At 38.9% G+C, this 144,179-nt stretch overlaps 5 protein-coding genes, 1 non-coding gene and 1 pseudogene across 6 annotated transcripts; 4 read left to right on the top strand and 3 right to left on the bottom strand.

Annotated features, from left to right (window-relative positions):
- Positions 1 to 48,015: 48,015 nt before the first annotated feature.
- LOC107830871 (L-type lectin-domain containing receptor kinase VII.1-like) lies at positions 48,016 to 50,261 on the top strand (annotated as a pseudogene).
- Positions 50,262 to 52,199: 1,938 nt separating this feature from the next.
- LOC107830872 (protein TPX2-like) lies at positions 52,200 to 57,932 on the bottom strand. The gene is made up of 19 exons (XM_016658541.2): positions 57,639 to 57,932; positions 56,068 to 56,158; positions 55,876 to 55,966; positions 55,761 to 55,791; positions 55,486 to 55,648; positions 55,265 to 55,361; positions 55,056 to 55,169; positions 54,673 to 54,966; positions 54,478 to 54,540; positions 54,304 to 54,381; positions 54,063 to 54,218; positions 53,841 to 53,975; positions 53,679 to 53,759; positions 53,473 to 53,592; positions 53,214 to 53,380; positions 53,021 to 53,129; positions 52,883 to 52,942; positions 52,706 to 52,800; positions 52,200 to 52,584 (listed from the first exon to the last, which is right to left on the bottom strand). The coding sequence occupies exons 1-19, from the start codon at positions 57,793 to 57,795 to the stop codon at positions 52,467 to 52,469; spliced, it is 2,220 nt and encodes a 739-aa protein (XP_016514027.1). The 5' UTR covers positions 57,796 to 57,932; the 3' UTR covers positions 52,200 to 52,466.
- A 1,616-nt stretch (positions 57,933 to 59,548) lies between these two features.
- On the top strand, positions 59,549 to 60,266 carry LOC107830868 (uncharacterized). Its single transcript, XM_016658538.1, has 2 exons — positions 59,549 to 59,901; positions 60,257 to 60,266. The coding sequence occupies exons 1-2, from the start codon at positions 59,549 to 59,551 to the stop codon at positions 60,264 to 60,266; spliced, it is 363 nt and encodes a 120-aa protein (XP_016514024.1).
- Positions 60,267 to 75,112: 14,846 nt separating this feature from the next.
- Positions 75,113 to 75,219, bottom strand: LOC142175584 (small nucleolar RNA R71). The gene has a single exon (XR_012704692.1). It is a non-coding gene; the product is annotated as a small nucleolar RNA R71 (small nucleolar RNA).
- Positions 75,220 to 76,515: 1,296 nt separating this feature from the next.
- Positions 76,516 to 77,472, top strand: LOC142175322 (uncharacterized). Its single transcript, XM_075241907.1, has one exon. The coding sequence runs from the start codon at positions 76,516 to 76,518 to the stop codon at positions 77,470 to 77,472; it is 957 nt and encodes a 318-aa protein (XP_075098008.1).
- A 17,479-nt stretch (positions 77,473 to 94,951) lies between these two features.
- LOC142175321 (uncharacterized) lies at positions 94,952 to 98,280 on the top strand. Its single transcript, XM_075241906.1, has 3 exons — positions 94,952 to 95,289; positions 95,389 to 95,568; positions 98,118 to 98,280. Exons 1-3 carry the CDS (start codon positions 94,952 to 94,954, stop codon positions 98,278 to 98,280), a joined length of 681 nt encoding a protein of 226 aa, XP_075098007.1.
- A 19,079-nt stretch (positions 98,281 to 117,359) lies between these two features.
- Positions 117,360 to 118,544, bottom strand: LOC107830873 (ethylene-responsive transcription factor 4-like). Its single transcript, XM_016658542.2, has one exon. The coding sequence runs from the start codon at positions 118,417 to 118,419 to the stop codon at positions 117,553 to 117,555; it is 867 nt and encodes a 288-aa protein (XP_016514028.1). The 5' UTR covers positions 118,420 to 118,544; the 3' UTR covers positions 117,360 to 117,552.
- Positions 118,545 to 144,179: the final 25,635 nt, after the last annotated feature.

Genomic DNA, 144,179 nt, shown 5'->3' with positions numbered 1-144,179 from the left:
CAAAACCGGTCTAAGGAAAAGAGAGTGCAATGCATGCTTTCAGACCTAAGGCTTCATGCTGAATAATCCATCTTTGTTCCTGATCGAATTCATTAACCTTTGTCTTTGGTTGAACACCTGCAAAGGTTAGTTTTGAAATATAATTGAACATGGGGGTCGTACCTTAGCAGTAGTATCGTTTTAGCCGTTTATCACACCGAGCTCGTAGGATTTCCATTATACGATCGATATTGGTCTTTGATCGATCTCTGTTCTCTATCGGCAGTCCTTTTAATAACGGACCTAGAACCCAACTGGTCATCTTCTATTCTTATTTTGGATTGATATCTATTATGCGCATCGGCCCAAGTAATAGCTGGGTACTCGATCAGGTTATGCTTTAGCTGCCATAAAGCCATCGAGCTTCGTTATTTTAGACCTTGAATGAAAGCTTGAACAGCCCAATAGTCCGTGACTGGTGGTAGATCCATTCGTTCCATTTGGAAACGAGATACGAATTCTCTTAACATCTCGTTATCCTTTTAACTTACCTTGAACAGGTCCGACTTCCTGGTCTCGACCTTTATGGCCCCGGCGTGCGCTGTTACGTAGGAATTCGCAAGCATAGCAAAAGAATCGATAGAATTAGATGGCAAATTATGATACCATAACATTGCTCCCTTTGACAGGGTTTCACCAAATTTCTTCAATAATACGGATTCAATTTCATCGTCCTCTAGGTCGTTCCCTTTAATGGCACATGTGTAAGAGGTGACGTATTCGTTGGGGTCGGTAGTTTCATTATATTTAGGAATCTCGGGCATGCAGAATTTCTTTGGAATCGATTTGGGAGCCGCGCTTGGGGGGAAAGGCCTTTGTACGAATTTTTTGGAATCTAAGCTCTTCAATATCGGGGGTGCCCCCGGGATCTGATCAACCCTGGAGTTGTATGTTTCCATCTTTTTGTTGTTTTCTTCGATCATCTTTTCTCCTGATTCTATTCGTTTTGTCAATTCTTCGAACATCTTAAAAATTTCGGGATTAGTCCCTGATTCTTGCTCATTTGACTTTACTACAGCTGGCTCCGTTCTGTGGGTGATTTCTCGGGGTGGAATGGGCTCCAGTCTGCTCGGTACCTATGTCTGACTCTGCAACTGAGCTATCACTACCTGTTGAGCTTGCAACATTTCGAAAGTCATACGCAAGCTGATTCTGTTTTCCTCAACGTTATGGGTGTCTCAAGGTGCAAATCGAGTGCCACCATGAATGCTATTTTCAGGCTCAGAATGTTGGTTTTCCTCAATATCCATATGCAAATTAACGTCTAATGGTACTTCAACTCGGCCCCCAACAGCATCGACAAGCGGCCTTTCGGCCCTGGTTGTCAAGTTGTTGTTTTCTCCTTGAAGGCTAGCTTCGTTGTCGATAGGTAAGGCCATTAATTGAGAGTTCGTTGTTGCTAATTCTAAATCAAAGATACTTTCAACAACATGTGCAAGAGGGTGCGTTTAGCAGATTCGTACCAAATAACCACTGTTATCCTTAACCCCACGGTGGGCGTCAAACTGTTTACCGAAAAAAACGGATAGAGTTCAATTTGTACGTAGTTCTAAGGTTATGTGATATAACTTAACAAAAATCGTAAGGATAAATAGAAATTACCAAATACGGATTGTAAAGAATGAAAAATACACAAGGTTGGAAAGAAGATGATTTAAGGATTAAGCAAGATGAATCAATCTATGAAGCCAAAAAGAATTGTAACGACCCGGCCGGTCGTTTTGAGAATTAGAGCCCTGATCCCCTAATATCTGCTTTCCCCACATTTGTTTCTACTTTTGGGATTTGCCAGAGTGATTGGTTATGGAATTCGGGGAGTTTTGGGACACTTAGTCCCTATTTGTGAGTTTAAGCCTTAGAAATTGGACCGTAATTAGAACTGTATGAAGAAGGATCTGGAATGGAATTCCGTCAACTCCGTTAGCTCCGTTGAGTGATTTTGAGCTTAGGAGCACGTCCGGAATATGTTTTGGAGGTCTGTAGTAGATTTAGGCTTGAATTGGTGAAAATTAGATCTTCTGTGATTTCGGTCGATAGTGAAAATTTTGATGTCAAGCTCGAAATGGATTTACGAAAGTGGTTGTAGGTTCGTAGTGTCATTTGTGACCTGTGTGTAAAATTTGAGGTAATTCGGACTAGATTTGAGGTGGTTCGGCATCGTTTGTAGAATTTGGAAAATTCTAAGTTCTTAGGCTTGAATCCGTGCTTAATTCATGATTTCTGGTGTTATTCGATGTGGTTTGAAGGCTCGACTAAGTTCGTATGGTATTATAGGATTGGTTGGTAGGTTTGGTTGAGGTCCTGGGGGCCTCGGGTGTGTTTCGGATGCTTAACGGAATGAAATTGGACTTAGAAAAATCTGGTGCTTTTGTTGGTTCTGCTGTAATCGCACCTGCGCAAGGCTGCCCGCAGGTGCGAGCAAATTGGCTCAAAAGCGGGAAAATGGAGGAGTGCCAGGGGTCGCAGGTGCGAGGTGATTTCCGCATCTGCGATGCCCGCAGATGCATTAAGGGTCTTCGCAGGTGCGCAAGGTCCACAGAAGCGGAAGGGAATTCCGCAGGCGCGCACGCGTAGATGCGACCCTTTCATCGCAGGTGCGAAGGCAGAGGGAGCAAGTGAATTGCGCAGATGCGCACAATTTCCGCACAAGCGCACCCGCAGGTGCGAGCCCAGGTTCCGCAGGTGCGAAAATACCTGGGCAGTAGTTAAAACCGAAGGGCTTCGTGATATTTGTCATTTTTGACTTTGCAAACTCGGTTTAGGGCGATATTTGAGAGCATTTTCGAGGCATTTCTTGAGGTAAGTCCCTTGTGGTTATTTTTGATCAATAATCTTGCTTTGCCATGTATTTTTTCACTTAGTTAGAGTGTATTTAAGGTGGAAATTGGAAGTTGGAGGCTAGGGATTTGGAAGTTTGATTTGTGGATTTGGAGGACCATTTGGTATCAGAATTTAGTAATTTTGGTATGGTTAGACTCGTGGTGGAATGGGCATTCCTATTTTGTAACTTTTACCCGATTCCAAGACGTGTGCCCCACGGGTAATTTTTGAGTTAATTTCGGGATTTTGTTAAAGTGTTGATTTCATTAATTAGATGAGTCTATTATTGTAGTATTTATGATATGTAATTGCTTTTGGATAGATTTGGGCCATTCAGAGCCGTATATTCGTGGGAAAGGCATTGTGACCGATTGATTGAGCTTGGTTCGAGGTAAGTGGCTTGCCTAACTTTGTGTGGGAGGAAATCCCCTTAAGATTTGGAACTATTGTGATATGTGAGCGCCATGTACGTGAGGTGACGAGTACGTACACGAGCTAGTTGTGGTAAAACCCGATTTTCTTACTGAGCAGCAACATGTTTTCCTGTTATTTTGAGTTATACCATTTTAATGAGTACTAATCTATTTTCATTCTTAATTGAGTTATTCCAATTTGTGTAGCTATCATGTTTAGTCTAATACAACATGTCGACGTGTATTAATTGTTTATATGAATTATGTGCAACATGCTTAGTGAATTTCCTGCTTCTTCCTTGACTGGTACTTAGTCTAAATTGTAAGAATTTCATGATGTAGTTATATTTCTATCATTCGCGCTGCATATTTACTTTGGGACTACGGAACAGTATTCTGGGAGATCCCCTTGTACTACATATTTACTTTGGGACTACAGAACGGTATTTCGGGAGATCCCCTTGTCTTGCATATTTACTTTGTGACTACGGAACGGTATTCCGGGAGATCCCCCTGCACATTTACTTTGGGACTACAGAACGGTATTCCGGGAGATCCCCCTGCACATTTACTTTGGGACTACAGAACGGTATTCCGGGAGATCCCCCTGCACATTTACTTTGGGACTACGGAATGATATTCCAGGAGATCCCCCTCCATATTTACATTTGGGACTACGAGACGGTATCTCGGGAGATCCCCTGTTGTGTTTTCTGTGTACTAAGCTGTTACCTTCTATGATTTCATTGTTGTTAAATTTCAGCCTTTATTTTATTGTGGTATTTCACTCTATATTGTTTTATTACATATTTACCAGTAGGGCCTTGACCTGACATCATCACTACTCGACCGAGGTTAGGCTTGGCACTTACTGGGTACCGATTGTGGTGTACTCATGCTACTCTCTGCATATGTTTTTCGTGTGCAGATCTGGGTGTACCTTATCAGCCACACTATCAGTGAACCGGAACAGCTTTGGAGACTTCAAGGTATATCTGCTGCGTTAGCAGAGCTCGGAGTCCCCTTCTACTCTTTCTCATGTCCATTATCTTCTGTATTTTTCCTTGTTAGACTCTGATGTATAGAGACACTAGATTTTTCTTTCGGTAGTTTGTGATTTACGATGTTCTGGGTTTTAGGATTTGTTGTGTATTTTTGAATAATTGGTTAAATTTATATTTTTATTTCATTATTTCACAAAATGTTAGCCTTACCTAGTTGTAGAGACTAGGTGCCGTCACGATGTCACACGGAGGGGAAATTGGGTCGTGATAAGTTGGTATCAGAGCTCTAGGTTCATCGGTGTCGTAAGTTACATGTTATAGAATTTGGAAATTTTATAAACTCAAAAGTTTGATTCGAGGTGCGATTCGTAGTTTCGATGTTGTTTGATGTGATTTGAGGCCTCGACTAAGTTCGTATCGTGTTTTAGGACTTGTTGGTATATTTGGTTGGGATCCTAGGGCCTCGGGTGTGTTCCAAGTGTGTTTCGGGTGTTATCGGATCATTTTGGGCTACTTTGGATGCTGGTTTTCGGATGTCTGGTGTTGTTCTTCGCGTTCGCGAGGTGCCTCTTGCATTCGCGAAGAAGGATTTGGCTTATGGGATTTTGTTCTTCGCGTTGGCGAAGAGACTCTCGCGTTCGCGAAGAAGGAATTCCTGTTCTCTCTCATCCGACTTCGGAAGCTTATTGCAATCTATAAGGAATTTAGAGATCATCCAAAAATAAAAGCTGTAGCACTTTGTGTCTAGTTTTTATAAAGGTAAACCATTTGGAATTTGGAGTTGTGTACAAAATGTTATGGTAGATACACTACAGGCTATCTGGGAAGAGTTTAGAAATCGTGAAGAAGAAATTTCTGCTGCACAGGGTTGACTTTGGAAGCTTGTATCTCGAAATCTATACGGAATTGGGAGATGAGAAAAACATTAAAGTTGTAGTCCTTCATGTCTAGTTTTCAAAAAGTTACATAATTTGTCATTTGAAGTTTTGTACAAAACGTTATGACTATTATACTAGAGGCTGTCTGAGAAGAGTTTGGAAATGGTTGTGGAAGGATTTGTTCATCGCTAACGTGAGGGGAGGGTCGCGAATGCAAAGAACAAACCCCTGGGCAGTAGAGTAAAGTCCAAAAATGAGATTTCGTCTCATTCTTCCATTTTTGGACGAAGAAAGCTCGGGTGAGGCGATATTTCGAGGGTTTTTCAAAGAAAAAATTGGGGGTAAGAATTCCTAACTCGATTTTGGCTAAATACATGAATCTATTGTTGTTTTTATCATGAAATTAGTGAATTGGGTTGAAAATGGTAGAAATTTTCTATACATTAAATTGAGAATTTGGAGGTCGATTCGTTATCAGAATTTGATAAAATTGATATGGTTGAACTCGTATAGGAATGGATGTTCGGATTTCATGAAAATTTTATCGGGTTCCGAGAGGCGGGCCCGTGTTGAATTTTTAGAATAAAATTTTAAGTTGACATTTTATTATCCGGAATTATTTCCGATGAATTTTAATGAAGTTATACAATCAATTTGGATAGATTTGAGTTGTCCGGAGGTCAATTCAAGCAAGAAGGCTATTTTGGAATATCGGTTTAACTTCAAAAAGGTAAGTATCTTGCCTAACCTTTAGTGGGAGAAATTTCCCATATGCATTGAGTCGTATGTGGAAATTCTGTGATTGAAAATCTTGTACGCGAGGTGACGAGTACGTACTTGGTTTATATGTGCAAATTATATCGGTTTAAATTCATAGACACCCTTATGTATTAAATTGAATTTTTTTTAGAATATAGTAAATCCTTTATTTGTCATGCCTCGTTCCTTGTTTGTCGAGTTTGTATTTTATATGATAATTTGGGGTGATTGGCACTTGGATTTTATGTGAATTCCGTGTGTTTGTGGATTTGGTATTTCTTGGAATTAATTTTATTATGGATTTTTCATATGCAAATAATTAATTAAATAAGTTTAAAAAGAGACGTTAATATATTTATAAAAAATTTGGATTAAAGAAGGTGTTGTCCTATGCTGAGTTACTTTTCCATCTCCGTTGTTGTTTTTGAGGTTTTATATACGTTGTGTGGAGCCTTGGGCTATTTGCTTTAAAATTAATTGATTTTTGTTGTATCTTTGGAGTTGGTTGTGGCAGGTGGGCAAATTGTGATATGAATTGTTGTGTTGTGTTGTCGTTTGAACACTCTCCTTGATGTTATTTATGCTTCCTACCTTGCTTGTTAATGATATACATGTGCTTGGTAAGGAAGAGTTTAAAGCACGAAGGGTGATGTCGTGCCATTTGAGAGTGTAAAGCACGAAGGGTGATGCCATGCCATTTCAGTTATATTATCATGTGAGAAAAAGTGCAAAGCACGGAGGGTGATGTCGTGTCATTCTTAATATGCACGAAGGATAATGTCGTGCCATTTCATTTATATTATCATGTGAGGATGAGAGTAAAAGCACGAAGGGTGATGTTGTGCCATTATTTTTATATTATCATATGTTTATGGCACAAAGGGTGTTTCCGTGCAGGCGAGGACAAGATACATACATTATATTGTGATATCTTTTCGTTGTGTATACATTCATGCCTTTATCTTGAGCTATTATTGTGCGCCTATGTTTTCTATGTGTCTTGTAGTCATTGTTTCTTCCAGTGTGCCTCCCACTTTATTTCTTTTATTGTTATTGGCATTTCTCCCACCTAGTTGGTACTGTTATATATATGCACGGTGAGAAAGACATAAATGCACGAAGGGTGTTGCCGTGCCAATTGATTTGATTTACACACACACACACACACACACACACACACACACACACACACACACATATATATATATATATATATATCGGGTAAGAATGAGACAAGTACACGAAGGTATTACCGTGCCATTCGATGTGATATGTTGAATATATTTCTCACACCAGGAAAGTTAAATCTTGTGTCACATGGTGACCTTTACTTGAAAGAATTATATTCAAAAGGTATTTACTTGAAAGAATTATATTCGAAAGATATTTATTTGAAAGAATTATATTTGTAAGAAATTTATCTGAAGGAAGTATTTGGGATATATTTAATTGTACAGATTACATTCTAACGATTTTTATTTGAAAAACTCATAGATAAAAGATGTATATTTTGAAGGACTTGATTAATTGGTTGTACTTGTGTATATTATTCGTTTGAGCAATATTTATGGTGTTCATGTTGCCTTGCTGTTTATGTCACAAGTTGATTATTGTTGTCATTACTGCTATTTATTTTCTATTATTTTTGTATGCTATATTGCACAGGTTATTTGACTAATGAGTGTCTTGACTGTACCTCGTCACTACTCCACCAAGATTAGTCTTGATACTTATTGGGTACCGACTGTGGTATACTGATACTACACTTCTGCAGATTTTTATGCAGAGCCAGGTATTGGAGATATCGGATTCGGGTAGAGATTAGAGCATGATTGCAAGGATTCAAGGTAGGACTGCTTGGTCGTCGCAGTCCCTTGGAGTCTTTTCATTATATTGTACTATCTACTCTTATTCAAGTAGTATTGTATATTCGATCCTTGAGATCATTGCATGTATTCAGTTAGAGTTCGTGACTCTGTATTACCAGTCTTGGGAGGTTATTATAATTATATGTTTAAAAAAATGGCTTGAAATGAAATTGTAATCGTCTTACCTAGTCTTAGAGACTATGTGCCATTACGATGCCTGTGGTGGGATTTTGGGTCATGACAATGACTTTTCCCAATGTTATTTTCTACCTAAATTTTCTTTTAATTCTTTTTTTTGGGTCAAACATGATACAATATATAAGGTAAACTAATTAGTGTTTGTTACAGTTATATTTTGTGGTGCGTTGTTCGCGTCCACAAATAGAAAGTAGTCTATTGCTACATTAGGAATATTACTAACCATTGTTTTCCTTTCAAAAATAGTTCCTAGGACGTCTGCCTATAGTGTTTCATTCACAAACTCTGGAGGAACTACCAAAACAATGTCTACCCACTTTTGTCCGCTTCCCTGCTTCCTTTGCTAGCTTGTCAGCGACTCTATTTGCTTCTCTATATACATGTCTTACTGGTGGATGACCCAGTGCTACCAGGAGTGAACTGTATTAACATACCATAGCGTCATAAATTAGGTTGCCTTTAATGATATAATTTATTACTTGAGTTGAGTCTAAATTAACCTCCAAGGGAAGGAGGTTATTTGTTATCGCCATCGTAAGCCCCTACATAAAGGTTGTTAGTTCACAGTATAGTGTGTTCGTACATTTTATACTTTCCATGAACCCCATTACCCAATCCCCCATCCTGTTCCTGATTGCCCCTCCCAGGCCTCCCACTAGGCCAATTTGGAGTGTTGTACCATCTATGTTGAGCTTGTAGTAGTCTCTTCTAGGGGGTGTCATTTGATTTGTATGACAATGTCAGGTTTTTCCCTACAGCCCTACCACATGGATGTATTCTATAGCCCTGGCTATTGCATTTCTGCATGAAACTAGCTCCCTTTGTTATTGAAATAATTGTTATTCCTAGTTATCCAAATTTTCCAAAGGCAGAATGGAATCAACTGTCCCCACTTAAGGATATTATTGAAGGCGTGATTATGGAGTCTGTTAATGGTGCATTCCCACTGGGTTTGACCATTTACAATAGAAAGGATACTAATGCTATTTTGGCTCAAATGGGAGAGCTTGTACCAGAATTGCTTAGCATTCTCACAGTTAGTGAGGACATGCTCGATGGTTTTCTCTTCCTTGTTTCAAAAGAAAACCAAATAGCACCCCCTAGAAGAGAATACTACAAGCTCAACATAGATGGTGCTTGCTAGTAGGGAGTCTAAATTAACCTCCAAAGGGAAGAAGGTTATTTGTTATCGCCATCGTAAGCCCCTACATAAAGGGTGTTAGTTCACAGTATAGTGTGTTAGTACATTTTATACTTTCCATGAACCCCATTACCCAATCCCCCATCCTGTTCCTGATTACCCCTCCAGGCCTCCCACTAGGCCCATTTGGAGTGTTGCTGTAACGGCCCGATCGGTCGTTTTGAGTATTTACGCTCCTTTCAACCATTTGAAGTCTTAAATAGCTTCATACAATGTATTATTACTTGTGTGAATTTTCGGTTTTGGTTTTCAGGTGTAAAAGTTGGAAATTGTTAGTTTTCATTAGGCTTGAATTGGAGTGCGATTTGTGTTTTTGATATTGTTTGATGTGATTTGAGGGCCCGACTAAGTTCGTATCGTGTTTTAGGACTTGTTGGTATATTCGGACAGAGTTCCGAGTGGCTCGGGTGTATTTTAGGGTGACATTTGAGCAAGTCCGGCATTTCGGCACTCTGACGATGTTATGGAACAGTTGAAGTGCGGAGGGCTCATTTTAGAGTGCAGAAGTGTGGCCGCAAACTTCCAAAGTGCTGGGGCAGTAGGAATTGTGCGGACCGCACTTGAAGATGTGCGGACCGCAGTTGAAATTATGCAGTCCGCAGAATTCTTCTCACGGCTGCAGAAAGGTGATTTCGCAGGTTCGCTGGTCCGACTTCGGAAGCTTATATCTTTTAATATACAAGGAATTTGGAGATGATTCAAAAACGAAAGTTGTATCCCTTTGAATCTCGTTTCTAGAAAGGTATAGCAATAATCATGTGGATATTTGTAAAGAACGTTATGGGCATTTTACTGAAGCCTGGTAGTTCAATCACTGTGAAGTGCGGCCGCAGAACTTGGAAATGTGCGGACATCACTTAAAAATATGCGAACCGAACATTGGGAGATCAGACATGGTACTATATAACCGAGGGTTAGGGTATTATTTCACATTTGAACGTTGGGAGCTCGGTTTGTGATAATGTTTCATGGGTTTTCCAAGAAATTCATCGGGGTAAGTGATTCTAACTCAGATTTGGTTAATATACTTGAATATATCATTGTTTTTATCGTTCAATTAGTATTTTGAGATGGAAATTTGGGGAAAATTGTAGAAATTTCATAAAATAAATTTTTGGGATTTCAATGCCGATTCGAAGTCGGATTTGAGTGAAACTAGTATGGTTGGACTCGTAATTGAATGGGTTATGAAATTTTGTGAGTTTCGTTAGATTTTGAGATGTGGGGCCCACCGGTAATTTTTGAGTTAAATTTCGGATTTTTGTGGAAACTTTTGTATTTTCATATGGAATTGATTCCTATAATTTGTATTGACCGAAACAAATTAATTGTGGCTAGATACGAGGCTTTGGGAGACCAATTATCGAAGCAAGGGCATAGCAGAGTAAGAAATTACACGGTTTAAGGTAAGTAACACTTCTAAACTTGGTTCTGAGGGTATGAATCCCCGAATTGGTGTTATAGCGTGTGGACGTGCACCATTGAAATTGTGACTTGAATAAATTCTATGAAGTTGTAAAAATTAAAGAATTACATTATTATCTGAACATTTCCCACTTGTTAGAGAAATTGAGCTGCGACTCTTATTAAAGATCATGTATAGGCTACGTGCTGATATTTTAGGACCCATGGGGACGCATTGCTGTTAAATTAATTGTTTTAAAAAAAATATACATTTCACACTCAGTCATATTCATCCATTGTGAGGATAATTATGGGATCGAGCTGCGCGCCGCAGCAAGCCATATTGGCTTTATATATATTATTATTATATGGATCGGGGTTGCCCGCCTGCAGCATGCCTTATAGGCTTTATTACTATTATGGGATCAGACTGCACGCCGCAGTAGGCTATATCGACTTTATATAGCGCTTGGGCTGAAGGAGCCCCTCCGGAGTCTGTACACACCCCTAGTGAGCATAGTTGATATACATATATATAGGATGGATCTTCCCTTGGCATGGATCTTGCCATATATATATATATATATATATATATATATTGAGGGATGGATCTTTCCTGGGCATGGATCTTGCCCGAAGCATTTATATTGAGGGATGAATTTTTCCTGGACATGGATCTTGTCCGTATCATTTACATTTGGGGAATAAATTACCTCAGGGCTGGATTGGCCTTATGCGGTACTGAGTGACTGACTGTCAGTCGATGTGTATATATATGAGATGGAATATCCCTGGGTTGGATTGGCCATAAACAGTACCGAGTGACCGAATGATTTGTGACCAGTATTATATGAGGCTTTTCCACTGAGATGACATATTCCTCATATCATGCAGTATTGATCTATTTCACTTGTACTAAGTTTAACTATTGAACTTGAAAGCATGCCTACATTTTTGTACCATTATTTATATTGGACTGTACCTGTGGAGCTCGTCACTACTTTTAGCCCAGAGGTTATTCTTCTTACTTATTGAGTTGGTTGTACTCATACTATACTCTGCACTTTGTGTGCAGATCCAGGTGCTTACGGACATGGCGACTGCTAGATATCAGAGTGCTATCAGTTGGAGACTATCAAGGTAGTTGCTTGGAGTCCACTGACCTTGACTTTCTTCCTTCAGTTATTGTACTGTTCTATACTTTCAGACAATGTTTTATCAGTCAGACTTTGTATTCATATTAGATGCTCATGTACTCAGTGACACCGGGTTTTGGGAGTGATTATATCTGTATTTGTGAGATTTCTTTCATTAAATTTAAATATTATGTTTTCAAACTTAAAAGGTATGGTGGTTTATTGAGGTTGTCGGCTTGCCTAGTATTGAGATAGGCTCCATCACGACATATGAGATTTTGGGTTGTGACAAGTTTGTATCAAAGCTCTAGGTTACATAGGTCTCACGAGTCCTGAGCAATAGAGTCTTGCGGATCAATACGGAGACGTCTGTACTTATTTTCGAGAGGCTGCCGAACCCTTAGAAAATTTCACTTTCTTGTATTCTATCCCGCGGAATTGATTCAGCTTGAAACATAACTGTTTGAATTCCTTCCACGCATTTGTATGCGCATGTGAGCGTTCGATATCAGTTGTGCATCACCGGCTTGTGATTCCATGAACGAGGTTCGTGATATGTATTCTGTGTTTTGGTAATGAGCCAGTCTGGAGGACTTGAGGCCAGGGTTAGACCGCAGCTTAAGCTCGGTAGCTTCAGTTGTGTGAACTTGTACATTGGACTCATATGTCCGGTAGTGTCCCTATGAGTGGAATTTATGGCTCGATGAGCGATTGAATGGCTATATGATAAGTATGACGTGACTGCGGGATGTGTTCAGATGGGTTAAATGTGATGAATGAAGTTTACTTGTGACTCAAGAGTTTGCTATTGGGTACTTAATTTCTGTCTTAATTTGATGTATAGTCTAGAGTTGTGAGTGTATTGAAGGATTTTTCACGTTGTTAAATTGTGGGACAGATTAAATTTGCATGTCTTGTTAATGAGTTTGTACTCAGAAAGATTAAGTGATTGCGTAGTAATTGTGGCTGCGAAAGGGTATAACAAGATGCCAATTTGAGGCTAAGCAGGTGGGTTATCTCCTATGGAGTAATCTACGTAGGTGTGTTCCTTATAATATTGAGTGGAGGGTTTCTTTTCTCCCAGCGGGGTATATGTGTTGAGATTTGAGTTTGGATTAGTTGAGAAAGTTGACTTGACGGTAGTTCATGTGTTCTATGAATTTGGGGGACTGGAGTTCTCAGAAGCAAATTATTTCAGGGTTGCGACCTGGTTGAGATGAGTATTTTATTTAAACTCAATGGAGTCACTAATTGCATTAATTATTTGTGATAGTTGCACGCCATGAGTGTGTACATATGGGAGGTTTGAGCTATGTGCGGGCATCAGGAAAAGTATTCATACTTGGAAGAATGCTTAGGCAAAGATATGCCTAGAGTTGACTGTTAAGCGTAAAGTTATAGTGTTTCTCGTATTCGTACCTTTGTCGAGAACTATCTGGACAACACTTGAGGTTAAAAATAGGCTAATTCCCTGAATAAATTGGGTAGTTACTATTTCTGTGTCAACTTGTCGATTTGAGTAGTGATAGCACACTTTGCACCTGGCTACTCTATGGTATGTTATTTGTACCAGTCCAGGAGCATGAGAATCATAATTCATTTATCATATACATGTGTACTTATTTGATTGCTCCTGTATGATATACTTGGACTGGAGGCCTGTGACCATGCCAGGCGGATTATATTGTTGGCACGTGAGTTGTCCGTGCGGATCCATATACTGATATTATTGGCACATGAGTTGTCCGTACGGATCCATATACTGATATTATTGGCAAGTGAGTTGTCCGTGCGGGTCCAGATATTGATACTATAGCACGTGAGTTGTCCGTACGAATGATGTTAATGTGAGCCCTAGTTACTCTTATTAAATTCGCATGTCTTGGTTCTACTATATATAATAAGATTATAGCATTGCAGTTGTGGTGGTGCTTGTTGAACTTGCAATACAGTTCTCTACTTTGAGACATCTTCCATTTTGGGTACAAGGTTGCGCAGTTGTAGCTTGAGTTGTATTGGTGTGGCATGTCAGTGGGATAGTTGTGTTTAATAATATATGGTCATTGGACCTAGAATGGGTACTATCAGATTTTATTACGGTATATTGGGAGGATAATATTGAAAGTCGTCTTAGAAGATGATTATGATTTTGGTTGGGTCAAGAAAGCTCCATGACTTGTTGATCTAATAAGGGGTTATGAGATTCCGCATGTTCCTTTCATTATCAGTAATGTACGAAGGTTTAGAGCGAGGTTTTGTTTGATATGGGGTTTAATACCAGTACCGGGTTGGTTTTGAGTAGTTACTGTGATCGAGAATGGTGTTGCGAGTATGCGAGTTGTGTAGTAGGTTATGCGATTATATCTGGAGTTATGGCTATGGCTTGATACAGTTTGTTCATACTTATACAGTGTATAGATGTGAGATTAGGGTCTTGAAAAAGAAATTCTGAATGTTGGAAATTGAATTCCAAGGTTTATGGGCTAAGGTTGAAGTAATGATCTTCAATTACGTGGTATTGTCAGGCCTATATGGAATAAGGTGGCGTGGGATCACCCCCAGGTATGTGCGTGGTAAGATGAAATAGTGAGTTGATGGCTTGGAAACAACTCTTGGCACGTTCGAAGACGAACATATGTTTAAGTAGGGGAGAATGTAACGGCCCGACCGGTCTTTTTAAGTATTTACGCTCCTTTCAACCATTTGAAGTCTTGAATAGCTTCATACGATGTATTATGACTTATGTGAATTGTCGGTTTTGGTTTTCAGGTGTTTCAGAATTAGTTCAGAAGATTGAATTTTCATGTTTGAAGCTTTAAGTTGGAAGAGTTGACTAAGTTTGACTTTTAGTATTCGACCTTGGATTGGACTTTTGATAATTTTAATAGCTCTGTATGGTGATTTTGGACTTAGGAGTGTATCCGGAAAAGTTTTTGGAAGTCCGTAGTAGAATTTGGCTTGAAATGGCGAAAGTTGAATTTTTGGAAAGTTTGACCGGGGAGTTGACTTTTTGATATCAGGGTCGGAATCCAGTTCCGAAAATTTTTATAGCTCTGTTATGTTATTTATGACTTGTGTGCAAAATTTGAGGTCAATCAGAATTGATTTGTTTTGTTTCGGCATCGAATGTAAAAGTTGGAAATTGTTAGTTTTTATTAGGCTTGAATTGGAGTGCGATTTGTGTTTTTGATGTTGTTTGATGTGATTTGAGGGCCCGACTAAGTTCGTATCGTGTTTTAGGACTTGTTGGTATATTCGGACAGAGTTCCGAGTGGCTCGGGTGTGTTTTAGGGTGAGATTTGAGCAAGTCCGACATTTCGGCACTTTGACGATGTTATGGAACAGTTGAAGTGCGGAGGGCTCATTTTAGAGTGCAGAAGTGTGGCCGCAAACTTCCAAAGTGCTGGGGCAGTAGGAATTGTGCGGACCGTACTTGAAGATGTGTGGACCGCAGTTGAAATTGTGCGGTCCACAGAATTCTTCTCGCGGCCGCAGAAAGGTGATTTCGCAGGTTCGCTGGTCCGACTTAGGAAGCTTATATCTTTTAATCTACAAGGAATTTGGAGATAATTCAAAACTGAAAGTTGTAGCCCTTTGAATCTCGTTTCTATAAAGGTATAGCATTAATCATGTGGACATTTGTACAAAAAGTTATGAGTATTATACTGAAGCCTGGTAGTGCATTGACTGTGAAGTGCGACCGCACAATTTGGATTGTGGTCGCAGAACTTGGAAATGTGCGGACAGCACTTGAAAATGTGTAGACCAAATATTGGGAGATCAGACGCGGTACTATATAACCGAGGGTTAGGGTGTTATTTCACATTTGGATGTTAGGAGCTCGGTTTGTGACGATGTTTTGTGGATTTTTTAAGAAATTCATCGGGGTAAGTGATTCTAACTTAGATTTGGTTAATATACATGAATATATCATTGTTTTCATTATTCAATTAGTATTTTGAGATAAAAATTTGGGAAAATTGTAGAAATTTCATAAAATGAATTTTTGGGATTTCAATGCCGATTCGAAGTCGGATTTGAGTGAAACTAGTATGGTTGGACACGTAATTGAATGGGTTGTGAGATTTTGTGAGTTTCATCGGACTCCGAGACGTGGTGCCCGTATGCAATTTTTGAGTTAAATTTCGAAGTTTTGTGGAAAAATTTGTATTTTCATATTGAATTGATTCCTATAATTTGTATTGACTGAAATGAATTAATTGTGGCTAGATATGACGCTTTCGGAGACCAATTCTCGAGGCAAGGGCATAGCAGAGTAAGGAATTACACGGTGTGAGGTAAGTAACACTTCTAAACATGGTTCTGAGGGTATGAATCCCTGAATTGGTGTTATATAAATTGTTTGGAGGTGACACACATGATAATTAACGAGCGTGTGGACGTACACCATTGAAATTGTGACTTGAATAAATTCTGTGAAGTTGTAAAAATTAAAGAATCACGTTATTATCTGAACATTTCCCACACGTTAGAGAAATTGAGCTGAGGCTCTTATTAAATATCATGTTTAGGCTACGTGCCGATATTTTGGGACCCATGGGGTCGTGTTGCTATTAAATTAATTGTTTTAAAAAAATGTACATTTCACTCTCAGTCATATTCATCCATTGTGAGGATAATTATAGGATCGAGTTGCGCGCCGCAGCAAGCCATATTGACTTTATATATATTATTATTATATGGATCGGGACTACCCGCCTGCAGCAGGCCTTATAGGCCTTACTATTATATGGATCGGGGTTGCCCGCCTGCAGCAGGCCTTATAGGCTTTATTATTATTATGGGATCGCACTGCAAGCCGCATTAGGCCATATCGGCTTTATATAGCGCTTGGGCTGAAGGAGCCCCTCCGGAGTCTGTACACACCTCCAGTGAGCGTAGTTGATATACATATATATATATATATATATATATATATATATATATATATATATATATATATATATATATATATATATATATATATGTGTGTGTGTGTGTGTGTGTGTGTGTGTGTGTGTGTGTGTGTGTGTGTGTGTGTGTGTGTGTGATGGATCTTCCCTGGGTTTCCATATCCCATATATATATATATATATATATATATATATATATATATATATATATATATATATATATATATATATATATGTTGAGGGATGGATTTTCCCTGGGCATGGATCTTGCCCGAAGCATTTATATTGAGGGATGGATCTTCCCTGGGCATGGATCTTGCGAGATGGATCTTCCCTGGGCATGAATCTTGCCCGAAGTATTTATATTGAGGGATGGATCTTCCCTAGGTATAGATCTTGCCCGAAGCATTTATATTAAGGGATGGATTTTTCCTGGACATGGATTTTGTCTGTATCATTTATATTTGGGGAATAAATTACCCAGGGCTTGATTGGCCTTATACGGTACTGAGTGACTGACTGTTAGTCGATGTGTATATATATATATATATGGGATGAAATATCCCTGGTCTAGATTGGCCATAAACAATACCGAGTGACAGAACGATTTGCGACCAGTATTACATGAGGTCTTTCCACTGAGATGACATATTCCTCATATCATGCAGTATTGATTTATTTCACTTGTACTGAGTTTAACTGTTGAACTTGAAAGCATGCCTACATTTCTATACCATTATTTATATTGGACTGTACCTACGGAGCGCGTCACTACTTTCAGCCCAAAGGTTAGTCTTGTTAATTATTGAGTTGGTTGTACTCATACTATACTCTGCACCTCGTATGCAGATCCAGGTGCTTCCGGACACGGCGACTGTTAGATCTTAGAGTGTTATCGGTGGAGACTTTCAAGGTAGCTGCCCTGGAGTCTGCTAACCTTGACTTTCTTCCTTCAGTTATTGTACTGTTCTATACTTTCAGACAGTATTTTATCAGTCAGACTTTGTATTCATATTAGATGCTCATGTACTCAATAACACCGAGTTTTGGGAGTGATTATATCTGTATTTGTGAGATTTCTTCCATTAAATTTAAATATTATATTTTTAAACTTAAAAAATATGGTGGTTTATTGAGATTGTCGGCTTGCCTAGTATTGAGATAGGCGCCATCACGACAAATGATGGCCATTTGATTCGAAGGTGGTGCCAAATAAAATCAAATACTTCCTATGGCTAATGACACATGGCAGACTCCCTACTCGTGGCTTTGGAATGAAGGTGCTTGCTAGTAGGGAGTCTGCCATGTGTCATTAGCCATAGAAAGTATTTGATTTTATTTGGGATCTTTTTTGACCATATCCAGCTGAAACACTTTCCATGATCATGTTCCTGTGGGTATCTATCCCCCAAGGTGATGGAATAGGCAGATTTTGTTGTGAGCAACCCATTGTGGGTATGGTTCCATATTATACTATCAATTTTTGCAAGGTTGGCATTTGAGATGGTGGAGTTGATATTGTTGATAACACTGTCAGGGAGGCTGACAGTTAGTTTGGGGTCCAAAGGCCATTTTGGATGCAAGAGAATACTCTCGTGGTCTCTTCCTCCCTGCTGAGGGGTCCATTTACCAAGGTTCTAATTGATTTCATATTTTGGATCTATCTATCATTGTAAAGGTTGACTTTATCCCCTATATGGACTATCCACCTATTGGCCCTACTGCACACCATCCATCAATTTCTAATGCTAAGCCAAGTCCTAGTGTCTAGGTGCCTAGTAGTATGTCTGCTAGTACAATGTTTGTAGAACAAGACTCTAGCCCACATAGTATTGGGTTATTAGTCATTCTCCAAGCAAGGCCTGCATGAGTGGCATTATTTCTTAGGTCAGTTCTATGCACCCCAAGTCCCCCTCCTTCTCTTAGTTTGGTAATGGTACTCCAACCTACTAGGTGCATTTGTTTTAACAGCAATAGTTCCCCAGATGAAGTTCCTTTGGATTCAGTCAATTTGGTTGCTCACCTGGGCAGGTAAATTAATATATTACATAATACGATCGGGGATACATCCTAGTAAAGATTTAAGTAGGGTGGTTCTCCCATCCATATTCATGAAGTGCATTTTCCAACCTATCAGTTTGGTTTGCATGTTGTCTATGATGAACTAGAAGTCTCTATTGGTAGGCCTTTTGTGAAAGATAGGGAAGCCTAGGTATTTGCCAAAGGATTTGCTAGCCTTTATGTCTATTTTCCTGGCCAACCTATCTATAGTACCATGTTGACAGTTTGAAGAAAAGAAAACTTTGGACTTGAGTGTGTTAACTCTTTGACCTAATTTGAAACTGAATTGATGCAGGGTATCCATGATAGTGGCACAATTTTTTGTATTCGCCCTTGCAAACAGAGTAAGGTCATCAGCAAAGAATAGGTGGAAAACCAACTGCCATTACTAACTGGTCCTCAATGCTCCTAGAAAGTCTCTCCATGCACATAATGAAGATGTAGGGAGACACAGGACCTCCATGTCTAAAGCCCCTGCTAGGGTGAAAAAAGTCAGTCCTACCCCTAATAACTAGGAATGAGATAGAGCTATTAGAAATGCATGACATAATCAACTTAGTCATATTATTAGGGAAACCAAATGAAATTAAGGTATCTCTAATAAGAGACCATTCCGACCTGTCAAAAGCTTTTTCTAAATTAATTTTTAGGATCATGCTAGCATTTTTTCTTTTTATTTTACCGAAGCTAATGATGCACTATGATGGCATTGTCACTAGCTCTTCTATTGGACAGGAAACTAGTCTGAGTAGGTCCAATGATAGAGGGGAGGACTGGCTTGATTCCATTGATAATGATTTTAATAATAAGTTTGTACATAGTATTGCACAATCCAATTGGTATGAAATTCTTAAGAATTGTGATATTGGCACACTTAGTGATCAAGCATAGGTAAGTTGTGTTCACTGCAGATTTCATTTCAAAGTTATAGAATGACTGTTTACAAAAGTGTGTGACTTTGTTTTCCAAAATATTCCAGAATCTTTGGTAGAAAAGTGGGTGGAGGCCATCAGGACCAGGTGCCTTTGTTGGTTTGAAGGAGAACATAGCAGTCTTGATCTCACTAATTCGTAATGGGGCATTCAAGTTGGCCAGGTCCCTATTGGAGAGGATGTGAGTATTATATGTTGTGCTCTGCCAGGGTGTGGGTGAGGAGTGACGTTCAATGGTATATAGGGTATTGTAGAACTAGTAGATGGTATCTATTATCTCATGCTGACCTTCTATCCAATTTCCAACCTCATCTTGAAGTGCAAGAATCTTATTTCTTCTTCTCCTATGAAGAGTTGAGGTGTGGAAAAACCTAGTGTTGGTGTCCCCTTCCATAAGCCAGTTGATCCTAGACTTAGTTCTCCAGAAAACATCCTCACTATTCAGAACTGAGGAGTATTCATCCAAGAGTTTACCTTCTAACTTCTGTAGGAAGCTGCTAAAAGGGTAGACTCCGAATTTTTAGATGCCTCCCAGCCTGGCTAGGATGTGCTTCTTCTTATGGAAAATATTACCAAAAGCAGTTTTGTTTCAAGTGGATATTTGGGCTTGGAACTATGTAGTCCCCTTTTTTAGACTACAAACATAAGCCTGTTGAACCACATTGGTAAAGGAGGGGTGGATACACCATATGGGTTCAAACCTAAAGGGTCTAGGAGAATTATTGCAAGAATTAGGCGACAAAGTAACAAATATTGAGCAGTGATTAGAATGATTTCTAGAGAGATGGCTAATTGAACTAGAGGGGTATTCTTGAATTCAAGAGTCATTTGCCAAACACCTATCTAGTATCTCTAGGATTAGTTGGCTTTTATTTCTATACCTCATATTAGTCCAAGTGTATTGGCTCCTTTAAAGCCCAAGTCAATTATTTTACAATAGTTGATATACTGGCAGATTAGGTTAGCTCTTAGGGCAGAGATATAATTTCCCCTGCTTATCTCTAGCCTTGAGGACTTCATTGAAATCTCCTCCCACCAACCAGCTCCCATTATAATTATCAGGAATCGCTCTGAGCTGGTTCCATAGATTTTTTCTGTTAGCATAAATATTGCTAACATAGATAATAGTAAATAACCAAGGGGTGCAAGAGAGACTTACTTTAATCATGGCATTGATTCCATGGGGCTGATAGAGACCTCATCAATCTTCAGGATATTATCATTCCACATGATGACAATGCCTCCTGACAGACCCACAACTGGGGTTTGAATTTGGCCAGAGAAGCCTAACTCCTGCATCAAGTGCTTGTGTTTAGTCATCCTGGTTTTCAGGAGAAGAAGCATAGCCGGTTTGTGCAGATTGACCTTTTTAGCATATTGCCTTCTAAATTCTCCACTGTTTGCCCCCTAGCATTCCATATAATGAAATTCATTAACAACTTGGGGTTGATGGGTGACTTCCCTTTCAAGCATTTGGCTTTCCCTTTCCCTAGTGAGCCCTCCTGATTCTCCTTTCCAAGTGGGTTCTGAGTCTGCGCCAGTATTGGGTTTAGGTTCACAACTGACCTCCTAATTCTTTTCCTAAGACTAGCCTTAGCTTTACTCCGCACCTTATCATTCTCCTTGGGCATAGTACGATAAGCATTCCCCACAGGTCTTCTAAATTCTATTTGTTCCTCATGTTGCAGAAGCATTGCTTTTGTTTTGGGCACTCCCAACCTTGCTATCAGATCCTCCAGCTCTGTGTTGGTTGCATCTAGATGCTCGTACACATTTTTTGATCCTGCCACCTGGGTTGTCTTTGGTGGTGGGGTCACTATCCATGTTGGTTGGAAGGATGGGCTGAGAATCCCCTCCCCTGGGGAGACTAGAGGGAAAAAGGGAAGTGTGTGACTTATCTGCTCCATTAGTGAGCTCAGTTGGTTTGTTAACAAGGTCTGTTGACTCAAGGACACTTGGGCTTGCATCAGTGTGGCCAAGAAGCTGCAGATACCAAGAAAATATTGTATTAAGAGGGGCAAGTAACTGCAGATACCATCGCAGTGCCACCTCTAGCTCCACGGTTTAATCTATATATACTAGCCAGCATTTCTAATTTAGATTACATCTAGAATCACTTAGTAGTAAGCAAAGTAAATGGAAACCAAAAGTTCAATGGAATTGTTTGGTCTTATAGAGGATTCTTGGGAATTTTACAAGTGGGTTATTTCTTGGTCTCGTCCCGTCATTACTGACTTGATCAAGTACAAAAGTGACCATAGTTATCCATCCGGTTTCAATTTCCGTATCACAGCATGCAAGATCAAACTTGACTTAAGACACGTGATATTTTATTGAAACTAGTTTCTGAACATGTGCGTTGTACGTATAACCCTTATCAATCTGTACAAACTTTTAAAATTGAAGATAACCAGAAATATCTAAACGATTTGTTGGAAGTTCTTTAAAATAAACGTAGATCTTGGAAGTCAGATGTATTCAAATACTTAACTTTTTTTTTTTCCTGCGGGAACTAATTAATTTCCATATGTAAGAATTATAGTGCCCTAAATCCTATCGAATAATAGTTTGTTTATGATGATTTGAGTAATTTCTTCTACTTGTCTTATATTCTTATACTTATATATCATTGAAACTTAGATTCAAATGATAACAATTGACGTATGAAACAATTGAACAGTTAATCGTGCATTATAGGCACTATTGTTCACCTTTTTACTTCGATCATTTGTTTCTAATCTAAAACTTCTCTTTATGAAATAAGTCAAATAACAATAGATTTGATTTATGTAGTATACTTCCACATAACCCATGACTTCTTACTGGTAAAAGTCAATAAGAAGAGGAAATAAAGAACTGAAGTCTACTAATGAGCATGGTAATTAGCCTTAACACTTGAATCAAAAATTTCTTAGTTACAACAAAAGGAAAATAACAAAATTAACACTATTTTTCAATGAAAATTATAAGGATTGCATAGCCAAACTTTTCATAACTAATGATATTCAATTTCATGATAAAAACTATGGGAAATATATAAAAAACATGAACAATTGTAAAATTTGCACAAGATTCATAAAATTAACAGAAAAAGAAAAAACTTTACCTCATTAGACACTTATAGATTGGTGTTATGTGTTGTAGACAGTTAGCATATATGCCAAATGAAAAATAACAATTTTTTAATGAGAAAAGATATTTTCCCAATTGACAAATGGTCTGACAGAAAGAAACATTGCTTAATTGATTTTATTATCCAATTTTATAAAGTGAATGAAAGAGAGAAGAAGGCTGAAATACATGAATCTTTAATAATTGTTGGAAGCTCAGAGGAGCAAACATTGAATGGACATTCTAAATGTTGGGAGAGTATGTACATTTGCAATGACGTATCGGAAGATGAAAACAATACTTAGGAGTTGAATAGGCTGCATTAAATAGTACAGATTTATTATTTATTGGAAGCTAAGTGTAACGACTCGAACGGTCATTTTACTTGTTAGAACCCCGTTCTCCTAAATAAGACTTTCCGTACTTGCTATTACTGATTTATGACTTGCGGAGATAGTTGGTTCGGGATTTAGAAGAGTTTGGGTTGAAATCGGAATACTTAGTTCCTTAAGTTTGACTTTGGTCAACATTTTTAGTAAACGACATCGGAATCGGGATTTAATGGTTCCAATAGATTCGTATAATAATTTCGGACTTGGGTGTATGTTTGTATCGGGTTTTGGGTGACCCGAGAGTATTTCGGCGCCTAATAGTAAAAGTTGGTTCTTGAAGGTTTTGAAGTTTTTTAAATCTGGTTTGGAGTAGATTTTGGTGATATCGAGGTCCGAATGGAATTTTGAGACCGAGAATAGTTCCATAATGTCATTTAAGACTTGCACGCAAAATTTGGTGTCAATCCGAGTAGTCTAAGTATGATTCGACGCGTTCGGAGCGATTTAGAAACTTGAAGTTCAAAGTTTGATTCAATTTGGCTTTGGGGTGTGATTCTTGGTTTTGCTGTTGTTTTATGTATTTTGAGAGTTCAAACAAGTCCGTATTATTTTTATAGACTTGTTGGAGTAGTTGGACGGGGTCCCGAGGGGCTCGGGTGCATTTCGGACAGCCCGGAGTTGAGTTGAAACACACCAGATTTTTGCTTCTGGTTTCCTTCTTCGCGAACGCGGTCAGACCCTCGCATTCGCGATGAAGGATTTGGGGTACTGTGGGCTGGGGAGCTTTTTCCCTTCGCGTTCGTGTGCGCAGGACCGCGTTCGCGGAGGTCTGGGCCCTCTAGCCTTCGCGTGACCTCGTCCGCGTTCGCATAGAAGAGGCTGAGCTGGGTGGCCGCTGTTCGTTCTTTGAGTTCGCGAAGAAGCCCTCGCATTCGCGTAGGGTAGGCCAAGTGAGCCTCCGCGTTCATGTTGCTCCTGTCGTGTTCGCAATGGGTAAATATTTTTGGGCCTGGGCCGTTTGCCTTCGCGATCGCGAGGCCTCTTTCGCGATCGCGAAGAAGGCAGACCTGGGCAGAAACTTTTTTAAAACGGGACTTAGGCTATTTTAGCTCATTTCTTCCATTGTTGGGCGATTCTTGGAGCTCTTAGAGAGGGGATTTCACTTAGCACTTTGAGGTAAGTAATTTCTACACAATATGAATTAAATATATAATTTATGGGTAGATTATAACATGTAAATTAGTGAAAATCATGGGTTTAGGTGAAAACCTAGGTTTTTGATAAAAATGAGATTTAACCACGGGATTTGTTATGGAATTTAGTATAAATCATATATTCATGTTACTAAGGTTATGGGAAACAACTTTCTTCGAAAATTTTCGGAATCCCAGCACGTGGGCCCGGGGATGAATTTTAGGAATCTTGCAATTTGGGTTGGGTAATCACCTTAATAGTGGAAATATGAACTTTTGAGCATAGATTGACCAGTTTATGTAATGTTTGACTAGTTTCGAGTCGTTTGGCGTCAAATTTGGAGGTTTGAGCGCGTTCTTGAATTTGAGAAGTAGGCTTCGGGACGAGGTAAGTCTCCTTTCTAACCTTGTAAGAGGGAGTTAAACCCATAGGTGAATTAAATAAATGTTTGTACCTAATTGTGGGGGCTACGTACGTACGAAGTGACGAGAATCCATATGTAGCTACTATTATGCTATTGTCCGGGTAGTTCAGGACCCGTATCATGCTATACTTAGAATGTTTGTGCCCTTACTTGCTAATATAATCACTTAAGTCATGATAAAAATTGATAAAAGAATTGTATAAGGTTAAATTCACTTACTTGCAGGTTTGCATGAGATACTTGACTGTAAATGAGAAACCTGTGTTTTCTTAAAAATAATTGTTATTTGTGGAAGAAGTACTTATCTCTTCCCGTTATTGAACTGTCAGAATTATTCATGATATATGTACTTAGCATAACATTTTAATTGCATTATTATTGGCCCTAGTAAGTGTCAAGTCGACTCCTCATCACTACTTCTTCGAGGTTAGGCGGGATACTTACTGGGTACATATTATTTATGTACTCATACTACACTTCTGTACTTAATTGTACAAGATCTGAGGCTGGTGCATCTAGTTATCCGCCCGGCGCGCATACCTGATCTTGGACCGAGACTTCACGGTGAGTTGCCCCCCCTTCTGAGTAGTACAGCAGCATGCCAGAGTTTTTCTTTTGTTTTTATCTGTCTATTATGTTTCAGACAGTAGGATACTCATCTTTTGTATATTCTACTAGTTGCCCACATACTTGTGACACTAGATCTTGGCATGTATCAATAGACTTTGATTTTCGTGTTGTAATTCAATAGTTATAACTGCTTTTAGATATTTCTGTTTGTTTGCCTTAAAAATCCGTTATTTATCAAATACTTTAAATGTAAGTAAAGCTAAATGTTGGAATTGCTTAATAAACAAAAATGGGAAATCACTAAGTTATTCACTGTTGGCTTGTCCAGCAACGGTGTTGGACACCATCACGGCCTGACATGGAGTTGGGTCGTGACAACATGGTATCAGAGCATTAGGTTCACGTAGGTCTCACAAGTTATGGGCAGGCCTAGTAGAGCCTCGCGGATAAGTGCGGAGACGTCCGTACTTATCTTCGAGAGACTATAGGATGTTAGGAAACTACTCTTTATTCATCTCCTATCGTGCAATTGATGGTACACTAAGTTTCTTTCTTCTATTCTCTCACAGATGGTGAGGACGCGTACGACGGATGTTCCAGACCCAGGAGGAGCTGCTCCCCCCGTTGCTAGAGGCTGAGGCAGAGGCCGGGGGAGGGCACCGGCTCGAGGTAGGGGATGAGGGCGTCCTAGAGCTGCCCAGTAGCACCACCAGTGGATCCAGTGGAGGATCCCATTATTAAGGAGCAGGGAGAGGTGTCTGCCGCAGAGCCATCCACAGTAGATTTCATGACAGCACCGGGCTTTCAGGAGGTCATGGGCCGTATGATGCAGTTCATGGACACCATGACTCAGGCTGGTTTATTTCCAGCGGACCCAGCCATATCCTAGGTAGGAAGGGGAGCCCAGACCCATACTGCTCAGGCTCCCGGGCATGTAGCTGCGGTATATCGGACTCTGGGTGCACTACCCATGGGCGGAGCCCAGCCAGTTGCGGTGGCTGCACCTGAGCCTAGACGGACTGCAGACGGCGATCCGCAAAAGTTATTGGACAGATGGACTAGGTTACACCCCCTGTCTTTGGAGGCGAGCGTCATGAGGATGCCCAGGATTTCATTGGTAGGTGCAGGGACAAACTGCACAACATGAGGATACTGGAGTCTCATGGGGTTGACTTCACTACTTTCCAGCTAGAGTACAGGACCCGTAGATGGTGGCGGTCTTATCTTCTTGGCGGACCAGCGGGTTCTCCTCCCATGATGTAGATCCAGTTCATACAGCTTTTTCCTGGATAGGTATATTCCACCCTTCGAGAGGGAAGAGTTGCGGTATCAGTTTGAGCAGCTTGAGCAGGGTCAGATGTCAGTGACCGACTATGAGGCGAGGTTTTCTGAGTTGTCTCGCCATGCACTTATGATACTTCCTACGGGCGCAGAGAGAGTGCGGAGGTTTGTCGCGGGGATGCACTTCGGTATTAGGGCCAATATGGCCCGAGAGGTTGAGATGGGGACTTCTTATCAGCTGGTAGTGGAGATTGCTCAGAGGATTTAGGGCTACCATCAGAGGGGGAGAGAGCAGACGCAGCAGGACAAGAGGGCCCATTTCTCTGGAGAGTTTAGAGGTGCCCCGGCTAGGGGAAGAGGTCAGTTTGGGAGGGATCAGCCTAGCAGGCCCCCATATTCATCACCACCACCTCTTCGAGGTGATCCAGCATGCCCCTATTTCAGTGCCATGCCAAAGAGTTCTTACCGCCCACCAACCATCCAGGGTTCTTCCAGTGGGTACTCAGTTCACCAAGTTTCATCCAACCCCTATTTTAGTGCCATGCCGGAGAGTTCATACTGCCCACCGGCTATTTTAGGCTTCTTCCAGTGGGTCGACAGGCCATCAAGGTCAGACATCAGGGCAGCAGATTGCCGTACCGAGGGGCTATTTCGAGTGTGGAGATCTCGGTCACATGAGTAGATTCTGCCCCAGGTTTCGGGGCAAGGTAGTGCAGCAGGGCCAGCAACCCATGATTTCAGCACTGGCTGTCCGGCCACCCAGGGGCGAAGGGTGGGCTGGTAGGGGCCGTCCTAGAGGTGGAGGCTAGTTAGCTACTGTTTAGTCAGGCGGGGGCTAGCACGCCGGCGCTCCAGCCAGATTCTATGCTTTTCCGGCCAGACCAGATGCATTGGCCTCAGATGCTGTGATCACAAGTATTATTTCTGTATGCGGTAGGTATTCTTCGGTATTATTTGATCCAGGGTCTACCTATTCATATGTGTCATCTCTGTTTGCTTATTTTCTGGATATTCCTCGTGAGTCCTTGGGTAGTCCTGTTATTGTGTCCACTCCTATAGGCGATTCTGTGGTCGTGGATAGGATCTACCGGTCTTGTGTGGTCATATTCTATGGTTATGAGACTAGGGCGAACCTTCTGCTACTTAATATGATCGACTTTGAGGTCACCCTGGGCATGGACTGGTTACCTCCATATCACGCCATCCTTGATTGTCATGCCAAGACTATTACCTTAGCGATGCCAGAATTACCGAGATTAGAGTGGAAGAGTTCCTCAGTTAGTACACTAGTTGGGTCTTCTCTTTTCTGAAGGGTCGACATATGGTCAAGAAGGGTTGTTTGGCTTATCTAGCTTATGTTCGGGACACCACCGCAGAGTCTCCGATGATTGATTCAGTGCCAGTAGTCCAGGAGTTTGCCGATGTGTTTCCTTTAGACTTTCTAGGCATGCCGCTAGATCGTGATATTGATTTCCATATTGATTTGGCTCTAGGCACCCAGCCTATATCCATCCCACCGTACCGTATGGCTCCGAAAGAATTGAAGAAGTTGAAGGAGCGGCTTGAGGAGTTGTTAGCAAAGGGGTTTGTGAGACCAAGTGTATCACCTTAGGGTACACCAGTGTTATTTGTGAAGAAGAAAGATGGGACTATGCAGATGTGCATTGATTACCGCTAGTTGAACAAGGTTACCATCAAGAACAAGTACCCGTTGCCGCGTATCGATGATTTGTTTGACCAATTGCAGGGTGCTAGGGTATTTTCTAAGATCGACTTGAGATCAGGGTACCATCAGTTGAAGATTCGGGACTCAGATGTTCCGAGGACTATCTTCCGTACCAGATATGGTCATTATGAATTTCTAGTGATGTCCTTCAGCTTGACTAATGCCACAACGGCGTTTATGGATTTGATGAACCGGGTGTTCAGGCCTTATATTGATTCCTTCGTTATTGTCTTCATTGATGACATCTTGATTTACTCACGTAGCCTGGGGGAGCACGAGCAGCATTTGAGAGTGGCACTTCAGACCTTGCGAGAACAGAAGCTATATGCTAAGTTCTCCAAGTGTGAGTTTTGGCTAGAGTCTGTGGCATTCTTGGGGCATGTTGTATCAGGAGAAGGTATTAAGGTGGATCCCAGGAAGATTAAGGCAGTTCAGAGTTAGCCTCGTCCCACTTCGGCGACCGAGATCAGGAGTTTCCTGGGGTTGGCAGGTTATTATCGCCGGTTTGTGCAGGGTTTCTCATCCATTGCAGCACCTCTGACTAGATTGACCCAGAAGGGTGCTCCGTTCCGTTGGTCCAATGATTGTGAGGTGAGCTTCTAGAAGCTGAAGACAGCTTTGACTACAGCACCGGTTCTAGTATTGCCTTCCTGCTCGGGGATGTATACAGTATATTGCGACGCTTTATGCGTTGGCTTGGGTTGTGTATTGATGCAGGAGGGGCGAGTTATTGTATATGCTTCACGTCAGCTGAAGATTCATGAGAAGAATTACAATGTGCACGATCTTGAGTTAGCTGCGATTGTTCATGCTCTTAAGATATGGAGGCATTATCTGTATGGGGTGTCATGTGAGGTTTATACCGATCATCACAGCTTACAGCATTTGTTCAAGCAAAGGGATCTCAATTTGAGGCAGCGTAGATGGCTCGAGTTACTGAACGATTACGACATCACCATTCTTTATCATCCAGGCAAGGCAAATGTGGTCGCGGATGCCTTAAGTAGGAAGGCAGAGAGTATGGGTAGCTTGGCATTTATTTCAGCGGAGGAGAGGTCACTAGCTTTGGACATTCAGTCCTTGGCTAATAGACTTGTGAGGTTGGATATTTCAGAGCCCAGCCGAGTTCTTGCATGTGTTATTGCCCAGTTTTCACTATTGGAGCAGATCAAGGCTCGACAGTTTGTTGATCCGCACTTGGCGGTCCTCAAGGAGATGGTACTACAGGGTGGTGCCAAGGAGGTTTCTATGGGCAAGGATGGTGTTTTGCGACTCCAGGGTCGTCTATGTGTTCCTAATGTCGATGGCTTGAGGGAGAGGATCCTAGAGGAGGCACACAGTTCTCAGTATTCTATTCATCCAGGTGCTACGAGAATGTATCGTGACCTGAGACAGCATTATTGGTGGCGACGGATGAAGAAAGACATAGTTGAGTATGTGGCTAGGTGCCTAAATTGCCAGCAAGTCAAGTATGAGCTCCAGAGGCCAGGTGGCCTACTTCAGCAGATGACTATACCTGAGTAGAAATGGGAGCGCATTACCATGGACTTCGTAGTTTGGTTGCCACGGACCTTGCAGAAGTTTGATGCAGTTTGGGTCATTGTCGACAGGTTGACCAAGTCAGCACACTTCATTCCGGTTGTGACTACATATACTTCAGAGAAGTTAGCCCAGAGTTATATTTGGGAGATAGTTCTGTTACATGGTGTGTCTATTTCCATCATATCAGATAGAGGCCCTTAGTTCACCTCACATTTCTGGAGGGCTGTACAGAGTGAGTTGGGGACCCATGTACAGCTCAGCACAGCATTCCATCCACTGACTGACGGCCAGTCAGAGCGGACAGTTAAGATATTAGAGGATATGATAAGAGCATGTGTGATTGACTTTGGGGGTCAGTGGGATCAGTTCTTGCCTTTGGCCGAGTTTGCTTACAACAACAGTTATCAGTCCAGCATCGAGATGGCTCCATTTGAGGCTTTATATGGTCGGCGATGTCTTTCTCCCATCGGGTGGTTTGAGCTCGGCGAGGCTAGGTTATATGGTATTGATTTGGTAAAGGATGCCTTGGAAAAGGTAAAGTTGATTTAGGAGCGACTTCGCATAGCACAGTCCATACAGAAGAGTTACGCGGATCAGAAGGAGCGCGATGTATCATTTATGGTCGGCGAGAAGGTTTTCTTGAAAGTCTCGCCGATGAAGGGTATTATGAGATTCGAAAAGAAGAGAAAGTTGAGCCCAAGATTTATAGGCACATTTGAGGTGTTGAGGCGAGTTCGGGAGGTTGCTTATGAGCTTGCTTTACCTCCCAGCCTATCATGGGTCCATCCAGTTTTTCACGTGTCTATGCTCCGGAGGTATCACGCCGACTTGTCTCATGTGTTAGACATCAGTACTATTCAGCTAGATAAGAGCTTGGGGTATGAAGAGGAGCCAGTTGCTATTGTTGCTAGACAGGATCGCCAGTTGAGGTCCAAGAGGATTTTCGCGGTAAAGGTTCAGTGGAGGGGCCAACCAGTCGAGGAGGCAACTTGGGAGTCCGAGGAGAACATGCGGAGTAGATATCCACACTTATTCAGCACTTCAGGTATGAATCTAAACCCGTTCAAGGACGAATGTTTGTTTAAGAGGTGGAGAATATAACGACCCGACCGGTCATTTTACTTGCTAGAATCCCGTTCCCCTAAATAAGACTTCCCGTATTTTCTTTTACTGATTTATGACTTGCGGGGATGGTTGGTTCGTTATTTAGAAGAGTTTGGGTTGAAATCAAAACACTTAGTTCCTTAAGGTTGGCTTGAAAGGCCAAGTTTGACTTTTGTCAACATTTTTAGTAAAGGACATCGGAATAGGGATTTGACGGTTCTAATAGGTTCGTATGATAATTTCGGACTTGGGCGTATGTTCGTATCGGTTTTGGGTGACCCGGGAGCATTTCGGCGCTTAATAGTGAAAGTTGGTTCTTGAAGGTTTTTGAAGTTCTTTAAATATGGTTTGGAGCAGTTTTCGGTAATATCGAGGCCCTAATGGAATTCCGAAATCGGGAATAGTTCCGTAATATCATTAAGACTTGCACGTAAAATTTGGTATCAATCTGAGTAGTCTAAGTATGATTTGACGCGTTCGGAGCGATTTAGAAACTTGAAGTTCAAAGTTGATTCAATTTGGTTTTGGGGTGTGATTCTTGGTTTTGTTGTTGTTTTACACGTTTCGAGAGTTCAAGCAAGTCCGTATTATGTTTATAGACTTGTTGGAGTAGTTGGACGGGGTCCCGAGGGGCTCGGGTGCGTTTCAGACCGCCCGGAGTTGAGTTGAAACACACCAGATTTCTGCTTCTGGTTTCCTTCTTCACGAACGCGGTCAGACCCTCGCGTTCGCAATGAAGGATTTGGGGTACTGTGGGCTGGGGAGCTTTTGCCCTTTGCATTCGCATGCGCAGGACCGCGTTCGTGGATGTCTGGGCCCTCTTGCCTTCGCGTTCGCGTGATCTGACCCGCGTTCGTGTAGAAGAGGCTGAGCTGGGTGACCGCTGTTCGTTCTTCGCGTTCGCGAAGAATCCCTCGCATTCGCATAGGGTAGGCCAAGCGAGCCTCTGCGTTCACGTTGCTCCTGTTGCATTTGCGATGGGTAAATTTTCCTGGGCCTGGGCTGTTTGCCTTTGCAATCGCGAGGCCTCTTCCGCGATCACGAAGAAGGTAGACCTGGGCAGAAACTTTTTAAAAATGGGACTTAGGCTATTTTAGCTCATTTCTTCCATTGTTGGGTGATTCTTGGAGCTCTTAGATATTTGAAGCTTCCTACTTTTAGTATAACTAGTTTTTACGTCAATAAATACAAACAATATAAATTGGAAGATTTGTACCAAAAAACAAAGAAAATCAAACCTTCATAAAAGAATATTAAACATCAAAATGTGATATCCACATATATTAAGAACAAAAACAGAACAAATTGTTTATAACTCTTGTTAGGTAAATTAGAGGGATAAATTCAAATTTCATATAATTCTATACTCAATTTGAAATGGGTTATAGCGATTTGTCTTAGTTTAAAAATAAAACAACTGATCTCAAATAAACGTCAATAGAGAAAAATGATATAAACAAACATAATGCTTGGAAAAATAACAACTTGAACATCGGACAAGAAAGAGAAATATGTGTCAGCGTCAACCTAAAATACAATTAACAAACAAAAATGCTAGCTACTGATGGGGAAGAAATAGGACGGAATAAATGTTTTTCCATCCCATGATATTTATATTTTGAAATTAAGAAAATTAAAGAGGAGGAAGAGTGGGAGGCTAATTAAGAGGTAGTTTTAAAGAAGTAACTATTGATATATTAGACAATGGGAAGAAGAAAAATAATGACTATTGAGTTCTTCATAATATTGCATATATAATAATAAAAAATTAAATTAATCAATAAATCATTAAGTAGAGGGTAATTTAGTCATTTAACTTTTGAAGGATATATTAGTAAAATAACTTAACCTAAAAGTTTTCACACTTATAATATAGTATGATATGATATGATGATAGGATTAGCTTTTCAACCACATACAATTGTAACGACCCGGCCGGTCGTTTTGAAAGTAATAGTCCCAATCCCCTATTTACTGCTTCTCCCATATCTATTTCTGCTATTGTGACTTGCCGAGAGGATTCGTTTTAGTTTTTAGAGTGTTTTGGGACACTTAGTCCCTAAAACTGGAGCTTAAGTCTTAGAATTTTAACCATAGTCGGAACTGTGCGAAGACGACTTCGGAATGGAGTTCCGTCAGTTCCATTAGCCCCGTTAGGTAATTTTGGACTTAGGGGCGTGTCCGAATTTTGTTTTGGAGGTCCGTAGCTTATTTAGGCTTGAATTGGCGAAAGTCAAATTTTTGGAGTTTTGGACCGGTAGGGAAAATTTTGATATCGGGATCGGATTCTGATTCCGGAAGTTGGAGTAGGTCCGTAATGTTGAATATACTTGTGTACAAAATTTGGGGTCAATCAGACTTGGTTTGATAGGTTTCGGCATCAGTTGTAGAATTTTGAAGTTTCAAGTTCTTTAAGTTTCAATTGGAGAGTGATTCGTGATTTTAGCATTGTTTGATGTGATTTAAGGACTCGACTAAGTTCGTATGATGTTTTAGGATTGGTCGGTATGTTTTTTTGGGGTCCCGGGGGCCTCGAGCATGTTTTGAAAGCTCAACGGTTCATTTTTGGACTTAAGGAGTTGGCAGTTTTTGCTGGTTTCCTTCATCGCGATCGCGTGAGAAGGCTCGCGATAGCGTAGAGTAATTGGGAGACCAGCTGGGTTATCTCTTCGCGTTCGCCAAGAATAGGACGCGATCGAGTAGGTTCGTCAGTTTATGCATCGCGAATGCGTGGGCTAGGCCGCGTTCGCGAAGAAGAAATAAGGCAGCAGTGAAATTGGGTGTTGTTCTTCGCGATTGCGTGAGGCCAGTCGCGATCGCGTAAGTCTGATGAGCTATTTCATCACGTTCGCGTGGAGTGTTAGGCGTTCGCGTAGAGTAAAATAATGGGACAGCGAAGTTGTTCTTCACGATCGCGAGGGTGTTTCCACGATCGCAATTAAGGAATCACTAGGCAGTGTTAAAGTCTCCAAAAACGGGGTTTTGCCATTTTTATCAAAAATTTGATTGAGAGCTCGGTAGAAGGCGAAATTTGGAGAGATTTTCAAAGGAAGTTTTTGGGTAGTGATTCCTAACTCCTTTATGGTTATATTCCACTAATCTATGGTTGATTTCATCATTTAATTTCGGATTTTGGGGTTGAAATTGGGAAAACTTTGGAAGAACTTCTACAACAAAGATTTCGAGTTTTGAAAGGGGATTTGTGGTCGGATTTGAGTAATTTTTAAATGGTTAGACTCGTGAGTGAACGGGTGTTCGTATTTTGTAACTTTTACCCGATTCCGAGATGTGGGACCCACGGGCAATTTTTGAGTTAATTTCGAAATTTTTGTTAAAGTATTGATTTCATTAATTACATGAGTCTATTATGGTTGTATTTATGATATGTAATTGCTTTTGACTAGATTTGGGCTACTCGGAGCCGTATATTCGTGGGAAAGGCATTGTGACCGATTGATTGAGCTTGGTTCGAGGTAAGTGGCTTGCCTAACTTTGTGTGGGAAAAATCCCCTTAAGATTTGAAACTATTGTGATATGTGAGTGCCGTGTACGTGAGGTGACGAGTACGTACACAGGCTAGTTGTGGTAAAACCCGATTTTCTTACTGAAAAGCAACATGTTTTCCTGTTATTTTGAGTTATACCATTTTAATGAGTACTAATCTATTTTTATTCTTAATTGAATTATTCCAATATGTGTAGCTATCATGTTTAATCTAATAAAATATGTCTACGTGTCTTAATTATTTATGTGAATTCTATGAGACATGCTTAGTGAATTTTCTGCTTCTTCCTGACTGGTACTTATTCTAAATCGTAAGAATTTCGTGATGTAGTTGTATTTCTATCGTTCGCACTGCATATTTATTTTGGGACTACAGAACGGTATTCCGGGAGATCCCCATGTACTGCATATTTACTTTGGGACTACGGAACGATATTCCGGGAGATCCCCATGTACTGCATATTTACTTTGGGACTACGGAACGATATTCCGGGAGATCTCCCTGTACTGCATATTTACTTTGGGACTACGGAACAGTATTCCGGGAGATCCCCCTGTCTTGCATATTTATTTTGGGACTACGAAACGGTATTCCGGGAGATCCTCCTGCACATTTATGTTTGGGACTACGAGACGGTATCTCGGGAGATCCCATGTTGTGTTTCTGTGCACTAAACTGTTACCTTATATGATTTCATTGCTGTTAAATTTCAGCCTTTATTTTATTGTGGTATTACACTCTATATTATTTTTATTATATATTTAGCAGTAGGGCCCTGACCTGACCTCGTGACTACTCGACCGAGATTAGGCTTGGCACTTACTGGGTACCGATTGTGGTGTACGCATGCTACTCTCTGCACATGTTTTTCATGTGCAGATCCAGATGCACCTTATCAACCGCACTATCAGTGAGCCGGGACAGCTTTGGAGACTTTAAGGTATATCTGCCGCGTCCGCAGACCTCGGAGTCCCCTTCTACTCTTTCTCATGTCCATTATCTTCTATATTTTTCCTTGTAACACTCTGATGTATAGAGATTCTAGATTTTTCCTTCTATAGTTTGTTATTCACGATGTTACGGGTTTTCGAATTTGTTGTGTATTTTTGAATAGTTAAATTTACATTTTTATTTCATTATTCCGCAAAATGTTAGGCTTACCTAGTTGTAGAGACTAGGTGCCATCACGACGTCACACGAAGGAGAAATTGGATCGTGACAAGTTGGTATCAGAGCTCTAGGTTCATAGATGTCGTGAGTCACACACCGGTTTAGTAGAGTCTCACGGATCGGTACGGAGACGTCTATACTTATCTTCGGGAGGCTATGCAACAGTTAGGAAAAAATTTCACTACCTTGATTCCTTGTCGTGCGAAAAATTTGTTGACTTCAAAGATTTTAAACGTCTGTATTCTATTCTCTCACAGATGGTGAGGACACGTACAAGCAGATCTGATGACCAGGCACCCGCGCCCCTGCTAGATCCGTGAGAGGCCGGGGTCGGGGTAGAGGCCGAGGACGTCCACGTGGTGCAGCCAGAGCACCCGCACGAGTTGTTACAGAGGATCCCCCAGTAGCTCAAGCTGGAGGACAGACACCTGAGATACCTGTTGCTGCACCAGCCCTCCGAGAGACTCTAGCCCCGTTTTCTGAGCATGTTCAGCACCTTAGCTCAGGCTGGATTGAATCCACTTGCTCCTGCCACATCTCAGGTCGGGGGAGGAGCACAGACTCCCATCGCCGGTACTCCAGAGCAGCAGGTTCAGGTCGACCAGGTTCCAGAGATTGTACTAATGTAGCCGATAGCTCCAGCTCAGCCCGAGGTTAGGGAAGCAGCTTCTGAGGCAGAGCAGCTCAGACTTGAGAGGTACAAGAAGTACCACCCACCTACTTTCAGCGGATTGGCTACAGATGATGCTCAGGGTTTTCTGGAGGAGTGTCATCGTATTCTCCGTACTTTGGTTTAGCGGAGACGAGTGGGGTTTCTTTTACTACATTCCATCTTAGAGGAGCAGCCTATCAGTGGTGGCGTGCTTATGAGTTGAGTAGTCCGGCTGAGGCAGCTTCACTTACATGGACTCAGTTCTCGGACATATTTTTGAGAGAGTATGTCGCTCAGAGCCTCAGGGACTCATGGCGCACGGAGTTTGAGCAGCTGCGCCAAGGTGCTATGACCGTGTCAGAGTATGCAGTCCGCTTCACTGATTTGGCCCGACATGCACCGGCCTCAATTGCCACAGTTCGAGAGAGGGTTCGACGGTTTATTGAGGGACTCCATCCCAGCATCCGGAGTAGTATGGCAGGGAGTTGGAGATGGATATTTCTTATCAGCAGGTTGTGAGTATTGCCAGGAGATTTGAGGGCATGTTTACCTGGGGAAGAGAGGAGGGGGAGGCCAAGAGGTCTCGAGAGACTGGTTATTATTCTAGAGCTCGTGTCCCAGCAGCTCGCCACGGTAGGGGTTATGTGAGTCACCCCGTTCATTCAGCTCTTCCAGCCTCCAGTGGTGTTCCAGCTCCTTCTAGGCCCCAGGAGCCTTATTATGCACTGCCAGTATCTAGTGTGCCTCCTGCACGGGGTGTTCCTAGCGACCAGTCCAGCAGACCTGGCCCGAGCCAGTCACAACAGTCACGCCCTCCCAGAGCTTGTTTTGAGTGTGGTGACACTCGCCATATGGTGAGGGATTTCCCCAGATTTAGGAGGGGTGCACCTCCACAGACTTCTCAGCCACAGCATGCTCCACCGGGTCCTCAGGCTATGATTAAAGCACCAGCTGCAACCACACTTGCTCAGCCAGCCTGAGGTGGAGGTCGGGGAGGTAGAGGTCGCCCTAGAGGGGGAGGCCAGGCCAGATATTATGCCCTTCCTGCTCGTACAGAGGCAGTTACTTCTGATTATGTCATTACAGGTATTGTTCTAGTCTGTCATAGAGATGCGTCGGTATTATTTGACCTAGGCTCTACATATTCCTATGTGTCCTCTTATTTTTCCCCGTATTTGGGCGTATCTCGGGAGTCTTTGAGATCCCCTATTATGTGTCTACTCCTGTGGGAGATTCTCTTGTTGTGGACCGCGTGTATCGGTCGTGTTTGATAGCTCTTAGTGGTATTGAGACCAGAGCCGATTTATTATTGCTCAGCATGGTTGACTTTGATTTGGCATGGACTGGTTGTTGCCCCATTATGCTATTCTTGATTGTCACACTAAGACGGTGACACTGGTTATGCTAGGTTTACCGCGATTAGAGTGGAGAGGTACCTTAGAGTATACTCCCAGTAGAGTTATTTCTTTTCTTAAAGCTCAACGAATGGTTGAGAAGGGGTGTGACGCATATCTAGCTTATGTGAGAGATGTCAGTATTGATACCCTTACAGTTGAGTCAGTTCGAGTAATGAGGGACTTTCCAGATGTGTTCCCAGCTGATCTTCCAGGCATGCCGCCCGACAGAGATATTGATTTTGGCATTGACTTGTTGCCGGGCACTCATCCCATCTCTATTCATCCATATCGTATGGCTCCTCTTGAGTTGAAGAAGTTAAAGGAGCAGTTATAGGAGTTGCTTGATAAGGGTTTTATTTAGCCTAGTGTGTCACCTTGGGGTGCTCATGTCTTATTTGTGAAGAAGAAGGATAGTTGTATGCGGATGTGTATTGATTATCGCCAGTTGAACAAAGTCGTAGTGAAGAACATTTATCCATTGCTCGTATTGATGACTTATTTGATCAGTTACAGGGTGCCAGAGTGTTTTCCAAGATTGACTTACGTTCAGGATATCATCAGTTGAAGATTCGGGAACCAGATATCCCGAAGACTGCTTTTAGGACCAGATATGGTCACTATGAGTTTCTTGTGATATCTTTTGGGCTGACCAATGCCCCAGCAGCTTTTATGCACTTGATGCACAGTGTGTTCCGGCCCTATCTTGACTTATTCATCATTATGTTTATTGACAACATTCTGGTATACTCCCGGAGTCGGGAGGATCATGAGCAGCACCTGAGGACTGCACTTCAGACCTTGAGAGAAAAGAAGTTATATGCACAATTTTCAAAGTGTGAGTTTTGGTTAGACACAGTGGCATTCTTAGATTATATAGTATCGAGTGAGGGGATCCAGGTGGATCTGAAGAAGATTGAAGTAGTGCAGAGTTGGCCCAGGCCGTCCTCAGCTACAGAGATCCGGAGTTTTCTTGGTTTAGCGGGGTATTACTGCCGCTTTGTAGAGGGATTCTCATCTATTGCAGCACCTATGACCAGGCTGACCCAGAAGGGTGCTCCGTTTAGGTGGACAGAGGAATGTGAGGAGAGCTTTCAGAAGCTCAAGACAGCTTTGACTACAGCCCTAGTATTGGTATTACCTATAGGTTCAGGGTCTTATACTGTATATTGTGATGCATCGCGGATTGGTCTTAGCGCGGTGTTGATGCAGGACAGTAGGGTGATTGCCTACGCATCCAGACAGTTGAAGGTGCACGAAAAGAACTATCCTGTCCATGACCTTGAGCTAGTAGCTATTGTTCATGCCTTGAAGATATGGCGGCATTATTTGTACGGTGTTCCTTGTGAGATTTACACCGATCATCGGAGTTTGCAGCATCTGTTTAAGCAGAAAGATTTTAACTTACGTCAGCGGAGGTAGTTGGAGCTACTTAAGGATTATGATATCACTATTTTGTACCACCCTGGGAAGGCCAATGTGGTGGCCGATGCTTTGAGTCGCCGGGCAGAGAGTTTGGGGAGTTTAGCATATCTACTAGCAGCAGAGAGGCCATTGGCGTTGGATGTTCAGGCCTTAGCCAGCCAGTTTGTGAGATTGGATATTTCTGAGCCGAGTCGAGTATTGGCTTGTGTGGTCTCTTAGTCTTCTCTTTATGATCGTATCAGGGAGCGTCAGTATGATGACCCCCATCTGCTTGTCCTTAAGGACACGGTCCAGCACGGTGATGCTAAGGAGGTCACTACTGGAGATAATGGTGCATTGAGGATGCAGAGCAGGCTATGTGTGTCCAATGTAGATGGTTTGCGTGAGTTGATTCTCCAAGAGGCTCACAGTTCGCGGTACTCTATTCATCCGGTTGCCTCAAACATGTATCAGGACTTGAAACAACATTTTTGGTGGAGGAGAATGAAGAAGAACATAGTAGAGTATGTGGCTCGATGTCTGAATTGCCAGTAGGTAAATTATGAGCATCAGTGACCAGGTGGATTGCTTCAAAAGTTAGAGATTCCGGAGTGGAAATGGGAGCGGATCACTATGGATTTCGTTGTTGGACTCCCACGGACTCAGCGGAGGTTTGATACAGTTTGGGTGATTGTGGATAGGCTGACCAAGTCGGCTCATTTCATTCCTGTGATGACTACCTATTCTTCCGAGCAGCTAGCTCGAATCTACATCCGTGAGATCGTCAGGCTTCATGGCGTACCACTATCTATTATCTCTGACCGGGGTATGCAGTTTACATTATGGTTCTGGAGAGTTGTACAGCATGAGTTGAGTACTGGGGTTGAGTTGAGCATAGCATTTCACCCTCAGACAGATAGGCAGTCCGAGCGCACTATTCAGATATTAGAGGATATGCTTTGTGCGTGTGTGATAGATTTTGGGGGTGCTTGGGACCAGTTCTTGCCACTTGCGGAGTTTGCTTACAACAATAATTATTAGTCCAGCATTCAGATGGCACCGTATGAGGCTCTGTATGGTAGGCAGTATCGGTCCCCTGTGGGTTGGTTCGAGCCCGGCGAGGCTAGATTATTGGGTATGGACTTGGTTCAGGATGCCTTGGAAAAGGTGAAGGTGATTCAGGATAGACTTCGCACAGCCCAGTCCAGACAGAAGAGTTATGCGGATCGGAAGGTTCGCGATGTGGCATTCATGGTTGGAGAGCGAGTCTTGCTCCGGGTTTCGCCTATGAAGAGCGTTATGAGGTTTGGAAAGAATGGCAAGTTGAGCCCAAGGTTCATTGGTCCATTTGAGGTGTTGCGTCGAGTTGGGGAAGTTGCTTATGAGCTTGCCTTGCCTTCCAGTCTAGCAGGAGTTCATCCGGTATTCTACGTTTCTATGCTCCTAAAGTATCACGGTGATCCGTCTTATGTGTTGGATTTCAACTCTGTCCAGTTAGACAGGGATCTATCTTATGTTGAGGAGCCAGTGGCTATTTTGGACACGCAGGTCAAAAAGCTAATATCAAAGAACATTGCTTCTGTGAAGGTTCAATGGAGGGAACACCCGGTCGAGGAGGCGACTTGGGAGACCGAGCAGGATATGCGCAGCCGTTATCCTCATTTTTTCACCACTTCAGGTATGTCTCTATGCTCGTTCGAGGACGAATGATTGTTTTAAGAGGGGGAGAATGTAATGACCCGGCTGGTCGTTTTGAAAGTAATAGCCCCGATCCTCTATTTACCGCTTCTCCCACTTCTATTTCTGCTATTGTGACTTGCCGGGAGGGTTCGTTTTAGTTTTTAGAGTGTTTTGGGACACTTAGTCCCTAAAATGGGAGCTTAAGTCTTAGAATTTTGACCATAATCGGAACTGTGCGAAGACGACTCCGGAAGGGAGTTTCGTCGGTTCCGTTAGCCCCGTTAGGTGATTTTAGACTTAGTGGCGTGGCCGAATTATGTTTTGGAGGTCCGTAGCTTATTTAGGCTTGAATTGGCGAAAGTCGAATTTTTGAAGTTTTGGACCGGTAGTGGAAATTTTGATATCGGGGTCGGATTCTGATTTCGGAACTTGGAGTAGGTCCGTAATATTGAATATGACTTGTGTGCAAAAATTTTGGGGTCAATCGGACGTGGTTTGATAGGTTTCGGCATCGATTGTAGAATTTTGAAGTTTCATGTTCTTTAAGTTTGAATTGGAGGGTGATTCGTAATTTTAGAGTTGTTTGATGCAATTTGAGGGCTCGACTTAGTTCGTATGGTGTTTTAGGATTGGTCTGTATGTTTGGTTGGGGTCCTGGGGGTCTCGGGCGTATTTCGGATGCTCAACGGGTCATTTTTGGACTTAAGGAGTTGGAAGTTTTTGCTGGTGTTCTGCAGCTAGTTTCCTTCATCGCGATCGCGTGAGAAGGCTCGCGATCGTGTAGAGTAATTGGGAAACCAGCTGGGTTATCTCTTCGCGTTCGCCAAGAATGGGACGCGATCGTATAGGTTCGTCAGGTTATGCATCGCGAACGCGTGGGCTAGGCCGCGTTCGCGAAGAAGAAATAAGGCAAGAGTGGAATTGGGTGTTGTTCTTCGCGATCGCGTGAGGCCAGTCGCGATCGCGTAAGTATGAGGAGCTATTTCATCGCGTTCGTGTGGAGTGTTATGCGTTCGCGTAGAGTAAAATAATGGGGCAGCGAATTTGTTCTTCGCGATCGCGAGGGTGTTTCCATGATCGCGATTAAGGAATCACTGGGCAGTGTTAAAATCTTCAAAAACGGGGGTTTTGCCATTTTTATCAAAAATTTGATTGAGAGCTCGGTAGAAGGCGAAATTTGGAGAGATTTTCGGAGGAAGTTTTTGGGTAATACTTCCTAACTCCTTTATGGTTATATTCCACTAATCTATGGTTGATTTCATCATTTAATTTCGGATTTTGGGGTTAAAATTGGAAAAAATTTGGAATAACTTCTTCAACAAATATTTTGAGTTTTGAAAGGGGATTTGTGGTCGGATTTGAGTAATTTTTAAATGGTTAGACTCGTGAGTGAATGGATGTTCGTATTTTGTAACTTTTACCCGATTCTGAGATGTGGGACCCACGGGTGATTTTTGAGTTAATTTCGAAATTTTTGTTAAAGTGTTGATTTCATTAATTAGATGAGTCTATTATGGTTGTATTTATGATATGTAATTGCTTTTGTCTAAATTTGGGACATTCGGAGCCGGATATTCGTAGGAAAGGCATTGTAACCGATTGATTGAGCTTGGTTCGAGGTAAGTGGCTTGCCTAACTTTGGGGGGGGGGGGGGAGAGGGAGGGAGGGGAATACCCTTAAGATTTGGAATTATTGTGATATGTGAGCGTCGTGTACGTGAGGTGATGAGTACGTACAACGGCTAGTTGTGGTAAAACCCGATTTTCTTACTGAACAGCAACATGTTTTCCTGTTATTTTGAGTTATACCATTTTAATGAGTACTAATCTATTTTCATTCTTAATTGAATTATTCCAATATGTGTAGCTATCATGTTTAATCTAATAAAACATGTCTACGTGTCTTAATTATTTATGTGAATTTTATGAGACATGCTTAGTGAATTTCCTGCTTCTTCCCTGACTGGTACTTAGTCTAAATCGTAAGAATTTCCTAATGTAGTTGTATTTCTATCGTTCGCGCTGTATATTTACTTTGGGACTACGGAACGGTATTCCAGGAGACCCCCCTATACTGCATATTTACTTTGGGACTACGGAACGGTATTCCGGGAGATTCCCCTATACTGCATATTTACTTTGGGACTACAGAACGGTATTTCGGGAGATCCCCTGTCTTGCATATTTACTTTGGGACTACGGAATGGTATTCCGGGAGATCCCCCTATACATTTACGTTTGGGACTACGAGACGGTATCTCGGGAGATCCCCTGTTGTGTTTCTGTGTAATGAGCTGTTACCCTCTATGATTTCATTGTTGTTAAATTTTAGCCTTTATTTTATTGCGGTATTATACTCTATATTGTTTTTATTATATATTTACCAGTAGGGCCCTGACCTGACCTCGTCACTTCTCGATCGAGGTTAGGTTTGGCACTTATTGGGTACCGATTGTGGTGTACTCATGCTACTTTCTGCATATATTTTTCGTGTGCAGATCCAGGTGCACCTTATCAACCGCACTATCAGTGAGCCGGGACAGCTTTGGAGACTTTAAGGTATATCTGCCGAGTCCGCGGACCTCGGAGTCCCCTTCTACTCTTTCTCATGTCCATTACCTTATGTATTTTTCCTTGTTAGACTCTGATGTATAGAGACACTAGATTTTTCCTTCTATAGTTTGTGATTCACGATATTCCGGGTTTTGGGATTTGTTGTGTATTTTTGAATAGTTGGTTAAATTTATATTTTTATTTCACTATTCATCAAAATGTTAGGCTTACCTAGTTGTAGAGGCTAGGTACCGTCACGACGTCACACGGAGGAGAAATTGGATCGTGACAACAATACTTATAATTAATATCACTTTTAATAGTAAATCTGCAATAGAGAAAGAATATTGGACTTCAAATTTCAAGAATCGTGTGTTTCTTTCACCACGTTCGCACAACTCATCAGAGGATAGTAACACATTACAATTAGGAGTGTACAAAGAAAATTGATAAACTGTACCAAATCGATAATTCGAGACAAATCAAGAAAAAATATCCGACTATGATTTGGTTTGATGTTAGAAATAAAAGCGCGAACATAATTGGTTTGGTTTGGTTTTAACTAAAAAAAAAGTCATATCGAAACCAAACCAACCCGACATTACATATATACACGTTTTAAAAATATTTTATATATAAAAATAATTATTGTAATGTAATTTATAAATATTTTTTAAATTTTTTCATAATTCTCTCTTTTAATGTATTTTTTCAAGTTTGGACTTAGAACTTTTGAATGGTCAAATATGTCTTATAGCCCATAAAAGTTAGTGATTCAAATAAAATCCAAAGCAAAATCAAATCAATGAAAATGCTAACAATTATTTTTTAATTCAACACTAGGAATGACAATAGTATTGAATATTTATTTTCTTAGTTTTTCATTACTTTATATAGTGAAAATGCATAACTTACTTTTAATATTATTTAGTCATGTAATTAACACTTAGTTCTTATTAGTCGTACTTATTTTAATATTATTTACTACTTTTAGATTATGTTTATTTTTATTATGACTTATTAATTAGCAATATTTATTTTATGCGATTTGTTGAGTATTTTAGTATAATCATGACTCATCTCATATTATTTTATATTATTTTATTGGGTAACATCTTTTATAGTTTTATCCTACTAGGACCTAAAAAATATTAGAGCACAAATTGTAAATTTTATGCTATGAAGATTGTTTCGGAAAAAACCCGAGAAAATAAAAAAAACCAAAAAAATCAAGATTGAAAAACACGACTTTTGTTGGTTTGGTTTGGTTTATAGATTTAAAAATTCGAGATAATTGGTAACCAACCCGGCGTATGTACACCCCTAATTACAGTAACGAAGCAAAGCTAGAATCAGTAAGCACATCAGACTATTCCCAGTAAGGTATTTAGCTTAAAGCACTGTAATAATAACAGTGTAATTCTCACTGTCATATTTGGTTGGACAAGTTTATTAAATAGTTAAATATAAAAATCAGATTAGTATGTGGATAAATTTTATTGTATGACAAACATATACGTAAATAATAAGTATCAATAGTTAATTTATTTTGAGGTATTTAAATTACATATTTTTATGTAAAAATGTATTAAATAATTATAAATTGTAGATAACATCATAAAACATAATCGATATCTTATAAATAAATAACTAATAAAAGTATCAAATAATTATATGTTGATAACTGATATCGTAAAGAACAATCAGTATCTTGACTATCTTTTAAATAACTAATATCTTAATTTAAAATAATTAATCAAAATTTTATTATGAATTTAAATTCTTACCAGTTCATATAAACATAATATAAAATTTATGGTTTGTTGCACTTTTTATAGATATGAGTTTAGAGGGCTTTTTAGTAATTATTTATACTAATGAATAGAAATTAAAATTTATAAAATATGAAATTATCTTTAACAACTAAGAAAAAAAAAGGAAGAAAGAAGTAAAATATGATACTTACAAAATTGTATGGAAGCACACCATAAGCAAAGTGTTAGAAGGTTGGAATAGGAGGATAAGAGAAATGAAAGAGAAATAGAGCCCGTTTGGATTAGCTGATTTGAAGTACCAGATAAGCATTAGGTGCTGAAAAGCACTTTTAAGTGCATTTAATAAATAAGCAGTTATGTGTTTGGATACAAGTGCTGAAATTGATAATAAGCTGCTGTAGTATTTGATAAAAAAATGTTGATAAGCTCTTTTTCTGTTAAAATGACTTAAATAACCTTATAATTGTTTACACTTATAAAGGCATAATTTCTTCAAAATTTTAGATTTTAGATTTTAGATAGATTCAAATACAAAATATTCTATTTGTCATTTTATTTTAAATATAACTGTACTTAGATAAGATAATTTTTATGATAAATATAATTTATTTTATGATAAGCATATAATCATAAGTTATAATAATTAATAAATTGACAAAAGTTTCTCAGTAAAAAATAAACCTAAATAGGACAAAATATTTGAAGAGAAACAAACATTGTCTTCATCACCACAACACTTAGAAAACAATACACCAAAAAATTGATATGTCCTCATTTATTACATACAGTTCAAAGATTAATATACAATTATATTGATACAAATATACTAAGGAATAGAGGATTCGCTTATCTTAAATAGTCAATGAGAATTGCAGACTTGAAGAGGGGGAGGGGGGATAGGTTGAAAAAATACTTGAGGCAATGATTATCGATGTAGGAGTTTTGTTCTAAAAAAGAATATTTTAAGGATAAAATAGTAAAAATTTTGGTCAAACTTAAAGTGTTTATAAGCTAAAATTTATAAGCTGGGGTGACCGGCTTATGGCTTAAGCACTTGACTTATAAGCACTTTTAACTTTATCATACGCGTAGATAAGCCGAAAAGCGCTTATAAGCTGGTTTGACCAGCTTATAAGCTTAGCCAAACACCCTCATAGTATAAAAGGAATAGTACTAATAATATATTTGAAAACAATAAAAATAAAAAATAAGAAAATTCCATTAGCTTATAATTACACTTGTGTAATTATTACTAATTTTTACCTCCTCCTGAGAATTAAAGAACATTACTACACTCCTTCAATTATATTCAGTTTCATGCTGACCAAACATGAAATACTTGGTCGGAAAAACATGCCCAACTAAGTAATTACACAAAATTACACATAAATTTAATTTTTCGATGTCTTTCCAAACATGCTCAAGGATTTAAGCTATATAGTTAATAGTGTAAAAGTTCTACCATAAATGTAAACTTGATCTGTCACTATATGTTACTTCTTTTTATTTTAATCTATCCATATTTGTTAAATAAAACTATTAAAATCGTACAAGTATTCTACAATAAATATATAAATATTTTATATTATTAGTGCATATCATTTATAATATGTGACTCTAAGACTTTACCCCTCTTCCCTTGCCCCTCTCTTGCATTATCGAATGTTCAAGAAATTGTGATGAGAGCTATAACTTCTAGAGAACTTCCATATGACAGTTTGGTTCACACTCAATTGTGAAACTAGCAACAGTTTTGATATGAGAATTAACAGGATATTTAAGGAAAATTGTTCTCTCTCTCTCTCTCTCTCTCTCTCTCTCTCTCTCTCTCTCTCTCTCTCTCTCTCTCTCTCTCTCCAGCTTTCTTAAATTTTAACTCCTTCTTTCTGTGATGCAACCCGTCATTCCTTTCTGATTTTGCACTAATTTTGTCTTCAACACTTAAATTCAAGTTTGTGAAAGCTCTGACTACTTTTTGAGAAGAGAAATAAGGATTTCGACTTAGGTTCTTCAACGCTCTAGCTTTGCTCCATCAAGGTATTGGGAAAGTATTTTTAACGGTGCTTGATTTGATATTTAGGCGTTTTTGGAGAATTTTACTGTGAAGACCGGTATATTGAAGTTAGGTCTTTAAATTTTATTGTGCCTCTGCTTGCTTGTTTAAGCTTCTGTGTTATTTTGGTATTTGCATCAGAACACTATGTTAGAATTTCATATTTTTGGCAGAATCTGTTCAATTTTAGTAGTAATACACTGCATGGGGCAAACCTTAAAGATCTAAGCTTTAAACATTAAGCTTTAGCATGCACTTATAGTAATTGCAGGGATAAATGGGATAATTATATTAGTGTAATGACTATGTAGGGATGTTGTTTCGCAATTATTTGGGTTCTTTCTTGCTTTAATTCCATTTCTCTAGCTGTCCTACTTTTTTTGACAATATCTCCAGTTCTCCACTCTATTTTTAGTAGTACAAAACATCAGCAATATGCAGCTTATGCTGGAATATTTGCCAATTCAATTTGTTTTTTCCTTGTATCCAATTGTTTTGCTTTTTGTTTATTTCAATGAATCTACATGACCAAAAAACAGAAAAAAAATACAAGCTTTACTTTTTCACCCAAAAGAGGAGTCAAACTTTCGGTGCGGACTTCCTTTTCTTCAAGCCGGCAGCCGTCAGTTTACTTTCTCCACCTCCTCACTAATTAGTTAAGTAACTTTATCTTCGCAGTTGCGTGTTGCAGCCTTTCTTTGTTGTCGTTTTCTTAGTTCCTCAACTTTAGACACAGATCATTAACCTTTTTTCTTTTTGTTGAAACAGTTACTAAGAGTTGATTATTCTTCTTGTGATATTTCTAGTGTCCTGAAAAATCTTGGGATATTTAAATGCTGGTCAGATTTGTTGTTTATTTTTTCTAATTGATATACATATATTATATAAGGTTATACATGTATTATACATAAATTATATATAAGTTCCTGCTATTTTAAGTTGCGGCTACTTTTTGTCTTTGAATTTTTTGTCAAATCTTTGACCAAGTATCCTTTTAATATTCCCCTTTTCCTATGTAACTACCTGCTTCCCATATTATTTTTTTTACAAGAGTTTTACATGTGCTTCTTTCTCAGAATGAAGCAACACCTAAAAACTCTTCTTCTCTACCTGCTAATAACCGTACTTTCTAGTATTCAATCAGCTTCAGCAACTGATTTTGTCATCAATAGCTTTATATCATCAGATATGTCAAGGTATGGGGATGCAACATTTGAATCCGGAATACTTAGTCTTTCCATTGACACACCTTTCTATTCAGATGGTAGTGCTCTATACCCTTCAAAGATTGTCACAAAAAAAACAAATTCATCTTATGTTCTTCCCTTTTCAACATCTTTCATTTTTTCAATGGCACCTTACAGGGACAGGCTACCAATTACACTTGGCGGTGGCATAGTTTTCTTGTTTATGCCACACACAGGTATTAATGCTGCTATTTATTCAAACTTAGGTTTCATAAATGGAGATATTCCCAATAACCAAGTGTTTTGGGTTGAGTTTGATGTTTTCAAGGATCAAGAATTCAATGACATAAATGATAACCATGTTGGAATTGATGTCAATTCTCTTGAATCAGTGTTTGCTCATGAAGCAGGCTATTGGTCTGATAAGTACAATAAGTATAATGATAATGGTAGCCTAAATGAAAAGTCTTTCGAGACTTTAAAGTTGAATAATGGAAGAAACTACCAAGTTTGGATTGACTATGCAGATTTCCACATTAATGTGACTATGGCACCAGTTGGTATGAAAAGGCCTAAGCAACCTTTGTTGGATTTCCCTCTGAATCTTTCTCAAGTTTTTGAGGACGGAGATGTATGTGGGGTTCGCAGCATCCACTAGAGGTCAAGCTCAAGGTCACAAGATCTTAGGTTGGAGTTTTAGTAACTCGAATTTTTCGATAAGTGATGCTTTGATCACTCATGGGTTGCCTTCATTTGAGCTTTCTAATCCAGTTTATCGATCGAAGGGATTCATTGCAGGTATGACAATGTCACTTTTCTTTCTTGTTGTGGTCACTTCTGTAGCTTCATTATTTCTGATTAAGAGAAATAGGAGAATAAAAAGGGAAAAAGAGGGTATGGAAGATTGGGAATTGGAATATTGGCCACATAGGATTACTTATCAAGAAATTGATGCTGCAACAAAGGGTTTTGCTGATGATACTGTGATTGGAATTGGAGGTAATGGGAAGGTTTATAAAGGGGTTTTGGCTGGGGGTTCAGAGGTTGCAGTAAAGCGCATTTCTCATGAAAACAGTGAAGGGGAAAGGCAATTCTTGGCTGAGATTTCAAGTCTTGGTAGGCTAAAGCACAGAAATTTGGTGGCATTAAGAGGCTGGTGCAAGAAAGGTAGAGGCAGCCTGATTTTGGTTTATGATTATATGGAAAATGGGAGTTTGGATAAAAGGTTGTTTGAATGTGACGAGAGAAACATGTTGAGTTTTGAAGATAGAATTAAGATTTTGAAAGATGTGGCATCAGGGGTTCTATACTTGCATGAAGAGTGGGAGGCAAAAGTGTTGCATAGAGACATTAAGGCTAGCAATGTTTTACTTGACAAGGAAATGCATGCAAGAATTGGTGATTTTGGTCTAGCCAGAATGCATGATCATGGTCAAGTGGCTAACGAGTCTTGAGTTGTTGGGACAGTGGGTTACCTGGCGCCAGAGTTTGTCAAGACTGGCCGTGCCTCCACGCAAACTGATGTGTTCAGTTATGGAGTTCTAATATTGGAGGTGATGTGTGGAAGGAGGCCAATAGAGGAAGGCAAGCCACCTTTAGTGGATTGGCTGTGGGAACTAACGGAACGGGGTGAATTGAGTAATGCCTTTGATAATCAATTAAGGAATAATGAAGGATTTAATGAAGAGGAAGCCTTAAAGGTATTGCAATTAGGCATGATATGCACGAGCCTAGACCCCAAAGTTAGGCCAACCACAAGACAAGTAGTGAAATTCTTTGAAAGGAACTGTGAGGTAGATGAATCTGAAGCTGAGGACATGGATTTATACCTTCTGGAAAGTATGAGACCTAATACCATGTTGACCAATTAATGTTCTTCCATGTCTATTTCTTGGACAAATACTCTAGTGGAGGGTAGGTGAGTTTAATTAATATCTCTGCAGACTGCAGAAGGGAATAAAATTGTTAGTTTTTGTTCATTACTCTGCTCCTTGTTATACCTTCATCTCTTTACTTCCAGGGCTTAGTGTTGGTTGAATTGGCATTAATGCTGCTTCATGAACCAATTATATAAGATGGCTAAAGAAAAAGGGTTGGTTTTGAGATATATATATGTAGTCGTTTCTTTTTTATACGTTAGGGGAACGTTTGGTATGATGTATAAAATTTTGTACTTCATTGTCTGGTGTTTGGTATTTGTTATTAATTTCTGCAAGTTAATCCTTGTATGAGTAATACATCAATTCATGTATTATTTCATATCTAATGCAATATGAGATAACAATACTTGTATTAGTCATACCATGTTTAAAGTTCCTTTATAAGACAAAACTGCCCTTAATTATAAGTTTTCTCCTGATCAAACCTCATTTAGGATACTAAAATCCAAGGGTATAATTGTAAATAATATTTTTATGGTTTTAAAATTTAAACCAAACATAATTTTAGGTTATTCAGTGTATATCCAACTTTTAAAACATCCGATAAATAATTTCTTCTCTTTTGTTTTTACAAGAAATTTTGGTCCTTATCTTCTTTATTTTTCCCCACAAGATATGTTAATGATGTACACATGAAATTGACGAGCGTTAATGTACCGATGTATAACTAGAGTTCGCACTTGTTCAAAATAGTATAAATAATATCAATCCCATGAGGATTAGGTTTATATTGTGCTATTCGATATTGCTTTACTGGTATTTGATAAATCAAAAAAGTTAGAGGAATGATTGTTGACTAAATGAAATAAAGTAAAGAAAAAATGAAACATGTACAATTAAAGAGAAAGGTTTCTAATCAATTGACTAAGATAATAGAATATACACTTCATCTATGATTATAACCTATAGTGTTCATTCTCCTCCAATTCAATCTTCTCTAAATTATGAATTTGTCTTTCGAGTACACTCAACTATTACGAACTTCTTAACTAGAAGTACTCCTCTCGATTTACTAGAAGATATGCATGACATGGACCTCTCTCCTTACATGTAGCTTTCTCAGTTGTTTGAAGTGGGATTAAAAAGAGACAATAGGGATTAAGTGGGGAAGGATTTTGACTTGAATTTGAAGGGATAAGCTTTGTGTCATAGCAAAGACTTGAGGTGATCAAAAGCTGTACTAGGAATAGCCTTTTGTTATGGTTTGGTCAAAAACCAATTGAAGCATGACTAGTGGCGGACGCAGGATGTTCATCGAGGAAATTAAAAAATAAAAAATAACAGTAAACACACCAAGAAGCTATGAGGATTCAACATCTAATATATATAGTGTAATTTTCAACGAAGGGAGTTCGGCTGAACACCGTTCTGCTCATCCATTATTTTTACTCAAAATGCTATAAAAGGAACACCAATACATACAAATAATTAAATAACCAGATTTCACTATATTTCGTGCAGATGATTAGTATTTCATAATATATGCCAAGAATCCATCAACTGGTATCAACCAATGAAATTTGTCGAATAATGAGCTTTATAATCATCTTGCATCTAATATTGAAAAAATTAATTTAACTAGCATGTTTTTGCTACAATATGATCTTGTTTGCCTCACATTTAGCTCTCTGAGGGAGGATTATTATCCTTCGCAGTAGATGCGTATTTATTGAGACTAACTATTGGCAAGCTTCTTTGTTAGAATATCCATCTACGTATAGATAGACTAAACAGCATTACTCGAAAGTTACTCCAAACAAAGAGAAACTAAATTCAGTATTTTTTAGAAGACCTGATACTACACATCCATATTAGTCATTTCAACTTTAGTTCCAAATTAGTTCAGATCAGCGATATGCTTTGCAGTTTGCACATAGGTGGATTTACCTCATAGATCCATGATTTTACTTTTGCATAAAGTTGCGCGATTATGGAACTGAGAAATAAACTTCACTTTCATAGGGGACAAGGTAACTGTTTTTGATGTCCTAAAACAATAAGAATATATGAAGTTGATAATTCCTTCTTCACCACCAATCTCTAATATTTTGTTGTTGGTTTTTGGATACAAAGCTAAACTACTTGTCAGTTTTAATATGCTAAGCTAATTGAGTATTATAATTAGGTTATTATAAGTGCAGAGTCTGAGCTCCATCATTTCAGAACTGTTACCGTGGGGGATTGGGGTTAGGGTTCAACCATTCTTGAACATCATCTCTCTGGTTTTGAATTGATCAGTCGCAATCACCTCATTTGAGAGGCAGCTGCTACATAGGGACAGACTGTTTTCCTCATCTCTTTCCTCCTTTTAATAAACTGTAGCTCTGGGGAACTTGATCTCGTCACTTGTTTGGAAGACTTGCTGTGTGTATATAGATTTAAATGTCATCTTAGTGTATGAGGAAGACAAGGAAAAGGAAAGGTGTAAAAAAGAAACAAAAAAGATAGTAGAAATTTCCAATATGCATATGCTTTCTGCATACCTTTGCGGTATGAAAGGATGATCAAAGTTAGGCATAGGTGTTGCATGGTGCACCAAACTTCTCCTTAGTTGTTTCAAGGCCTTCTCCTCTTCCATCTATCCATTTCGGAAATTAGAATTAGTGTACAAACTTTTAAGTATCTATGAATAGTGTAAGTTGATAATATGGGCAGCATACCATTCTTGCATTTTCTGCTTCCTCTCTATACCGCTTATGCATAATTTCTTTCTCCTCAATCTGTAGAGCAACTTATAAGGTGAGTGTGCAAGAAACATGCGAAAGTATAAGAACGTCCACAGGGGGGAAAAAGATTACCTTCTTATCAAATTCAGCTTTGTCAGCAGCACGGTGATCTGCATGTAGATTGAATTCCTGAACCTCAGTTAAGGGTTTCCGTTCTTTCTCCGGAACTGGAATTGGGTCCCTGCATTATTAGGTAGATAATATTAGCCATCTTTCAGTATTACTAAAACCAGACTGTAGAAGATTTATTCTTCAAAGTTCTTACTCAATCAAGACTGGCCGTGCCTTAAATAATCTCATTTTAGCTTCTTCCTCCTCCAATCTCTGCTTTTCTTCCACTTCCCTTCTCATTTCCTGTTCATGCCTAACGAGACTCTCAAGTTCGAAAGGTTCTGGTTTTGTGCACGGTTTTGGTTCTGGTTTTGGTGGAATCTGGCAAAGATACCATAATAAAATGAGCAAACTCAGGTTTGTGAAGAGGGTTAACGATAGATATCAAAGAAATTGGTACAGAATTTTCATACCACGGGATAATCAGTGGTGCAAGGATACGGAGTTGCTTTGGGATTTCTGGACCTTTCTTCCTCCATCTGTTTCTGTAGAACTTCAGTAAACAACTTCCTCTCCTTCTCAACCCCTCGCTCCTAAATATTCAGGAAAATGCCAATTTAAGAGGAGTTATTTTTTCAGCTAAGAAAAGAACAAAAACGTAAAATTATCCGAGGCATACCTCAGTGTAAAGATGAAAAGGATTTGGTATAGTGTTTCTCGGAATAGTCTTGTCATTTTGGGATTCAGAATTCAAGGAAAGCTGAAAATACGGAACGAAACAATGAGAAACAGGGGAGGTAGTTAAATAAGCGAGAAGTTCAAAAAGAAATATGATTAAAACCTTGTCAAAGAGATCATCAAAGTTTGTTGGAGTTGGTGGAATCCTTTCATCTGTAGCAAAGTGAAATTCTTGAGGCACAGTCACCTGCTTCCTTGTGTTGCAGAACACTCCCAAAGCTCCTTTACTTTCAAATATCTGCAGTTTGAAAAAGTAAGGAAAATTGAAAAAGAAAAAATAGATCACCAGAAGAATCTAGTAGGCGATAAGCGCGGATGTGGTTACCTTCCTATTCAAAGGCCTTGCCTTGAAATTGGGAGCTTTTTCAAGTTCATCCTTTTCCAGTTCTTCTGTGCTTTTAATCTTTGGAGGCCGTGCTCTTAGTGCTGTTATAAGAACAGGTGATTTAGGCGCTGTAATATGCGGCTGCCACTGATGATTCTGAGATCAAATGATTTTGTTTCCAGTCAATAATTAAAGCAAGTTATTGTTTTCATTGAGTTATTACAGGCAGTACTTGCGTTACCTGAGAAGATTCTATTGATTGAACTGAAGTTGTATCTGCATTCTTATTGGCCCTTGCCATTGTTTCCAAGCGAAACTCCTGCACAAGGTAAAGATATTAAAATGGAATGCGCTCCTGGTATGCAACTTTCCTCTCAAATCGTTGCTTTCTTGGAAATCGGTATACATACTATACCTTAAATTCTGGAAGTTGGGGTATACTTTTAGGTAATGCAGCTTGAGTTGGAGCTTTCATAATCTGTTTATCAAATATATAAAACAACGTCAGATGGTACGGTCAAAAGAAAAGATTAAAAACCAAAGGTGTGATTGCTGGTAGAGTTTGAGTTTCCATAATCAATTGCCAAATACTATGTGTATTATGAGGTACCTTTTTATTAACTGGGCGAGCCTTAAACTGTGGAAGTTTGGCCATCATTTCTTCCTCAAGCTCAGCTGAACTCTTCACTGTTGTTGGACGGACGCGTTGAGCTGTTTTAAATTTGGGTTCTTTAGGCCTGGTTATTGTAAGTTGAGGCTTCCTCCATGCTGATTCAGTTGGATTATCCTGGGTAGAATTGCTTATGCACGATAGTGACATTTTTCTTGTGCTAGATTGGAACTTCATCATCATTTCTGCTGTTGAAACAAATGGCGCAACAGGTTGTCGTTGCCTAACATACATCTTTACAGCATAAAATTTAAGTTAGATTTAGAATATTCAAATTTGCATGTAACTAGATGCAAGAAAAAGAGAGAGTCCATGATAAAAACCTTTCTCTCCCCTTTTTGAGCTTTAGCTGCTGAAGAGGATAAGTTAGAGCAGCTGTTGTTAGCTACCCCAAGTCTTGTTTTATGTGGCAAATGTTGGAGTTTGATATCAAGAATCTAGAAAATTTGGGAAGAAAGAAACAGCAAGATTAGATAAAGTACGAAATCTTCCGCATAATGCACATCCAGAGAAGATATAGAGAGGAGACTACCTTTCTGGATTTTCCCTCTTTTAGTTTTTGTCTCTTTATTGCTTGGTTTTCTTGAGAAAAATTTGGAGTTCCAACAGAACTTTTCATGATTGATTGCCTGTGCAGCAGCAAATGAAATCCACCAACTTTATTGGGACAAAAACATGTTTGTGGCCAAAGAACAGCAAGAGCATTAAGAATATCAGAGTCACAACAAGCTACTACAGCAGTAAGTCACTTACCTTTTACTCCCATGTGACTGTTGTGATTGAGTTTTTGACTTTAATTCTGAAGGGTTTCTAAGTATGCTTGCAATCTTTTTGGCTGACTGTTGCCTCTTGGAATCAGTATTCCGCGAGCCATTCTTCTGAGATGATATCGTTGGTGGTTGTGGCGTACAAGTTTCTGTCACACGAAGGTGCTAAATTAGATGCTTTATCAGCCAAATCATTTCAAGACGAAGGGGGGAATAAAACGAAAGGGACTCGTCAAAAATGGGATCGATAGAACTACTAACCTCGGACAGTAGATTGCATCTCTTTAGATTCCTGGAATTTTATAAAGCACACAATAAGACATAGGTTTCAAAAGGGGCATATGGTGCTTCTGCTATACAAGTTATGGACGCATACCGGATCAGGAAGACTTGTACCATGTTCTGGTCTGATCAAATTCGGTGTTACCTCTTCCTTATTTTCAGAAGAAGTGAGCTCAACCGCATGCCTGTTTCAGACAGTAAAATAAGTACATTGAAACCCAATTAGAACATAATTCCAAACGAGATAAGAACCCTGGAGTTTTTGCATTAATGTAAAGTTGTTGACCTTGTATTATCCTGCAATTCCTCAGCATCAGTGAAATCACATAGGCTCTCAAGTTGAACCGTTCTACCAGTCTTGATTCTTGGCATAAAAGCTGGACAGATCAACACAAAAAGAATAAAATCAACATGTCATCTCATATTGGTACTCTAATAATAATAATACTAAGAAATCAATGCAGCAACATAAACACTCCTATTTCCTGGGACATCATTACCAATCTCCACTTACAGTGTATACAACGAAACAGAAGTATTCCATGGATAAACACAGTTGAAATGGTAAGAGAATTATCCCATCGATAAACCAATGTACAAATTTTCCGGCAACTAATTGACACCCTCAATTTTTCATCTCTTGAAGTACAAAATAGGCCTCAAAATTGTGTGACATTGAATTTGCATTCTGAAGGCTATGTCAGTTGTATACTGAAAAACGTAACATTCTCTTTTTCTAAAACCGTTTCCAGTTCCAAATCAAACCTACCTAATCAGCCGAACATTGTTCAATGGGATCGAAGCTTAACCCAACCCAACAACAATAGGGGGCTAAGTATTCGGTCTTGGTTGGTTTCACAGGGTAACAAGACCAGTAATTGTTGTGAAGTACAAATGATAATTTCTTAAACTGTCCGATTCCAACTTAAAGTTCCTTATACACTAAACTACTGCGCGTGTACTTGAAGCTTTTCACAGCCAAAATCAAATGGGGAGATCGGGATGTTGCAGCAACAACAACAACAACAAACCCAGTGTAATCGTACAAGTAAGGTCCGGGGAGGGTAGTGTATACGATAGTGTGTACGCAGGCCTTATTCCCACCTTGTGAAGGTAGAGGTTGTTTCCGGTAGACCCTCGGCTTAAGAAACAAGAAGGTAAAATGGTGAGATCGGGATGCCTCTTAAAGTATATATATAAGACTTAATAAGGCATCTAAACTACCCAATAGCTGTCTATTTGACATTGACTGGTATATTATAACGGATTCCATCAAGTTGGGAGAAAAAAAGTAAATCAATTTGGGGGAAATAGCAAAGTAGCAATGTGGAGGTCAATGAACCTAAATTTAACATCCAATTATATCTAGACTCCTATCTGTATCACCATTCTTCAACCATTAAAATTTTGGACGAAGTAAATTTGTGCAAGTAACATAAACATGACCAGAACTCAGACAAAGTAAATTAAAGAATCCGCACTTATCCAACTGCCAAATTAACTCCGAAATACGAAACCCTATAAGTTTAAAGGGTCGAAATCAAAAGAACCTAATTCTTGAATATGCAATACAATTTAACTGTATTATAAAGGATTCCATTAAGTTGGAGGAAAAAAAAAAGTAAATCAATTTGGGGGAAGCAACAAATTATCAATTTGCATTTCATGTTTGTAATGAAATATAAAGTAACTGTAATTAAGTTGTGAGTAACATAAACATGATAAGACTTCAGACAAAACAAAATTAAAGAATCTATACTTTATCCACTACCAATCTGTAAGACATACAAAACCCAGGAAGTGTAAAGGGTCAAAATTTAAAGAACCGTTAAAGTTTAATTAATATATGAAACGTACGAGAAGGGGCGTAGCTGCTTGTAATCTGGAACCAATGTTCAGCTTTTCGTGTGTCCTCTTCTGTTTCTTCATCAATGAAATTATAGTATTTTGGCGCTGAGAACTCGTACGCCTCGTCGATTATGAACAAGTTCGGATCATCTACTACTGTTGCCATTTGTTCCAATTTAGAGAGAGAGATTTGTGGTTCTGTATTTGATATTTGCAAGATTTGTGAGTATTATTTTTGTGTTCAACGGTCGAATTTTTCTTTTTAGAAAGGAGAGGCGACTGTTGGAACGAGGCCACTCTAGTAACGGGCCAACGGCTATAATCGATTGTGATTTGTGAATATATACTCAAAGGGCAACGACGTCGTTTGGTCAGGTGTCCTAAATTCAGGCTAAACTAAATGAAATGAACATTTTTCTAACATTTGGTTTTCTTTTTATCGCTTTATTTTCATTTGATCATTTTGTCTCAGTTTATGTGACAGGCTTTCTTTTTTAGGTTCGTTTAACAAAAAATACACATTTCTATATTTTGAAGTAATCTAACTGTAAAATTCCCGCCAGACAAATGTCTATAACAATAACAACAAATCCAGTATAATCTCATAAGTGGGGTCTGAGAAAGGTAGTGTGTACGCAAACCTTACGCCTACCTTGAAGGTAGAGATTTTGTTCGCAATAGACCCTAGGCTTAAGAAATACTAAACAGGAAGCAAGTCAGACAAATGTCTATGAGTTATTTTAGACCACAAGTTTTTTAAATTTTTTTTATATAAACTTAAGGCCACATAAAATGCGATGTAGTTAGAAGTAGAAAAACACAAAGAGGTCGTTTGGTTTGAAGACAAGTTATGCAAAGATTAGTTATGATGAGATTAGTTATATTGAAATTAGTTATGCTGAGATTAGTTATTATGGTATTATTTCTTATTGACTGTTTGGTATGTTTATTAATCTTGGGATTGTCAATTTTACTGCTTTATCTTAAATAACTTATCCCGGGATTATTATTCCATCCCCTGGCAGGTATAAGTTATCCTGGTACTATTTTTTAATTTTGGAATAACTTATCCACGATTAGTAACCAAACAAGAGATAAGATGATACTAAATTTTTATTCCAGGATTATTTTTGATTATCCATTATACCAAACAACCCGAAAGAGTAAAAGGGGTATTAGACCAACACCCATATATATATTAAAATTGAGAAAAGAGGGCATACCCTCAATTCTTTTTTGCTTTTAAGCTATCTATTTACTTCTAGTATTATTTTGAATATAATGATCCTTTTCTATCTTCTTAAATTTTTAGAATGTAGAATATCACGTGTATAATATACACCCAATCAACACCGACTGAAAGAAAGAAAGAAAGAAACACATATTTCTACGAATCAATAAGGGAAAAAATTTATATTCTAAAAATTTATATAAGCTTCTAAAATCTCCTTTTCACATGCTCAAACTATCTCAATCTCGCTTCTCTCATCTTTCAAATTTAATTACTACCAAACTCATCTAGATGTTGAATTTTCTTTTGTTGATTAATTTTTTCTTTTACGGGTAAATATTTACTTGGAAGAGAGTCGCAATTAAGTCCCTCTTCAGTTAGGGTGTTTCGGGTGGGAGTATAGTCAACAGGCTTTAGAAATGTTGTTAATATGTCTTCAATTTATCTGTTATGACATATACTCTAACCAACATTAGAGCTCCTTAACATCAGATAATATTTATGATATATATAAAGAACAGAAGAATAGAACAATAAATAAAAGACTTGACCAATTTTTCCTGTAACGCCTACATCATTTACTATCACTAACTTTATAAATTAAGCAAATACAAACACAACTCGACCATTCTCAATTCCTCAAACAACTCAACAAAAGTTTGAAACCTCTTTAGCAACTATTATAGTAATGGCCTATTTTGTGGCTTTTCTTGTGTTTTTTCTAGCACTTTCAACATCAAGCTTGGCTTGTGATCTCAATTCAGACAACTGTTCAGATATCAATAGTAACTTCACCTTGTGTGAAACTTTTGTTGATGGGATAGATCTTACACCATCATCTCAATGTTGTGATTCTCTAAACAATCTAAATTTTATAGCAAGAGAGGAGTCAGGAGGAGCTCAAAGGATTTGCCAGTGTATCGAAAACATGGCGAATAATGGAGAACACCCTCGCTATATTGAGTCTCGTATTACTGATCTTTATAGCTACTGTCAAGTTAACCTTAGCTTCCCCATTTCTGAGCACATGAATTGTTCCAGGTACATTACGTATTTTAACATGTTGTAGCAGGTAATATGTCTTATTTTTTAAATTACTAAATCGCATTTTCTTAAGTGTTATATATGCAATTTGAACAATCATATCACTTATAAGGGAATAACAGCTCTGATCGATCTACGCTAAGCATAAACCATATCCCGATAAAAATAGTAATTTATAATAGGTTAAATTACAGTCTCTATATTGTTAACGTATCTATCTTAAATCCTTATTTCTAGCTGAGATATTATAAAATTTGAGTATAATAGGTAGAAATTAACTTACTTCTTTTGCTCTTCTGGATACTTCTATTTTTGCTAACTTGTTAACTATTTTTATCTTTCCTTGGTGCAGTATTTCCTAGTTGTAGAGCCATGCATTGGTCTCAATTCTCTTGCTTTTATGGAAATAAATTGAATGAGAGCTTGAAAGTTTCTTGTAGTAATAGTTTACTTTTACTCAGTATTTAGGCAATGCGTTTGCATGAAAGTTTCCTTCTGATTGATAATTTCTTTCAAGTTGAAAGCAACAGCTATGGCTTCTTGTAATAACTCGGTTTGGATCTTGGCATTTATTTTCGAGCAGAAGAATTTCTGATTGAGCTTGTAATTGCCTTTTTGAAATTGTAGTAAGTGTAACTTGTTTTCCCCACTCCATTAAATAACATGACTTATAGAAATAAAAAGTATATTTAATAGCTTCAAAACATTCAGACTTAGAGATAATTGTATGGGCCAAAAAATATTTTTGATATGGGCAAGCCACGTCAGGATTACTATAGCCCTCGTCGACCGCCACGTGCTATCAATAAGGTCCCCACAAAGATCGCCCTCGAGGCGAAGTAGCCTCAAAGCAATGAAGGATGCGGTCGAAGAGTCAGCAAAGACCAAGGTCGCAAAGTCACCGTAGATCAAGGTCGAGGTCGAGCATCTTAGACAGAATTATAACGGCTAGTTCTAAGATAAGACATAAAGAAAAATATTCTAGTGAATATTCTCTTCACATGTACTATTAAGATTTTCTATGAACATGTTCCCTATAATAAAAAGAGACATAATGATATTGGACATGAGATATTCATTTGTAAAAAATACATTGACTTTATAGAGAGAATCAGGTCCTACTGCAAACATACAAAAATAACATTTTTACTAAAATTCTTATCTAGCATTTTTCGCCTGATCGAAGAAGAGCCTAAGTGTCCAAAAGCTCATCAAGCATTTATCATAGTCAGAAAGAATATCCATTGATCTCATCCCATTTCGGGTGACTCGCACGTTTTATCTACTTAAATACTATTTATTGCTATTTATTACTATTTGATGCCATACTTCATCTTTTTGGATCATTGAATACTGTTATTATTGCTTATACTCACTGCCATCCAGACAAATATACTAGTTATTTGCTACGGTCCTGACAACTTTATCTTTAGGATATTATTTTTAACAAAAATTAACTCTCCTTCATTTAAATTTAATTAGTTGAACCAAGATCGATATTTTTGGTCAAACAGTTTGGCGCCGTCTGTGGGAATTTCTAAGTTAAATTTTTAGTTTCCTTTAGATCTACAACTAACGTGAGTCACTAACTTCACAAACCCCAAAATTTTTCTCTTTCTTTGCACGTACAAAAACCTACATGGCAGGTAACTAAGGAGAGAGAACTAAAGTAACATGTGATTTCCCTAGCAACCTCATGAATGCTATCAACGAGAGCTGTGAAATACTAGGCGAGGACGTGACACCTACTGCCTCCCCTAGGCTCGAGAGGTCACCTCCTCCCCATGTAGTATAACAAAACCCAATGGAAAAGGGGCCTCCACGTCCACAGAAGGAGGGACACCACCGACAGTGAAAAAACTCCTCGAAGCGTGGCTGACTGATACGCTAGTAAGCATGCTTAACAAGACCGCTCCATGCACAACTACAGAGACCGCAAGAGCCTGCATAGTACAACGAGCAGACGAACAGACCGACCGACCAGACCCTTCAACACTAGGTATAACTCACAATGTTACTAATAGTGCAGGTGATAGAGCCCTCGCCGCTATTCTAAAGAGGATGGAGGAAATGGAGAATGAAAATAAAGCACTCAGAGTTCAAATGAAAGAACACCAAGAAAGAGTCGACAAGATACCGAGCGCTCCAAAGCTATTGCCAAAGAGGGACGCCAGCAGGTTCATACAGCAGCTGTACAACGAAGAAGCAGTTCTGCATGCCATACTAAACACCTTAAAAATTGCCGCCCTACCTCAGGAAATACGACGGAATGACCGATCCCGAAGATCATGTGACTCATTACGTCACCGCCGTGAAAGGAAACGACCTCACTAAGGAACAAGTGTCCTCTATTTTACTGAAGATATTTGACAAAACACTTACGGGAGGGGCATTAACATTGTACTTATAGCTACCAACCCGCTCCATATAAACTTTTAAGGAAATTGTCGATAAGCTCGTAACGGCGCATGCTGGAGCCAGGAAGGCCGAAACAAGAGTAAACGACATATTCGCCATCAAGCAGTCCTTGGGAGAGGGACTAAGGGTCTTCCTCGCCCGATTCAACAGGGTAAGGATGACCCTGCCAAATGTATCCGAAGGGATGGCGGTCGCGGATTTTCAAAATGGGTTGAGTAGAAATGGTTCGAGAGCAACTAGAAAACTACTGAGCCGGTTGATGAAATATCCTCTAACCACTTGGGACGAGATCCATAATACTTACTGTGCTGAAGTACGAGCAAGTGAGGATGACCTTAACGGACCAACCCATCGGCTCATCTCGGTACAAGCCGAGTCCAAAAAGGAACGAAGAGACAATATCAGGAGGGATCACCCGGTCTCAAGACCCAACAGGGAACGACACCAGCCATACGTCAGGGCCCCCGCCCCACCTTCCCTCTGCCATGAAGAAGGCCATCCAGGTCGAGGACAAGGACTCATCGGAACGAGAGAGGTATGCCCCCCTTATTATCTACTCGCAATTTTTATATATCACCTATAGAAATAGTCTATGCTCTGGAGAAACTCGGAATGAAGGTGAAGTGGCCGCCAAAGATGAGGTCCGATATGAGCACCAGAAAATCCGACGCCCTATGCGAGTTCCACTAGGAACGTGGGCACAAAACAAAAGATTGCATCACCCTCAAGCAAGAAGTTGTAAACATGTTGCGGCAGGGACACCTCAAATAGCTGCTAAGCGACAAAGGGAAAAATAACTTCGCCAGAGGACGTGAACACCAAAGTCCGCCGAAGCCGCCATCACTAGCTCATACTATCAACATGATCATCGGCGGCAGCAAGGACGCCTCCATCAACGGCGTTAAATTAACCACCACTCACAAGCTCAAGCATCTATCACCCGCAAACGGTTTGACGGACTCGAAGAAATTATCATCTTCGATGAGTCAAATGCCGACGGTTTGACTTTCCCTCATAATGATGCCCTCGTCATTACTTTGAGCATTTTAGATACTGATCTCGAATGTATCATGGTGGACGATGGATGTGGAGTGTGCATTATCCATCCCCGAGTCCTCACCTAAATGAGACATGAGAAGAAAGTAGTGCCGCACTGCATCACGCTAACCGGTTTTAATAATGCAGTTGAGCGGACATCAAAATAAATTATACTCCTTGGTCGGCGGCGTAACGCTGGAGACGACATTCCATATCATGGACCAGGCCACCGCGTACAACGCCATAGTGGGACGACCAAGGATACATCCCATGAGAGCCATCCCCTCCAGCCTATACCAAGTAATCAAATTCCTAACACCTTGGGGGATATTCAGCATACGTGGAGAACATCTTACATCCCGAGAGTACTACCGCATTTCCTTGGACAGCACGATAACCCAAAAGAAAAAAGACAAGGAAAAGGAGGCATAATAATCAATAGGGGCGAGGTCGACACAAGAAAAGACCAAGGACGTCGTCATGGATCTCGAAATAGTTGAGGCTGCGGACTAGACCATAGAAGACCTCGACCTCGTTCAAGACTGTAGTAGAAAGGCCTACATCAGCTGCAAACTTTGAGAACCAGGTAAATTCAGTCAATTCTTAATAACTAATGCAGATTTTTTGGCCTTCGGCCACGCAGATATGCCGGGAATCCCTAGGGAGATCGCCATGCACAAATTAAACGTCGACCCGTTCTACCCCTCAGTAAGGCAGGTTAGACATAAATTCAATCCCGCCATCAACGATGCCATCCGCTAGGAGGTGGAGAACCTATTAGAGAATGGCTACATCAGGGAGTCGAAGCACCCTAAATGGATTGGCAACGTAGTGATGGTCAAAAAGAAAAATGAGAAATGGCGGATGTGCGTAGATTTCACGGACTTGAACAAAGCATGCCCGAAGAATTCGTTCCCGTTACCACACATCGACCAACTCATCAACACAACGGCCAAGCACGAGTTACTGAGTTTCTTGGACGCGTACTCAAGCTATAACCATATACTTATGGAAGAAGAGGACCAGGATAAAACTATGTTCATCACCCACCAAGGAACATATTGCTATAGGGTCATGCCATTTGGGCTGAAGAACGTGGGGGCTACATATCAAAGGTTGGTCACGAGGATGTTCAAAGATCAGCTCGGCAAGACCATGGAAGTATTTATCAACGATATATTGGACAAGTTCGTAAAGGCAGAGGACTATATCGACCATTTGAAGGAAGCTTTCGACATACTAAGATGGTACGGAATGAAACTAAACCCTGAGAAATACGCGTTTGGCGTAGCCTCTAGAACGTTCTTGGGATTCTTAGTGTCACAATGGGGAATCGAAATCAACCCATACCAAATCAAAGCTATCTAAGGGATACCGGAGCTCCTGACTACCAAGAAGCAAGTTCAAAGGTTGACTAGTCGAATTGCCACCTTATCGAGATTCATCTCGCAGTCGTCTGACAGATGTCACAAGTTTTTCGGTGTGCTCAAAGAGGATAACGGCCTCGAATGGACACCCGAGTGCGCACAAGCTCTACGAGAACTGAAGGAATATCTATAGTCACCGCCTCTGCTTTCAAAGCCTGAACCCGGGGAACATCTCCTCGTCTATCTGACCATCTCTGAAGTAGCAGTAAGTGCAGTCCTGATCTGAGAAAATAAAGGTACGCAGTCTCCCATTTATTACATTAGAAAAACACTCATGAACACCGAGAACAAGTACCCGTACCTCGAGAAGCTGGCCCTAGCACTGGTCATAGCTTCATAAAAGCTTAGACCCTATTTCCAATGCCACCCTATCTCAGTCATTACTACTTTTCCCCTAAGATGCATTTTGCATAAACCCGAGCTATCGGGGAGACTGGCCAAGTGGGCTATCAAGCTAAGCAAGCACATATCACATATTAGCCGCGAAGAGCGATAAAGCCGTAAGTGCTCGCCGACTTCATCGCAGACTTTAGTGCAAAGATAATGCCTGAAGTCGAGAAGGAAGCCATCCAAGCTTCCCTCCAATCAATAGACCTCTGGATCCTATACACCGATGGCTCATCCAATGCTTCCGGGTCCGGAATGAGACTCGTACTTGAGGTCCCTACAGGCGAAGTAATTGGCCAGTCCATAAGATGCCCGGATATGACTAACAACGAGGTTGAGTATGAGGCCGTAATTGCAGGATTGAGGCTAGCACTCAAGTATGGGGCGAAGCGATTGAAACTCCGCTGTGATTCCCTGTCACACCTCCTTCTTCCCGGGGTATAGGGGATATGGGAGTTTTCCAATTTAAGTGACATTATTCGAAATGGGATTATTTATTTAATTAAGAGTCGCCACTTTGGATAATTATTATCGTGTCCCAAGTCACCGGCTTATTTTAGAATTCCAAATCGAGGAAATTGACTCTCTTTATGGTCCGCGAACACAGAAGACCGAGTAAGGAATTCTGTTAACCTGGAAGAAGGTGTGAGGCACTCCCGGATTTTGTGGTTTTAGCACGGTCACTCAACTATTAATAATTAGCCTAATTATCTTGATTTATTACATGTTTTAGAACCCTTTATGTTTTAATGCTTCTATACCGCTTTTAATTATTTTAAACAATTATGGAATTTATTTAAACAAGTCGAGATGTCGCGCACTCGCTTGTTTTTGTACATATTGCCAATCGCGTCACGTGAAACGCACTCGCGATCTACAACATATTAATTTTTATTATTTGAATTTGGGATCAAGTCGCGTGAAACGTGCACTTGAGTTTAGAATTATGTATCATGACTATGCCATGGGAACCGTACTCATAGTCATAATGATTTATTATGAATCGCGCCTAAAGCAAGCTACGAGGTTCAGATATTATTTATTCTCCTAAGATTTGAGATTAGTGAGGCTATGAATTATGAAATCAATTGTGGAAAAGGATCAACTTTTACTCTTAATTATTCTGGCCCGGATAACTTAAAATTGATCATAGCACAATTGACTTTTTAAAGCCAATTAATGAGTATGCCCAGTTACTAGTTCATCAAACTACTCCACTATCCATTAGTCAATTGCAGTAGTACATGTTTCATTAAGCAAAGCCCAACCACCGGGCCCAATCATCTTTTTTTTAAAGTCCAAACCTCATTTTTTAATTTTAACTAGCAGACATGGATTTTATCCCCAAAGTTCAAACATTCACTACGTACCCAAAAATCATATTTTCATCAATCTTCATGTTAATCAAACAAGAAAGTAACAAAATTTAACAAAGCTAATGAGACTTAACAATTAATACAGAAAAAAAATATTTCAATCTTCATGAAGCTAAATAAGATCAAATTATATATTCAAGCATAAAATCTTAACAAAATAATGATGGGAGAAATGGACCTTTACAAGACTGTTTTGAAGCTCGGATAATGGACAAGGATGCAAATGGAGCCTCGACCAAAATCGACAAATGGAGCTCGAACTCGACGACTCAACTTTGGAGCTGTTGTTTTCTGTACAAAAGGGGATTGTTTTGCTGGGTTTTCGGCTCGTTTTTGTCGTGCTTTTCAGCTTGGTTTCCAGTTGGTTTCGGGGTTAGAGTTTGGTGATGGATTGTTGGAGTTTTTCGAAAGAAAGCCGAAGAAAGAATGACACGAATAGAAATTTCCTTAGCGTAAAATAAGCAAAAACATTTCTCTCAATTCCCTCCTCTTTATTTTTTCTCTCCTTCTATTTATAGAAAAAATTTCGAAATTTTCAGATTTTTAATTTATTTTTTTTATTTTTTCTAATTAAAAAGAATTCTCACTTCCTATTTTTCTTCTTTTTAAAAAAAATAAAATTTTCCACTTTCCTTTACTTTTATTTTTTTATTTCTCACTTTTTTTACTTTTCTTTTTTTATTTTTCACTTATTTTACTTTTTTTTAATTTCCACTTACTTTTTTTAAAAAACATTTCAGCTACATTTACTTTTATTTTTTAATTCCAACTTTCTTTTACTTTTTATTTTTTAAATTTCCACATTCTTTTACTTTTATTTTTTTTAATTTTCCACTTTCTTTTACTTTTTTATTAAATAATTTCCACCTACTTTTACTTTTACTTTTTAATTTTATATTTCTACTTTTCCTATTTTTTAATTCCCATCCGAAATTTATTTTAAAAAATAATAATAATTAATTTTTATTTATTTATTAATTTATTTTATTTTAAAATAAAGATAAAAATAAAAATAATACTAATAGTAATAATTGACCTTTTAAATTCTTATTAATTTTTACCCTATATATAAAAAAAAATATAACAAAGCTAAAAAATATATATTAAATTTCTGAAAATATTTACATAGTAGAAGGTGATAAAAATTCAAATATAGTCAAAAATTAGGTGCTCACATTCCCAGCTCGTAGTCAACCAAGTCACAGGGACCATCCAAATCAAAGAATAAAGGTTGCAAAAATATCAGACCGAGATCTGTAAGCTGCTGCCTGAGTTCGACGAATGCCAGCTCGACCTGATCCCGCGTGCGCAGAATGTCGAAGCGGACGGCCTCACCAAACTGGTCGCAGCTACCAAAAGCATCACGATCGGGGATAAAAGTGTAGTCCACCTCCTCAATTCATCGCTAGACAAAATCGAGGTAAGAACTGTAAGCTTAACTTGGGATTGGCGCAATCGTATTATTGCCTATTTGCAAGATGGAGCACTCCCAAAAGACGAAAAGGAAGCCAAAAACTGAGAATGTAAGCAACTGGATACAGTCTCCTCCAAAGCGACCTATATAAGAGGACATACGGCGGCCCTTTGGCGAAATGTTTGGGCCCAAACTAAACCCAACGCGTCCTCAAAGAAGTTCATAAAGACCATTGCAGTGCTCACTCCAGCAATCGAGCACTCGTTAGGTGTCTCTTACGGACAGGATACTATTGGCCCACTATGAAAAATGACGCCTCAGAGCTCGTGAAAAAATGCGAGCAATGTCAGAAGTACACCCAATAATTCACAAAGCAGGAGAACATCTCCACTTAGTCACATCTCCACCTTCGCCCTGAGGATAAGCGGTATCATATCAGGCGTCCTCCTCGAGTCGGTCCACACCCTCTTCCCCATCATTCTCATTAGCCAGAGGCATAGCAGGATCATATTCACAAGCAGCTCGAGCTTCACGAGCCTTAACCCGGGCATCCTCAAGGGCAGCCTAAGAAACGGACCCCGCTACATGCAAGTCCCAAGACACATCTAACTGGGTCTCGGCATGGATCCATTCTTCATATAACTCCCGAGGTATATTGGAAAAATCAGAAGTGTTGGAAGAGGACGGTCGTGCAAGTAGTTGAGCCTTCTCAGCCTCTAGAGAGGTCACTCGATCATGAAAGATAGAGTTATCTTTCTCTAGTTCTCCGATCCTCTCCTCGAGCCAGTCTTCCTTAGGATCGGCTCGAAGAGTCTTATTCGCCAACTCAAACATCTCCGCCTTCCTCCGAGCGTCCAAACAATAGGACTTCATCTTCTCAAGTTCCTCTTATTTCTTGGTGATCTCAATGTTGAGGGCCTCCAGCTGAAACCGACACTCTTCTAGTTGCCCTCGCAATTCAACCACTTGATCTTGAAGATCAGTGCATTGGGACGCTACTCCCCTGCTAACCTCAAGCTCCTATTACCTACTATTCAACGTCCCCTCGAGGACTCTACACTTCTCGATGGCCTACACCAGCTCATCGTCCCTCTTCTTCAGATCGTCCCTCAGGGCCTGCATAACACCTCCATCGCGAAACCGACTATGGAGATCCCGATACTTACTGCGATACTCAAGGTATTTATCTTTTAGTTTCACGAAGATCTCTTTATGCCTCTTCTCCCTTCGGGCGCTCTAAATCTCTAAAATCACCACTCGCAAACCCAAAAAAAAAAGTCTGAACAAAGAACGCCCTGAAAAACAGGAATAAAGTTCGAATCATAAGCACTCACCCTAAGAGTGAGGCCTACAATCTTACCCTGAACTTTAGAGCAGAGAGGACCAAGGGTAGAGACTACCTCCTCGGTGTTCACCAACAAGTCACGATCCATAAGGATAGCAAAAGTCCTTATAGACCCCTCCAACCTTACCTCGAGCTGAGTAAGCTCCTCTTTAATCATTCTCAGGTCGTCCGCATCAACATTGGAACCTGATTCATCGCCATCTTCAGCAATGCTTTTGCCCCTTCTGTCGGCAGGCAAAGAGGTATCAATGGTTGTCCGAGAGGTCAAAGCCTCCTCTCGCCGCGAAGGTTCAAGAACGTTGGCAGTCTCCATCCCCTCAGAATGAAGAGATATGTATACATCGACTTCCACCGGCCTCGAAGCCTCGAGAATCAGTTCAACATCATCTCCCACAAAAATTATCGTTGTCTTGCGCAGCGAGAAGTCCCCTTCCGCCGCACCGGCGGCTATGGAAACTCTGTCACCTGCATCCACATACCTTCTGTTTCGAGGTTGGAGATCTCCATCACTGGACAAAGGCTCATCATCCTCGTTAATGAGAGAGTATAGAGGAGGAGCAAAAATTGCAACGGCTGAAAAATTCGGATGCAACAACAAGAGGGATTGAGACAGAGGAAGGATCAGCCGCAGTTGAAGTAGGGGCAGAAACCAAGGATGCAATAGCTTTCCTATTTCAGAACGAGGGCACGGGAGCTCTCGACCTCCTCGTAGACCCCCTAGCCGAAGCTAAAGAAAAACAGGAAAGGGAAAATCAGCAAAGGTAACAAACATGGGCGAAGAAATCACGACATTAACGGTAGGGAACACGTTACCTGCCGAGGGAAGAGATGGCCTAAATATCTGGGAAAAGCTCAACCAATCATGTATCCCCATCGTATGAGGAAGAATCTATCTAACCTAATCGGCAATATGGGCCACTATTTGGAAGTCGACCAGTAGCTGCAGAAAGGAGAAAGCTGATTAATTGACCTGCAGTAAGGAACACATTAGAAACAAAAAGGTATGTAAACTAATACAAGCACTTACAAGCAGGGTTCCAAACCTTAGGAAGCTTATTGCAGCGGACACTACGTCTTCGGTCCTGACAAAGAAATAGTCAAGCCAGAAATGCCGACTAGCCTTGTCATCCATCCTCACCACCAAACATTTTTCCCCGTGGTGGAGAAGATTTAGTAAAGTTCCTCGATAGAAATGAGGGGCGAAGAAAAGGATAAGGTAGCGTACTGATATGTCGACATCGGCCAATTTGGCAAACTTCGTCAACATCATGACCACTTTAAAAATATAAGAGGCGAGCTACACCAGGCATTCATTTTAGTAACGGCATATCTCTTCTATCAACGATGGCAAAGGGAACGAATATCCAATTAATAACGGATATGCATAAAGGGCGCAGAAGCCGGGATGGTAAACCCGAACCTCTTCTTAGCCCGCAGGGGTCAAGTCCACATGACCAGGTGGGCCAAGTCTAGCCTTGAGTTCAGTTAATCGCTCAACCATTATCGTGGATTTAAACCTCTCCGTCATCACTTCCAGCGCCTTTTGGAAGTCAGATTTAGCATCGGGACACCGAGGTACGATTTCCTCTATAGTAGGTAGGTTTTCCTCCTCAGCAGCAGTTCCACCATCTTCCCCCTGGTTCGGAAAAACGACGAATAGAGGAATATAGTGGTCTTCCATATGGACATCTGATGGTAGGTCAGACATTGCTGTGAAAAAAGATAGGGAAGCAAAGAAAAGAACAGAGAAGTGCAAGGGTTCTGCGAAGAAGGTGAAGAAGGAGCTCTACTTATGAAGTAGAAAAGTTTCAAAATCAACAAACCACCCCTATTTATAAAACTTGGGGGAACCAGAATCGAAACGGCATTCCATGATTAGCGCAAAGATTGAAATGGCAGAACAAATCAAGGGCCACACGAGAATCAACACAATACGCCGGGAAACATCGTCATCATGACACATGATGTCATGAGGTAGCTTTTTCTCTTGGACCAGATGGTTCCAACCGACTTCCTGGGAGAAGTCAAAGAATTCAAAATGTGTGGCTCTCAAGAAGCCACGTTGTCTAACTGTCACGACCCCGACCCGTATAACCAGCTCGGCAAAGCTCGACCATAAACGACACTATCCACTCATCGACCTCACCTGTCATGACGACCTCGATAAGCGGAGGGACTAACTGTATGTGACAAGAAATATCTTTGATATGGGCAAGCCACGTCAGGATTACTATAGCCCTCGTCAACCGCCACGTGACATCATTAAGGTCCCCACGAAGATCGGCCTCTAGGCGAAGTAGCCTTAAAGCAATGAAGGATGCAGTCAAATAGTCAGCAAAGGCCAAGATCGCGAAGCCACCGTGTATTAAGGTCGAGGTCGAGGTCGAGCATCTTAGACAGAGTTATAATAGCTAGTTCTAAGATAGGACAAAAAGGAGAATATTATAGTGGATATTCTCTACACATGTACTATTACGGTTTTCTAGAAACATGTTCCCTATAAATAGAAATAGACACAATGATAGGGGACATGAGATATTTATTTGTAAAAAATATATTGACTTTATAGAGAGAATCTGGTCCTATTGCAAACATACAAAAACAATATTTTTACTAAGATTCATCTAGCATTTTCCGCCTGATCCAAGAACAGCCTAAGATAAGAGTGGGTTGATCTAGCGATGAGCACCCTCCACTTCCAATCGGGAGGTTGTGAGTTTGAATCACCCCAAGAGTAATGTGGGGAGTTCTTGGAGGGAGGGAGCCGAGGGTCTATCGGAAACAGCCTTTCTACCTCAGGGTAGGGGTAAGGTCTGCGTATACACTACCCTTCCCAGACCCTACTAGTGGGGTTAATATGGGTTGTTGTTGTTGTTGCCAAGAATAGCCTAAGTGGGCAAAGGCTCATCAATCATTCATCATTGTCAGAAAGAATATCCATTGATCTCATCCCTTTTCGGTTGACTCGCATGTTTTATTTACTTAAATGCCAATATATTGCTGTTTATTACTATTTGATGCCATACTTCTTCTTTTTGGATCATTGAATATTGTTATTATTGTTTATACTCACTGCCATCTAGACAAATATACTAGTCATTTGCTACGGTATCGACAATTTATATTTAGGATATTATTTTTAACTAAGATTAACTCTCCTTCATTTAAATGTAATTGGTTAAATCACGATCGATATTTTTGATCAAACAATAATATCCTATATGTGCAACTATAAAGTTGTACAATTAAAATGTTTAATATGTTCTAGAAGTACCTTTTCATTAATTTGATTTTCAATTTAGCTTTTGACCCCTAAATGTAGATATAATATTCATTTATTAATATCCATCATATTCATAAAGTAATGATGGATATTAACTACTAAGTTATGATGGATATTCTATGACCTCTTCATAAATAATTAATTAATGGTCGAGCCGTCACGAAATTCAGAGACAATGTATATATTAATATAAAGCTAGGAATTTGCATGATAATGTGGTAGTCCTCTAAAACCAGCATTATTCTTATTTATCTTTTTTCCTATTTTTTGGACTTTCATTCTAATTTTGGTACAATCTTCATTAATAAACTATTTTTCGTACATAATTATTGGTATGAGTTTAAATAAGGGAAGAGGAGGAAATTTGGAATTGAATTACATATTTCATAATATACATTAATTATGAATATTAAATAAGGGAGAGGAAGAGCTTCCCCATTTATTATTTTTCCCGTTTTTTCTTGCGTTTTCCCTATTATTTTCCATTTATTTATGTTCTCTATTGATAATAGGCGATAAGTATGTAGTTTAGCTACTATTTGCATTCTAACTTAGCTGCACTTTATTGATATTTGAATGTTAAATGATAACAAATTGCTCTAATTAAGAACTTTATGCTTTACAAGAGTAATTCCGGATTATGAGGACGTTAAAGAGTGTTTTGGAGCTAATATGGAGCATTGAAGGCCAATTGGAGGTTAGCGCGCTTAAAAAAAAAGAAGAAAGAAAAATATTGCAGAAAATCCTCCAGGTGCACGGTCTATGCGCGGCCGCGCACTGGCCGCGCATGTCAGGCAGAAACTGGCCAAAGTGCGCGATCGATGCGCGGCCGCGCACATGCTTCCGAGAAAAATCATCCAAGGCCAATTTTGTAATTTGAGAGGCGACTAACCTTGACCTATATGAAGTCCAGCTCGCCCAAAAAGAGGGTATCTCTATTTTTAGAAGAACTTTGGAGGCAAGAACCAAAAGAGAGCAAGACGGAGAATTCTCCTACGAGTTTTTCATCTTCATCTTCTTAATTCCATTGTTGGTTATGACTTTTTATATTGTAATCTTGCATAGTAGTATGAGTAGCTAAACCCGTCATCTAGGGTTGATGGAACTAATTGTTGGATGAAGTCTTGATTATGTTTTGATATAATTGAGCCGTTTTTACTCTATAATTGTTCAACTATGTGTTTCTTGTGATTAATTGAAAGGGCCCTTGATTAATCGGGTCTAGTTGTCTAGTGTTTCTTGAGAAAGAACACTTGATTAGATTGTTGTTGAACAACGCCACTTTCAAGTAAGTTAAGAGATTAATTACTTGAATTAAAAGCGGGATTAAAGATAACGAAACTTTGGTGTGATACTTATGAGTTGTACAAATTGTCAACTAGAGTAGTTCGAGAGAATGTTTCTAGTAAATTATCGTAATTGATCGAGAGATAAGCACGGTAAGCAAGAACTCATCATCTTTATAGAGTGTTACGGCGAGATTATAGCTAACGTGTCAGGAATTAATCCGACAATTGGGGAAATCAATAACCCTAGATTCTTTTACTCTTGAATTCAACTTCATTCTTGCTTATTGATAGTTTTTATTGTCATTTTTCCTTAGTTAAATAATTTTTGTTAATTATCAAATAAAATCTTGAACTCTGAAAATTGTCTGAGCTTATCATTAATGATACTAAAAGTTGTAGCAAATAGGTTAGTTTCATGTGGGATTCGACTCTGGACTCTTGAACCGGATTATTTTTGCAGCGACCGCTTAGTCCTTTTTATAAGGCATAGTTGAGCGTGATCAAATTTTGCTTGTCAGGGAACTAACGGTGTTATTTATTACAACTTGGAAGAATTCTAGGAATTTTAGTTTAGATCAATTTTCTGTGGTGTTAAAAATATTTCCATTGAAATTCTCACATTTGAACTCTTCTGTGACTCAGGTGCATGCCTAGAAGCTCCTTGAGAACTTGTGAACTTTTTGAAGGACTCTCAGATCCCGAGAAAGCATTCAGGGCATTGATCCGGGCTAACAAGAAGGGCAAACAGCTAAAACAAGACGAACAATTCAAAATTGAAATGGACGACGTCGAGAACGTCAACGAGAATAATAGGAACGGTCAAGTTGACCCAAACATCGGAGTGGTAGCACCTCTTGTGCTGGAAGCTGCTCTATATTATTGGGCGCAACCAACTGCTGATAACCTGGCTACCGCAATTGCAGTCCATCCGATACAAGCGGAGACATTACAGATTACCAACAGCATGCTGCACTTGCTGCAAAATAAAGGGTTGTTCTCCGGGTGGTACATCGAAGACCCACAACAACATCTGAAGAACTTTCTATCAATTTGTGTCACTCAAAGACAGCCGAATGTGACTTCTGAAGCAATCAGATTATTACTGTTCCCATTCTCAGTGACGGGGGAGGCTCAAACTTGGCTGAATTCACTCCTAATAAAATCCATTGCTACTTGGGAGGAATTAGTCAAGCAGTTCTTAAACAAGTTCTATCCACCCAACAAAACTGCGAGGCAAATTGATGAGATATTGCAATTCAGGCAGAAACCGACTGAAACTTTGCAGGAAACTTGGTAGAGGTTTAAGGGTATGCTAGTGAAGTGTCCACATCATGGCATTCCATATCAGATACTAGGACAGAGATTCTATATGGGTTTGGCTGATGGTATGAAGGCCAATGTAGATGCTTCAGCTGGGGGTGCATTCTTGAGCAAAACATTCACGGAGCGCAAGATTCTTCTTGATAAGATGGCTCAAAATTCAGGCTGGATGACGAGAGATACAACACTCACTCTAATAGTACATTCTGTTGCTCTTGACCCAAACAATACAAATGCAGAAAACATAGCCACTCTCATGAACCAGATGAGCTTATTGACAAAGAAAATTGATGAGATGGGTACGAAACAGGTGCACATTGTTGATATGACAAATAGAGGCCTATGCACTCCCTGCATAAATCAGTCATATGTTTGCTCGTGGAGTGGAGAGAATGATAATCAGGGTTTCAGAGAAGACATGAATTACGTCAATAATTTGGGGGTCAGAGGCATGGTGGACAGCAATGGGGACCTCAAAATCAGCAGTACAGACCAACCCAGCAACAATACAATACCATTCCAGGGGGAGCACGACCACAAGGCCAAGTCGTGCCTTACCAAAGGCAGCAGGGCTACAATCAGCAGCACCAACAACAGTTGGCTTACCAACCGCCTTATCAATAACAGGACAGTAATATGATAGAAATGAAGGGCATGCTGCAACAACTCATAGGGACAAATGGAAAGATGCAAGAAAAGTTAGTCGCACATGATTCGGCTATTAAAGGCATTGAAACTCAATTAGGCCATTTATCTATGGCCCTGAACAATCGCCCACAAGGAACGTTGCCTGTAGACACAAACATCAATCTAAAGGAGTAGAATCCAAATCATCTAATGGCAGTGAGTCTTAGGAATAGAAGGGATTTAGACAGAGAGCAAGAAGTTGTTCAATCTAGGAGAGACGCAGTGCCAAGTACTCTAGTGACATTATAGACCGACGAGTCAACGGAACTCACAGAAGTTGTAATTGAACAGGCACAAGTGGACAAAGGCAAGGAGAAGGAATTTGAACAACTCCTAGAACAGGTGGTAGAAAAGGCTCCTAATAAAGAAAAGACACCAAGCAGTAGGCAGAAGCTAACTCGTGCACCATTCCCTCAAAGGTTGGCAAAGCAAAAGAAAGATAATCAGTACAGGAAATTCATGGAAATGCTTAGACAAATTCAATTGAATATTCTGTTGATGGATGCTTTGAGGGAAATGCCAGGCTATGCAAAAATGATCAAGGATCTGATGTCTTGAAAATTTGACTTCCAAGACCTGTCTACTGTAACTCTAACTCAAACTTGCAGCGCGGTAGTGACAAGGCATATGGCTCAAAAATTGTCTGATCCCGGTAGTTTCACTATCCCATGCACAATTGGAAGTTATGCTTTTGCTAAAGCATTGTGTGACTTAGGAGCCAGTATCAACTTGATGCCTTTGGCAATCTACACAAAATTAGGCATTGGCAGAGCTAGACCGACCTCAATGTTGTTGCAACTGGCTGATCGCACAGTCAAAAGGCCGACAGGAATTCTGGATGATGTGCTCGTCCAAGTGGGGAAGTTTGTATTTCCGGCCGACTTCGTTATTCTTGACTGTCAAGTTGACGAAGAAATACCAATAATTTTGGGGAGGCCGTTCTTAGCCACTGGGAGAGCATTGATCGACTATGAGACTGGAGAGTTAAAAATGAGGTTGAATAATGAGGAAATAATATTCAATGTTCAACAATCTATGAGGAGGCCCACCGAATTTGCAAATTGTTCACTAGTGGAGGCAATGGATGTAATACTACATAAGGAGAATGAAACCCTTAATGTCAGAGATCCGTTAGAAGCTTGCTTGATGAATTTGGAAGACGCGGATGGTGAAGAGTTGGCAGAGTGGGTCATGTCTCTCGAAGGTCAAGGGTTCTGGAAAAGGGAACCCCAGTTCGAGCCACTACACTTAGAAGAAAGGGCAACACCAATTGCGAAGCCATCAATAGAGGAGCCACCACAGTTGGACCTGAATCCGCTTCCAACTCACCTCAGGTATGCCTTCTTAGGTCCTAACTCTACTTTACCTGTTATTATCTCATCCGGTTTGTTATCTGTGCAGGTAGAACAACTCCTACAGGTGTTACAGGAATGTAAGACTGCTATTAGTTGGACCATGACAGATATAAAGGGTATCAGCCCGGCCTTTTGCATGCATAAGATTCTCTTGGAAGAAGGTCACAAACCTTCCAAAGAACATCAAACAAGGCTGAACCCGAACATGAAAGAAGTGGTGAAGAAATAAGTGATCAAATGGTTAGATGCGGGTATCATCTTCCCCATATCTGATAGTAACTGGGCCAGCCCAGTTCAGTATGTGCCAAAGAAGGGTGGAATGACGATCGTGAAAAATAAGAATAACGAGTTAATATCGACTCGTACAGTCACGGGTTGGCGAATTTGCATGGATTATAGAAAACTGAACATAGCCACCTAGAAAGACCATTTCCCCTTGTCATTCATTGACCAAATGTTGGATAGGTTGGCTGGGCGGTCTCACTTCTGCTTTTTGGATGGATATTCAGGGTACAATCAAAATCTCAATAGCCCCTAAAGATAGAGAGAAAACATCCTTTACTTGTCTGTATGGCATCTTTGACTTTCGAAAAATGTCGTTTGGCCTGTACAATGCACCAGCAATATTTCAGAGGTGTATGCTAGCCATTTTCACTGATATGGTGGAGGATATTATGGAAGTCTTTATGGATGATTTCTCAGTGGTGGGGGATTCATTCGAAGACTGTCTTCACTATTTAAGAAAAGTGTTAAAAAGGTGTGTGGAGACAAATTTAGTGTTGAACTGGGAGAAGTGCCATTTTATGGTACAAGAAGGTGTAGTATTGGGGCATCAAGTGTCCAGTAAAGGCATTAAGGTCGACCATGCTAAGGTTGACATGATTGAGAAGTTTCCACCACCAACTTCGGTCAAGGCAGTGAGAAGTTTCCTTGGGCACGCCGGGTTTTACAGGCGATTTATAAAAGATTTCTCTAAAATTGCTAACCCCTTATGTAAACTCCTTGAAAAGGATCATCTCTTTGTGTTCTCTGATAATTGCAGGTTGGCATTTGTGGAGCTGAAGAAGAGACTGGTGACTGCACCAATCATTGTTGCACCCAACTGGGAGCAACCATTCAAGCTCATGTGTGATGTGAGTGATTATGCTATAGGAGCAGTTCTGGGGTAGCGAAAAGACAAATTGGTGCACCCAATTTACTATGCAAGCAGAACGCTAAGCGGTGCACAACTCAATTATACCGTGACTGAGAAAGAGATGTTGGCTATGGTGTTTGCATTCGACAAATTCAGGTCTTATTTGATTGGTTCAAATGTGATTGTTTACACTGACCATGCAGCACTTAGGTACTTGATAGCAAAGAAGGAGTCAAAGCCACGCTTGACCGTTAGGCTCTTTTGCTACAAGAATTCGATTTGGAGATCCGCGATAGGAAAGGGACAGATAACCAAGTGGCAGACCACCTTTCAAGGTTGGAGGGAGCTGAAAAGAAAGTAGAGGTTGAAGATATAACTGAGATATTCCCGGACGAATAATTACTAGCAGTGGTAATGGAGGAGATGCCATGGTATGCTAATATTGCTAATTATCTGGCAAGCGGTATTGTACCTTATGGACTCTTTTCGATTCAAAAGAAAAAGTTCTTTCGCGATTGTCGGTCTTATTACTGGGATGAACCTTTACTTTTTAAAATATGTGTAGATAACATGATCCGGAGGTGTATCCCCGAGAAAGATCAATCTTCTATTTTGCAAGCTTACCATGCTTCACCATATGGTGGGCACTTTGGAGGAATTCGGACAGCGGCGAAGGTGTTGGAGTCGGGTTTGTATTGGCCGACTTTATTCAAGGATGCCCATGCTTGGGTGAAAAGTTGTGATGAATGCCAAAGGACTGGAAACATATCTCGCCATCACGAGATGCCGATGACTACAATTCAAGAGGTGGAAGTATTTGACATGTAGGGGATTGATTTTATGGGACCATTTGTCAGCTCGTATGGTAACAAGTACATATTTGTAGCAATTGATTACGTCTCCAAATGGGTTAAAGCTGTGGCCCTTCCAACAAATGATACCAAAGGAGTGACAGGCTTTCTAAAGAAAAATATTTTCACACATTTTGGCACCCCGAGAACTATAATCAGTGATGGTGGAACCCATTTTTACAATAGAGCGTTCGCAAGGCTGTTAGAAAAGTATGGAGTTAGCCATAAGGTTGCCACACCTTACCACCCACAAACGAGCGGGCAAGTGGAAGTGTCTAATAGGGAAATCAAAAGTGTCCTGACCAAAACGGTGAATGCGACAAGGACTGATTGGGCAAAGAAGTTGGATGATGCATTATGAGCGTACCGCACAGCATTTAAAACTCCAATTGGTATGTCTCCATACAAGTTGGTGTTTGGAAAAGCATGCCATCTTCCAATGGAGCTTGAGCATAAAGCCTTATGGGCACTGCGGCAGTTGAACTTGGATATGGAAACTGCAGGCACAAGTAGAGTCACAGAGCTACATGAACTCGAGGAATTTCGGTTCCATGCATTCGAGAATACAAGATTGTACAAAGAAAGGATAAAGATGATGCATGATAAGCACATTCTAGATCGGAACTTCAAACCCGGAGATCTAGTGTTGTTATACAACTCGAGATTAAGATTATTTTCGGGTAAGCTGAAATCTAGATGGTTAGAACCATTTTGAGTTGTGCAAGTGTTCTCAAGTGGAGCAGTAGAAATTGAGTCCGAAGATGGAACGAATAGGTTTAAAGTGAATGGGCAAAGGTTGAAACCTTACCTTGGAATGGTGGAAGAAAAAGGGGAGAAAGTTGTGATGTCTTTGGAAGAGCCTTAATATGTGAGCGAAGTGCAATCATGAAAGCTTGCGTCGTGCCGCGACGTTAAATCAGGCGCTTCCTGGGAGGCAACCCATGGTTTTGTTGTAATTCGTCGTGCCGCGACGTTAAATCAGGCTCTTCTTGGGAGGCAACCCAATATTTTTTCCTTGTTCTTATTTTTCACGATGAATGTATTGACAAGTCTATTAATGTGCAGGGATGAAATTGTGTGCGACGGAAGGACTCAGGGTGAGGAAATCCATCCGGAGAAAGGTAAAAAGTGGCTAAAAAGGAGAAATTTTGAAGGACAAACGTGTGCGGAAGCGCACTGACCGCTCACCGACCACGCATGGACCGCACAATTTTCGATATCCACTCGCGCATGGACCGCGTAATTTTTGACACCCACTGCCCTATGTGCGCACCATTTTTAGGTTATTTCCTTAGTTAATTTTTTTTTAATTATTTCCTTACTAATAACTGACCCCTCCCCCTCCCCCCCCCCAAAACCCCCATCTAAAATCTGAATAATAACAAAACAAACCCTCCTCTCTCATAACAAACACACTCCCAAAACCCTCCCTTCTCCCCAATTTCAAAAGCAAAAACCTACCTCCCTTTCCTCCTCTTCCCTACTCAATCACTCCCCAATCTCTATTCCTCACAAGCTTCTTCAGGTAAGTGCCATGGCTTTTATTTTCCTTTTCCTTCAGTTTTTATTTTTTTATTTTTTTTTTGTAGTTTGTTTTCAATTTTTTTTTCTCTTTTCTTCTTCTCTTTTAATTGTATGGTAGTAGAAGTTATTGTTGTTCTTTTCTTTGCTTGGTATTACTAAGTATACTGTTAGTATGTGAGGATAGTGGAATTTCATCTTGTTGGGTTGGATTAGACATTGTTAAGATTGTGGTGGAATTGAGGTATAATTGGGTGTTTGGGAAATTTGGGGTGAATTTGCACATCAAGTGTTTGTTTAAATGCCACAGTGAGTTCGTGAATGTAATTTGTGACCAATTGTGCGGGTGAAGTCTAAGTAACCGCTATTGGTTCACATATCCCGCCTTGTACTGATAGTGGTATTTGTTTTGTAGGTACTATGACACCCTCAAAGAAAAGACGAACCACATGCGCCTCTTCCAGTGGTCATGCAGGCTCGTCCAGGGCACGGGCCTCGACCAATGCACCTCAGTTTGACAGCACAAGGTTTGTATCAAGCTCAGCCCAAGAACGTTTTAGTCAGAAGGCTCCTAAGACATTCAGTTAAATTTCTTCTTCTTTCTCGGCTTCTGTTTTATAGAGTGTATATAATATTGATTTAAGCCAAAAAGATTTCATACTCATGACAATACGTTGAAATGTCACAGCTTTCTTATACAGATTCTTTAGGTCATTGAAAATCTCATAATGTGCTTCATAATAGTAATACATTATCATTACTATTTAATTTTAAAAACTAGAAGACAACGTGTTTCCCCTATTTTTGCATTTTCCTTGTTATTTACATAGCGCAAACGTCTCTAAATATGATTACTCAACTTTCCTCTAACACTATAATTGTTATTTATCATGTATTAATAAAACATCCATTTATGTGTTCTTTTATGGCCCAAATTTTTTATCTGATAATTTACTTTAGTACTTGTAACATGGCACTCTCTTACATGAATACCAATTTATTCTTTTGACATTTTTATACTGTCTTATTTTTAAAATCTCAAAAGCCTCTAAATACGATTACTGAGTCGAGGGCTTATGAGTATAGTTTATAATACAATTCTTAATTTATGACAATATTTAAATATGCATGGAGGGCTTCTCTTCCGACTGAGAAGATTGCTACCCAGCACACTGTTATCATAGAACTACAAAAAGTGCGATGCTTTCTTTAGATTTATCTTCCTATTTTATTTTTTCATATGTAACTTTTCATTAGTGATTTTTTTTAAAAAATTTTCCCGTATGTATGTCTTATCTTACATCTATAAATTTTATCTTTGTGGTATTATGAAAATTTTAGCTCTTCTCTTAACTAAAACAAAATTAATAAATAAATTATTCATATTTATTGTTAGATTTTTAGGATTTTTGTTAATTATTTGAAATTATTTGCATTTAGTTGCATTTTTCATTGTTGAAATCATAGAAAACAATAAAAATATTTAAATCCTCATCATATAGCATTATTAGGTTTTTTTTTTATTGAATTTAGCACTTAATTACATGATTTGATCATATTAGAAGAAAATCACAAAAAATAGTTTATTTTTGACATTTTTAGTTTTAGTGTTAAAATTAGTAATTTTTCCTTTTAATAATTGAAGATTAACTAATTATGTAAATAATACAAATAGATAGTTGGTTTAATTTTATAAATTAAAATAATTTAGCACTTAATTTAGGATTTGATTAAATTAAATAGATTTTAAAAGTTAATTAAATAAAATGGGGTTTAATTAGCCTAAAATCGGACTGGGCCAGTGTAAAAACCAGCCCAATCCCCAAAATCTATCCCAAAATCGCCCAAGCCCAATACCCTAAACCGGTCCAGTCTCCCGCCTAACCAAACGACACCGTTTTGGCGCCAAGCAATCCTGGCCGTTGATCTTCAATAGATCTAACGACCCGGAACTCCCTTCCCCCTAAGTATATATATATGTCCAAACAGACCCCTACCCCCTCATTTCGTATCCCTCCCCCCCCCCCCCACATGTCTCTCTCTCTAACCTTAGAGACGACCCCCGTCTCTCACCTCTCTCTAACCAAACCCTAGCCGCCCCAATATGCTCCTCTCACGCCGCCACCGGAAATCTCCATACGGCGGCGGTGGACCTCTAAAGCCACCCAAACTTACCCTAAACACTCTCCTCACCCTCTAGAATCCCACCATAACAACTGATTCTCCAAAAACCCCACCAAAATCAATAAATTTTAGATCTTAGATCCCAGAAACCCTAACGCCGTCGCTGGAAATAACCTACGGCGGCGGTGGACCTCTAAAACCACCCCAAACTCACCCCATACTCTCCTCTCATCCTCCTAAACCTCATCTTACCTACCAAATCCCTAAATCTCCACCAATAACCCTAGATCTGTCAAAACCCTACCTAGTCCGTCTAGAGATCCTCAGGACAAGAACTCCTTTCACGGGTCTCAGATCCCAGATAGGGTCTTGGCATGAGGGTTTTTTCTCTGACTAGATCTGATTTTCAAAACCCTAAAATTCACCTAGCTGCCAAAAAATCCTCCTGCCAAGATCTCCCATCAAAGATCTCAGATCCTAGATGGGAGTCTTGGCATAAGGATTTTTTCACGGTTAGACCCATTTAGTTTTGCTTTTTGCTATTTTTTCTGTTATTTACGCATTTACATTTATTTCTGTTATTTCCGCATTTTTTTTATTATTTCTGTTATTTTTTCCGCATTTTTTATTTTGTTATTTTCCGTTATTTACGCATTCTATTTTTTTTATTTCTATATTTATTTTTTAATTATCATTGTTAGTTATACTCTGTTATAATTAATTAACTAATTAAATCAGACTTAATTAAAAAATACAAAATCATGGTTTAAATATATTCTGATAATTTTTGCATCATTTGTTATTTCGTTTGCACTAATTAATTAGTTAAAATGGATTAATCAGTGTTAAGTTTATTTATTTTTATTTTTTATTATTATTATTATTATTAATTTTTTTTTGCTTACTGTTGCGTTTTATTTCCTGTTATTTATTTTTAAATTAATTGATCCTGACTGAATAGACAGGCCCATAGCTTTGTTATTTTATTATTGTTTATTTATTTTTTGTTAAAATTGTGCCTGGCTAAATAGACAGGCCCATAGCTTTGTTATATTATTATTATTGGGCCTGGCTAAATAGACAGGCCCATAGCTTTGTTTAAAGTTTAAGAGTTCAAGCTCTTCAGGCCAAGACTCACCTGACTCAGGCCCAGAACCAATCTGGTTTTGAGGTAATTCCAAGACCCTTAAGGGTCGATTTTGAAAACCTAATTCTAAAATTAATTCAGAAAGTACTAGAACTTTCTAGAATAGGGACAACTGTCCCAATGCTGAGTAGGAAAATAGGGATAAGATCCAAAAATATCTAGAATCTGGACACTTGTCTATTTTCTGAGATAAGGAAGGTACTAGAAGTTGGACAACTGTCCATTTCTGTTAAGAAGATGCCATTTTCCCTAATTTATAGGGAATTCTGGCAGATTCTTTTGTACCCTAATTCTTATCCCTTTTCACTCCTTCTCTCTATAAATACACTCCTTATTTTTATTATACAAAGACCTGGATATACATTTTTAGACCAAAAAATACACTGATATAGATCTGAAAAGTAAAGAAAATTTCCTGAAAAATACACTGATTCTGCACTGCTTTTGGAGTCTCTTTCTTTCACTTTTAGCAAAGAACTCCTACTGATTTCATACTATTTTTTAGGATTTTTGGATTTTTAATTGGAAGTTATTTTGGGTTTTCCTGTTTGGATTTTTTGGTTGCTGCTCTTACTCAAGTTTTCAGAGACATATTTTCTCTCTTTGCTTTGTTTTCTTGTTGCTGTCAAGGTATTTTCTTAATAATGTAAAGTTAATATTGATGTGTCATGAGTATTTTCATTACCAATGTTAAATTCAAACTCATTCAAATAAATATGCATTGGGCCAGAGTCATTCAGACTTATAACTAGGCCCAAACCTCTGAATCAAAAGTGTTTAACTGATTAGATGCTTAATTGGTTTAGAGTCCAATTGGACTCAAACAGACCCAAATTCTTTTTCAATTAATTCAGTAGTATGGTCCAAAAAATGGACAATATAATCATGGGCCAGAGTCTATTTGGACTCAGTCCTTATCAGGCCTCAAACTTCTAAAAAATCTGGGCCTAATAGGCAGTTTGTAGATAAGCTGCCCTATTAGATACAAACAAATATGTAATATTAGTGTTGAACCTTTACACCTAGATATACGACATAGTATTAGAAATGTAGCCATGACTTTGGGTACTCATAATTAAATTAATTATTATAATTATGTACACGCATGCGTGACATCGTTGTGATACCAAAATAAATCAAGGTACATTGTTCGCGTGACCATGGTCAAACACTTTTAGTAAATAAAACGCCTTAAACAAATACTCGTAGAAATGCTTTTAGGCACGGATTTTAAACTACTATCGTGATTGCATACATGTTCGCGTGACGTGATCTCGATTTTCAAATAAATCCAAGGTACGCGTTCGCGCGACTTTGACTATTTTTCTTAAATAAACCAAATGTCGTGAGTTGTATACACGTACACGTGACATGATTTTTGACACATCAAACTAAACGGGTATACGTACGCGTAACTCGCATTAAGATAATCCTTTAGATAAACCAAGTAATTAAAAGAGGTAAAGGATAAATGCACATTGGTTCTAAAATACGTAATTAAACGATTAACTAAGCCAGGTATGATTAAAGCGACCGTGCTAAAATCACAAAATTCGGGAATGCCTAACACCTTCTCCCGATTTAACAGAATTTCTTACCCGATCTTCTGATTTCGCAGACTTTAAAACAGGGTCAAAATTTCTCAATTTGGGATTTTAAAATAAGCTGGTGACTTGGGACACCATAAGTTATCCCAAATGGTTGAAATAAATAAATAATCTCATTTCGATTAATGTCACTTCAATTGGAAAAACTCCCCTATCCTTTCGGGAAAAAGGAGGTGTGACAGCTCTGCCGACTCTGCTGGGGATCGAACCCAGAATCTCTAGTTCAGGGTTCAAGAATTCAAGCTTGTTAATATGATTTTTACTTGGCTTTATTGATTGTTGATATTACTGTATTTTGTGGGTCTAATGTGCTAATTGCCGCTCATTTATCGCTTTAATATTATTTGAACTGTATTAAATTGTCTTCTTACGCCTCCCTTCTAAGTCTTCTAAAATTATGGTGCACATGTACGCGTGGCCCACTTTTCTGTTAGAGGTCATACCAAATAAAATGAGGATGGATCAGCCACTATGCCAGGTAGACTTTCATGCTCTCGGTACGTCGCTCCCACCTCGGCTCGAGTTGTCCGCTCGGGTAAGCCAGGTCTAGAACACATCCCCCATGTTTAAACCTAGAATAACATAGCCTCACGTTAGATCCCTAGTAGGTACGTTTGTTTGCATCACGTGCATTTGACTTAGGGGACTTAACATAGGGATTGGGTCCGTCTAGGGCAGGTGTACCCGAAATAAAAGACTATCCTGATGCATCTTACCTGCTACGTGTGCATTTATTTGTTTCGACTTTCTTGTTGATCAGCTAAGGAAAGAAAAATAACAGAAAAACCAAGAGTGAGGTAGAATAGAAAATTCACTCTGGTCTGAAAATCCCGGTATTTGAAAATGCCTCGAAACTCTGCCAAAATTTTTGAAAAAGAAAAAGAAAATGCAAGTAAGTCAATATCATGCTTCTCCAATTATGTCAAAACTGACCGAACTACGTGGGTCTGATTCTCACCGGATGTGAGATATGTAGGCAAACCTCATCGGTGTCGACCCCAATTTTCTCCGATCAAATAAATAAAGTGTGTCTATTGATCAAAAATAAAACCGACCCATCTTCGGTTAAGTCCTGCTCCGTTTTGCCGGAATAGCCTTGGAATACCTTTAAATTGTCAAAGGGCTATTTTCGCTAAGAACGGACATGTCTGTCAATAAATCATCACTTTTCCCAGAAAAGTGCCTTACTTTTGCCTCAAAACTTTGTTCAAAGGTATGAAGGGTCCACTATTGTAAAATGACCATTTTGGTCGAGGTTGCACAAATAGACACATTTACTTCTACTGGTCTTGTCTTTCAAAATTAGAGTCAACCTTAACCCTACCCGCTCACAAGTACAGAATGAATACTGTCAAGAATCCACCATTGAATGTCGTAGAGCAAGCTCCGCTACAACTCCAAATGTGGTGGTATGATTTAGACAAAGAGGGTCAAGACTGGGTAGTCAAACAACTGGGTGCTCTCACCGAAATCATGAAAGTAAGCCACGAAATGACCTAATCAAGGCTTTAGTGACTTTTTGGGATCCTGTCCGTAATGTCTTCCGCTTCTCAGACTTCGAGCTCACTCCCACCTTGGAGGAAATAGCGGGGTATACATGTTTTGGTCGGGGTTTGAGAAATCAACAACTCATATTCCCGAGGCCCATGTCAGTGTGCCGTTTCTTTGATATCATGAACATCAGTAAGCAAATAAGAAAGAACCGTGTGAACGAGGGCTGCTGCTCATTCTACTTCCTATACTCCCGATATGGGCATCCAGAGGGATTTGAAACACATGAAAAAGGTTTGAACAACAAACAAAGCAAAGATACTTGGAAAGTTCACCGTCGTTTTACCTTTATAGTGGCATTTCTGGGTGTCATGGTCTTCTTAAATGAAAATGGGACAATTGATATTCATGTGGCTGGAATTGCACAAGTCTTAACTGACAAGGAAGATCACACGCTCGCTCCACTAATATTGGCGGATATCTATCGAGCACTAACGCAGTGTAAGGCGGGGGCGACATTCTTCGAAGGTTGCAACATTCTTTTACAAATGTGGTTAATTGAACATATTCGCCATCATCCGAAATTTATGAGCTATGGTCCAAGCAAGAGTAACTTCATTGAAAGCTATGAAGAAGGAGTGAAAGACTACAACTTCCCAGAAGGGGTTGAAGCTTGGATCGCCCACTTGAGAGTTTTAAAGGCAAAACAGATTGAGTGGACTTTAGGATGGCTCCCGGTGAGGGAAGTTATATATATGTCAGCCACAAGGAATTACTTACTATTAATGGGCTTGAGAAGTGTCCAACCATATGCACCCTAAAGGGTTCTGAGGCAATTGGGAAGATATCAAGTAGTACCTGAGGATGAATACTTGAGTGTCCAAGTTATTGAGCTACATCCCGAAGCTCCACTTCCCGAAGCTTTAATTCAACAAATATGGAATGGGTGCCAATGCTTGAAAGAGGATACTCAAGTGCCCGATCTTGCCAGAGGCGAAGTAGATCTGGGCTATGCCGCATGGTTTGAGAAAAGTAATTGCATTGATGAGGAACCAGAGCCCGAGCCAAAAAGGCCCGCCAAAAGGCCTCATGTTCAAGTTTTTGATGACAAGATCCAAGAACGGTTGGCCTGGGGAGAAAAGGAAAAGAAATATCAAGCCATTATCCATGCCTTGGAGGAAAAATTGAGAAACCTCGCATTTGACAATAATTTGCAGGCACAGGTAGCTGAAGGTGAAAAGAGAAAGTTAACCCGAGAGAACGAGGCGCTCCGAGCCCAACTCCGGAATATGAGGATAGCCGCCAAAACGCCTGTAAGAAGCGAGAGAGATGAAAAGATCATCAACAACTTAAGAATGAAGGTCCATGACTATGCAGCTAACTTGATAAAAATCGAAAAGGATTTGCTAGATGCTCAAACAAAACTAGCTAAGGGAGCAGAAGAACAGGCCCACCATTTGAGACAGAAATATGGCAAAGAAATAACAATTCTAAAGGAAAGGTTGTTTGCCCTTGGGAATGAGATAGTCCAGCAAACCAAAGGTTTCAAAACAGAAAACGAGCATTGTTACGCACTAATATTCCAACTAGAAGAAAGCATGCAACAGCTACAGGACCAAAACAACACAAGTGCACAAGTGTTGGAAGCCCGGGCACAATAGATTGAGCGTCTGCTTCAAGAGAAAGGAGTCATCAGAACTAAGATCAAGGAAATAGCTGACTATGTCGTGATGAAATGTCACGAGTGTGAAGACATGACTAGGTCCATGTTTTTCGCTTCTATGATGACCTTCGTCCACCAAGTAATGGATGACTTGGACCGTCTTCAAGAAGACATTGCGCGAAGGCCCGTGCAAAGACCAGCTAATGCCCCACGGGCTCCAAGAAGACTAGTAGAAGCTCTCATGTACTTTTGATTAACCAGTTTTCGAGTCTGTACTTTACTGCTTTCTAGAGTTTTAAATTGTTTTGTGCTTGTTTTGAGTCTGTATTGTTGTCAGTACTTTAATTCCCTGTAATGAAAAACCCAAAAGAAAGAGATATCATTTATTAATGAAATGAAAAATTGCACTTTGTTACTTTGTATCTATCCCCTAAACTACATAATGATCTGATTCATGCGGCTCCATGATACGTAGGTAATCCACGTAGGATTCGATCATAACCCTAAAAGAAAATAATTAAGAAAGCAAAGAGAGAGAGAGAGAGAGACAATAAAGCTGGGATGAAACACGTAGCCGTTGAAAAACATCTTAGCAAAACGTTTAACTGTTTAGGTGCATTACATCCCCAATATGTGATTCCCTATGTGTTAAATGTCTCAAACTAACCGGTTTGTTGTGTGTGCTTTAAAAGAACAGGTTCTATTTTTAGGTGGTTGGTTTTGTGGTGGTAATCTGGCTTCACACCCTTATTTCACGAGATCTAAAGAAAGTATCGACATGGCCTCGGAGAGTCACTTACCTATCGTTAAGCCCGAAGAGAGCCCTGCATCAGTTATCCCATAGCTTGAGTCAACAACTGCTAAGGAGAATAGGCAGTTAAGATGCCGCATGTTAGAAATGTGGGATGCATGGTCCAATGGCAGGGAGCCACCCAGTACTATCCCTGGTTTCCCCGAGTTAATCCCAAGGACGGGAGGAACTACCAATGTCCCTATCTCAGTAGCTAACCCATTCATGCCATTTGGGTTCCCCACCATGTCAACAAACTTCACTAGAATGCCTTCTGAGGTTCTCCCCCAGGCACCATCTTCAGGAATACCATCTACCGTGTTCACAGCACCACCAGCTTCTAGTATGGCACAACCAACACTGCCTCGACAAAGCTTTGAACAATCCACCTTCACTTTCCAAGATCCTCAGTTCCAATTGGACACTGCTCGGGTTACCCCAAATTCCTATCCTCAACACCCACAATCTGAATCTCCCGTAGAACAGGATAGAGTCTTGAGGAATCCTAAATAAGAAGAGATAGTACGAAAAATGAAAAGCATTGAGCAAAGCCTCAAGAATATACAAGGCCTGAGTGGTCAAAAACACGTGTCATATGCTGATCTGTGCATGTTCCCTCACGTGCATTTACCTGTGGGCTTTAAGATGCCAAATTTTGAATGATATAACGGGCATGGAGACCCGATTGCTGACTTAAAGTGATATTGTAACCAGCTGAGGGGCGTTGGTGGAAAAGAAGAGCTATTAATGGCCTACTTCGGAGAGAGCCTCACTGGAATCGCTTCTGAATGGTATATAGACCAAGATATCTCCCATTGGCACATATGGGATGACCTGGCCCGGGATTTTGTGAGGCAATTCCAATACAATGTGGACATAGCTCCGGACAGAAATTCTTTATCCAACCTCAAAAAGAAAGCCTCGAAAAGCTTCCGAGAATATGCTATCAAATGGTGTGAACAAGCGGCCAGGTTAAAACCCCCGATGGATGAGACCGAGATGGTCAGTGTCTTCTTACAGGCCCAAGAGGCCGATTATTTCCAAAACATAATGTCTGCAATGGCCAAACCGTTCGCGGAGGCCATTAAAATTGGAGAAATGGTAGAAAACGGCCTAAAAACAGGTCGTATCTTAAGTCAATCAGCTCTAAGAGCCACTTCCCAAGCCATTCAGAGCGGCTCGGGAAGTTTAGCAAGCCGGAAGAAAAATGAAGAGGGAGCCATGATGGCTTCGAGCTTAAGAAACTCTCGGCGACCCCAGGATTATTCTGGTCCACCTTCCAGGGCCCCGCAACATTATTACCCCCACCAGGATGCAGCCTATGCTATGATCACTCATCCTTATGCAGTAATAAATGCTCAACCATACACCCGGCCACAGCAACATTACAATCAGAACAGAGCTCTACCTCCAAGAAACAACCCTCCTCACCAAGCTCCGTATAATCCTCGTCCACCACAGAATAATTACCAATATAACACTCGTCCCCGTGAACCACCCAGAAAAGCTGACTTCACACCTATTGGTGAGTCGTACTCCAGCCTCTTCCCGAAATTAGTCCAAATGGGCATGTTGCAGCATGTACCGCCGAACAGACAAAACCCAGAATCTCCATCCTACAGGCCAGGTACCAGGTGCGCTTATCACTCCGGGGCAGAAAGGCATGACACTGAAGATTGTTGGACCCTTAAGAGAGCAGTCGAGAACCTGATCGAATAGAAAAGGGTAGTGCTAAGGGATGAGGAAGTCTCCAATGTAACCAACAACCCGTTACCAGCCCACAACAATGGGCCGGTCATCGGGATGATCTGTGAAGATAAAGAATTCGACCACACATTAAAAGCAATTATTGCCATTGCTGATTCAGAGAAGAAACCTAAAGCAGTGGAAAAACAAGTTAGGAATGAGAAAAAGATGAATTCCACTCCCCAAAATGAAGAAAAGGGTGGGGAAGCAAAGACAGGGGCACCACCTGCCAAAGAGGCCATTCTCTACGTCCCAAGAGCCCCCAGAAAGGGGCAGCTCATATTAAGCCCTCCCAAGAGATTGGAGTAGAGGAAAACCACACCAAATCTGCCAAAAATGTATGTACCAAAAGGGACTTATGTGGCACGGAGGCCAGTCATTCCACCTAGGCTGGATGAGCCTTTAATCATCAGCTGCATGCCACAAAATCCCATAAAAGAGACTATTGTCATCCATTGGAACTACAATCAGACAATTGTCACATACAAAGGGAAGGAAGTTAAGAGGGAAGTGAATGAAACAAACCAATCTGGGAAGTATCATAACCCAGAAGAATTGAACAAAACCAAGCAGAAGCGTTTCCCCCTCAAAAAGCATGTAACTGCTGAAGAAACGGAGGAATTCTTCCGAAAGATGAAAACCTCGGAGTATGCTGTAATTGATGAACTGAGAAAAGCCCCTTCCCAGGTTTCACTCTTGTCTTTACTGATGAGCTCAAACGAACACCAAAAAGTGCTTCTAAAGACGCTGAATGAGGCGTATGTTCCAATTGAGACCACAGTTGAACAGTTAGAAAGAATGGCAGAGCAATTTTTTGAGGTCAACCGAATCTCCTTCAGCCGAAATGACTTGCCTCCCGAAGGAGCCGCCCACATAAAGGCCCTTCACTTGACTTTTAAGTGTGAGGGATGAATTATGTTAGATGGCGGGTCCGGAGTCGATATTTGCCCTCTATCAACATTGCAGAGGATGGAAACTGGGACTGAAAGGATCAAACCAAACAATGTTTGCGTGCGTGCTTTCGATGGTGTCAAGAGGGATACGATAGGGGATATTGACTTAATCCTAACCATTGGCCCCATAGATTTTGAAGTAACATTCCAAGTTCGGGACATGGACACTTCCTATAACTTTCTGTTAGGAAGACCATGGATCCATGCAGCAGGAGTCATGCCCTCTATTCTCCATCAAATGATCAAGTTCGAACATGAGAACCAAGAAATAGTGGTCCATGGAGAAGATGAACAGTCAATCTACAGGGACCCGTCAGTCCCATACCTCGAGGCAAGAGACGGAAGCGAGCACATCATCTACCAAGCCTTTGAAATTATGCTCGCCGACCAGTGCAAGGAAGGAACCCCATGCCCTCAACCTTGTTTATCAAGCGCATCAATCATGGTCGCCAGCAAAATGATCAAGCATGGGTACAAACCTAGAAAAGGGCTCGGGGTATCCTTACAGGGTATCACAGAACCCGTCACCTTGGCTGCCAATAAGAAATTCTTCGGTATAGATTTCCAAGCCACCGATACCGACAAAAAATGGGTCGATAAACGTAAAAAAGATGGGTGGGTTTTGCCTCAGTCAATCCCGCACCTCGCCAAATCGTTTTTTAAGCCAAGATATATAGAAGAAGAAGAAGAAGAAGAAGAGGCCTTCACGGCCGATGAAATTGAGGATATTTGTGAAGAAATGAGGCAAATTCTCTATGAAGTCCACATGGTCCAACCGGGCAAAGGCTCGAGCACTGCTGAGGTGCAATACATGGGGCCCAGTGCTAAATTGCAAAACTGGCAGGCTACTCCATTCTCAGTCAGGCGGGAATCCCGGTAGTTCAGTCTTGACATCTTTTCTGCATTCCGAGTTATTTCAGGGTGTAACTCGAATGTCTTTAGTTTTATTATCTTTTTAAATTCCGATGTGAACCCTCCTATATTCAAAATTCAATGAAATGAAATCAATATTTCATCGTCTATGAATCTTTTCGTATTATTCTTTCTGATTTTGCTATATTTCTTATCTTTCTCTTTTCAGTTCTAATAATGCGGACTTAAATAATATGACATGCTTGCGGACTTCATGCCCAGATCCTAAAATGATGTCTAACCCCGAAATAATGAATCAAGAACCAGAATATGACGAAGATGAGGCTTTTATGAAAATAAATAGAGAATTGGAACAATTTGAGAATAAGCCTAAGCCAAACCTAAATGAAACCAAGCCAGTTAATTTGGGCAGTTCAGAAGATATCAGAGAGACCATGATAAGCATTCACGCCGAGGAAAAAACTAGAGATGCATTGATCCAACTCTTGTTTGAATTTAAAGACGTGTTTGCCTGGTCTTACGATGATATGCCAGGACTAAGTGTCGATCTAGTGGTACACAAGTTGCCGACTTACTCTATTTGTCCACCTATCCAACAAAAGCAAAGAAAATTCAAAACAGACATCAGTGATAAGATTAAAGAAGAGGTTGCCAAACAATTAAAAGCGAGTGTGATCTGAGTAGTCCGATACAGCACATGGTTGGCCATGTAGTCCTAGTACCAAAGAAGGACGGGAAGATCCGAGTATGTGTGGACTATAGGGATTTGAACAAAGAAAGCCCTAAGGACAACTTCCCATTACCCAACATCCACATCCTTGTCGACAATTGTGCCAAACATGAGATACAGTCTTTTGTGGATTGTTATGCTGGGTATCACCAAGTCTTGATGGATGAAGAAGATGCAGAAAAGATAGCTTTCACCACACCATGGGGGACTTACTGTTACAAGGTCATGCCATTCGGTCTGAAGAACGCTGGGGCAACTTACATGAGGGCTATGACTGCCATTTTCCACGACATGATGCACCAGGAAATTGAGGTGTATGTGGATGACGTGATCATTAAGTCCATAACACAAGAAGACCATGTGAAGGATTTGAGAAAGTTCTTTGAGCATTTTCGCAGGTATGATTTGAAATTGAATCCAGCTAAATGTGCATTTGGAGTTCCATCTGGGAAGCTTTTGGGGTTTATAGTCAGTCGGAGGGGTATTGAGTTGGATCCAACAAAGATAAAATCTATCAGAGATTTGCCACCTCCGAAAACCAAGAAAGAGGTCATGAGTTTGCTGGGAAGGTTGAATTACCTCAGTAGGTTCATCTCTCATCTTACAACGACATGTGAGCCCATATTTAAGCTACTAAAGAAAGACGCAGCGATTAAATGGACGGATGAGTGTCAAGAAGCTTTTGACAAGATCAAAGAATATTTGTCAAAACCGCCGGTGTTGGTTCCGCCCGATCCTGGAAAACCTTTGTTATTGTTCTTAACAGTTCTGGAGAATTCTTTTGGTTGTGTCCTCGGACAACATGATGCGACCGGGAAGAAAGAGCAAGCTATTTACTATCTGAGCAAGAAGTTTACTGGCTATGAAACCAAATATACTTTGCTGGAAAGAACTTGCTGTGTCCTAACCTGGGTTTCTCAAAAGCTTAGACATTAATTGTTGGCCTATACCACATATCTCATAACCAGATTGGACCCTCTAAAATACATATTCCAAAAACCAATGCCCACGGGAAGGCTAGCAAAATGGCAAATCCTGCTTACAGAGTTCGACATTGTCTATGTCACCTGTACAGCTATGAAAGCCCAAGCCTTGGCTGAGAACCTGGTTGATGATAAATACCAACCCCTAAACACTTATTTCCCATACGAGGAAGTAAACTCAGTTGAGGTAATCCCAGAAGACACCAAGACATGGAAAATGTTCTTTGATGGAGCTATAAATGCAAAGGGTGTTGGGATTGGGGCAATTTTGATTTCCTCCACTGGTCAGCACTATCCGGATACGGCCCGACTTCGGTTCTTCTGTACGAATAACACTGATGAATATGAATCTTGCATCATGGGCATGAACATGGCAATTGACATGGATGTAGAAGAATTACTAATCATGGGAGACTCTGATTTGATCATTCGGCAAGCACAAGGCGAATGGGAAACTCGAGATATCAAGCTTATCCCATATAGACAACATGTGGAAGATCTCAGCAAATTGTTCAAATCCGTTGAATTCAGGAATATTCCTCGATTCCACAACGAGTTAGCTGATGCATTAGCAACCTTAGCTGCAATGCTGCCATATCCGGGCATTGTCCATATTGACCCGTTGGAGATTCAAATTCAAGAAAGACATGGTTATTGCAATGTAGTTGAAGTAGAACCAGATGTTCAACCATGGTACCATGATATCAAAAGGTTCTTGAAAATAAATAAATACCTCGAGCAGGACAATGGAGACCAAACGAGAACCATTAGAAGGCTTGCCAACAGTTTCTTCTTAAGCGGAGAAGTTTTGTACAAAAGAACTCCAGATCTGAATCTTTTGAGGTGTGTAGATGCCAAAGAAGCTGAAAAGATCATGAACGAAGTGCATTTAGGAGTATGCGGGCCCCACATGAACGGATATGTCCTTGCAAAGAAAATCCTGCTGGCAGGTTATTACTGGATGACCATGGAAAAGGATTGCTTCAGTTTTGTCCGGAAGTACCATCAGTGTCAGATACACGGTGACCTGATTCATGCACCACCTTCAGAGTTGCATCTTATGTCAGCACATTGGCCGTTTGTTGCTTGGGGTATGGATGTCATTGGGTCGATCGAGCTGAAAGCCTCAAATGGGCACAGATTCATCCTAGTTTCCATTGATTATTTCACAAAGTGGGTCGAAGCAGTCACTTTCAAAGTTGTCACCAAGAAAGTAGTGGTGGACTTCGTGCATTCCAACATTATCTGTCGTTTTGGTATTCCAAAGACTATCATTACTGACAATGCTACAAATTTGAACAGTCACCTGATGAGGGAGGTATGCGAACAGTTTAAAATTACGCATCGCAATTCTACCCCTTATCAACCAAAAGCCAATGGCGTTGTTGAAGCGGCAAATAAAAACATCAAGAAGATCCTCAGGAAAATGATCCAAAGTTCTAGGCAATGGCATGAGAAGCTGCCTTTCGCATTATTGGGATATCGCACAATCGTGCGCACATCAATCGGGGCTACGCCTTACTTATTGGTTTATGGCACTGAAGTCGTAATACCTGTGGAAGTCGAAATTCCCTCTCTTCGAATCATTGTTGAAGCCAAGATCGAGGATGATGAATGGGTCAAAACCCGTCTAGAACAGTTAACTATGATTGATGAGAAGCGGCTGGCCGTGGTTTGCCACGGGCAGTTGTATCAACAAAGAATAGCCCGTGCCTATAACAAGAAACTGCGGTCTAGAAACATAGAAGTGGGGCAACTCGTTCTAAGACGTATTCTCCCGCATCATGAAAAAGCAAAAGGAAAGTTTGCTCCGAATTGGAAAGGTCCGTACATATAAGAAAACTGCTGCCAAAAGGGGCATTGTACTTAGGAGATATTGAAGGAAATGACCCTGAAACAGCTGTCAATGCAGATGCAGTCAAAAGGTATTATGTTTAACCCCTTTCGCGGTCTTGATACTCTCCGATTGGGATGACGAAGGCTTTCATTCTCGCTACCCAAACACTATCAACTTTTGTAAACCCTTTGAGCCGGTTACTCTTCTTTGATCACCTTCCTTAGAACCTGAAAGTTCAATTATCAAAAAAAAAAATCAAATCAATCAATCAAAACAAAAACAAAATGTTTCCTTGAACTAAGTTCGACTTGATTCCGAAAGGATACGTAGACAGCCTCACTCTGAGGTTCAGTCACACCAAAATAAAAATTCAAATTCCCCCGAAGATGAAACTGGGGCAGAATATATAGCGGTTTGGCGGCGCTTTCGCCTGAAAGGTTCCAAGGTTGTAACTCAGATCAAATTCTTTCTACCCAAATCATGTTCAAGTCCTTCCGACCAATCGGTAAAGATGACCAAAATGGGAGAATACAGTGACTTGGATTTGATGCGACCAAATAAGAGAAATAAAATGAGAGAGTCTTATCGGTGAAAACCCACACGGGCACCATGAGGCGATGGTAAGTAGAGAAATTAAAAATGAGAGAGTCTCGTTAGTGAAAACTAGCAAAGAGCACTACAAGGCGATGGTGAGAAGAGAAATGAGAGAGGTTAGCTAGTGAAAACCCGCAAAGGGCACCACTGATCGAAAAAGAGGATAATTGATCACTAACATGGACACAGTCTTGGGCAAGGTTTCTCAAATCTTGAGGTATAAGCTATGATGGATTTCTGAGAGTTGGACGGTCCGCACAGATCGGGCATCCAGTCCAAGAGGCATGTCATGTTCATTGAAGTCCGCGTACCCTCCAGATAAGTCCTTCTTTCCTTTCCCCGAAAGGGATACCTCTTGTCTAAATTCATTTATCCATTCCGTTGTGTGTTTTTCTTTCAATCCCTTTTGTTCTAATTCTATTATAAATTGAGACAAAGAAAGGATGGCAAGGCCGATCGATAAGGTTCTCATTTGATACAAGTTAGTATGCAAAAAGCGCCCAGCCTCGGCAGGTGCATCGAGTCGACCTCGACCGGCCGTGATAGCTGATGCTTCGAAATCAAGAATTCCCGAAAGGAAAGGGATTAAAGTCAAAGTGCCACAAAAGCAAAATAAAGTTAAAGAAGGTTAAGTCCCACGTGATTAACCGTCCTGGTAAGATTTTGGAAAAGTCAAAGATCTCCAAGGTTAGAAATGAAACCAATCCCTAGAGAACCAGCAACCAATCAAAATCTTTATCCAAAAGATGAGCCAAGATCGAGTGACCAAATAATCAAGGCCACAAAAATCAACCAACGTTTCAAACTGACAAATTATTTTTTGTTGAAGAAAACAGAAAACAGGTGCAACCCGAAAGCAACCTCGCAAAAGCAGGGGCAACCGAAAGAAAAACCTTGCAAAGGCTGAAAACAGCCTTATAACAACAGCTTCAAAAGGGAAGTCTCCTCCAAAATTCTTTCCTACATTCACTCATCCTCTGAAAGATAAATGAAGCAAAGAAGAAAAAATGTTGAAAATAATTCAAAACTACGGTCTCTGATCCCCAACCGCATCTTTTCCAACATAGGGTCTCACTCCCTAGTTGATGCTAGCATAACCTGATGACTTTCCAACGTAGGGTCCCACTCCCTAGTTGATGCCAGCATAACTTGATGACTTTCTAACATAGGGTCCCACTCCCTAGTTGATGCCAGTATAACCTGATGACTTTCCAACGTATGGTCTCACTCCCTAGTTGATGCCAGCATAACCTGATGACTTTCCAACATAGGGTCCTACTCCCTAGTTGATGCCAGCATAACCTGATGACTTTCCAATATAGGGTCCCACTCCCTAGTTGATGCCAATATAGGATCCCACTCCTTAGTTGATACCAACATAACCTGGTGATTTTTTCCAACATAGGGTCTCCAATTCCTAGTTAATTTTACTTTTAGACATAGGTTCTCCACTCCCTAGTCTACATTTACTTCGGGTACACCATTCCCGTCTTTTATCTCTTTCGATAATGTAGTATAGAATTTTGTTATAATAACTCACAAAATTGGGGGAAAAAATTTCGTTCATTTGTTTTGATTCCTAAGCAGGTTATACCTTAAAGTACTGGGTTCGAGACGACCAAAAGAAGATGTCTCAATCCAGAATAAAGAAAAGAAGAAAAAGAAAAACCCAAAGTACAAAAGCGGAGAAGATATGGGCTGCTCAAGACGAGATTGAAGTCCCAAGTTTTGCATTTCCCATCTTGATCCGAAAAGATGATGAAGATTGAATCAGCACCTGCAGCTAACAAGCATCAAGATTCAGATCAGAGTCTGCATAAAGAGTCAGCCAAGACTCAAGACCAAGTTTCGAAAAATTTACAGATAGGAATCTTGTAACTCGTAGCTGATAGGCTTAGTTAGTTTTCTTCATTTTTTTTAACTTTGGTGTAATAAGGAGTTTAGCAGCAGTAACAGCAACAACAACAGTGAAATCACAGTTTTCTGGTAGTCCCAGCTAACAAAACTTCCAAGAACTACACTGACATGATTCCTTTATAGCCAAGGATATATAGGCAACCTTTGAAGCAAGGTTCAGTCAAACATTTTCAAAACGCTTCCCATGGAGTGTCAAAACGGGTAAAATTGGTCCATGACTGCTCACTTTGTCTTTGTCCGAAAACTCTTCGTGTTTCCGAGCAAAGAGGGGCAGCTGTGAGCATGTAATTTTTACCCTACCAAAATATTCCTACAAAATGAATAAATAAATTGTTCATATTTATTTTTAGATTTTTAGGATTTTTGTTAATTATTTGCATTTAGTTGCATTTTTCATTGTTGAAATCATAGAAAACAACAAAAATATTTAAATCCTCATCATATAGCATTATTATGGTTTTTATTGAATTTAGCACTTAATTACATGATTTGATCATACTAGAAGAAAATCACAAAAATGGTTTATTTTTGACATTTTTAGTTTTAGTGTTAAAATTAATAATTTTTTCTTTTAATAATTGAAGATTAACTAATTATGTAAATAATACAAATAAATAGTTGGTTTAATTTTATAAATTAAGATAATTTAGCACTTAATTTAGGATTTGATTAAATTAAATAGATTTTAAAAGTTAACTAAACAAAATGGGATTTAATTAGCCTAAAATCGGACTGAGCTAGTGTAAAAACCAGCCCAATCCCCAAAATCTAGCCCAAAATCGCCCAAGCCCAATATCCCAAACCGACCCAGTCTCCCGCCTAACAAAACGACACCGTTTTGGGGCCAACCAATCCTGGTTGTTGATCTTCAATAGATCTAACGACCCGGAACTCCCTTCCCCCTAAGTATATATATGTCCAAACAGACCCCTACCCCCTCATTTCGTCCCCCCCCCCCCCCCAACTCCCACATCTCTCTCTCTAACCTTAGAGACGACCCCCGTCTCTCACCTCTCTCTAACCAAACCCTAGCCACCCCAATATGCTCTTCCCACGCTGCCGCCGAAAATTGCCCTACGGCGGCGGTGGACCTCCAAAGCCACCCAAACTTACCCTAAACACTCTCCTCACCCTCTAGAATCCTAGCATAACAACCGATTCCCCAAAAACCCCACCAAAATCAATAAATTTTAGATCTTAGATCCTAGAAACCCTAACCCCGCCGTTGAAAATCGCCTACGGCGGCGGTGGACCTCTAAAACCACCCCATACTCTCCTCTCATCCTCCTAAACCTCATCTTACCAACCAAATTCCTAAATCTCCACCAATAACCCTAGATCTATCAAAACCCTACCTAGTCCATCTAAAGATCCTCAGGCCAAGAACTCCTTTCACGGGTCTCAGTTCCCAGATAGGGGTCTTGGCATGAAGGTTTTTTCTCCGACTAGATCTGATTTTCAAAACTCTAAAATCTACCTAGCCGCCAAAAAAATTTCCTATCAAGATCTCCCATCAAAGATCTCAGATCCTAGATGGGAGTCTTGGCATGAGGGTTTTTTCACGGTTAAACCCATTTAATTTTGCTTTTTGCTATTTTTTCTATTATTTACGCATTTTCATTCATTTCTGTTATTTTCGTTTTTTTTTATTATTTCTGTTATTTTTTTCGCATTTTTTATTTTGTTATTTTCCGTTATTTACGCATTCTGTCTTTTTTTTATTTCTGTATTTATTTATTTTTTAATTATCATTGATAGTTATACCCCGTTATAATTAATAAACTAATTAAACCGGACTTAATTAAAAAATATATAAAATCAGGGTTTAAATATATTCTGTTAATTTTTACATCATTTGTTATTTTGTTTGCAAATTAATTAGTTAAAACAGATTAATTAGTGTTAAGTTTATTTATTTTTATTATTTATTTTTTTTCTTACTGTTGCGTTTTATTTCCTATTATTTATTTTTAAATTAATTGGTCCTGGCTGAATAGACAGGCCCATAGCTTTATTATTTTATTATTATTTATTTTTTTTTTGTTAAAATTAGGCCTGGCTAAATAGACAGGCCCATAGCTTTGTTAAAAGTTTAAGAGCCCAAGCTCTTCAGGCCAGGAGTCACCTGACCCAGTCCCAGAACCAATCTGGTTTTGAGGTAATTTCAAGACCCTTAAGGGTTGATTTTGGAAACCTAATTCTAAAATTAATTCAGAAAGTACTAGAACTTTCTATAATAGGGATAACTATCCCAATGTTGAGTAGGAAAATAGGGATAAGATCCAAAAATATCCAGAATCTGGACACTTGTCCATTTTCTGAGATAAGGAAGGTACTAGAAATTGGACAGCTGTCCATTTCTGTTAAGAGGATGCCATTTTCTCTAATTTATAGGGAATTCTGGTAGATTCTTTTGTACCCTAATTCTTATCCCTTTTTACTCCTTCCCTCTATAAATACACTCCTTCTTTTTATTATACACACACCTGGATATATATTTTTAGACCAAAAAATACACTGATATAGATCTGAAAAGTAGAGAAAATTTTCTGAAAAATACATTGATTCTGCACTACTTTTGGAGTTTCTTTCTTTCACTTTTAGCAAGAACTCCTACTGGTTTCATACTATTTTCTGGAATTTCTGGATTTTTAATTGGAAGTTGTTTTGGGTTTTCCTGTTTAGATTTTTTGGCTGCTGCTCTTACTCAAGTTTTCAGAGACATATTTTCTCTCTTTGCTTTGTTTTCTTGCTGCTGTCATTGTATTTTCTTAACAATGTAAAATTAATATTGATGTATCATGAGTGTGATTTGCTGGTTATCAAGAATCTGTATTTTGTTTGAGTGCTACATGAATCATGTTGGTTGTTTAAGAGTTATGTGTAAATTCATGTAAGTTTAGTTATTTACACTGTTTTAGGCTTCTTTCATTTATAAAATTTGTATGTTCGTATGCAGCAGTATCAAATAAATTATTTTCTAGAAAATTTTGTTAGAATAGTCAGCTTGGTTATCATTGTTCAGTTAGCAAAAAATATAATAATTTAGTTTTACTGCATTTTCTGGTGTGATAGTTCAATAGATCAGTAACTTTACCATACTGTTTTAAATAATTAAATAATTTTGATTGTTGTTAGCTTAAAGTCATGAAAAAATCAGATTTTTACAAGTAAGCTAAATGGTAACCATAATACATTTTCAGGCCCAAAATCAATTGGGCTCATGGAATTGTGTTCTTTTTTACTAAACAAAATGAGTTGATCAATGGCCTTTACACTTCAAGATTTTCAAATACAAATGAGTTTTAAAAAATAACATTTCGAAATAAAGACTTAGGCAAATCAGTAGGAAGATTGTCCAAAATTTAACAAAAATTTCGATTTATTCAAAAACCCTTTTTACTTCTGCTTTAAAGTATAAACAAAATATAGGTAAATTTTACATATGTCATTACCAATGTTAAATTCAAACTCATTCAAATAAATATGCATTGGGCCAGAGACATTCAGACTTATTACTAGGCCCAACCCTCTGAATCAAATGTGTTTAACTGATTAGATGCTTAATTGGGTCTGAGTCCAATTGGACTCAAACAGACCCAAATTCTTTTCCAATTAATTCAGTAGTATGGTCCAAACAATAGACAATATATTCATGGGCCAGAGTCTATTTGGACTCAGTCCTTATCAGGCCTCAAACTTCTAAAAAATCTGGGCCTGATAGACAGTTTGTAGATAAGCTGTCCTATTAAATACAAACAAATATGTAACATTAGTGTTGAACCTTTATACCTAGATATACGACATAGTATTAGAAACGTAGGCATGACTTTAGGTACTCATAATTAAATTAAATTAAATATTACAATTATGTACACGCATGTGTGACATCGTTGTGATACCAAAATAAAACAAGGTACATTATTCGCGTGATCATGGTCAAACACTCTTAGTAAATAAAATGCCTTAATCAAATACTCGTAGAAATGCTTTTAGGCGCGGATTTTAAACTACTATCGTGGTTGCATACATGTTCGCGTGATATGATCTCAATTTTCAAATAAATCCAAGGTACGCGTTCGCGCGACTTTGACTATTTTTCTTAAATAAACCAAATGTCGTGAGTTGTGTACACGTACGCATGACATAATTTTTGACACATCGAATTAAACGGGTATACGTACGTGTAATTTGTATTAAGATAATCCTTTAGATAAACCAAGTAATTAAAAGCGATAAAGGATAAATGCACATAGGTTCTAAAATACGTAATTAAACGATTAACTCAGATAGGTATGATTAAAAAGACCGTGCTAAAATTACGAAATTCGGGAATGTCTAACACCTTCTCCCGGGTTAACAGAATTCCTTACCCGGTATTCTGGTTTCGCAGACTTTAAAACAGAGTCAAATTTCCTCGATTTGGGATTTTAAAATAAGCTGGTGACTTGGGACACCATAAATTATCCCAAGTGACGACTCTGAAATAAATAAATAATTGCATTTCGATTAATGTCACTTCAATTGGAAAAACTCTCCTTTTCTCTCAGGAAAAAGGAGGTGTGACAACATACATGTTCTTCAACGGCCACAAAGATTGCTTAAATTTCTTAAGGTAGCCAATTAACATAACATATTATATTTACACCCAAAAAAAAAACGTAACATATTATATATAACTTTATAAATTGACACTCAATTCTACCAATGCTAATCAGTATCCCTACTTTGACTAACAAAAGCAATGCCTTCCTTTCCTGTTGTCGTGCCCTTGCTAAATTTATCAAAAAAATAGGGCCAGAAATACTGCCCACAATGAGGCCTAAACCAATATTGGCTGTTCCGTATATGGATAACAATGGGCATCCAAGAGTAGATCTTGAACAAGTACATCAGGCTAGACACTCTAGGGTGATTTGCAAGAATGGCCTTAGAAGTGTACCTTCCTATACATTATTTGAAACTTTATTACCCTCCCTACTCAAGTTTCAATTTAATTACATATGCATATACAATTTACCAATTATATACATTTTATGAATTAAATGAGTATCCCTTTATATTAGGAATTGAATAAGGAATTAATTATTCCTCATCCTTATTCTCTCTCCCTCATGCGCGCTCTCTCTCTCCGCCTCTCTCTTTCTCTCAATCTCTCATTCTCTGTTCTTTCTCCAATTTTTCTTTCTCTGATGTTCTCTATTTTTTATCCTTTCATGTTGTATATATTTTTAATGGAATTTATCAATGGTTTTCAATCGTTTTATTATAGAGTTTTAACTTAGCAGTTTCCTTTCATATTGTACAAATGGTGTTCAAATTGAAATGTTCAATCAATAAATTTTGAAGGTGTTTGACTCTCCGCCATTGGTAGCCATTAAAAAGTTTTAAAGTTTTGAATTCGAATTTGGGTTTTTAAAAACTATTATTTGTTTGGATTGGGTGTTGTTGTAAGTAATTGGGAATATTGTTTGGAGTTTATATCTCAATTTTGAGGGTATTTAGTGAAGATTAGACTTGATTTTGGCTGAATTTCAAATTGAAACTCGAAGACGAAGGAGAAGAACACATGATATACAATATACTTACGAAATTGTAGTAAAGTTATAATATAATTGTATTTAGTTGTAGTTATATATATTTTTTTTAATTTGAATGTTGTATGAAAGTTGAAAAATAGTTGTATAATATATGAATCGTTGTATAAAATTTGTATTATCGTTATCAATACTATATTTTTACATAAAGTTATTGATATGTATCAAAATTGTATTAAAAGAGAGTTTTGATTGAAATTTTAGAGAGTAAGAAGCACACACCACATACAAAATATATACAAATCAGATGCAAAATATACAAAAGACATAATGTATAAAATTTATATAAAATTTGTATTTAAATTGTATGATGTTGTAGATATATTTTAACTGGTAAAAATAATGTATGAAAGTTGTCGATAAGTTTTAGATAAGATGTAAATAAGTGTATATTATATAATTAGTTGTATGAAATTTATTTTTAGTATGTATGAAAGTTGTAGATAAGTTATAAATAAGTTGTATATTATATAAATAGTTGTATAAATTTATTTTTAGTTTATATGCTATTGTAGATGTATCAAATTTATATCAAATTTGTACGAAATTTATTTTTAATTTATATGTTATTGTACCATATATTACGGTCATCATGTTATTGAATATAAAATAGAAGATTTTAAGTTACTATAAATACAAAAATAAAAAGGCATAACTCTTTGAAGTACTGAAAATAGTGTATAAAAAGAAAGATATTGATGATACATTTCTCTTTAGAATTTGGATTAATAGTATTTGGCTACTGACAGAATGAATGTCAATGCCAGAGAGACCGAATGAAATGGAAAACTCCAAACGAAATTATATGAGGGAGACAGACAGAGAATGTAGTAAAACATGTGGATAGCACGCACTTTTGTGACTGGAGCAAGTTTCATATATGTTTTACCTTAAAATAGATAATCCACGATTGGAAGGAATCTTATTGAAAGAGAAGAGGAGAGAAAAAAAGGAAAAGGGAGTAATTTAATCTCCTAATTTAAGACACTAATAATGGATTGTATATAAATTGTAAGCAAATTTTATTTAGGATGGGTAATTTTTAAAATTTGGATAATTTTGGTAATAAGGTTTCCTATAGTGTATAGGATAGAAAAAATTTCAAAATATTTTGACCTAGCACCCTATTGGCAGAATTTCAAGTTTAATAAGTAGTGCCCCTCGTTTGCCCCATAAACAAAGGTTAAAAAATCAAAACCATTCATTTTCAGTCTTTACATGTAATTTCCAAACACTCTATGTACATGGAATCATGGAGTGAGATACGAGCCGTGAAGAATTACAATATGGCCAAACTTTCAAGATCAAGTGAGAGTTGGTTGCATTTGAATAATTTTTTATAGAATCTGAAAACATTAATTATTTGAATTAAAAATTGGAAAAGTGTGTCTGGAGGTTGATCAGTTGTGCATGGACATAAATTGTATTTTTTAAGGAATTTTGCGACTAAAAGGTAATTATTTTACTCCATATACTGCTCATATTTTTTTTTTCATTTCACCAATATTTTAAATACAAAAGTTCATGATTTATAAATACTTGACCAAATTCTAACTTGCAACGAATGACTTCAGTTTTGCTAGTAAAGTCATTGCCGAGCACTCACAGGCAAAGCCCAAATCCAATACCAGAATCTAAAAGCTCCGAGAAGGTGTCATTTGCTCAAAATCTTAAAATGATCTCTAGTCGGATTATTTGTACTGTGTGGCCTTTTTCTGGGACAACTATTAAAATTCTAACCCCGTTAGGAAGGAAAACCTCTCAAATTGGCCAGACACTATAGGTTTCTCTTCCAACAAAAAAATTTAGATTTTTTTATACTTTGCTTTTCTTTGTTCATATTTAATATTTACAAAATAAAAACAATCTACTTCATGGGAATTTTATCATTACAAACTATCATTTTATAGCCAAGAACCAAATAAGATTACACAATAACATAAAGCTTAAGAATTTTCATGGGCAAAATAATACCCTCAAAGTATGCTCATGGGGACCAAAAATACCCTCCATATAGGGCATTTAAAATAAGAGTATATTTAGAGCAACTATTGGACTGCATGAGTATATTTGTGCTAAAATATAAACGTAAGGGAAAACTCATTCAATTTTGCATGATTCAAAGGGCATATTTGGTTAAATCAGCTAACAGTACTAACTGAGACTGAATTTAAATACAATGCACCATTTCTAGTCTCCAAGACCAACTATTGGGGCTGATGTGGCGACTTTAGTAAGCTGTAACACCGGGCCTTGATTTAGTTCTTACCGGCAAGGATGTTAATAAAAATCCGAAAAATCGAATCAAACCGATCAAAAAAATCGATACCTTTTAGGTTTGGTTTGGTTTTAAATTTGAATTTTAAAAATCGATCAAATTTGGTTCGGTTTCTGTTTTAATAAAAAAATTATCGAAAAAAATCGAACCAAATATATATATATATATATATATATATATATATATATATATATATATATATATATATATATATATATATATGTGTGTGTGTGTGTGTGTGTGTGTGTGTGTGTGTGTGTGTGTGTGTGTGTATATATTTTTATATAAAATTTCTAAACTTTTATGGTACATATTAGTCATTTATATTTTTAGTCTAGTTCTTTGCTATTATAATGACGAGCGCAAAACACACACTAAAATTGTGCTCGCTAGTCAAAGATAGTATAATATAATATTGTGTTCACATGGATTGAATTTAAATAGTATTATCGTAGTTTGTAGCTAGATTGTTATTCAGGAGGATCAGCAGTTGAGGTTTTAATTAAAACTAAATAAGAACCTAAACTATTGACTAATAACAATCTCAACAAAGGTAAGCAAGGAAGGTATCAATGGGAGAAAATATGGGTTGATAGGATTGGTGCAAAATAATTGTTCGGGATCTAACTCTAGATAATTCACTACTAATGTTCAAGTGAGTCTCTCGAATTCACTTAATTATCAGTACAATTGTTTAGTAGAAACTCCTCTCTCGATTAAATCTCAACCTCACAATATAAACCAATTTAAACTCGGTGAAGATATGCAAGAATTCGTAATGGATTGGTCTTTAGGAGAACCTCTTTCGATTATCCTCCTAACTAGGTTTAATCAAGAATTCAACTAGCCTATTTCGATTACTTAGAAGAATCTATGAACTCAACCAACAATATAGTGCAAATATATCACAAGTTATGCCTCTCTCGATTATAAGAACAAGTGAACATAGATGGAACAATTAAATCTTCCAAAAATAATTCAAATACATAAAAATACAGTTATAATCCACAAACAATCATTAATACACCAAATCCATCAAAACCCAAAAGGTTCTACTCCATAGACATAGAGGAGTTCTTCACAAATGAAACAAAAATAGAGGAAAACATAAATACAATCCAAACCCGAATTTGAGTGAGGAAGGAATGATGAAATCCTTGTGCTCTTGCTTCTCCTTCTTCTCCTTCTTCTCCTAAGCTTCCCTAGGTCTAAGGTATGTCCAAAATAGTGTTTTGGCATATTTAATCTGCCCCCAAAATAAATTTCGGACGAAACTACCCTTTCTTAGAGAAATAGGACTTTTCGCGCACTTGGTCGCGCATTTTGCACATTGTTCTGCCCCAAGTGCGTACCCAGGTGCGGGATCGCTCACTTGGTCGATCACCTGGGTGGTAAGTTAGGAATTTGGGGAAATGTAAAACATGAAAGTTGTATCTCTTTTAAATAGCTTTCCAACGATATATTGTGGAGCCCAAGCGGAGTTTCGAGCGAAAGGTTATGTGAATTTTACTGGACAATGTGTAGTATGCCTGCTCGATTCTTCGTTTCGTTCTTAAAGTGCATTATCATCCGTTGATCCCCGAACACGATCCCAACTTAACCCTTGGGCTTTTACTCAAACTTTAAAGCTCCAAAATAGCAGGAATTCATGCCACAATATCTACATAGCTCGGAATCACTCCTACATAGCATAAAATATACAATAAGTGCAAAATACGCCTAATTAAAGCTAAACATAAGTAAAGTACAGTGAATTAGAGTGCAATAAGCGACTAAAATACGGGATTATAGCCTACCATCAATACCCCACACTTAAACCATTGCTCGTCCTCGAGCAATCAAACTATACTTCACATAGACACTATCTTTTTAAACAACTCTCCTAACTCATCATACCAAGAATAATAGAACAGATTAAGCACAATACCGTAACATCCTCGGTTCAAGATTTGACTCAAAAGCACCACGCATTTTTCACAATATGCTCACTTATTCTAATACATAGGTCAATGACATTACCTTTCCTTCATGAATCAAGTGCCCTCACCCAACAATAGAGAGTAGTTCCACACACAATAAAAGTTAAGAATAATTAGGAACTCAAGATAGAAAGAATTCACTCACTCTCAGAATAACATTCATATGCCACAAAAGATCCACCATAGGCTTGCCCGTAGTGTACTACTCTACTAATCGAGCTTGTTCAGTCAAGGATCAAGTAGGACTTTAATTGGTTGTAATGTAGGCTGCGGTACAGGTAGGATACATTTAGATATATGAGTAACTACACCTCTCTAAACACTTTTAATACATATACTTAATCTTTAAACTCCATGCTTATGCCAAACCATAATTCCACCTTCACATCCGTATATGTCAACTCCCAAATTCTTTAAGCACAAATACATCAAGAGTTACCACTATCAATGAATATAAACTATTTTTTTTTCATCTTTTTTTTGATTCAAGTGGCTCATACTTTTTCACAACAGTGTACCTTTCTCCTTATTTCAATATTTTCACTCAAAAGCCAAACCAACCACCCCTCACTTCAACTTTTACAAAGTTTATACCAATTTCAAGTGCTCACGAGAGGTAAATGGTTCAAATAGGTAAGGCTTGTAATGTGGTTACCAAAGAAATAAGATTACAGACTCAATGGGGTTAACTATGATACATAACAATTTGGTGGGTAACATATATAGCTGGCTCAACAAAGAAGCGCCTATATCACTTCTAACACTGAACAAATCTACTATTTCGCTTTTCAAACACACGGGGCAAGTTCTAGACATCAATTACACTGCACAGAATACACAAAGCCTCACACACACATGGCACAAAACTCACTCAGGGTCGGACTCATCAAGACACTCTAATCAAAGTAGTTAAGCAAAGTTAAGAACATACAATTTAAGATGTTTATACAAGAATAAAAAACTGAGCCTAAGCGTCACAACTAAAACACACATTATTCTCAAGGCATAATGAAGTCAAGAGATATTGCTTTTATTTAAAATCACAACACAAGATCTCCTACTCCTAAAAAAAATTAACTACAACCGATTCAAACAAAACTCTTGGAAAAGAACCGCGACACAAAGAAAAACCAAGGGGGATTATTATACTACCTACTGAAAAATATTTTCTTTTTCTTTTTTTCGACTTTAAAATTTTCAATTAAAAGAAACGAAAACACACACAGGAGATGAAAACAAACAGTTATTTATATAATTACATTCCCACCCCACATTTTAAATTGTGGCATGTCTTCATGAGACATAAATAAAAAGTAAGAGGTAAAGAAAACTCCCCAGGACTTTTTCCGCTTTTGAGAACTTGTGAACTCCACTCCTAATTCTGAATGCATTTTTCGATTTCGCTCCTCGGGATTCTTTATGGAACTCATCATGCCAAAGTCCTTTAAGGATTTTTGAAAGACCCGCTCTTTTCTTTGTTTCTTGGCCTCATTTTGAGCGGAGGATTGTTCTTGTAGGATTATTCGTAACTTGTTTCTGCATTCATTTACAAGATCAATCCCTGCATATTCCCGTAAATTTCCAAAAAAATAAAATCTACATGATCAAGGTTAGAATAAGATAATGAAGAAGAAGGGGCATGTGAGTGTTCCTCTGGTACGTCCAAGACCATTTGTTCTTCATTCTCTTCTAATAAAATTTGTGGTTGCGGATAGGTGGATGGGGATTTGAACTCTTCTTTTATTGATGCACAATCAACCCAAGCCTCATCTTCAATTATCTTAGTTGAACAAGAGTCCTCTTGTAGAGTGGAAAACTCTCTCTGTAGATGTTCATCATCTCGGGTAGGCTCAATTTCACACGGTATCTCTTTCATATATTCACCATCACAATGCAATGAGCTTTCTGAAAGTGTACTTATTATTTGACTCACTTGCATTGTTAGGTTGTTAGAGGCTTCAACATCATGTGTGAACCTCTCTTCTTTTAACCTCTCATCCACCTTATTAATGAACTTATACATAAACTCTTCTAAACTAACATTCTCCTCTTGAGGTGGGTGTCTCACTTCGCTTGCATTCCAGTCATAATAAGGGTTTTCATCTCAACCAGAATCAGAATTGTACCCATATGAATCCTCATACTTGTACGGACTAGAGACAAAGTGAGAGTGTTCAAAAGATGAATCATAGGAAGAATACCTACCTGCTTGACAATCAACCCATAGATGATTTCTACTGCATTTAAAACACGTAGCACACCGTTGATAATATTCAGCTACTAACTCTTCAACTATTTTATCAGGCTAGTTGTACTCCATCTTCATATCATTTAGAGTTCAATCTCAAGAATATGCTCTTCAAGGTTTCTTCAACAAAAGAAATCTTGAAGAGAAGTTAGCCAAACAAAAAATAAATAAAATGTTAAAAGCTAATTCCTAAATTAGCACTACAAACTACTTCAAACACCATTAATTATCATTCCCCGGCAATGGCGCCAAAATTTGACGAGCGCAAAATACACACTTAAATTGTACTCGCTAGTCAAAGATAGTATAGTACAATATCGTGTCCACGGAAATTGGATTTAAACAGTATTATCGTATTTTGTAGCTAGATTGCTATTTAGGAGGATCAACGGTTGAGGTTTATATAATTAATAATTGAAACTAAATAAGAACCTAAGCTATTGACTAATGACAATCTCAACAAAGGTAAGTAAGAAAATTATCAATGGGAGAAAATATATGTTGATAGGATAGGTGCAAGATAATTGTTCGGGATCTAACTCTAGATAATTCACTACTAATGTTCAAGTGAGTCTCTCGAATTCACTTAATTATCAGTACAATTGTTTAGTAGAAACTCCTCTCTTGATTAAGTCTCAACCTCACAATATGAACCATTTTACGCTCGGTGAAGATATACAAGAATTCGTAATGGATTGGTCTTTAGGAGAACCTCTTTCGATTATCATCCTAACTAGGTTTAATCAAGGATTCAACTAGCCTCTTTCGATTATTTATAAGAATCTATGAACTGAACCAACAATATAGTGCAAATATATCACAAGTTATGCCTCTCTCAATTATAAGAACAAGTGAACATAGATGCAACAATTAAATCTTCCAAAAATAATTCAAATACATAAAAATAGAGTTATAATCCACAAACAACCATCAATACACCAAATCCATCAAAACCCAAAAGGTTCTACTCCATAGACATGGAGGAGTTCTTCACAAATGAAACAAAAATAGAGAAAAACATAAATACAATCCAAACTCAAATTTGAGTGAGGAAGTAAGGATGAAATCCTTGTGCTCTTGCTTCTCCTTCTTCTCCTAAGCTGTCCTAGGTCTAAGGTATGTCAAAAGTGTGTCAAAAATAGTATTTTGGGGTATTTAATCCGCCCAAAATAAATTTCGGATGAAACTACCCTTTCTTAGTGAAATAGGACTTTTTCCGGATAGGATATGCGCGATAGCGCACCTGCTCGCGCACTTGGTCGCGCATTTAGCACATTGTTCTGCCCCAAGTGTGCGCCCAGATGCGAGATCGCACACTTGATCGCTCACCTGGGTGGTAAGTTAGGAATTTGGGAAAATGTAAAACATGAAAGTTATAACCCTTTTAAATAGCTTTCCAACGATATATTGTGGAGCCCAAACGGAGTTCCGAGCGAAAAGTTATGTGTATTTTACTGGATAATACGCAGTATGCCTGCTCGATTCTTCTTTTCGTTCTTAAAGTGCATTATCATCCGTTGAATCCCGAACACGATCCCAACTTAACCCTTGGGCTTTTACTCTGACTTCAAAGCTCCAAAATAGCAGGAATTCATGCCACAACATCTACATATCTCGGAATCACTCCTACAGGGCATAAAACACACAATAAGTACAAAACACGCCTAATTAAAGCTCAACGTAAGTAAAGTGCAGTGAATTAGAGTGCAATAAGCGACTAAAATACGGAATTATAGCCTACCATCATATAATAATCTAATTTTTTGCCTTTACATTCTAGTTTGATTGATAGTTTTCTTTTCCTAAATACAAGAATTTATTTTATATTAAAGATAATCGATTTTTAATTGAGTACTTTAATTATTCATCACTATTTGATTCAATTATCATCAATATATCTTGGTAAATGATAAATTTGTCAAAAAGTAATTGATTTGATAGTGTTACGTTGAAAATATAGTCGTCCGAAATATGCGTTTGATAGTGTATGTCTCATATTTAAAAAATAAAATCGATAAAAAATCGACATAACCGAATTAAATCGAATCAATAAAAAATTAATTTAATTAATTTAATTTGATTCTAATATTTAAAAAAACAACTTAATTAATTTGATTTCTTTTTAGAAAAAAATCTACTCAAATCTAAACATGAACCGGATGACCGGTATAAATGTTGGCTAACCAAACTTTGATTTAGTTCTGGCATGAAAAGACAGATGCATTGTCACAGCATAGGGTGCTCACTTTGAGTTTTAGTGGAAAAAAGAGCAGAGGAAGTTCTATTACAGCGTGGTGATTAAAAGCGCAATTGTCCCATTTTCCAATCTCATTCGGTGATAAAGAGACGGCGTTTGATTAGTTTTGGCTGCACCACACGTCGCCATTATGTCCCCACGAGATTCTGCCCTCTATTCAGCGCCGTACGCACCACCCCACGTGCTTTCCCAGTACTCTTTTGTCCCGCACTATAAAACTCTCTTCCACGCGCCATTTACTCACTTCCTTAGCTCTACTCCCTCCGATTATACGACATACTTTCCTTTTTAATTTTTTTAAAATAAATAATATATTTTTAAATTTAAAACTAATTCAACTTTAAATTCTTTATTTTAACTATTTTATCCTTAATGAAAAGCTTTTTTATAATCACATAAATGTTATGACCCAACAAAACTTTTACCCCTTAAGATTTTAAGAACACAAATTGCAAAAGACTTCTTTCATTTCTTAAAATCTTTGTTGCATCAAACTTACTCATCTAAATTAAAATGGAGTGAGTAGTATTTTATGGAGTATTTATAATTTAAAATTACCATCCAATTCTTAAATTTGTCTAAACCACATTTACATTCACATTTATCCTTTTGTGTCATGCTTTTACAATAATTTAATGTTATATCATGTTAGAAATAACGATATATTCTAGATCTATATTTCAGCTTGAAATCTTTGTCTACTCAAATGCCCACAAAATGTGGAATAAAAAGTACTTCCTCTTGTATAATTTATTTGAATTTATTTGACTGAATATGAAATTTAAAAAAAATTGTGAAACTTTTGATACTTATGATAAAAAATTAAGTCATAAATATTTATGTGACTATAAATCATTTCATTAATTATAAAAGAAAAACTATATAATTAAATTATTTTTAAATTTAAAAAAGATCAATTTTTGCAAGCGGATTAATAAGGAAATAAATTTACCTAAATAAAATCATTTTTATTGATATGAAATTTCTAAGGGCTAGAAGTAGGGGTGGGCGTTCGGTCGGTTCGGTTCAGTTTTAAGAAATTCAGTTCGATTATTTGAATTTCGGTTTTGTAAAAGTAGTAACCGAAACCGAACTGAAATAAGTTCGGTTCAGTTCGGTTTTCTAATTTCGGTTCGGTTTTCGGTTTGAACATTATCATATTGGGCTCTCTGTGTAATAATTGGACTGGCGGATTTGTTGGTTTTGTTTCAAATTTTCGGTAAATTAGACTGAAACCAACCAAAAATTTGTTGGTTTGCTAATAATTCGGTTTTTCGGTTAACCGAACCAAATAAATTAATAACTGAAAACCGAACCGAAAAACTGAAATTTTAAAATTTTAAACCGAAACCGACCGAAAAAACCAAATAAACCGAAACCGAAATAATAAAAAAATCGATTCAGTCTGTTTTTTCGATTCGGACCGAAATATGCCCACCCTGCTAGAAGCACACAAAAGGCTCGAGCCATTTAAAAAATGCAAGGATATAAATCAAAGAAGATGGTATTACGGACATGAAGTATGATCAATTTAAATTAGCTTTTTTTATTTATAATTAGTGCGGTTAAGCGTTTAAACTCATAGTATTAAGTCGAGCATAAAATAAATCTGGACCGCTAATAAGGAAAATGATAAACTTTTAACTACACGAGATCTAATCTCTTCGGTATAAATCAAGACTATGAAATTATCAATTTTTCAAGGTGAATGTAACATTGAAATTATTTGAAGCTGTATATAGTAAAAATATGGTATATCGAGGCACAAATAATTTTAAAAATTTTAGTCACCAAAATTAGAAAAAGAACAACAAAATGTATTATTATACTATATAAGAAAAGAAATGACCATACTCCTGATGCCCGCCAGATGGCGTCTCGATAAGCAATTGGAGTAATAAAAAAAGATATTAAAATGGAAAGAGAGGTAAACCGAATCTACTCCACAAATTCCGCCGACGAAAAGAAGGAATAGACTATAGAGTAGAGTTTGGAGTAGGGCCCATCAGAAGCGGCAGCGACGAAACGACTCTACACAAAGTCCACACGTGGGGCCTACGCCGCTGTCCCCTTCCTCCCTTCTGCCTCCTTCTTTCCTTAGCTTTGCCTACAAATTTATCCACATCACACCAGCCAATCTGCTCCTTCCACGAATATCCAAATTATTATTTTCCTTCATTTTCTTAAAAAATATTTATAACCATTTAACATTAAATAAATTAAAATAGATTGTCAATATTTCATAGTATAATTTTTGCAACTCTTAATATATTAAAGTATTTACATTTCATTTTGATGTGATGCAATTTTCTTTTCTTTTAATCACAACTTTTATATTTTCTCACCATTAGTACTTTACCTTAAAGTTCTATTTTATGTTATGATATTCTTTTTATACTCTCTCTGTTTTAATTTATGTGAACGTATTTGACTAAACACGAAGTTTAAGAAAAGAGTGAAGACTTTTGAACTTGTGGTGTAAAATGAGGCACATATATTTTGTGTGGTTATAAATAATTGCATAAATATAAATTATTTCTAAATAGAGAAATAAATCATTTTTTTTTGTACAGACTGAAAAGAAAATCTGTTAACATAAATTGAAACGAAGAGAGTATATCTCAAGAAGAATAAGTAACACTTTAATATTTAGAAATATCTAATATTGAATTTTTATTTTATCTTTAATAAACTAATTATAATTACATATACATCGATGATTTGTTTGTAAATATAAATTTTGAAAATATGTTTTTTTAATTCTGCACCCCAATCAAACACTAGTATGTAAATTGGAGCGGAGAAAGTATAGAAATCCATAAAACATGTTATATTCTGCTTTTTATTTAACACAATCACATAAAATGATAGGAGTAGTAATCGTTAAAGTGACAATTTATATATTTATCAATTTAACAATATAAATATTGAAAGGCGGAATAGTACACGTGCCGGCCACCTTAGACACGACATGTACCCGTAATCATATGGGACCACAATCTATCGCCATCCAGGGACATGGATTTCTGCTACTTAGACTGCATTAATTTTATTTTTATACCGAATTTGTTGGTGTTATTTTATAATTTTATAAAGTGAGATTTGCAAAAAGTAATACATACGCAAACTTTATTCCTGCTAAAAATAAAGATAAAAAGGAATCGAAATAATAAAACAATATCATTGAGCAAAAAATAATAAATAAGATAATGGAGCCGAAAGAAGCAACATACAATAAAGAAATATGTGGATAAAAAAATACTAGGACACACATAAGTATTTTTTTCTACTTTTAAAGAAGTTATTTTTTTCTTTCTCTTAAAAATTATTTCTATTTTGTTCAAAAGCGGTTTTTTCCTTTAAAAAATTTGACAAATACCTTAATTTTTTTTTAAAAATATTTTTCTTTAATAACAAATACTTTTAGCCAAACAGGCTATAAGCATGACACTAGATGCAATATTTGTATAAGCGGCATTTGGACAATTTCATATAAAAAGTTCTTTTAAAAAGCTTAAGGGAGATCTTTTAACTAGTCATTATTTTTAAAATATTTCCTCTTACTCCAATTTATTACTATTAAAATAATGTACAAGGTTGTAGTACCAAACAATCAAAGACTACCGTCCAAACAAACATATGCTATTGCTAACCTTTTCTTATTCTTTAGCTTAGATGGCCGGCCGGCAACGAACATTCGAACTATACAAACTCGAGGAAAAAGTTAAAAACAAAACAGAAGTAAAAGCACACACCAATTTTATGAACAGAACAGAGCTGAAAAGCACACACCAATTTTCTTTTGAAAGAAGTAAAATTCAAAAGTTTTCATTAATGAGCAGATCTAAAAGATGAGTAATGAGGTACAAATGGTAGAAACAGCAAGAGATAATTAACAACAAACCCCCTCAGCTGCAAAAACAAGAACAGTTTTTAAACCTATATACAAAAATCAGCCCTTAATCACTCTCTAATTAAGTTGTCACTATCAAGCTTCCATAGGTGGGGCAAGGTTAAGATCAAGATTTAGTTCTCTTCTAGCTACGCCTCCTCCTCCGTAATAGTTCTCGTTCCCCGCAGTCGATGGGCTCGAGTCACTATGAACTACCCTACCACTAACGCCGTTAAACTCAACCGCCACCGGTTCAAACCCGAACGGCTTTGGCCGGTTCAGCACTCCGGTTGGCACAAAAGTACTGTCGAACAACAAAATTGACTGGCCATTAGGCAGAACCGCCACTGTCGGTTGCGGATGAAAAATCGGAAACCCATTCCGGACAGGGTTGCCACCTTCACCAACAGCGTTTAGACGGCGCGTGAGGTCGAGCTCAAGAGGCGCGTGAACGACGGTTTCCCCACTAGAGGACTCTACAGGGCTGCTGCTGTCACTAGTCAGAGCTCCCATAACAGGTTGATGATGGAAAATCGGAAACCCATTTCTCACCAATCCAACTTCTGATTTACGACCACCGTGGTCACCGCCTACAACGACGGTTCCAAGGGGGCGCGTTAAGTCAAACTCAGACGGAGCGTCAGGCGCGTGAACATCGGTTTCTCCACTGGAAGACTCTGTTGGTCCACTGCTGTTACTGGGACACTGATTCTCCGATGGCAAGGGGAAGTTCGTCTTGGCTTTGGGTCCACGAAACTCTCTGGCGGCGGTATCATAAGCCTTTGCCGCCTCTTCCGCCGTGTCGAAGGTGCCTAACCAAACTCTGCTCTTCTTGCCGGGATCACGGATTTCAGCAGCGTAACGACCCCATGGCCTCTTTCTCACTCCTCTGTAGTGAACCTCTTTAACTCCGTTAGTTTTAACATTTCCTCCTTTCAAACTGCCATTTAGCTTTTCTTTCATAGCCAATTTTGTATAGCTGAATGGTGTTTTTTGTGACTGAACGTGTAAAGATATATAACTTGAGAAGCTGTGGTTCTACTTATGATGTGTAGAGGTGCTTATATAATTGAGGATAGAGGGGAAAGCAGAGAGGGTAAAACCTTTGTCTTGCATTTAACGGTGTATAACAAGCAAATCTTCTAAAAGACAATGGTACTATTGGATTTTTTTACGTAATTCTTTGTCCGCTACCATTTGTTTGGACGTAACTTTAACCAAATTAAGTTGGGGTAATATGTACAGAATATTGAAAATATCCATAATTCAATATTTTATTATTATTTTGTTCATTATTTACTAATTATTTAAGTTTCCACTTAAAATAGAGAATTTAAATTTTAAAGCTTGCTTAAAAAGAACTTAAATAAATAGGTTTCGCGCACATAACTCTAATGTTTTAAAAGTAATTAATGCCCAAAAAGAAATTGGGCCAAATTCTCAATTTTCAACTTGGTATACTTACTTCTTTCAACTTCAATCAAATGGTAAAATTATTTGCCACTAAAAATTGATGGTAATATATCTGTGTAGGGTAAAATTAGTTCGTATTAAATACTCGTCTAATAGAGCGACACGTGAAATCGGAGAAAGATGAAAAGGCGAGACAAGTAAAAATCAAGACCAGAGACAGCAGTTTCGGTTGGCATCAGGAAGCCCCTGAAGAGAGTGTTGCTCATGAAGACAAACGAATGTCTGCTACCCGATAGCATTCAATGAAGAATATTTTGCAGTATTAAATACATAGTCAGTTATAGAGAATATGGCATTCATAGCCCGCCGTTACACATTCTTCAATAGCCCTCATAATTATCATTTAAGAAAGGTTTGATCCTAGGACCTTGTTCCTTAGGTGCAACTATAAATAGAGATTTCAACAACCATTGTAAGGAGACGAATTTTCTTACAAACTTATGCTATATACTCTTCAAAAGCTCAATAATACTTTATTGCTTGTCTTCGAGTATTTGTATTACTGCCTTCGGAAACTCTGCTCTCAAAACCAGAGCTATCTGTTTCTTTATCTAGATTTCAACTGTAAGTCTTGCAATTTTTTTAATATACTTATCATTATAGGATCAAATCGATTCGCTTGTCTATAAATCACGTTACAAATTCAACAGTACCTTTTTACGGGTAAATAGTTTGGCGCCCGCCATGGGGTTTAGACAATTGCGTAATTGGGTTGATCCTTGCATCTATTACTAACCTGTTTGATTCTTTGTTTCTTAGCGAAAAATCATTAAAATCGCAGATAATGACGTCAACATCACGCACAACGTTGAGGCCAAAGGAAATCAACCTCAACACGAAGATTCGATCAGTGCTACCTGCAACGAGGGGGATGAAGCCATGCCGGTTCATGGCGGACAATATCCACGACACGTCCGGGAAGCAACTCCTAATGATGCCGAGGACAAGTACGTTGCGGAAACAATAAGAATCCCGAGGGAACAACAAAAGGCGATTATGGGCCATCTTTCGCAACAAGATCAGGTCATGATAGAGTTGAACCAAGCGTTGTCGGGTGATTCCAGCAACGCGAATGAAAGAGGTACAGTTACTTCTGGAGCTCCCGCAAACCAAACAACACAAATGGTTGATAACAATACCCCGAGGGGTGAGGTCGGCTTCGACAGGGTCGGGGGGAACGGAAACGGATCTGGTAACAATAATGAGAACGATCCCTTTAAAGCCAAACTCATGTGGTTTATGAGGGAAATAAACAGCCGAATGGATCAAATCTCAGGAGCACCGCCAGTGTTGAAAGGATCGGACTCAAAGAAATATACTTAGTTGCCGTTCAAACCAAGCGTCGCACCAGAGTTAATACCGAAGCGGTTCAAATCTATGGTGCGAGTACCATGGGACCAAAGGCCACCGAACTAGGGACTGCCGACATCTGCGCGAGGAGGTGGCGACATTGCTAAAATATGACCATCTCAGAGAATTCTTAAGCGATAGGCTAAGAATAACTACGACTGCAACCGGGATAACACGAAACCCTCAAAAAGAAGAGAAAATCCTCATCGTCTAACGATCAACAAGATTTTCGGTGGGAACGAGATTAATGGTGTAACCTATTCTACAGAGAAAAAGACAAAAATATCGGTGACCCATAGCAAAAGACTCCGGAAAGTCGCCGAGGATGATATCACTTTCACGGAGGAGGACGCAGATGGACTCCTACTACCGCACAACGATGCCTGGTAATTTCTATTAATGTTTTAGATTTTAAAATAAACGTGTTTTGGTGGACCCAGTGATTCAGCCAATATTATCCAATGGAGAGTGCTGGAATAAGCCAAGCTAACCGAAAGCATCATTCCGGGCACAAAACTCCTCGCCGAGTTCAACTTAGTAAGCGTGACAACCTGAGAAGAGATTCCGCAGCCCACGAATGCCTAAGGGATAACGAAGATGACCCTTTTTAAAGTAGTAGATGGCGATATGGGCTACAATATTATTCTTGGAAGACCATGGCTACACGAGATGAAGGTTGTGCCGTCAACATACTATCAACTTCTGAAATTCCCAACTCCGGAGGGAATTAAACAGATAAAAGGAGATCAACTGGTGACAAGGAAGATGAACACGATCTCAGTTTCTAGTAGCTAAGGGAGGGAGCGTGCGGCATAGCAATTACAGGAACTGACGCCTGCTCCCGAGCCAAACGAAGTGAACAGGGGAGAGGAGCCGTCAGAATCCTATCAGGTACCAAGATACTTCCAAGAACTAGAAGAAACGGATGCAACCAAATCCACAGTGGAAGAACTCGAGCAAGTCGCATTGTTTGAATAATTCTTGGAGAGGAAGTTTTACTTGGGGAAAGAATTAATTATAGAATTTCTTAAATTTAATGTTGACTGTTTTGCGTGGTCGCATGCGTATATGACAAGTATTCCGCCAGAGATGGACGTGCATAAGTTAAGCCTGGATCCTAACATCCTTCAGTAAGATAGAAGAAACACCCTATTGTCGAGGTCAGAAACAAATTTGTCAAAGAAGAGGTAACTCGATTGCTTGATATCGATTCAATCCTGGAGGTAAAGTATCCTAACTGACTAGCTAATGTAGTTGTAGTTCCAAAAAAGAATAATAAGTTTCGTATGTGCGTAGATTATAAGGATCTAAATAAGGCATGCCCAAAAGGCTCGTTCCCATTGACAAACATTGATCAAATAATTAATGCGACGACCGAGCACAAGTTGATGAGTTTCCTCGATGCCTATTCCGGGTACAACCAACTTAAAATGAACCCGGTGGATCAGGAAAAATCTTCGTTCATAATGAACTTTGGCACATATTGCTATAATATGACGCCTTTCGGGCTTAAGAATGCTGGAACCACTTATCAGATGCTTGTGAATAAAATGTTTAAAAAATAAAGAGGGAGAACCATGGAATTTTACATAGATGATATGTTGGTTAAGTCTTTGAACGCATGTGATCATCTTAAATAATTAAAAGAAACCTTTGATATCCTAAGAAAGTACAATATGAAGCTTAATCTCGAATAATGTGCATTCGGAGTCAGCTCCGGTAAGTTCTTAGGGTTCCTGGTGTCACAAAGGGGGATCAAAGTCAACCCCGATAAAATTAAAGCCATCGACGACATCCCCGACCAGTTATTAAACATTAAAGAGGTTCAAAGGTTAACAGGAAGACTAGCCGCTTTGAGCAGATTCATTTCTCGGTCTTCAGAAAAGTGTCATCACTTCTTCTCACTTTTGGAAAAGAAGAACAACTTCGAATAGACTCCGGAATGCCAACAGGCTCTAAAATTTTTGAAAAGATATTTATCGAGCCCCCCATTACTATCGAAACCGGAGGAAGGCGAGCAATTGTTTATTTACTTAGCGGTCTCGGAGGTTGCGGTAAGTGCCGTCTTAGTTAAATATTTTGAAGGTGACGGTACGCAATCTCTTATCTATTTGTTAGTAAAATTTTAACGGGAGCGGAAAATCGTTACCCACATCTGGAAAAATTGGCCTTACGTAGTCGCCGCTCGAAAGCTTAGGCCTTATTTTCAATGTCATCAAATAGCCGAAGTGACAACCTTTCCCCTACGGAACATCCTTCACAAACCTGAACTATCAGGTCGACATGCCAAATGGGCAGTCAAAATGAGTGAATTTGACATAGAGTATAAACCCAGGACTGCGATCAAGTCACAAGTCTTGGCCAACTTTGTGGCCGATTTCAGTCCTGGACTGCTGCTTTTGGCCACCAAAGAAGCGGTGATGGTGTCGGAATCGACATCGGGAGTCCGGACCTTGTTCATGGACGGAGCTTCCAACGTGAAAGGGTCCGGGCTCGGGGTAGTACTAATCACGCCTATGGGAGAAACCCTGAGGTAGGCCATAAGAATTGTTCCCTTGACTAAAAATGAAGCGGAGTATGAGGCTTTGATTGCAGGACTCGAGTTGGCCCAGGGACTGGACGAGGTCATAGAAATCAAATATGATTCCTAACTGGTAGTAAATCATGTCTACGGGATCTTTGACGCCAACGAGAAACGAATGCAACAATATGTAGTGAAAGTCCAAACTCTACTCGCACGGTTCAAGGAATGTTCAATCACCCACATCCCGAGGGAAGAAAATGCGGAAGCAGATGCACTGACCAATCTAGGCTCATCTACGAAAGTGAAGGGATCAAACTCTAGTACGATTGTGCAATTTATGCATTCGGTATTGGATGTGGACGGTTATTATGAAGTAAACGCGACCAAATTGGTCTGGGACTGAAGAAATGAGATCATTGATTATCTCGAGCACGAAAAATTGCCCGAAGATCCCAAGGCATCCCGGGCGCTGCGCACTAAAGCAACTCGTTACTGCTTCAAGGGAGGCCAATTGTATAGAAAGTCTTTCTAAGGCCCGTTGGCCCGATGTTTAGGAGCCTCCGAGGCTAATTACGTCATGAGAGAAGTTCATGAAGGAGTTTGCGGAAACCACTCGGGCGCGACTCGCTAGTGTTGAAGCTGATTAGGCAGGATACTACTGGCCCCAGATAGAACAAGACACTAAGACATTTGTTTAAAAATATGATAAATGTCAACGCCACGCGTCGTTGGTGCATCAACCAGCGGAATTATTGCACTCGCTTTTGTCACCCTGACCATTCATGAAATAGGGGATGGACATAGTCAGCCCGCTACCGCCGGCTCCCGGTAAGGTAAGATTTCTTTTGATTTTAACTGACTACTTTTCTAAGTGGGTTGAAGTAGGTCCTTACCAGAAAATCGACGAGCGCGAAGTGGTCGATTTCATGTGGGAGAACATAATTTGCAGGTTCAGGATACCAAAAGAGATAGCCTGCGACAACATGCCACAATTTATAGGCACGAAAGTCACAAAATTCCTTGAAGACTTGAAAATCAAAAGAATCACATCATCGCCATACCACCCAAGCGCAAGCGGCTAAGCAGAACAACAAACAAAGTGATTATTCAAAATCTCAAAAAGAGACTGGAAGCAGCCAAAGGCAAATGGCCCGAAGAGTTACCAGGATTTCTATGGGCATACCGAACAATGGCCAAGTCAAGCACGGGAGAGACGCATCCCAGTGGAAGTAGGAGAACCTACCATGAGATACTTCCAAGCGGACGAAAAAGCAAACAAAGAAGAGTTATAGATCAGATTGGACCTGCTCGATGAACGCATGGACTTGGCGCGTATAAGGATAGTGGCCCAGAAACAAAGAATGGAAAGATACTACAATCGAAGGGCCAGTCTCTGTTATTTCAACGTAGGAACTTGGTTTTAAGAAAAGTAACTCAAAACACCTGGGAGCTCAATGCAGGAAAGCTGGTTCAAACGTGGGAAGGCCCCTACCGAGTTTCAGTTGTCATCGGGAATTCATCATATGAATTGGAAAATCAAGACGGAGTAAAATTGCCAAGCAACTGGAATGTGACATACCTCAAAAGGTATTATTATTGATGCGCACCACCTATACTGAAAGTATGTGTTGCACTCTCTTTCCATTCATCCAGTTTTTGTCCCAATTGGGTTATTCTGACAAGGTTTTTAACGAGGCAGCAACAGAAAGCATACTACGAAGGAAGCACTATCAGCAGATATATGACCTTTAAACGACAAGGCATAAAAACAACGAGCCACTACGGTATAGTTAGGTAGTCTTTGGCTCGATAGCAAAGTTCCTAACGGGAAGCAAATCTTGCTATCGGACCAAAAGCTATCTGACCGTTCACGAGTGCCCCTTTATTTCAAGCCACTAGGGGTGGTTAGGTAATCTTTTACTCGGTAGCAAAGTTTCTAACGGGAAATGAAGCTTGCTGCTGGACCAAAGATTATTGAACCATTCACTAGTGGAGTCAACAAAGGAACAAGACTTTCAGTGTTCAAATTCGCATATTTTGCATTCGAACACTAGGGGAATAATCTGAGAATACTGCAACATGACCGTCACACAAACCGGGATTATGAAATCCGGGAACAAAGAAGTATCATCGGGATCGGGGATTGCGCGGCCAGTCCCGTAGAAACAAGTTGTACAAACTAGCCTCAAGTAATGACAATTTCTTTTCAACATAACGAATGCTTATATACTTTTGAAAATGGAAGGAATAAAGTAAAGTCCTTTTATTTTTATCTTGTTTCTTGTCCAAACGATGATTTAATTTTATCATTTAAAAGTTAATCAAGTACTTCAAATGCTAGTGCCAGAACGAACATGAGACGTCCTCTTCAATAGCACCGTAAACATAAGAGGGGCCTCTCTTATGAAACCCTCACAGTAAAGGATTGGTTCCGGAAGAAATTATTATTGATGGCCAATTTTGACCCTTCCTTTTTTAACTAATTTATTTATACTTAATAATTTACAATAAATATGTTAAAAGTATTCTCTAGTAATTAAAGCCTATTTTTACAAATTAACTAAGTATTAGTTTTAAAATTAATCACGTAGTATTAATATTATGTAATTAAAAATATATTTACTATTTTAAGTATTGAAATATATATATATATATATATATATATATATATATATATATATATATATATGTCTTTATTTGTTGCAAAAATAATTACTTAATTTTTAGTAAATTAGGTTACTATGTTAGTATTTTGAAATTAGTGCTATAATTCGAAAAAATGAAGTATTTACAAATAATTAATTAAAATAATTAGTAGTATATTTTATAATTAAAATTTTTATCGTATTTTATTCAAAATTGTTAAGTTTATTTAAATTAATTTCAAAAAGGGATCAAAGACAAAAGGCTACAATTGCAATTCTCAATTAAATGCAAAATGACCATCTTTTAAATTATTTTTGACCCAAACGTGCAAGCCAGTCCGAAATATACCCAGTCCAAATACCCCTCTCTTTTCACAGTGGCAATCCTTGCCATCTTCTTTGCACCAATCACTATGTGTCACATCACCCTCCCTCACCACTCACAAAACAAACGCACTCGCATCTGAACCGTTGGTCCATCTGATCAACGTTTCACATTTAATCTCCGATTTTCTCTTAATTTTAAATACCCGTCCCAGAGATCTCATCCCCACCGTCCAAAATCCCATAATCTAACAGACACCAAAAATCCTCCCTAAAAGTCCTAATTGACCAAATTATCAGGGTTGTTGATATAATGATCCAATGACCCAGGTTCTATATCTCAACATTAACCCACGAGACCAACTCTATTCCCCCCAAACCCTAATCATTCACTCAAAGACCTGGTCGTCTCTCTTTCCCTTTCCTCTTCTCTTTTCTCTCATATCCATCAACTATCAATCTCCAAAACCTTGCACAAATTTGTACAAGGTCACTCGAAATCACTCAGGATCATCTCTTATGTTTCTTTATCCGTGAATCCAGCCGGCTATTTCCTATCTCAGCACTTAAAATTCAAAACTCAATTCTGGAACCCTAAGCTCAAAAATCGTTGGCCATATTTCTCCTTCGTTCTTTCAAATCTAACTTACAGATTCGTCTGCTTTGTCCCTAGGTTATGAACCCAGTAGATTTCAGTTTCCATTTTTGTTGATTAAATTTGCAACCCCTAATCTAAAACCCTAGACTCAAAGATGCAACTTCAAATCTCCAGATTTCCTTCTTGTTTTGTTAAATCGGAGCATGCATGAGCATATTTTAGAGCCTCATCATGATTATTCGAAGTTCAGAGGTCAAATGCAATGACCTTTGGACATTGGAGCTTTGACCGATGGGTTTTGCTTTCAACGGTCAACCTTCTTCCCTCAGGTAAATTTGTCCATCATTTTCCCATTTGTCTCTAAGATTTTTCACTCGATTTTGCTATCATTATCAATCTTTCGTCACTTTCCACTCATGATCTTGAATCCGTTGAAACCCTAGAGCCTTAATGGCACTGTAAATAGGGCCTTTAATATTCTCACCTAACATCATCTACACAATCACCTAACACTAAAAAGAATACACCGAGAACACTTAGTAAAAGCAAAAAATCAGTATAGTAGTGTTTGGCACTCCTTCGGCCAACGCTAAGTTCTTACTCGAAATTTTGATTTTTGTTCTGAGGTAATCACCGTTTGAAGTTTCTGAGTTCTTGGATCCTAAACGGCAAAGAAAGCTCTTGTTTGGTCTGCTGCCCTCGAAAAAGGTCAGTATACCTCTAGCTCTTCTCTTTTGATCATCTTCTTAGAATGTTATGAATATGCTCGTTGTCTTCTATTAACTGTAGTCATTTGTGATGATTAATATAAAATGTTATCTCTAAGTTCACGTTAAGTGTTGTTGATCTGTGGTCATTCATCATTCTTTTTTTTTGAATCTCTTTAATTAGTATTGATTAAACTGTTATATAACCTTAATAACTTGCATTTCTGAGCCTAAACAGTCTACATGATTAAGTTTCCTTCATGTGACCTCAATGACTTTCAGATAGCCAACAAGATTTAATGTGCCTTAATGATTTTCATGCTTGTCTAAACTACAGATTTTCTCTCAATAGTTCTATTGTGATCTTTATCTCCATACACTGTTTTCTTGCATTTTATTGCTTTGTAGTCGAGATCACTATTTGATAATCCTAATTAGGACAAAAGTTGAAATTTCATAGTTTACACCCTTTACCATTTAATGAAGTCTGAGAAATGCAAGTGTTTTAAATGTTCTCTTCCTCTATATCTGTGTCTGTTAACTCTGAGTATAGCTCTCTAAGTCTTCTTTATTATGTTCATGTCTATATAGGTCGAAATCTACCACAGAACATTTAGGGTGAGGAAGTATTGAGGGAAAATCAGTCGAGGTCGATCAAGAAATGGCAAAACTCGTGGTCGGGATGCTTATGATTGTAACGACCCGACCGATCATTTTGAGCTCTAGCGTGTCGTTTAGTGATTTGAGGGATTGAGTAGCTTCACTTCAGATATATTGACTGGTACGTATGGCCGAAATTAAATTTCGGGAAGTCCGAAGTTATTTTGGAAGGAAAAATTCTAGTTTCGGAAGCTTTAAGTTAGAAGAATTTACTAAGGTGTGACTTTTGAGTAAACGACCCCAGAATCAGGATTTGAAGGTTACAACAGGTGTTTATGATGATTTTGGTCTTGGAAGTGTGACCGGATGTTGATTTGGAGGTCCGTAGGTCATTTCGACGTCATTTGGCGAAAGTTGGAAATTTGGATGATTTTGAGAAGTTTAACCGGGAGTGGACTTTTTTATATCGGGGTCGGATTCCGATTTTGGAAGTGGGAGTAGGCCCGTAATATTGATTATGACTTGTGTGAAAAAAATGAGGTCAATCGGACTTGATTTGATACGTTTCGGTACAAGATATAGAATTTGGAAATTTGAAAATTTATAAGTTTGATTCGAGGTGCGATTCATGATTTTGATATTGTTTGACGTAATTTAAGGCTTTGACTAAGTTCATATTGTATTTTTGGATGTGTTGGTATATTTTGTTAAGGTTTGAGGGCCTCAGGTGAATTCCGGATGGTCAACGGATCGAGTTTGGACTTGGAAGAAAGGCTGAAGCAGCTTTCTTCTGGTGTAACCGCACCTGCAAGGTTTTGGCCGTAGGTGCGGAGCCGTAGAAGCGGCCAAGAGGGATGCAGATGCGGATTTCATTGGGCAGTGCTGAGACCGCAGATGTGGCAATCTCACCGCAGAAGCAGGACCGCACCTGCGGAGTTGGCAGCGCAGAAGCGTGGGCGCAGATGCGCATGAGGGCCGCAGAAGCGGCCAGCGACCTTGGCTTGGTTTCTCGCAGGTGCGAGATTTGGAGCCTCAGAAGCGGCTATCACAGAAGAGACCTTCTCACCGCAGAAGCGAAATTTGTGCTAGGCAGTGAGGCTTCTTTAAAACGGAGGTTTGGACCATTTTCATCTCATTTCGTTTATGGGAGCCGATTTTGGAGCACCTTTGGAGTACCATCTTCATCAACTATAATGGGATAAGTGATTTATTCACATTGTGAGTTAAATGCATGATTTTTATGTGGATTCAAGCATGAAAATTGGTAGAAAATGTGAGATTTTGAAAGAAACCTAGAAATTTGGTATTTTTTGATTTTTACAACGAAATTGGACATGGAATTGGAATAATCATATATTTGAGTTTGTGGTGTTATGGATAAAGTTTATCTTCGAATATTTTCGGAATCCGGGAACGTTTGCTTGAGGGTTAATTTTTATCGACTTTTTGAGCGGAGTTGGGAGTTGTTTCGAATGATTAATTATGGGTATGCGAATATAGTTTTATAGGTTTGCACAATTGTTTGAATAGTTTTGGATCGACGGGCATCGGTATGCGGTGTTTGAGAGACTTTGGATACAGTTATGGAACTTCGGAGCAAGGTAAGTCTCATGTCTAACTCTGTAAGGGGGAAACTACCCCTAAGTGATGTATTTGTTATGTGTTACTTATTGTGGGGGCTACGTACGCACAAGGTGACGAGAGTCTGTGCGTAGCTAGATTCATATTATGACCGGGTAGACTTAGGCTCACACCATGCTATAGCTATACTACTTGAGTTGTTTCCCTGTCTATTAAATTCCCTTATTTTACATTACGACTTGAGACTAGACTTGAGTATAGTGATAGACTTACTGTTGTAGAGATTTGACGGGCTTCATGATAAGCCGCAGATTATTTGTACTCTCCTTACAAAATTCTCCCGCGTTATGCATTCTCAACGAAAAGTTCTCTAAAAAATATATAACTCAGATGACTATTCGTGAGTGGGATCGAGGACCCGACAAAGCTTCTTATTCTAATGGGATCGGGCCATTCTCCTTGGCAGGTTAGATACATCTATAGTTCGTGCCGTTCGACCCTCGGCAGTGCGCACACTAATGGGATCGGGTCGTACACCACGACAAGATTTATGTACCATACTCTCATGGGAGCGGGCCGTTCACCTCGGCAATAAAATAGATGTATCTATGGTTTGGAAATATTATGATGAATCGGGTCATACGCCTCGGCATTTTTATGAAATACTATTATGAAATCGTGCGTAATAATGGGCAAGAAGCAAGAATATCTGTGAGCTTCCCTGATTGAGCTATGACGATCTATCTGGTAAGGTCCATATTATATATACTCCGACTGAGGAGGTAACTACTAGCTGAGAGCTTGAGATATCTTTGAGGAGAAAGTTGTACCACGTATTTACACCTGTTATTTTTGTTTACTTACTCTGTATCACATCTGTTTACTCCTACTGTATTTGTCTTATTGGACATCTAGTAAGTATCGATGTCGACCCCTCATCACTACTTCTCTGGGGTTAGGCTAGATACTTACTGGGTACGCGTTGATTTACATACTCATGCTACACTTGCTGCACTTTTTGTGCAGGTACTTATATGTCTGATGGTCTTTAAGGCGCAATGGCGCGGCTATTACGGGGACTTTACCGTGAGCTGCTTTCCATGTTACGCTCTGCAGCCTACAGAGTCTCCATCAGAGTTATTTATGTTCTTCCTCTCTAATTTATATTCTAGACAGATGTTGTATTTTATGATATTTTCTAATTGATGCTCATGCATTTGTGACACCGGGTTCTGGGGGTTTTCCTTCAGGGTACTCTTTATGGTGGTTCGTGTAAACATTTTTATTCACCCTATAAATTCTATTTTATACTGTTTAATTAAGGAAAAGTATGATTTCAAATATTAAACTGAGTAGTCGAATTGGTAAATCACCGTTGGCTTTCCTGACGGCTGACGCTGCACTTTTCAATGACTCTCACCAGCTCATCATCCTTCTCCTTTAGTTCATATCGAAGAGCCTGGAAATTGCCGCTCTCACCAAACCGCCTACAAATTTCCCGATGCTTGCCACGGTACTTGCGGTATTTTCGCTGCAACTTCATAAAAATAGCCTTATGCTGCTCCTCTTTTCGGGCACTTTCAATTTCCAAGATCAGGGTCTGAAAAAGAAAGAAAAAGAAAGCAGACAGAGTAAGAACAAAGCCTAAAAGTTGAGCATAACGAACAGAAGTGTCGAAAAACTTACCTTGAGAGCGAGGCCGGCTATGCTCCTCGATAAGGTAGTATCTTTCAGCTCTTGGAGAGTTCGACTATCCACGTCGGAACAAAGGGGACCGAGGGTAGGAACCATGTTCTCAGTATATTTTAATAAATCCCTATCCATTGGGATCGCAATATTCCATGTGGACCCCTACAGTATCACCTCCAGCTGGGTAAATCCCTCATCCATCATCCTCATCTCGTCAGCATCGAGATCAAAACCCATCCCGCAGCCATCCTTGGCAACACCTTTGCCTCTCCCCTAGGTTGGCAAAGAAGCATCGTTAGTCGGCAGCGAAGTCGACGGCCTCTTCCGGCCGTAAATTATCAGAAGTCATAGCGGCCTGCCCTGTGGCTCCTACCGCCTCAAAGGGAAGAGGTATGTCCTCAATGGCCATCGCCGATATCGAAACATCAGATGCCAGTTCGACGTCATCCTCAAGTATTATGTTCGTCGTCTCATGGATGACAAAATCATCCCTTGCTGAATCCACAGCCCGAGTGACCCCATCACCAACGTCCATCGATCTTCTCTTACGGGAGACCAAATTCTCACTCCTCAGCAAAGACTCCCCCTCCTCGTCCACTAGACGGTGCAAAGGGGAATATGGGAGCTCTACTGTAGAAATATCCATAGGCGGAGAAGAAACTGATGCTGAGGCAGTAGTAGATGGGGCCGACGACTGAGCAGACCTGGCCGCGGTTGAGGAAGGAACAGAAGAAGATGATCGAGCAGGTCTAGCCACGGTCACAATAGGAATAGATGCCGAAGAGGAGGCAGCCTTTCTCTTACGAAACGCAGGAGGAGGAGCCCTCGGCCTCCTCGAAGATCCTCGGGCTAAAAAATAAAAAATCAAAGCAAGGTTATCATCAGCACCAAGAGAAAACTACAATAAGTAGGCGACCGTGAAGCGAAAACAACAAAAACATATATAGATAAACTTACCATCCAAGGAAGGAGCAGGCACGAACTTCTTGAAAAATCCTGGCCACTCACGAATTCCCACGATGTAAGGCAGAATCCGGCCAACCCAGTCAGAAATTCCTCAACCAAAGGAGGGGGCGTAGTCTTGGTTGCACAAAGAAGGGATAAAATTTCAGGGCCTATGACTAAAGCAGACAGATCAAATGTTTTAACAAAAGAAGAATAGATACTCACGAGTGTAGTTCCAAGTCTCAGGGAAGTCGTCCGCATTGGCCACCACGTCTTCGATTTTGACAAAGAAGAAGTTGTGTCAGAACTGACGATTTGCCTTGCTGTCCATCTTCACCACCAAGCATTTGCTTCCTTGATGGCGAAAGTTTAACATTGTCCCATATAGAAACTAGGGGCGAAAAGATGCATCAGATGCCAGAGTGTGATCTCGACCCCGGCTAACTCCGCAAATTTAGTAAGCATCCTCATGAGCTTATACATATATGGGGTAAGTTGAGCCAGGCATACGCCATAGTGGCGACAGAATTCGGCCGCCAATGGGAGAAGAGGAAGAGCGTAGCCAACCTGGAAGGAATATGCATAGAACGTGCAATACCCGGGGCGGTGGATTTGTACCATGTCACGCCCTGCTGGGACCAAATCGTGCGGGCGGGAATATGGAATTTTGCCCTAAGCTCTGCTAGATCGGCTTCTTTCATCGCCGACTCAGAAACTTCGGGCTCGTCTTCAGGCGCCTTCGAAAACTCAGGCCTAACTTTCTCGTTGCGAGGAATTATTTTCTCAACTGTAGGAAAGTTGTCATCTTCAATAGAGACAGAGACACCATCAACGTGATGAGACATACGCACCGCCAAAGGGACAGGGTCAGTTCCCATACCAGAACCAGAGGATACATTAGCCATATTTTCGATGCGAGAAAGGATATTCAGGCAAAGAAGGATTAGAAGCAACATGATGCACTAAGACCAGGAAAAAAGACTCATAGTAAAGTAGGAAGGAGAAGAAGTCATAAGGTTTGATGAGAAAAATACGTAAAGAACAATTGTATGTCATCACATCTCTATTTATAAGAGTTCGGGCATCAAAACCAATAGATTATGCCATCATTACCCAGCACTAGAACCGAAATGGAAGCTCCAACTGACAGTCGCACGGGAAATGAAGCAAAGCCTCTGGAAAACATGCCATAATGACACATGATGTCATGACGTCATTCTAGCGCAGAAACGACGAAACCCCAAAAGTTGTGACTCATGAAAGGCCACGTTGCCAGCTCGTCCCAAACTTAACTGCTCGATCCACTTGTCCACTCTCCTCGACCATAACCAACAAAGTCCGCTTATCGAGGTCGTCTGAGGACGGCCTCAATAAACAGAGGAACTATCTGTATAGGTCAAAATCTACTATGGAACATATAGGGCGAGGAAGTATTGAGGAAAAATCAGTCGAGGTCGATCAGAAAATTGTGAAGCTCGTGGTCGGGATGCTTATGATGGTTGAGGACGTGGTCCGCGGAAAGTATCGTCACGACTAGTTTTTAGAATAGGATAATAGAGGGGATATTCTAAAGAATATTCTCTGCACATGTACTATTAGGGTTTACTAGGGATATGTCCCATATAAAGAGGACAAAAGAGAAGGAAAAAGGATATGTAATATTCATGTGATAAGAATATATTTCTAAAAAGGATTCTCTCTCGCTAGCAAAGATACAAATATTACCTTTTCATCAAGATTCTTGTTCGTATTATTCCATACTTTTCTATCAGATCCGAGAATAGTTCGAACATTCTAGATTATCTATTACTCATCATTGTTAGGAGGAACAATCATCTAGTTCATTCTTCATTGGGTGAATCACTCCTCCTATTTACTTAAATGCTATTTATTGCTAGTTACTCCTCCATTATTGCTCATACTTTTTGAAATATTTAATGCTTGTTATAGTCAATCTCCCACTAGATGTGTCTCATATTATCCACACTTTCAGGACCCGCATTTAGAGATATTATCATTAACTAGGTTTAATCCTTCATTATATAAATACAATAGTTTTAACTGAAAGTTATACTTTTTGGTCAAACAATGACGTCTGATTGATTGTCTGCACATATATGAGATAGTTTTACTTACCTAAACTCTTATGAATACTAATAATCCTTCTGTACATACTCTGTTAAGGTTAAGTTACCCCTTTTCATAACAACAGGTCATGGTTTTTGTTTGTTACAGTTGAATAGTAACTACTATTAATCTGAACATAGTTGTCTTACGTTTAGATATAAAATCTCAGTTTGTATATCTGAGTTGAACTTTTTTTTGGCATAACACTTTCTTTGTCTTTAAACTCCTCATGGCATTGCTGACTTTGTAAAGCTTCCCCTGCTTTTGTAAAATCATTAAAGTATCTATGCATAGTTGATGTTATATGTTTCCCTGTTTTGTCTTTATGATTCCATGCCTTTGTTTTAAAATAGTACTCAGTCCTCTCTTTATTGTTAACCTGAACTGAATCAGATCTTTAAATCTTATGAGAAGTTATTTATTGATACTACCTGAACATAATAGTTTACTTAAGGTTAATATTGTTATGAATGTGATCCTGTTGAGCACCTTAGGAGTTCCATGGTCAAATCTGTGAACCTGTAGTCATATTGAGAGTGTTGATCATGTTTCTGATATCTCTAATAACTTCTGTAAAAGTGGTTAGTTGTAAACGTTTGTCTGAACCTTTACTGATGCCCTTTTAAAAGGTTCCAAGTAGTGTTATTAACCCATGCATGTGCTAGTGTCAAGATCTGAGCTAATCAATCTATAATTAGTCTATCAGGGTAGAAATATTTACATTTTCTGGGTTGCTACACACCTGAATTCTGTATTCTTTACCTTTCCTTTGAATGTATTTCCCCAGTGTTAGACATTTAACAGTATACCATGATGTTTCTATTTCTCTCCTATATGTGCTCGAAGTTTGACCTTCAGATTTACTTGATGTGTGTATTACTCATTTGGTATTAGAAATGTACTCATAAGGAATGTTTATGTGTCCCTATGTTATTCTGTTATGAGAAAGTATACTTTCGTGGTAGGGGATATTATAGCATTTAGTTTACATTGAAAGGGCCTCATTTGAACTTAAACCCATAGGGGAAAAAAAAGTCGTTAGTGGTTAGGGGTATTTGGGAGTGGAGTTTAACTCTAGGTTGGGTTGTTCTCCTCGGCAGAAGCATTGCCCTGGGCCTTGAGTCCCTTGGGAACTTTGAAATGTCGGGAGATTCAAAGGGGGCATCAACCTTGAGTAGAACTCCCTCCTTAGCCCTTAATTCATCGATACTTTTGGTTCTTTAGGGGTTTAGTATTTAATGACAGCGAAAGGTTTTCAACATAAATTATTGCCATGTATAACTACTACATTTGTATGAGTTTTCTTATAGTATTATAGTATTGATAATTTGTTACATTTTTGCTTCGATCATCAGTTTATATGTCTGGTGCATGGTTGAATTTATAGAACATGTATCTAATGACTTTCTCTTTTTCTTGGACATGTATATTTATTTGGGCCTGCTGAGTTTCTAAGAAACTCAGGCCCAAGCCCAGTACTGCCGCTGTAATGACCCGACTTGTCATTTTAAGAATTAACACAATGTTCAGTGACTTAAGGTCTCAAATAGTTTCGCAATATGTATTATGACCCGCGGGTGTGGTCGAGTTTGATTTTCAGAAAATTCGAAATTTAATTAAAAGAACAATTCTTATTTAGAAGCTTAAAATGAAAAGAGTTGACCGGAGAGTTGACTTTTGAGAAAACGATCTTGGAATAAAATTTTGATGATGTCAATAGCTTCGTATGGTAATTTCGAACTTCGACGTATGTCCGGATTCGGATTTGGAAGTCCATAGGACAATTCGACGCATTTTGGCGAAAGTTAAAAAAAATAGAAGATTTTGGAAATCCTACCGAAGGATGAATTTTTGATAACGAGGTCGGATTTCGATTCCAGAAATGGGAATAGCTCCATTACGTCAATTATGACTTATGTGCAAAATTTTAAGTCATTCCGGATTGATTTGATACGTTTCAGCGCAAAATATAGAAGTTGGAAGATTTGAAAAACTTATAATTCGATTCGATGCGCGATTTGTAATTTTGGCATTGTTTGATATAATTTGAAGCCTCGACTAAGTTCGTATTGTATTTTGGGACGTATTGGTATATTTGGTTGAGGTTCCGAGGGCCTCGGATGGATTTCGGAAGGTTAACGGATCAATTCGGACTTGAAGAAAAGCTGCTGGAATTTCTGGGCAGCTTGTTGTTGTTTTCGCAGGTGCGTGAACAGTGCCTGCAGGTGCGTGAACAGTGCCCGCAGGTGCGAATCTGGGCAGAATGTTAAGGACCAAAAATGGTCATTTCGCTTCGTTTTGGAATTTTTGGAGCTTGAATTTGGGCGATTCTGGAGGGATTCTTCACAAGCTTGGTTGGGGTAAGTGTTATATGTCCCAAAGTGTTTATATTTCATGAATCTATGATTATATTCATCGTTTAATTCGGATTTAAATGGAAAAAATCAAGATTTTTATAAAATCTTCCAAAAAATAAAAATTTAAGATTTGGAGGTCGAGTTGTTATTGAAATTTGATAAAATTGGTATGGTTGAACTCGTATCGGAATGGGTGTTTAGATTTCATAAAAGTTATGTCGGGTTCTGAGGGGCGAGCCCCGCATTGACTTTTGTTGACTTTTTGGAATAAATTTTTAAGTTGACGTATTATTATCCGAAATTATTTCCGATTAATTTTAATAAAGTTATGCAATTAATTTTGATAGATTTGAGCGGTCCGGAGATCAATTCAAGCAAGAAGGCGATTTTGGAATATCGGCATAACTTCAAAAAGGTAAGTGTCTTGCTTAACCTCGAGTGGAGGAATTACCCCTTAGGCATCGAGTCTTATGTGCCATTTGTGAAATGTGAAAAGCCGTGTACGCGAGGTGACGAGTACGTACTCAGGTTATATGTATAAATTTTATTGAGTTAAAGTTTTGAGCATATTGTGTGGTAAATTGGATAATTGTTGGTATATATTTAATCATCTATTTGTTGTTCTTAAATCGTTGTTATTGTTGAATCTGTTGTTATATGACAATTTGATGTGATTGTTACTTGATTATTTATGTAATTCCGTGAATTTGTTGGTTTGATAATTATTGGAATTTAATTTCATTATGGATTTTCCCTCTACAAATAATTAATTAAATGATCTTACGAAGAAGTGTTTATATAATTATTGAAAATTTGAATTTAATGAAGACTTTACTTTATGTTGAGTAATTTCTATCTCTATTGATTATTTTGGGTGTTGTACACATTGTGTGGAGCTTTTGGCTATTTGTTGTGAAATTAATTGACTTGGTTGTAGCTTTGGAATTTGGTTGTGGCCATTGGGCAAATTGTGATATGAATTGATTTTGTTATGTTGCCGTGATAATTTCCCGCGTAAATTATTGTATTGTGTAAATTATTATTTTGAGGATATAAGGGTGGCATTTCACCGTTTATATAATGTGGGTATAAGGGTGGCATTTCACTATGGTTATGTTTGTTGGAATATTATCTGGGCGGAGCGATAAGCGTGGCTATAGGAGCGATAAGGGTGGCAATAGGAGCGATATGTGTGGCTATTGATATTGTTTGGGCGGAGCGATAAGGGTGGCTATAGGAGTGATAACTGTGGCAATGGGAGCGATAAGGGTGGCTGTTGTCAGGGACGATATGTGATGATGTGGGATTGTGGTGTTGATGATTTTCATGTGATATTGTAATTTTTTTTTTTATTTTTATACCTTGTGCAATTTGTCTTGTTGCTGGTAAATTGATAATAATTTAATTTATGTTGAAATTGAGAGCCTGCGGCTATTGCCAGGCGAATTATAAAATGAAATGTAGGCACGAGGTGCCGTGAGTAAATAATGAGGATATTTAGCACGTGAATTGTCCGTGCAGTTGTGATATAAAATGTGGGCACGGGGTGCTGTGATGAAATGATAATGATATTTGGTACATGAATTGTCCGTACAGTTGTGATATGAAATGAGGGCACGAGGTTCCGAAAAAATATGATGATTTAATTATGGGCACGAGGTACCGTGGAAATATGAAAAATAGGCTGAGACTCGTATTTACGAAAAATATGAAAATGGACTGAGACACATATGAAATGAGGTGTCACATGGTGACTCTTTAATCGAAAGAATTATATTCAAAATATTTATTTGAAATAATTTTTATTCAAGAAGAATTATATGAAAGAATTGTATTTGAAAGATTTTTATTCGACAAAATTATATTTGAAAAAGAGTTTTATTCGTAAGAATTGTATGTGAAAGATATTTAATTGAAGAACTTGATTTAACTAGATGTAATTATATTTATTAATTATTGAGCGATATTAAATGATGATTTTATTGTCTTACTGTGCATATCATTGGTTGTTTTATGTTGCCTTGGTGTTATTTCTTTCATAATATTTTGTATATTATATTGCACAGGTTATTAGACTAGTGAGTATCTTGAATGTACCTCGTCTCTACTCCATTGAGGTTAGTCTTGATACTTACTAGGTACCGACCGTGGTGTACTCATACTACACTTTTGTACATTTTTGTGCAGAGCCATGTATTGGAGATATCGGACTTGAGCAGAGTTAAAGCAGGATCGTAAGGATTCAAGGTAGAGCTGCTTGGTCGTCGCAGTCCCTTGGGGTCTTTTTATTTCATTGTACTGTTAATTTGTAATCAAACAGTATTGCATATTCGGTCCTCGTGATCATTCCATGTATTCAGTTAGAGTTCGTGACTCAGTACTAACAATCTTGGGAGGTTGTATTTTTTTTATATTTGTTCCGCTGTTAGTTTTGATTACTTATTTTAATTCAAAAAAAAAGTGGCTTAAAAAATATAACTGAAATCGGTTTACCTAGCCTTAGAGACTAGGTGCCATCACGAAGCCTGTGGTGGGATTTTTGGGTCGTAACAAGTTGGTATCAGAGCTCTAGGTTCATAGGTTCTACGAGTCACGAACGAGTCTAGTAGAGTCTTGCGGATCAGTACGGAGACGCCTGTACTTATCTTCGAGAGGCTACAAAACTGTTAGGAAATTTCCACTTCTTTCATTCCTGTCGTGCGGATTTGTTGATTGTGGAATTTGAGCCTTTGTATCTCTATTCTCTCACAGATAGTTAGGACACGCTCTACCGGGTTAGCTGAGCAGGCATCCGCACATACTGCTAGGGCTGCAAGAGGCCGGGGCCCAGGTAGAGGCCGAGGCAGAGGTCGAGGAAGGGCGCGTGCCGCGACTAGAGCACCTGTCAGAACAGCAGTTGGGGAGCCACCAGTAGCTCCAGTTGGGGGATAGGTACCAGAAGCACCTGTTGGTACCCCCGGACTTCAGGAGACTTTAGCATAGTTCCTGAGTATGTTTGGTACATTAACTCATGCGGGATTAATCTCTATTGCACCGAATATTTAGCAGATTAGGGGAGTAGATCAGACTCCTACCACGACTCCAGAGGAGCAGGTTCACATTGGTCAGGTTCCAGGTGTAATACCGGTACAACCTGTTATTCTGGTTCTGCCTGAGGTCAGGCCAGAGGCATCAGAAGAAGAACAAAAGAGACTTGAGAGGTTTAAAAGGTACAATCCACCTACTTTTAGTGGCACAACTACACAAGGATTTCTAGAAAATTGTCACCGTATTCTCCGCACCATGGGTATTGTAGAAGTGAGCAGAGTTGACTTTACTACATTTCAACTGTCAGGCACAGCGTATCGGTGGTGGAAAATCTATGAAGAAGGTAGACCAGCCGATGCAACACCACCAACTTGGGCTCAATTTTCGGAAATGTTCTTGAAGGAGTTTGTTCCCTAGACTCTCTGAGATGCGTGGCACACAGAATTTGAACGGTTGCGTCAGGGCACTATGACAGTGTCAGAATATGCTATCAGGTTTTGTGAGTATGCACCTATCTAGGTTCCTACAATCAGAGAGCGGGTCCGCAGATTCATTGAGGGGCTCGATTATTATATTAAAATATGCATGGCTCCAGAATTGCAAACTTATACTCCATTTCAACAAGTAGTGGAGATTGCGAGAAATATTGAGGGTGTTTTAGGCAAGGAAAGGGAGTCTAATGAGGCCAAAAGGCCTCGAAGATCTGGAGGGTTCAGTGGATTTTACTCTTCATCTAAGACCCATTATAGCGGAGGCTCGAGCAGTCGGCCAGCTCAGTCCGCACATCAGATTACTCGGATTGCTCCAATAAGTTCTTACAATGCACCACTGGCACGAGATTTCTATAATGATTATTTCAGTTATCCGGCACATACCCAATTTGAGCAACCACGACCTCTGAGGGGTTGTTATGAGTATGGTGACACTAGGCACATCAAGAGAGATTGTCTCAGACTTGGAAGGGGTAGATTTCATTAGAGCACTCCAGCTACAAGCTTTATTCTAGTTAATACTCCACGTGTACAATCAGCTAGAGGTGGAGGACAGGCAGGTAGTGGGCACCTAAGAGGTGGAGACCCGACCCGTTGATATAATCGCTATGATTTGGCTGAGGCCAATACACCAGATAGTGACGTTACATGTACGATCCTGATTTTTGTTATAAAATGATATTTTTCCCTTAATTTGATTCTGTTTTGAATATTGAGGCGAGTCCTCCTATTATGCTCCGTTTATGTGTGAGCTTCGTAATTTTGTGACCCACTTACATGTTTATCCCTGTTGGGAGATTTGAAGATGTGAGCCCGTGTCTGTCATTTTTATTTTTGGGCACCATTGAGGACTAAAAGTCCAAAAGTAACTTTTATTATTCATTACAGTGGGTTTGATGTGTTTCGGAATAATTGATTCCAATTTTATGAATTATATGCCCTACCGGCATGAGGGTTTATTATGTGTTATGAAAAATGTTTACAAAATTTATCGAAAAGAAGAAAGAAAGGAAATTGAAATTTCAGTTGGCACAATGTGCAAAATACTTGTGATTCAGAGTTGAGTACGAGATCTTCACATTTTATATATGATGTGAAATATTTAAACCGGATTACAAGCCGCGGTGGAAGTTATATAAGGACGAGGTCCTTGTGGTGAAATATTTATGAGTTTAAAATTCTCCATGTGTGAAGTTTAAATTGTACTATAGTACTAATAGGGAGTCATGCCTGATAGGCTTATGTGATAATTCTTTTATGTGTTTCTGTGCCATAATTGTTCTGTAATTATTAAGTTTTAACCTATGAGATGAGTGCCCAGGTGGCATTAAATGTGACTCATTAATCCGAGTAAGTAATCATGAGGTCTTCATGCCTCACATTCTGTTGACGGTGTTGTGAAAATTCGAAATGAGGTGGTGGTTAATATGAGATTAATTGATGATGCTAGAATTAATTATGAACAACTTTTAAGACCAGAGATGTGGTGATGAGCATACATATGATGTGCTTCATGTTACCATTATGATAATGCAGTGCTTGTAATGCTGAGATTGGTATTATTGATATATACCTTGTGGTATTTTGTTGGGTTGTGGATATGTTGTTAGGAGTTATTTTGGTGTTACTCTGGCAGGTGGATAGGCCAATTTACAGGGGAGACTCTGCCAAAATTTCTAAAAAATTGGGAGTTATCGGACTTGAGCAGAGTTAAAGCGGGATCGTAAGGATTCAAGGTAGAGTTGCTTGGTCGTCGCAGTCCCTTGGGGTCTTTTTATTTCATTGTACTGTTAATTTATAATCAAATAATATTGCATATTCGGTCCTCGTGATCATTCCATGTATTCAATTAGAGTTCGTGACTCAGTACTACCAGTCTTGGGAGGTTGTATTATTTTTTATATTTGTTCCGCTGTTAGTTTTGATTATTTATTTTAATTCAAAAAAAATGGCTTCAAAAATGTAACTGAAATCGGCTTACCTAGCCTTAGAGACTAGGTGTCATCATAACTGAAATTGGAGGTATGAAGTCATCTGTTGCCATCTCTTTATTGTTGGTCCTATCTTCTTGAGGCCCAATTACCAGAGTCCAGTCCTTTTTCCCTCAACTCCTTTATTATTGTTTACAACTTCACTAGTTTGGCCTACTGTCTTGTTGCATTTCGTTATATCTTTGTTATTGTTCTATCTCACATGTATATAATACTCATATATTAGATCACGTACTTTATTTTATGCTTTAATGTCATATAAAACTTCGGTAAGCCCTAAAAACATAGGACTAAAAGGATCAATTAGTAATTAATCTCAATTTCGCTAATTACACTTGTTTATACCATATTATGTTTTCGCTCATCTACTTTTCTTAACAAGATTTTGAAGCCCATAACTTAGCAAAAACAGCAGCCCCCATTTTCAAAAATGAAATCAGATCCGAATCGCAAGGCTAGAAAATTGTCTCTTTCAAAAAAACCAAAGTGTTGCTACCCAGCAAAAATTTCAAAACCATTTCTCAAGTCAAATATTTAAGATTTCAGAATCCAAGGTATATTTTAGGTTCACTTTCTTACAAACAACTCTTAGAGTTATATAAACACCCATTCTCTAAACCAAGTGTTTTCATAACTTAACCTCTTTTCACATGCTTTATAACTATAAACCATTTACATACATATTTCAAAACTCTTTCAATTATATCCACCAAAATATCTTTAGACTCCTTTATAAATTCACATCTCTTTAAAGGTCTCACGCTCATTTTATTATATTCTCCCTTAGATATACAGTAAGTTGTACTCTTTAATATTAATTAAGACATAGTATAAATAATTGATCCCAAACTTAGTCTAAGTACTATGGAGCAACCTCAGGTAGATTTTAAGGGGTGCCTAGCACCTTCCCCTTAGAAGAACAAGAACCCTTACCCATAATCTCACCGATTATCAGACTAATAAAGAATGTGACTTAGTAATTAAATAGGTACCCTAGTATACCTTTAAATATTAGGTGGCGACTCTCTTTTATCAACAACAGAGAAACCACAAGTTGAATCTTATTTTGACTAGTGCAAAATAGGGTGCAACACTTATGCCCGGAACCCAAACGCTATCGGGAAAAATACACTTGAAGCATTGTATAATTAGATGCAAAAAATAAACTTTGCGCAATGCTTTAACAAAAAACACTTTTATATAACAAATGTGCCAAGCGGTAAAAGTAAAAGAATATGAAAAGAAAACAACAAAGGAAAAAGAAAGCAAAAAGCTAAACTACCGCATCCCCAAAACTTGGGGGAAGAGAAGCATCTGCGCCCCTAGGAGAAGTTGGAAGATCTATCGCTGGCTCGGGACCTTGACCTTTGTCGCGACCAAAAATCTACTATAGGTCGTGATAGCGCCTAACGCCTCCGTCAGGCAAGCCAACGTTAATTCATCAATTTATTTACTTATTTATTACTCTCGAGATCATAATCTCCATATATTAAACAATATAAAATAGAATTTACAGGGGAAAAATGATAATAACTACGTGATCTACAATAACGATCAACTAATAGAAATCTCCAAAATCCAGTGTCACAAGTACATGAGCAATTTCTAAGGAGTATAATATTAATACAACGTCTGGCCCGAATATAATAAGACAAATAAAATAAATAGTACCATGGAGACTCGATGGACTGCGAAGCGTGGCCTGGAATGCATCTCACATAAAGTCTCCTCAACAGGTGCGCTTACACGCCAGGATGATCACCAAATGCACATGTTAGTTCCTGTACATTTTGTGCAGAAGTACATCATGGGTACGTAAATCAATGCGTACTCAATAAGTATCTAGCCTAACCCCGGAGGAGTAGTGATGAGGGGTCGACATCGACACTTACTATAGCTCAAATAAAGCAATATAATAAAATTTAAGCAGATATACAGCGTACGGAAATAACCAGATAAATCTGTAAGGTGCATAATCCTCCAATTATTTCTTTTAAAGTATAAGTTTCTCGATATTGTATCCTACCTTAATAGCTCAAAAATTATCAAGTGCCATTATCAAATAAATAAGGAACACCGTATAATATGTCGGGCATCAGTCGAAAGATTAAGTCGTGAATGCTTGGACTACCATCGATATAACGCACGATTATGCCGAGGTCGTTTGGTCCGATCCAGAATAATGTGTACACTGCCGATAGTCGAGCGGCATGAACCATAGATGTACCTATATACTGCCGAGGCGTTCGGCCCGCTCCACAAAAAAATAAAGTTCACCGAATTACGAGACACGT

The sequence above is a fragment of the Nicotiana tabacum genome, chromosome 21 (genome assembly GCF_000715075.1).
Source record: "Nicotiana tabacum cultivar K326 chromosome 21, ASM71507v2, whole genome shotgun sequence".
Lineage (NCBI taxonomy): Eukaryota > Viridiplantae > Streptophyta > Magnoliopsida > Solanales > Solanaceae > Nicotiana > Nicotiana tabacum.
Note: the sequence above shows the minus strand (reverse complement) of the source record. Positions and strands in the feature narration are given on the sequence as shown.

What these genes read in the sequence shown, in the direction of transcription:
- LOC107830872 (XM_016658541.2), bottom strand. Translation starts at nt 57,795, where the DNA reads ATGGCAACAGTAGTAGATGATCCGAACTTGTTCATAATCGACGAGGCG. An exon ending in CTCGCCCAGTTAATAAAAAG is followed by an intron (nt 54,541 to 54,672) that starts GTACCTCATAAT and finishes TTTGATAAACAG; the next exon opens with ATTATGAAAGCTCCAACTCA. An exon ending in AATCAATAGAATCTTCTCAG is followed by an intron (nt 54,219 to 54,303) that starts GTAACGCAAGTA and finishes ATTTGATCTCAG; the next exon opens with AATCATCAGTGGCAGCCGCA.
- LOC107830868 (XM_016658538.1), top strand. Translation starts at nt 59,549, where the DNA reads ATGGCCTATTTTGTGGCTTTTCTTGTGTTTTTTCTAGCACTTTCAACA.
- LOC142175322 (XM_075241907.1), top strand. Translation starts at nt 76,516, where the DNA reads ATGGCTCAAAAATTGTCTGATCCCGGTAGTTTCACTATCCCATGCACA.
- LOC142175321 (XM_075241906.1), top strand. Translation starts at nt 94,952, where the DNA reads ATGAAAGCCCAAGCCTTGGCTGAGAACCTGGTTGATGATAAATACCAA. An exon ending in GACTCTGATTTGATCATTCG is followed by an intron (nt 95,290 to 95,388) that starts GCAAGCACAAGG and finishes CGTTGAATTCAG; the next exon opens with GAATATTCCTCGATTCCACA. An exon ending in TGGTACCATGATATCAAAAG is followed by an intron (nt 95,569 to 98,117) that starts GTTCTTGAAAAT and finishes TTTTTGTTGAAG; the next exon opens with AAAACAGAAAACAGGTGCAA.
- LOC107830873 (XM_016658542.2), bottom strand. Translation starts at nt 118,419, where the DNA reads ATGAAAGAAAAGCTAAATGGCAGTTTGAAAGGAGGAAATGTTAAAACT.